This window comes from Anolis sagrei, chromosome 6, assembly GCF_037176765.1.
Source record: "Anolis sagrei isolate rAnoSag1 chromosome 6, rAnoSag1.mat, whole genome shotgun sequence".
NCBI classification, from domain to species: Eukaryota; Metazoa; Chordata; class Lepidosauria; order Squamata; family Dactyloidae; genus Anolis; species Anolis sagrei.
The window spans coordinates 94,447,390-94,591,568 of NC_090026.1; the positions used below are offsets into that span (position 1 = coordinate 94,447,390).

Genomic DNA, 144,179 nt, shown 5'->3' on the forward strand with positions numbered 1-144,179 from the left:
AAGTAAGAGTGTTTTGAGGACAGTTGTATGTTCTTTTTCTTGGCACATGATGATATAGCATGCCCAGAGAAAATTGCCTGCTCTCTTTTCAATTTCAACTGGGATAGCTGCCATCTGGCTTGTCTTTTAAAATACGTGCTGGCCTTGACCCAAAGAAAGTTAGCCATGCTTGAATCTTACTGAAATCTCTTGTAGAGGTTGTATTGGCAACTAACTAAAATCCCACAGATCCCAGTGAGATCTGAGGATAATTAAAGACTTGTGTGTATCTATCTACTAGTAGATTTCTTTGAATACTTCTGCTCTATTAATTTCTGAATCAAGCTAAATATCTGTTGAAAAACATTATCCCCCTGTGGGTTCATACTTTATTACTTCAAAACATGTTTTTCGATGGGCAGTTATGTACACTTTGAAATACACTACTTGTATTGCACCCCCAGCTATGGACCAGTCTGCAATACATTGCTTTATTTATTTATTTATTTATTTATTATTTACTGCATTTCTATGCCACTTTTCTCAGCCCAAAGGTGACTCAAGGTGGCATACAATGGCATCTATGCCACAATGAACATAAACAAAATTAAAACAAAACTAAAAACAATGAACACACATTATAAAAACCCTGTAAAAAGCATTAAAAGCATAAAACAACAGTAACTTTCTATTAGCTCATTTTCCAAAGGCATTGTCAAGCCGTTGTCATGTTCCATGTTCATTCTTTCTTGGATTCCATATTCATCCATTACACTGAATTTTCAAAGGCTTCTGCAAAAAGCCAGGTTTTGGATTTTTTCGGAATGTCAGTAGGCAGGGGGCCGATCTAATATCCCTAGAGAGGGAGTTTCATAGCTGAGGAGCCACCACTGAGAAGGCCCTGTCTCTTGTCACCGCCAGGTGCGCCTGCGACAAAGGCGGGATCAAGAGCAGGGCCTCCCCAGAAGATCTTAAATTCCTAGCTGGTTCATAGGGAGAGATACGTTTGGACAGGTAGGCTGGGCCGGAACCATTTAGGGCTTTATAGGCTAAAGCCAGCACTTTGAATTGTGTCTGGTAGCAAACTGGCAGCCAGAGGAGCTGGCACAACACAGGAGGTGTGTGCTCCCTGAGCGTTGCTCCCATTAGCAACCTGGCTGCCACCTGCTGTACCATTTGAAGCTTCCGAACAGTCTTCAAAGGCAACCCCACATAGAGCGCATTGCAGTAGTCTATATGGGATGTAACCAGAGTGTGGACTAGTGGCCAAGTCAGACTTTCCAAGGTATGGGTGCAGCTGGCGCACAGGCTAACTGTGCAAATGCTCCCCTGGTCAATGCTGAGACCTGGGGTTCCAGGCTATACCAGATCGATACCACTTCAGTTCTCATGACTCCATTCTACAGAATCCTGTAGTTGGTAGTTTGGGAAATAACGTTTTTTCTTTTCAAGAGCTTAATGATGTAGTTCAAGATAATGGACAAGTTGTCTAGCACAAAAATCTAAATACATCACCAAACTACAAATCCCAGTGATCTGTAGGATATACCCATCACAATTAAAATCAAATACCAAGGAGAAGAAAGGCAGAAATAATGGGAAAACATGCCAAGACAATAAATGGAAGGCTGTTTCATGTCCCATAAAATATTATGCATGAAGAAGAGTGAAAACCCATGGATTTGAAGCATTTTGAGTATGTTTTCCTATATTGTTCATTCTTCCTTTAATAAATAATAATAATAATAATAATAATAATAATAATAATAAGCTGTTGTCTAGTGTCATGTTTTCATTCTATAAAGACAAGGAAGAGCAAAAATGATGTTCATTCTTTTGTAATAAGAATTAATCCAATAAGATATATTTGGGCAATGCCATTGTGCAATTGACATTTGTGTTCTTTGAACCCCATACTTGTCCCAAAGGATGACTAATGTATATGTGTAGACTTCCATAAGGTACAGAATTCTAATTGTTTTGCATCAGGTTCAAACACTGGGCATGCTCTTGATCTCAGATCCAAGTCTGTGTGCCCAGGTTTCAGCGATGACTAGAAATGTTTTTGTACACCGAAAACTGGTGTGCCAGTTATGCTGTTCCTTGAGACATTAATGGCACATACCTTAACCACATTCCTTTTGGATTACTGCAACACATTCCATGTGGGGATGCCTTTGAATATTATTGGGAAACTCCAGCAGGTCCAAAACGCTGCAACCAGGTCATTGACCAGGCAGGTTATAGGGATCAGGTCCACTGACTGCCAATCTGTTTCTGAGCAGAATTCAAAGTACTGGTACAAGCACTGCACAGTATTTTGCCCACATATGTTTAACATCAGTAGGCTATGGTAGCAACTAAATCTTTGAACTACGCAGGATATCCTTATTGGTGCAGTAAAAACGCTGCATTTTCCCTTTAATGAGTGCTGTGCCTTTTAAACTGAAAGTACACAACAAGCCTGTGTAAGTTACATATTCAGATTTCTGTCTGAAGTTGGTTTGGCACATGTGGCAAGCTGGTCACAGAATAATGGGCCACAGCAGTTCATTAAGATCCTAGATTTTTATAAACTAAACAGCAAATTATTGTCAGCATTACATGGCTGTATTGGTAAGCTGTGTATTTTATGAAAATGTTTACATTTCTGAATATAAACATGGATACTGAAACATCTGCGTAGGTTTAATATGACCTGTACAGATGCTTCAGCACACATTTTAAACTTCTTTCATTCTCTTCCTTCAATGTTTTTTATTCCATCTGTTCGCATGATGAGGTATCATAGTTGTTTTCAGTTACTGTACCATTCTGAGTTTAGCAAAAGCATGAGAGCCATCTGGCCCCGCCCTTGTCTAAGAAAAACCAATTATTTACTATACATGTTGCAGAATAGCATATTATTGTTGACTTTAAAAATCCCCACATTCAACAACTTATTTATGCAAATTATATTTTTATGCAATCAGCAAGATTTCCTTGTTGATTGCCTCAGATCAGATAAAAGTCTTCTTCAGGATGTCCTCTATGTTTTGTAATTATTTATTTTGTGGAATCAAAACAGTTACTATCGTGTATTTATTTATTTATTATAAAAAAAAGACACTGCTTTAAGGTAACTTTAGATGAAAGAAATGGCAAAAATCCCTGTGAAATAGTAATAATACAATCAAGGCAGGGTTTATCAGGGAAGTAAAATGGGGTTGTTTCAGATTTCTGTGTTATAGCTCATTACAGACTGAGTTGTGCCAGAATAGAGACTGGCAGCAAGTATAGTGTGAACCATGTATAGGTAGGTTTTTTAAAAACCTTCAGCATCCTATTGCTGCTGAAAGTCACCTATGCAGCCACAAAACAAAATGTGATTTTGTTTAATAACATAATGCATGTAGAAAATGAACTTTGTTTCCATTTTGGAAACATCCCAGAAAGACAATTCTGTTGCAGACCTTATTTTAAAAAGAAGTAATATTTGGGTAATGCTGTGTTGCATGTAGCTTCTTCCTTTGCTGTGGCTATGCATAGGTAATTCTACTTGGCTCCTTCCCTATGCTTGTTTCCTTCCAATTATCAAATGCATTCTTGTTGCCTTTTGGTTGCTCACAGGATGTGCATAGCACATGGTTCGCATGTCTTGCACGACCATTGGCAGGAAGTCCCAAAATATCATTTTTCCACTTTTTGTCAGTTTTAATATGAAGCAAGGTCCTCATGAACCAACATGGTACAGTGGTTTGAATGTTGGACTCCAAGAGATCAAGATTCGAATCCCTGCTCAGTCATGGAAACCACTGAGTGAACTTGGGCATGTTAGATTCTCTTAGCCTCTCAAAGAAAGGAAATGTTAAATGTCCTCTGAATAAATATTATCAAGAAAACTTTAGGATAGAGATGCTATGAGGTTGAATCAACTTAAAGTCACACAGTAACAATTCAAAAGGATTCATACAGTCATACAGATCAAGTTTTAGTAAATAGCCTCAGAGATCACTGTAGTTCTTCTGAAAATAGTTTATGTTTATATTTATGTTTTCTTTAATGAATTTTAATATTGTTCATCATTTTAATGAGGCCACCATTGCTTCTTCCAAGTGTGTCCACAGGGAGATTCATCCCAGACTCTTTGATTACATTTTTCCAACTTGGGATAACAGAAAGTGTGGTATTTATGTGGGTGGAAGAAAGTGGAATGTCCTTCATCCCTTACTAACTAACGTCTGACTAAACTCATTCATGCTCACATCTCCACCATACAAGTGATCGCAAAGAACCATTTTTGAGCATGTGAAAGAACAAAATGTTCTGATAGCCAGAGGAAGAAAGATAAGGCCTCCTCTACTAACTCCTCTGCAGCAATGGAGCTTTGAAGTGTCTTATCTCTCTGAATACACAAGAGAATAATTTTAATATCCAAGCTTTCCTGACATTTTCTACACATTACACATTTTATACATAGGTGTTTCTCCAAAATGGAAAAAAATTGTACCTTAGTCAGGTACACAGCCATATGTGATGAACATGTATCTGTCCAGGTTCTCAGGTGCTCTCCTTATGGAAATATCTATTTCATGGATACATGTGTGTGTGCGACTTCAAGTTGCCTTTCAACTTATGGTGATCCCATACATTTCATAGGTTTTCTTAGGCAAGAAATGCTGAGGTAGTTTTGACAGTTCCTTCCACTGAAATGTAGCCCTACTGCACCTCATATTCCATGGCAATCTCCCAATCAAGTACTAACCAGAGCTTACTGCGTTTAGCTTTCAAGATCAGATTGAGTCTCGTGCCTTTAAGATATTTAAGACTTTCGTGGGTAATAAAACACCATTAAGGCCTAAATACCCCAAAGACACCAGATTATGTCTGATCTTAGAAGCCAAACAGGATCAGTATGAGGTGTCGTCGTCCCCCCCACCACCACCACCACCACACACACACAATAGAATAAAAAATACAATTCTTTGTTTAATTGTCTCAAGTACATTTTAGGAAAATATGGATCAGAATAACAGTAACATACATATACTTTTATCTAAAAAAGCAATATCACATGGTATAGCCCTTAGGCCAGGGATGGCCATGCTCCAGAGCCTTGAAGGTGGAACTCAATTTTCAGGTCCTATTGAACTCCACGGGTCTGCAGTGCATGCAGTGATAGGAGCAATCACTGTGTGACTCCAAATTACCTTTTTGACTTTTCAGATTTTGAGGGGAGAAAGGTTGGCTGTCTCAGGGTTGCTTTCTGAAAGATTTATTTTAAAGGCTTGTAATAAGTTTCTGGAGCATTTAAAGTATTGTTAGTTTTGGTCCAAAATTGGGAGGGAGTTTTAGAAGCCCATAAGGTTTCAAAGAGCAGCACTGGACGCCCCACAAAGAATATGGTCCATGAGCTTCATGATTCCCACCCTTCTTTAGGAAAAGTGGTCTTTTAAGGCTTACCAGAGCCCATGCTGGCTGTGAAGTTCTGGAAGTTGTAGTTGAGAAAGTAAACTTTTTCTAGTTTGTTCCTTAGGGAACTGGAATTCAAGGACTGTAACAATCTGTATTAACTTTATAAATAATAAAAACTTATTTTTGTCTATTTATATTTTTCATCTGTTTTGATTTTAAAATGCCTGCCTCTGAATGCTCTGGAAAGCTGAAGAATGAAACTGTCCATCCCATCCTGTCTCCCTTTTATTTCTGGCTCTACAAAAATTCAACTTTTGTGGTAAATGTTTATATTTGAATAGGAAAGCCCCAAAATTTAAGAATTCCAATAATTCCAATTATGCATTGCCACTAATTGGGTTGATCAGAACTGATAGGAATTGGAGTTCAACAATATCTGAAGAGCTACAGGTTCCCCAGCCCTGGTTTGGCTACTTCTTATAATGATAAGAGTTGAAGTAATTTTGACTAAAATGTGGTTTTGAACTTGGGATGGCATCCTGTTATAGTGACACATGAAACCTTTAGGTGGCAGCCAAGGGCTATCATTTTAATGTGCATTTGTAGATTTAGGTATGGTTTGTCATTTCAGATCCAGCCTTCATAATATCCAGGTTCTGTTACCAAAGAATGGTCACATCTGTAATGCTTAGCATTTTCTACCACAATGTCATGATGCAATTTATAGTTGTTTATGCACATTATCAGACAAAGTTGCTGAAGTCAGCGAGACTGTTGGGAACTAAGGCAAAATGGATAAACATGTTCAGCTGTGCTGAGACAACCTTGCCATTGCAGTCTCTCTACATCAGCACAGAAAGCCAAGTGTTGACAAATCCCAGATATGCATCTTGCAAATCACAAGGAACAGCTACCATACAACAATCATTGGCACTGCTGTCATTGGCTAGAACAACTGAAACAGTCTGTACACTTTTCATGAACTTGCAGTTGCTCACATTACTCACCACTACACTGATACAGCCAGAGATGACTACATTTCAGTATGGTTCAGTGGCTTTGGTGGGTTAAGTGAAGAAACCACTTACACTTGTTTACTTCATTTTTATTTCTCCATTCCTTCAAAGAAGACCCAGACACTCTCGTCAGTGGTTCTCAACCTGTGAGTCCCTACATGTTTTGGCCTTCAACTTCCAGAAATCCTAACAGCTGGTAAACTGGCTGGGATTTCTGGGAGTTGTAGACCAAAACACCTGGGGACCCACAGGTTGAGAATCACTGCTCTACGTGTTCTTTTTTAATTCTCAAATGAGCAGGCTAAGCTTAGAGGTAGGAACTTGATGTGCTCAAAATGTGACCCACAGGCTGCATGTGGTTCATAATACTCTTTTGCCTCCTCAATCCATGCTAGATATCTGTAAAATGACACTGTGGTTCAGCAGCAAAGCACTGAACTTAGGATGGCATCCTGCAGTCAATGGGGAAGGGAACACTACAGTATCAATCAGTTACTATCCAATTGACTATAGTTCATATGTTTGTCAATGGGATAATTCATATAACTGTCAAGAGTCAATATCAGTAATGTAAGTCAACATAAGTACAGTTAAGGTCTAATTTTATTAGACTCCTAAATATAGTAAAATACAATTTTAATCATAATTAAACAAGTATAACTGTTGTGGGGAACTTTGTCCAGGATCCTGCTCAGCATTTAAAATATAGTTAATGACATTTCATAAATACATACTGTACATACACAGTTGCACTATGTCCTGCCACTGGACAAGTGAGTGCACAAGAGGAAACTCAAGCCAGTGACCATTGTACAGCTGCTTAGAGTTACTTCATAGATAGGGCTTGCATATACTCATACTTAGAAAAAGCTTAACTGCTTACTAATTCATATGTAAGTGATGCATCTACTTGGATACTTCTGGATACTAGCCTTTCATAGATCTGAGAATGTACAAGTGTTTTTTCTTCAAGTCAGGAGCGACTTGGGAAACTGCAAATTGCTTCTGGTGTGCGAGAATTGTCTGTCTTCAAGGACATTGCCCAGGGGATACCCAGATGTTTTGATGTTTTTACCATGCTTATGGGAGGCTTCTCTCATGACCCTGTATGGGGAGCTAGAGCTGACAGAGGGGGCTCAACCTGATCTCCCTGGATTTGAACCGCTGACCTGTCAGTCAGCAGTCCTGTCGGCTCAAGGGTTTAACCCACTGTGCCACCAGGGGCTCTACTACAAGTCCTGAAGCAATAGAAAATCAACCTGCAGGATTCTGGGCATTCTATCTCGAGTGCCATTTTTGGGAGAAAGATGAGATATACATCAAATAAATAAGTACTATTTCTTGGGGATGAATATAGGTGGACATTTCATTTTAATGATAAAATTAATAATTGGAATCAGTAAATAAAAGTATGATTTTATTTGTTACTTTTTGGGAAATGTTGTCCACTTCTTTAATTCAAGCAAGTAATATACGTAGTGGAAAGATATCCCTGATTTTACCACCTCTGGACCCAGTTAATAATGGAGGGGCACTGGCCATCCAATAACAACTCACATTAGATTATTTTATTATATAGCTGTTATAATTGCAAAGGGAATGGTATGCAACTACTCAGGAATTTGGAATTCACTCAGTTACACAAAGCTCTTTGCGCTTCTGCCATAAGCAGTAATCTTGCCTCTGTTTACATTAGGAGTTGGCAAAATACGAGCTCTACTATGAGTTGTTTTATCCTGTGATCCCATGTTACAAAAAAGCTAGTCTGTCCCAAAATAGTTGTTGTATGGCAATATATAAGTGACAGAGTTCAATCTTCCTTAAATAAAAAATAGAAGTGGTTTCTTGGTATCGTCTGGGATTTATTGGTTCCATTTTTGCTTGTTTATAAGCAATCATGGATCTAATGCAGCTTGTGGAACTTCTTGGAGCCCAAAAGTTGACCTTAAAATGTGTCAAGCAGCTCATAAATTGTCTGTTGCCTATAAACTGCATCCATCCTTCAACCTTTCTCTTTATCGGAGTCTGTTTTAGAGCACTTTACGATGTTAGTTAAAAACAGAGAGGGACTGTGCTGGTACAGCTGTACCAGGAGTTCCAATTCTGTTTGCTTTGCACTAAATGTTTGTTGTAGTCCTAAGTTTCAGCGACTCTGCAGATAGTTGGCTTCTTTTGGCTGCAGTCACAGGGCAAGCCACCTGTCAATTATAGTTAGGTTCCCTGGTCCCGCCCCTTTTTGAGTTTTGCAGGGAATAGGAGCCTTTTTGAGTCAGTCCACACAAAGAAGCCTTTTGCACAGGACACAAAAGCAAGATCTCCTGTAGAAAGCTTCGTCTTCTACGACTTGGCCGGGGAGATATACAGCCTACACCCTACAGCTTGGCCGGGGAGAAAAGGCCCCACAGCTTGGCTGTGGATTTTGCAACCTTACAGCTCCTTTGCTGAGGGACTTCAGCCAGCCGTCACAGCAACCTGAATTCCTTCTTTTCCCCTGGAAGTCTACAAAGCTCTGCTTGGTAAGGGTCGCTCGCGGAAGCCAGACGCAGTTGGTACTGGGGGCAGGGGCTCCATGCCAACAGAGGCAAAGACAGACTGCCCAGATTGGAAGTTAAGGATTTCCCCATTAGTTATTATATAGTTATGAAGATAGTGCCTGTTCCCAGTGAACAAGATTGCAAGAGCCTAAAGACTGTTAAGAAAGCTTTAAAGTACCTGTTTGTTTTTCATCAATAAAGAACTTTGTTGGACTTACTTTAAGCCTCTACAGAACTTTGTTTTGGGGAGGTCCAAGGGCCTTTAATCTGAGGCAGCCCCGGCGTCCCGTTGGGCACACAGAATTTATGTCCTGTCTACAGTCATATGCACAGGCCCAGCGTGCGACAGCACAGGGACAGCTAAGTATAGGACTGTGCTTTGTGTTGGGTATTGTATGTATTTTATTACATTCATTGATAAAACAACCTCAATAATCCCATTGTACATAGTTTTCTTATACAAATGGTTCTGTAGTTCTGTTTGTACCTTTAATCACACTGCTGACATTGGATATCTAAAACTCTATAGTTGTTCCTTCAATCTGTCCCCTTCACACACAACATTTCACAGGAGTTTCACTGTTTCTGTAAAAAAAAAAAATCACTGGAGGAAAATTAAACAATTTCACCTTGGTTTAATTTTTTTGGTTGTTTTGTCTGTCTGCTTTTAAGAAAGGCTACATTTTAATGAAATATTTAAAATGAACAAAAGGTTTTCCCAAGTGTATGAAAAATTTAATTTTACTGCCACTCTCTCCCATAGTCTTTCTTCTTTATCTCTTGTGGATTAGAATATCCCACTAAAAGCCTCACTTGACTTCCACTTAGCAGTGGCACTTGAAAATGAAACAAATCTTTGGCTTATAGGAAAGAGATCTTTTAATAGATTGTGTACTCTGTATACTGTCCAACATTTCACAGATAAAAATTTGGATGTGTGGCCGACTAACCTTACATCAGGTCGGCAAAAGTTTTTAACAAGGGAGAGCACATAAGCTAGGAGAGGATGCAGCAGGTTGCTTTTTCCTGAGTCTACTTTGAAGGATAAGATTACAACTCTTCCACTGCTTCTTTACTCAATAGATTGACATGCACAATTGTGGGGTTAGAACAGGTATGGACAAACCCACTGCCTCCTCGTGCTGAGAGGGCAAGGGCAGTCGCATGTGGCCTCAGCTCCTGCATCAAGCAGAGCCTCTTCCTGGCCTACCTGGCTTGCTGCTTCTCACCGGCATGCACTCCTTCTTCCCAGGCTCCACCCTTGGTAATGAGGAGTGTGGCTCCTCTGCCTCCTTTTCCTCCTCCACCACCTTTCTCAAGAGCAAGTTGCCCTTGGAAAGTTGCTCTGGGAAGATGCACTGGCCCCAAGGAGGGGGCCTTCAGGAGGCGGCCCATGCTGTTGCCCAAAGGAGGAGCAAGTGGGAAGAGAAAATGGAGAACTCGGGGCAGCCACTTACCAAGAGGAGGATTCCTTTCCCTTCCCTCTTGCTCCTGCCCTTCTTCTTTCTAAGGGGGACTTACCCTTGAGGAAGGAGTGGCTACAGGGGAATCGAAGGAAGAGGAGGCCCCCAAGTTAGAAAGTTTGCCCATGCCTGGGTTAGAAGGACTACATTTGCCCTAGATGATATGGGGATGATAGTCTACCACTACACTCCCTCAAAAATTGATTTTTGTTTCCAATTTCCTTCAATGCATCCTAGTAGAGTATGCATTTTATTGTGATTTGTCCCTCTCTGAGTTTTAGAACAATAGAAGCTGTTTTACAACAGAAAGTGACACATAAAACCACTTCCAAGTCACAACCTATTTGGAAAATGCTTTCTCTTAGGCATAAAATGGCCCCAAGAGGTCAAATACATTAGGACACTTGAAGAAATCAAGGGACTATTTTTCAGATTTGTTTTAAAAAAACAATTTTGGGAGTTTTCGGAAGTCACATGTAGTCAATGGGCTGTACTTTCTTAGACCCTGTAGTAGATAAAACTGGACTGCATGGAAAAAAGAATATAGTTGATAGGATTCTTATAGGATTCTGGAACCGGGGTGTTTGAGTGCAGGAAAAGCAAGATTGTAGCCTCTTCCCTCTTTTTCTGGTAAGGCCATCCTAGGAAATCTATGTATATAGTGGTTTGAGTATCAGATCATGAGTCTGAAGACCAGAGTTCAATTCTCCACTTTGCCATGGAAACTGAATCAACTTGGGTGAGTCATTCTTATCCTCCGAAAAACTAGTGATAGTTGGTAATGAATTGAAGGCACACAACAACTGTCATCATATGTCTATGATGAATTATGCCTTAGTTTGAAGTTTCTTTCAAAACATTCTTTCTGAATTTTGCCAGCCATAAACTGGGCAGTAATATGGTATATTCAGCTTTCTCTACAAATACCATACTAAAAGGGGAATGGAATTTCTCTGTCAGCATATGAGCGCATAGTATTTATTTAGACAAAGATCACTCTGAGATTATGATTAACTTTACTCCTTTAGTATTGAAACATAATGCAATGCAAAGCAAGATGCATTAGCCAACAAGGCTTGGGTATAAAATAATACAAGCAATTTTATTTTCAGGCAGGGAAAAAGACAATACAAGAATTTAAAATCATACTGTATGCTGTTTTTTTTCCCTTCTGTTGGGAAATGCCCAAACATCTTATTCTTGTGTCTTCTTATTTGATTTTGATTTTTTTTAAAACAACAACAACAACAATATCTTGTCCAACACTATCCATCTCTTTCGGACAGATTTTGGAAATAATGAACTACTTTGTGAAATAAAAAACAATTATTTTGACATTCTATATATAATTCTAAAATATTTTAAGACATTAATATATTTTTTTTCCATAGCATTTCTGTGTAGTTTGAGCACCTCTTATCCAGGATTTAGGAATATGGATATGAAATGCTTCAAAATCCAAAAATGTCCATATGGGTGACTGAGCTATATCATGACAGCTTTACTATCTGATGGGTCAATGTACACAAACCTTATATCATGGATAAAATTATTTAAAATAGCTATAAAAGTATCTTCCGTGCTTTGTGTATAAGATGTATATGCAGCATAAATAAATGTTGTGTTTAGGTTTGGGTCTCATCTTCAAGCTATCTCATTATGTACATCTATGCAACATTATTTCAAAATCCAGAAGACTTCTGCTCCCAAACTTTTCAGATGAAGGATACTGACCCTTTTGCTGCAGCCCAGGAATCATTGTTACACACAATGTACATTAGGTCATGTTTTATGACTTCAGTGGTACTAGAGACATTCTGGTTTATTGCCTCCTGTAATGGCATGTTCTTATCTGACTGAGATGACTGCTAGTGCATGCTAACTGCTTGTATTGTTTTATGACCATACCCCTGGTGCTGCTATGTCTATGTTAGAAGGATAGAGTTAATTCTCCTGGCTAGAGGACACCGATTATCTGGACCAGTCACAGTCTGGGTTTAGGCCTAGTCATGGTACCGAGATGGCTTTGGTCGCCTTGATGGATGACCGCAGGGATCTGGACAGGGAGAGTGTGACCCTGTTGGTTGTCTTGGACATTTCAGCAGCTTTCAATACCATTGACCATGGTATCCTTCTGGGATGGCTGTCTGGGATGGATCTTGGGGCATGGCTTTGTCATGACTCCGGTCCTTCCTGGAGGGTCATTCCCAGATGGTGAAGCTGGGGGACACCTGCTCGGACCCCTGGCCTTTGACCTGTGGGGTCCCGCAAGGTTCCATTCTGTCCCCCATATTTTTAACATCTACATGAAACCACTGGGAGAGGTCATCTGGAGTTTTGGAGTTGGATGCCATCTCTACGCAAATGACACCCAATTCTACTACTCCTTTCCACCAAGGAAGCCCCTCGGGTGCTCGATGAGTGCCTGGCCGCTGTGACTGTCTGGAAGAGAATCCTGACAAGACAGAGGTTCTCCTGGTCTATCGCAAGCTGGATTGGGGTATAGGGTGATAACCTGTGCTTGATGGGGTTGCACTATCCCTGAAGTCACAGGTCCGCAGCTTGGGTGTCCTCCTAGACTCATCACTAATGCTTGAAGCACAGGCATTGTCGGTGGCTGGGAGGGCCTTCGCACGATTGAAGCTCATGTGCCAGCTGTGACCATACCTCATTAAGGCGGATCTGGCCATGGTGGCCCACACCTTAGTCACCTCCAGATTGGATTACTGCAATGCACTCTAGGTGGGGCTGCCCTTGAAGATGGCTCGGAAATTTCAATTGGTCCAATGGGCAGCAGCCAGATTACTAACTGGAGTGACTTACAGGGAGCGGCCAACCCCGCTGTTTAAGGAGCTCCATTGGCTGCTGTTTATTTTCCGGTCCCAATTCAAGGTGCAAGTTCTTACCTACAAAGCTCTGAACCGTTTGGGACCAGCCTACCTGCGTGACCGCATTTCTGTGTACAAACCCATGCAATCTCTTTGATCATCTGGAGAGGCCCTGCTATCGCTCCCACCCCCTTCACAGGTGTGACTGGTGGGGACGAGGGAGAGGGCCTTCTCTATGGTGGCCCCCCATCTCCTTTCTGCAATATGTCATCTGAAACACTTTATCTACCCGTTTGATTGACTTCCCTACATTACCCTCTAAAATTCCCTATTTCGATATCCTACTGCTGTCACACTGAGTATTTTAAAAATTTGGTGATTGGTGGTTTCCATGTCACTGAGTCAATTAATTTTCTCTAGATTTTTAATCCAAACTTTAAAGCAGCAATCAAATGTTCCGTATTGTCTCCCAAATGAGGTCAGTACCTTAAACAGCTAACCTTTAAGCATATTTTACCAGAGTTCATAAACCATAACTGGAACTGTCCAGCCTTGCTTATCATCACTGGGGATGGAAATGGATGTTTGTACTTGACATCTCGCTGAAGAAAGAACTACCTTTTCTACTTATGTATAAGCCTACAATTTTATTCAAAAAATTAGCCCCCAAAACCTCAGTCAACTCATCCACAGGTCAATGTAAATAAGGTACTGTAACTCTTATTCAAAAGGCATAATCCTCTTCCCTGAGTAGAATGGGAAAACGCAACTATTTAGTCCATTCAGGGAGAAGCTAAAAGAAGCAGCAAACTCTCTATTAGATAGATTCATGGATGAGACATTTATGGATACAAGTCTGGATAGCTAGATATTACTTCCAGTATGCTTGTGAATGACAGCCAGCACAGTGTAGTGTTTTCAATATTGGGCTATGACTATGGAGACTAGGCCATGAAAACCCACTGAGCCTCCTTGGGCAAGTCTCATTTATTTATTTATTTATTTATTTATTTATTTATTTATTTGCAGTATTTATATTCTGCCCTTCTCACCCCGCAGGGGACTCAGGGCGGATTACAATGTACACATATATGGCAAACATTCAATGCCAAGACACACAACGTAGACAAGACAGTCAGAGGCTATTTAACTTTTTCTGGCCGCCAGGGGAGCTGTCCCTTTCATCGTCCATCTGCGACACTGATGAAGTACTTCCGCATTCCCCGCATGCTTTCGCTGGAGTGCATTGCTGGAGTCTTTTTATGGCCTCATAAATTTTGTTAAATTAGCCTCCCCACACATAGGTGGTACCTAAATTTCCTACTTGACAAATGCTACACAATTGGTCGGAAGCTCACTTTGACCTGGAGTGGCTTCGAACTCAGGACCTTTTGGTCAGAAGTGATCTTAATGCAGCAGACACTCAGTCAGCTGCGCCACAATCCCGGTGTCATTCTCTCAGCCCCAGCGAGTCCTGTGCTACAGTCACTATAAATCAAAAATGACTTGAAGACATTCAACCACCACAACAAGAACAACAGTCTCTGAACATGAGAAGGAAGAATCCTGTTGGAGCCACAACAATTTTCTGGGCTTCTGGCTATCCTCAGTGGGACAAGATGGGCCTTTGTTTTAATCTAGCACAGTTCTTATTATTGAATGCCCTTGAAGATCAAGACTTGAAAATATATTTTCAAGTTTAATTTCACAGATTTCTGTTTGTGGTTATAAATGCTTTACTGTTCTTCTATTCTTTTCTTTGCAGTGTGCTGCGAGCTATCTCATAGAGTCACCTCCATCTGGAAATAATTTTTCCAGCTCCTTACCTCATGTTCAGTATTTTGGTTTTGAGGCAATTTGAAATATGGTCAAAACTGGCTCATGGTCTAATACCCTGCACAGAAATTATGTTCGGTTTTAGAGACAAAATAGTATCTTGTCAAAGGCATTGTCTGGAGCTGTCAGCTCTGACTCCTATACTTGTTTTATCCCCTTTTGTTCTATAATTTGCCTTCAGAAACACAACATTGTGGCTGAGTATTATGTAAGGCAGGTCCTTGTTTTCTTTGCCTCTTGTCAAAGAATGTGCATGCCAGTAGAAATGTGGGCAGTATATTCATCACAAAAGAACTTTCAGCCAACTTTTATTCGGCTCACAAAAATATTCTGCCTATTTAAAGCTCTTCAAGAATGCAATTTGGAAAATAGAAAGGGAGGTGAATGCAACTTGCCTCCCTGCTCCAAAAAGAGGTTGTGACAGACCATCTGTGCAAACTTTTTTTTAATGTCAGATGTTGGACTTGAATAGTTGGCACCGAGAATGAAAGCTTCATTACCTCCAGATGAAGCAGATGCGGAGCCTGTCTCCAACTATTGTAAGAGTGCTTTGACTATGATGCAGTAACAAATTAATACTGAGAGGAAATTGCTGAGGAATCAGTATTTCAGCTGCACTTAATAACACTTTAAAAACTCCAAGAAAGGCATTTATTGATCTTCGGTTTGCAAACATTTTTTTTTAAAAAAGGTAGATTGTGTAATACAGGAAGGATCACTGTGTTCAGGCAAGTTTGGCAATTTCATGAGGTTCTTGGAATGGTTTATAGCATATTGAAGTGGTTCATTTTTTATACTAAGTGTCTAAAAATAAGGATTCCAGTTTTATTTTAGTACCTATTAACCTAGTTCTGTCCTTTTGCATCAACACTATAAATTATTTTTTTTAAATTCTGTTTCTCTAAGGGCTCCTCCTGATACGCCTAAGAACAATGGAGCTTTCTCAGGTTTTGCCAGATTTTGCTAGCATTGTCACCTTGTGCCCACACCTTATATAGCAGTGTCTTTTTATGGAAGTTCATTGTGTGTCTTTTGAGTTGCATAAGTACTATTCGAAAGTGGTTTTTTAAACAATCCAACAAACCAGGAGCATACAAGTAAAGTTTATTGATTAGTCCACTGACCATATCAACAGTAAAAGACAAAAACAAGAAAATGCACAAATAGACACTTATCACTGTCCTAAAACTCCTGCTATGCCGTTGTGTCTGGGGGCTATAATTCTTAGTGAAAGAGACATAGACGTGACATCTTTCCCCCAGGGGATTGCTTCTTGCCTTCCTTTAAAGAACTGGAACTCCCAAGAACCAAAACACTGTAGATAACTCAAAATAGGTTTTATTGTTCACAAAGAGTTATCTCTTTAAGGCAATAAGCTGGAAGTTTCAAAGGGGTAAAGGAAATATACATTACAGTTTCTGGTTGTCTTGGGTCCAAGAAGATTTCGCAGCTGAGAAGCTTTTCTTTCTCAATGGCTGTGAATGCTGGAGCATTTACAACCCCAGTCCAGATGGCCTATATTTGAAGGCTCAAAAGTCTTTGTCTGGTGCCAAAGGACTGGTTTGAGGGCACTTGGGTCTCCTCAACGTTGTCCAGGGCGATCTGGACATAAAGCATGAGTCCCAAGGGTAAAAACCTTAGAATCGATGATGAGAGGTAACTTAATTAAGGGCTTTAGAGCCAAGTCTCTTTATCATGTCTATCTGATAGAAAGTTTGATGGTAGAATGGAAAAGGAAAACCTCTGCCCTCCTCCAGGAAGAGGTGGAGCCAAGCAATTGAGCTGAGGAAGTAATATAACTGGTGCAAACAACATTGATTGACAGCTATAAATAACCAATCAATCCAACTATACATTTACAAACTAGGCAAGTTAGGGCATGTTATACAGTTTAAACCTTTGCACTTTAAAGTTCTACACACAGGTGGCGCCACTTATGTCGTCACACCTGCAAATCGTGATCATACATTAAAACACAATTAAAACTTGATTAAGTTAAAGGTTAAAGATAATTAAAAATATCATCATTAAAGTGCCAAGGTAAAACTTCATACCACAGAAGTTAAGGACAAAGGTTAAAATAGACCAGCTATTACACAATCTAGGTCACCCCTACAGTTTACCCCAGTCGCCTCCAAATACGCAGTTCTCAGCTGTGTTGATTTATGTAGAAAGAGGGCAGTTTGGTGGGCTATCTTTGCATTCTGGCCAGCCATTAAAAATGTAGTTTTGATATGGGGTCTTCTGTGTAATGAATGGTCCGAGGTATTGATTTCTCTCTTTCTTGTACAAAATACAACTAAACAATGCACGTGTGATATCCTCTACCTCTGTCACCCCACAGATACAGAAATGTTCATTATATGGAACCTGGTTAAACCTTCCATGTTTATGTTCAAATCTGGTTCTAGTGAATACCCTCCTGAGATGTTTAGGCATTTCTGTCTTTAAGTATTCGGCTATTTGAAAAGTGTGTTTGAATCAAAAGCCATTCAGTGAGCCAGCTTTAATGAGGGTAGCAATGTCTTTCTGAGCCTCTATATCCTGTATTCATTGTGCCACTATTTTTGGATCAACAAACCAGGAGTATAGTGAAGATATTCTTTGGTTTTACATTTATTGATTTTACTGAACAGAGGATGGGCTGGAGATTTCAATGCCTTGGTCCTTGCATTATAGGTTGCTACTTCCCTATGGATGTCAGATGGTCAGATGGTGCAATACTGTCTAAACACTGGTGTAGAGTAGACATCCTGTGATAATGTGGCATATCTCATTAAGAGAGACATTCACTGTTTTAATGTAGTGAGATGTATTCCACACTGGGCATGTATATTCAGCAACCGGAAGCGACTTGCAAAATCCATGAAAATAATCCACACCTATAAAACAGCAATTTAAAATTCATTGTTCAAAATAAACGATAGTCTGCTGGAAGACATAGGTCTTTACTTTTTAAATAAAAATCAGATGGCACTATTAGCTGTCGAATTTCTTATGGCAAGTCATATCACAGTCTGTATTTTGTGAATCTTTAATTTTCAAAATCTATTTTAAGCCAATCTCAGTCCCAAATTTGGGGAAAGGTGGGGTATAAATTAATGTTATACCTCTTCTTCATCATTGTTTTCGTAATCACTAATCCTAATAAATTGCACAAAATTTACTTCAAAACTTGTGGCAATCGCTTTGCCAACAACATCTCTGCAGTATAGAACTCACTGGATTTATAATTTCACAGCTAATATGTACGGAAAGTAGTAAAGAAATATTTTGTTCCCGAAAAGAAATAGTATTAGGTACGATTGTGACTCCCACAGGTATTTTGGAAATGCCTATTTTAAGTATGAATGTATTTTTTTTTAAAAAAAATTATGTCAAAAAGGAGATAAGTCAAAGAGGCATTAAAAAACCAAACCGAAGTATAGATGCACATAATCCTATTTTCCAAATTTAAGCCTTGGCCCACTTTTTTTTTTTGGGGGGGGGGGGGGGGGTGAATGGAAATCATCTTCCATGGGAGCAAACAGGTTGCTATGGCGACTGAGCAGTGCAAGGCAAAATATATGGAGAAAATATCCCCAGCGTAATAAAGGGAGCACATGGCAAACATCGACCATTCACACAGTAGAGAAAGGAATTTTAAAGTGCCTTCTTTTAGATCATTCTTGCCGCAACAATGTAAGACGAATAGCCATTATAAGATTGTTAGTTTTCTTCTATACACCTGGTGAATGTAGATCAATGATATCGTAGGAAGCAACACAGATTGAATATTGGATTGTGGTATTCTGCTGTTTTATAGCTTGATGTTGGTCTGTTTTTATTGTTGGTGTTTTATTTTTGTCAACTGCATTCTGTCCTCAGAGTTGGTTATCTAGGGCAGGCGATAGACATTTCAATACATAAATAACAGTGGATAACGGAGGAAGGCAGGGAGTTTCAGAAAAACATCTATTTCTGTTTTATTGACTATTCTAAAGCTTCTATCCATGTGGATCATGATAAATTGTGGCAAGTTCTTGGTGGTATGGGGACACCAAGTCATCTTGTCTGTCTCCTGAGGAATCTGTATAATGACCAAGTAGCAACGGTAAAAACAGACCATGGAACAACAGTTTGGTTCAAGATTGGGAAAGGAGTACGGCAAGGCTGTATACTCTCACCCTACCTATTCGATTTATATACAAAACACATCATGCTTGACGAATCCAAGGCTGAAGTTAAAATTGCTGGAAGAAACATTAATGACCTTAGATATGCAGATGATACCACTTTGATGGCTGAAAACGAAGAGGAGCTGAGGAGCCTTCTAACCAAGGTGAAAGAAGAAAGCACAAAAGCTGGGTTGCAGTTAAACATTAAAAAACCAAGATTATGGCAACCAGACTGATTGAGAACTGGCAAATAAGGGGAGAAAACATGGGGGCCGTGACAGACCATGTATTTCTAAGCGCGAAGATTACTGCAGATGCAGACTGCAGTCAGAAAATCAGAAGATGTTTACTACTTTGGAGAAGATCAATGACCAATCGTGATAAAATAGTGATGATTAGAGACATCACACTGGCAATGAAGTATTGTTTTTACTTATTACTATGTTTTTTTATTTTAAAAAACAAGCTAATTTCGACTTTTAAACTTTCCCTTAATGTTGGGTGCTCACTGCCTACTTTTTTCCCCTCTCTTCATCCAAACTCAATTCTCCAACAAACCCAATTCAGCCATGTTCCTTATCTAACAGCCAAACCTCCCTTTTTTATATTTCTCCCCCTTCAAATCCTATCATAGTACTCAGGCCTGTGATCAGCTGGTTCTCTATATTTTTGGCATATTGTATATTGCAAAAACTGCAAATTTTGTGTATTAAAACAATCGGGTCTTTGGCATTTTTTCTGAATTAGAAAATCATTGAAAAATTCACAATCCCACTTATAATAGAGACACACCTTTTCACTGAGAAGTGGATATTCTTACATCTCTGGAAAACATTTATTATGTTTATCCTTGAGCTCATATGGAAGGGCCACATCTTTCTAAGATCTCCTCCATAGCCAAATCAACCCTGCCAATCAATGGGGTGATAGATGTTGCAGCCAGATCACCCTCACATCACCTTAATAAGTTGCTTGGAATAGAGCATTTATTATTGTGATGCACACTATACCAAGGGATATTCTGAAATCCAACATGTCCTTATGTCTTTTTTCTTTTTAGATACATACTGAAAAAATATCTATTTTTACAATCCTTCTTTGACTAGTCCAACCCACCAGCTATTTCAAGAACAACATAAACATTGCATTTTAATTTTGTGCATTCTGCATATGGTATGTCTTATTATTTTACAATGTTTTGAAAACTTAAGATTGAAGAGCTTTATAAATATTCATGAAAATGAAATCATTAAAGCCGCATAAGGTCTAACCACATTTTAGTAAAGATCAAGTATTTCTTTCGGATATGAAAATGTACAGCTGATGGTGCTGAATCATTCTAAGAAATCCTACAATTACGTATGTGCATAAAATTAAACAGAGAATATATAAGGGATGTAAATTGGAAAGATTCAGATGACTCGAGATGTGAAAGAACTTGTTGACTGTGGTTGAAAGCTTCTGTGATGACTAATGATTACCATGACAATGACATCTGATTATCACCAAGAAGGGCAAGAGTGGGTAAACCAAAGAATATGTGAGATTATTTCATAAAACACTAATTCAGTAAATCATGTCTGCCTTTCCTTAAGATGCTTCAAGAAACACCAAGGTTGCAGAATTATAACAGTTTTACACCACACTTAGTGTTATGGCCCAGTGTTATAGAATTCTGGAATTCCTAGTTTTGCAAAAGGTTTGTCCTTCTCTGTCAGAGAGCCCTAGTGCCACAATAAACTAAGATGCCCAGGATTCCAGATGGTGGAACTATGGCAATTTAAGTGGTATCCAACTGCAATGTGGATAGCTTCTTAGATAGCTGGGTGACTGGATGAGATGGTGGAAGTAGAATACTACACTGAAAGTAGAGAAAATTGGTAGAAAACTGAAGGCAGATTTGATTTTTGGAAAAGGAAGAATGGAACAAAGATACCTAAGCCGATACAAGGCACATAAGAAATCTCATATATATTGTTTGTTCACTTATGGTTGAGTGTTGAAAGACTCCATTGTTCAAAGTGGCTTACAAACTAGAAAAACAAACAACAAATCATTAAAACTCACTTAATTAAAAGCAGTTGCAAAACACAATTTATTGCTTACAACAATAAAGATGTACTTGCAGAACTCCACTATCTACCATATTTTCTTCGTACTCAGTACAGCAAATTTGTCCACTTTCCTCCTAACTCCTAATTAGGTTTCCAGGTCTCAGAAGACCTGGAAGACCACCTTCCCAGTGAGAGGAGGGAATCTCAGGGTAACAGCATTGTCTTGAAAAATGTGTGTATGTATGTATCCATCTTTGACAGGCTTGCTTGTAAATATGTCTTACTTGGAGCAACTTGGATTGATGCTTAATGATGTCATTTTACCAGAGGCCATTTCCTCCAGCATCTTCAGAGAACATCTCTTGATTCTGGGATAGAACTACCTGGGCAACATTACTAGTCAATAAACAGTGCTTCCAATGAAGTTCCATTTCTTTCTTCTCGGTATTATGAGATGTGCTCATCATGCCCACCTTCACCTTCCAGTTCTTTAATCTATCTTCTGATCCTATGATTACAAGAAGTATTCCAAAGTCACAGGTATAGGACAATGTCCACATCAGGATACATCTTAAGACAGGCTGGTATCTGGGAGTGAGGTATATGTCTAAGTGTATGTGCCATCCCAGCATAATACCAATGGAATATCTGAGAAATCCAGCGTAGTACTCAACACTAAATGCTCAACATAAAATCTTCCGTCTGTTAATTGTGGAAAAGGTTTTACTACTTAGCCCAAAATATAACTGGCAAATGGCCATGTGCTTGTTAACCTGCCAAATGGAAAGGCTGATATACAATTTTATTATTATCTTGATGAAACAAGAACACTTCACTCCTCAGATAATGATCAAGAGTTCTCACAGAAATCTACATTTTGCACCTGGAATTTCCCATCTCAAGCCCATCTACACTGCCAGATAACATAGTCTGAACTGCATTATATGGTCATGTAGCTGCAGACTCAGTGTTGTAATAATTCTGTAAAAATTAAGGTTGAATTATCACCGAAACCAGACATATTGTTTCTAATGATGAAAATGCTGAACCTACACTTTTTCATTGTACTTTCATGTTAAATCATCATCATCACACTTTATTTATATTCTGCCCTTCTCCCTGAGGGGACTCAGAGCGGATTTGATCTAGGGTGTCCAGATTTGGACACAGTATTCCAGGTGAGGTCTAACTAAAGCAGAATAGAGAGGCAACATGATGTACTTTGATCTAGACCAGTGGTTCTCAAACTGTGGGTCCCCAGATGTTTTGGTCTTCAACTCCCAGAAATCCTAACTGTTGGTAAACTTTCTGGGACTTCTGGCAATTGTAGGCCAAAACACCTGGGGACCCACAGGATGAGAACCACTTATCTAGACACTATACTCCTTTTGATGCAGCCCAAACTACCATTTGCTTTTTTAGCTGCTGCATCACACTATTGGCTCATGTTCAACTTGTTGTCCATTAAGACTCCAAGATTGTTTTCACATGGACTGTTGTTGAGTTCAATTTACAGGATAGCTGGAGGGATTACTGAGGCAGTGAACTGAATTAAGAAAACCAATGCAGTATAGTGACTTGACTTATTGGACTCAGACTTTGGAAGACCAAGATCTGAATCCTTCCTCTCTCACAAAAATTGAATAACATTTTTCTAGATACAGAAGACTGTTAGTGCCAATTAAATGACTGAACAAAAATACATACATAAACCATTCAGCAACAGAGAAAATAAGAAAGTACTCCATTACTTCTAGAAGGATGGGAAAAGTCAGAAATAGTGATCAAGAACATTTTATTACGTCTAGATTGTTATAATGATTACACTATTCCCGGGCTGTTATAGAAAAATGAAGTGTTCTAGAATATATATTCCCCCTCCCCTCTACTACATATATATATAATCCTGAAACAATCTGGCAGTGGATACAACAGTGAATCCAAGTTCTAAAGCTGTCTACTTAACCAAGCATTTTCATATTCCCCATGGCACCCTACAAACTGAAGAATCAGTTTTGCTGTCTCAGCTCTGTCTTGAAAAGGATTAACTAGAGCTGATCAGTATAGTTACTATAGGCATTACATATGTCAAAATTATTTATATAGATACTTGTATAGATCTACAAGGCTGATATACACTACTCTACATATCATGATGCTAACTTACAAAACATAGTCTCTACCATCTGTTAGACATCTATCGCAGTCATACAACTGAGTCAGATGAAGCAAATGTATTACAGTGAATTCTGGCACAGAGAAATGAGGCTCTTTTGTAGAGTATAAAGAATCATAAATGCATCAAATTCAGTCATTTGCATTGTGAAACCGTAAAAGGTCACTTCCAGAGTTTGGCCATCCTGTGAAAACTCTGACATATCTATACAGCAGCACTTAAGTAGCACATGCACAACTATTTTTGACCACTATTTGAGAAAAAAAGAGCCAATGCATATACTGGTTCTCACCACACAGGGATATATGTAAGATGGTAGGATGCAGCTGATGCAGTTAGATGAACCACTGCTATACTTTGTGGAAGCCCTGTTACATTTCCCAACACTTTGCAACATTTGGTTGGTATGTGCTTATAAAGGGCTTTCTTTGTAGCAGCACCTACTGTGGAATCCTCATCAAAAGAAAGTTGTCTCCATGTTCTCTGACCATGTAGCTGGCAGCTAAAAAAATGCTATTTCACATAGGCTTCATTTAAAATGTTTTAAAGCATATTTTAGGATTTTTTAGACTTTAAAAAGTGATTAAGAGTATTTGAATCTGTTTTAAAATGTTTAATATTTATACTGTTTTAAGCTGGGAAGTGGTACAGAAATATTTTTAATTAAAAAATTGAAGAAACAAATTAATCGATTGAGCCTCTCTCCTCCCCAGACCCATTGATTTATGGGAGGTTTATCATTATGGTACTGCCGATTGGTTTCAGTGGTTCTGCTCTCACCAAATCTGGATCCAGTCTGTTCTATCTTTCTAAAAGCATTATTCCATCTTTCAGTTGGCAGCTATCTTTTTCTGCAAGACAGCTGTTAGTTAAATTGCAAGGTGCATTTTTAAAGTTAAAGCTTTATGGATTCCTTTACAGGAAAAATGAGAGTAACAGCAAATTGAGCTAGGAAAGAGGGGAGACAATAAGTCTCCATTTTGAAGAACCAATCTGTAAAGTAGCTTTAAGGTAAGTGCTAAAAGGTGTGTGTGAGAAAGAGATAGCAATGAAGGAGGCATAGCCTTAATCTAGAAAGAAACCTGCATAATTTGCATAGGTTGCATTTTTTTAAAAAAAAAATGCAAATCCAATACCTTGCTAGAGGGCTAATACACAGAATGTATAATAAATTGTCTGAACTTCCAACATTTCTATTTTCTTTGGAGTGAGCATTATCCTACATTCTATCTGTAAACATGTAAACAAAGTTACCTGTTGGACTACATTTCCAAGAATCTCTGATCTGATGTGCCCATGTCCATAGAACTAATTATTTTCAAGCACAGGATGAAATGATGTTTTAGCCCACACCTTGGACAGTACCAGCTAGACATCTGGGGCTATTTCACACTAAACACAGATAGCAGTATAATTCCACTTCAGCTGTGGAATCCCAGAATTTTAGTTTGATAAGACACAAGGGACTTCATCCTATGGGCTTCGGGCTCCATTTTCATGCACTTATAATAACTTTTTTTTGTACCCCGTCTCCATCTCCCCGAAGGGACCCGGGAGGTTTACACATGACACAAAGTGCCTAAAACAGCACACAAAAATGAAATAAACACACAATACAATAAAAGATAAACCAGTAGTATATAAAACAACAATTTGAACTCAAAACAGCACCCAATAACCTATAGTGTCGACTGTCATAAAAACATGGCCAACTGTAAACAAGAAGGGAAAGGGATAGTGCAAGTTGTAGCTAAAGAACATGGGTATGAGATGAAAGTGCAGTGCTGTATCATAATTATGGACCATTGAGCTAGACATTTTCAAAGGCTTGTGTAAATATCGGAGCCCCACAGGAGTCCCATGGAAGCCATCACATGACATGAGGGCACTTCTGGTGGGAATTCATGGGGCTCCGTTTCTGCAGCGCATGAAAATGAAGCCCGGAGCCCATCTTCAGGAGTCAGGTGTTTCCTGACTCCAAACAGATTCCAGATGGGAGAAACTGGGGGAAAGACAGGTAAGGATATGGGATGACTGGCCATACTGAAAGACGGAAGGGGGAACGGGTTACAACAGTTCCCTCCACTTTCCCCTCACTCTGTCTAACAAAAAGCTCTCTGGATGTGAACTGTAAATGCTTCCCCCTTAACTGGAAAAATTGCTACCAGGGCAATTAAGGGGGAATCACAAGTGTTAATTTTATGATTTGAAAGGACTGCTGAACTTTTCTGGTAGAATCTTAGTCCAGTCTTGCTTGTGTCACATGAATGGCAAAGGAAGTTTTTAAGGGTGGGTAGAAGTTCCCAGAAAGGCAAATTCAAAGTGACTCATCAATAGTCTGGAATGACTTCAGTCTGCATTTTCCTGGTGATGCTGAATTAGGCTGGAATATGTAGAAATGTAAACAGCATAGTTGCCAATAGTTTGACATACCTGGGCACATTCTTGTCCTTCTAACAAAGGAAAAGGAGAAGGGAAGGGAGGTTGAATTTGTTATGTAAGGTAGACCAGCTTTTCAAAGAGAAAAAAAAATGTTGGTAGAACACATTTCTGTGCAATAACAGCTCCTCTCTCTCATTTATAATAAAAATAATACAATAATAAAACCTTATTTGTAGACCGCCCTATCTCCCCGGAGGGACTTATTTAACAGCTAATCTCATTTAATGTCTGTAGCATATGGGTTAGAAAGAAATGTGGGCTTCCAATCAATTTGAAGTATTTAAAAACTCATTTAAATAATTTCAGATTTACACTGGACTGGCAGAAATATTCTGATATCCCAAGAATCACACCAATTTTTCCTGTAGTCATAACATTACTTAGAATAACTTTCGTAGAAAATAAGATTTAATACTCATAACATATCCTATTCAGAATTGCACTTGAACATATTTACTTGAAAGCCATATTCAAGTAGTTAAATATTTACTTGGAAGTAAATTTATGATTCTTTTTACAGTCAGGAAGGCTAAAGTTGTAATTCTATACCCACTTCCATGGAAGTATAGTCAACCCATACTAAACTTAGCTCTGAAAGAAACATTATCTTGGAATATATGGCAATGGTACTTTAAATCCCTGTGGGATCCTAACATAAAACTGGACCTATACATAAAGTGTTTTTAAAGTACATGACTCCTATTGAGATAAGTGAATTTAACAAAATCATAGCTAGCAGATATTATTTAAAAACTAGACAGATAACATTTCTGATATGTTCATTTCCACAAATGGACCTGTGGTGTAACTGCTACAGAAACAATCACAACTACATACAGCTACAAGGATGTCTAAAGTTTTGGGGGATTTGGGTGGGATTTGAAGCTAGCCAGGGAGGCTAGCTGAAATTGATGAAGTCATCAGTTGGTTCCTTCAGTGGAGTAGGCGCTGGTAAGTTCACCCTCCCAAAGGATAACCATCATGACTCCATCCATCCTGAGATTTGTATTTTGCTAAAGGCTTTAGCATCCTCACCTATAAAGTTTCAATGAATGACAGTACTGAAGGTCTCTAGCTAAAAATATTTTGGAATTACACCACATTACAAATCCTAGGATTTTATAGGGTATTCTGAGACAAGGAGTATTCAAAATGCTTTTCATAAAATCATAGAATTGGAAGAGACCAGAAGGGCCAGCTAGTCCAAACTTCTCCTATGCAACAGCACATAAAGTACTCGTGACAGATGGCCATCCAGCCTCAGCTTAAAAACCTCCTGGAAAGGTTTTTGTCAGTTCCTTCCTCTGAAATACAGCACACAGCACCAGTTATTCACTGGCAATCTTCCATCTCAGTACTAATCAGAGCTGCATTGCTTCCAAGATCAGGTGAAATCTGGTACCTTTAGGGCAGTGGTTCTCAGCCTGTGGGTCGCCAGATGTTTTGGGCTACAACTCTCAAAAATCCCAGCCAGTTTACCAGCTGTTAGGATTTTTGGGAGTTGAAGGTCAAAACATCTGGGGACCCACAAGTTGAAAACCACTGTTTTAGGGTATTTTACAACGAAAAGAAAACCTATCCCAGCCCCACTCCCTGTCAAATGAGCCTCTGTCATTGAAGGTATTCTCAAGAGGGTCTTTGGGTGAATTCATGCCATTTATTTCTAGAGAATAATTTCCTAGAAAACATCATGTTTTCACAGGGTACAAATGCATTCACATGTCCCTGCTGCTATTCCAATTTCACCTTACTTTATGCAAGTTATACTTAAGACTTGGACAACTTTGTTGCCTGTTCCTTCCACATGTTAGAAGTCAGAGGCATTATACAAGTTTGTTGAAACCAAGATGGAGTGTTTGGGCCATATCCCAAAGCCAACCCAATAATGGTTCACACTGCCCACCAAAGGCATGCCAGAACATTGATTCTATGCCCATTGAGAAAGAGGGCAAGAAGCTACATACTATGGGTAAAAACATACTCTTCTACTACCTTGAAGTGCAAGATTTCCAATTATGCAGCACATGCATGAGAGCATATCAGCCACTATTGTGAGAGGAAATGACTTCATATCTGAAATAATATCCAGGATTACAGTTGTCCTGCATACAGAAGCTCATTTGTTGGCTACTTCCATGCTACAGATTGTAGCATCAAGGCTTTGGTTAGTGTATCGGTACTTTGCAGGCACCCATAGTTGTGCTCTTCCAGATTGTTTTCACCTAGGCTCATTCTACTATTGAAGACCTCCCCTTAGATAAGGAGATTCTTTTAAATGCTGATCCAAATAACTGTCTGGACCACTCACATGATATATGATCCACTACTTAGAATCTCAGCTTTAATCTCGGTGAAATGTTGGCCACCATACTGGCTTTTCTTTTTCTATTAGTTGTATGTTTTAATTATTTATAGTTATTGTTGTTATATATTTTACTATGTTGAATTGTAGGCATCAAATATGTGCCGGTTTGGAAGCCGGCCTGAGTCCCTGCTAGGGGGTTGAGAAGGGTGGCGTAGAAATGCTCGAAATAAATAAATAAATAAATAAATAAATAAATAAAATAATCCTCATCAAACAGGTGCTTTGACCTCCTTAAAATGATGTCCTTTCTGTCACTTTGCTTCAACCTCATATTGTATCTATTCACAACAGGCTCCAAAACCTTCATCATGTCTGGGTCTCTAATCACATCACAAATGTTGGTACTAAACATTGTGGCCAGAGGATATGCTATAGAATTTGTGCACATCCTTGCCCAAATAGGAGATGCTAGAACAGGAGGGGGGCCCCTGTTGCTCAAGGGGCTGTAGAGTTGGCTCCAATCTCTCATCTACATCAGGAGGCTTTCATCATGTTGAAGGGTGAAGGTCTGCATCCCATCTGGGATCTATGCACAACGTAAACTATTCAGGGTGGTTATACTCACTTCTTCCATTCTTCCCCTTATGCATAAGGTTGATTGCTCTGTCAAATTGGACCTAAAAGACATGCATTTAACATTGCAATCTGAACACTTCACAGATAGTTCCTCTGTTTTATAGTGGGGAGATGTATGTACCATTTCCATTCCATTCCCTTTGCCATGTGCACTGACTCTGTGTATTCACCAAGTACACAGCCTTGGTTTTTGCATGGCTTCAACAAGAAGCCATGCAAATTTCCTTACAAATTGGTTGATAGTGGTACACAAGCAAAAGCATCTTATTGCTGAAATTCCAGATGACTACTCAAAGAACTACAGGTAACTAACTACAGTTACAGGTGAGCAACCTCTCCTTCTCATGTATGAACATATTCACATATTTAAAGTTTCATTTTGTCTAATTTTTATTGTATATTATATCATCTACAGTGCATATGAATATTATTATATCTGCACAATCTGTAACATACACTCAAACATCATTTTTGGGGGTATGATTTTTCTTTTAAAAGCCTTGACATTTGACTGTTACACAAGCCTGTTTTTAGAAAATTCATGTTTTCCAAAAAAAAAAAAAATTCTCAATAGTTTTTCTAAGTAAATAAATGCAATTGGAATGATGATGTCGTGGGATATTTTTTTCCAATGGCAAATTTAATTCATTTTATTTAAATCCAAAAAAATATACTCTTGGTCAGACTCTGAAGGAAATTAAATAATACTGGCAAGTCTGGTTTAAAAATGGATTTCTGTTCAGTGATGTCACAGCTACTTTGGCCTCTAGCTCTTCTGTCAAAACAAATACATCTTCCTTTCTTATTTTATTCTGCAGGGTTTGCACTTTCTACTTGAACAACCATTTTTAAAAATGCCAAAGATAATTTTGCTCTACCTGACAAGATATTAATTTTAAAGGCAAAGCAAAGCATAGCCTACACTCAATTTCCTGGAACTATTCAAATTTCTCCCTGAATTCGAACCTCTGACCTGTTGATCTTCAGTACCAGGGGCTCTAACATAAACTTGCCAGTATTTCAATGGGAAATGTGGGCTTACTTTTGGCTGATGAGGTAGTCAAGTAAATTAGAATTGTTATCGTGTGCCTTCAAGTCATTTCAGAATTAGGGTGACACTAAGGCTAAAGGTTGGGGCAGGGCCCAGGTACAATCCTGGAGGGCTGCATCTGGCCCACAGGCCTTAGTTTGGGAACCCCTGCTGTAGATGCACCCTAAAACTAATGATAGTTGTCTAACAAAATTTTGGAAGAATGAAAACTCTGCACTCTTGCTCTACTGTTTCCCAGGCTGAACATGAAATGACCGCATCATTTTCTATTTTATAATATCTTTGTTCTCAATGGCATGGCTGCTATTCAAATTTCATTATTCATGCTCTTATCAAATCAAACATTTTTTTCCTGCCCGTTGTCATTGTAAATTGAGCACTCAATTTTCAAATGACCCAATTCAAACAGAATAAAAAGTTTTGTCTTATATAATTACTCACCCTGTTCAAAAATAACTACAGCCGAGAGAGATAAAATTCATTTTTAAAAGAATATAAGGCTATTACTGAAAGACATTATAATTAATACAATCGCTGCCATTATTAATATTAATAATTTGACACTAGGGAGAGATAATAAGAAATTTAAAGATAGGAATATATTGACTGAAAGAAACTATGTGACATCAAAGCAGTCAAGGCCAGCTATGTTCTATAATTTAACATTCGTTTTGCATTTCACCATATATTTCTCCCCACATTTAAAACTTTGCTTTTAAATAGAGGATATATATATATATATATATATATATATATATATATATATGATTGTAAACACACAATTTCTTAAGCTATATTTGTGTGTATGTTTGAGAAGATATAGCATTGCATGTTCTACACATAAAATACTAGGTTTGAAAAAGATCCAGTCCTTAAAAATGGGAAGACTGTATGAATTCTTATTTCAGATCTGGATAGATTCCAATGAAATTAATGGGGTTGTCATAAATCAAGAGGTGATTTGAAGCCACATAATACATCTCCCCCATGAATCAATACTTCAAAAAAAAATTGGCAATCCAAATTAGAACAGATTCACTAGATCAAAGGGATTTATCTACCATTCAATAATCACTCAGCCATTCATTCTGTGGGTACTCTACTTTAGTTGGGACTATTCATTTATTTCATTGTATACCGCCCTTTTAACCCTCAAAGGGGACTAAGGGTGCTCTAACAGGTAGGCAACAATTTGATGCTGTGAAATATACATACAGGAAAATAAACATATACATTAAAACAGTGGTTCTCAACTTTCTTAATGCCATGACCCCTTAATACAGTTCCTCATGTTGTGGCGACCCCCAACCATAACATTATTTTTGTTGCAACTTCATAACTGTAATTTTGCTACTGTTATGAATCATAATGTAAATATCTGATATGCAGGATGACTTTTCATTCACCGGACCAAATTTGGCACTGATACCCGATACACCCACATTTGAATATTGTTGGTGTTGGGGGGGGGGGGGGATGCGGGATGGATTTTCAGTAGATCTTCAGCCTACTCTGCCAAAGGGGTTCCTAAAACCATCAGAAATATATTTTTTCTGATGGTCTTTGGTGACCCCTTGGAAACCCCCTCGCATCCCGCCTAGGGGTCCCAACCCCCAGTTTGAGAAACATTGCATTAAAACAAGAAATTAAAAACACATATAACATTAAATATTACAAAAATTATTTAAAACCAACAAGATTTAGAGCAACTCTCTCTAACTTTGGAAGTTACATAAAAACAAAACAAAACAAAAAAAACCCAAGAAAGCAGATAACAATTTATGGTTTTTTAAATGATCTTCAAAATCTTCTACTTCAATTTCTTGAATTTGAACTGCCTGTGTAATGCACGACAGGAGCTCTGAGAAGGATTAATGGAAAATTAGTCCCTTAATTAGAAATGTCCTATTGCCCAAGAATACTAAATTGTGTTGTTTTGCTCCATCTCAACTGATTTATGATGAGGATTTTTGTTTATTACTTTCATTGTATATTCTATTTTTGTATGTCTTATTTGGGACATACCTACTCTGCACTACCATGGTGTCTGCAAGGATGGAATGTACTCTGAATGTTTTTCAATAGAGAAATAAATTCTGTTTACTGTCACGCACTGTAGCATTTGCAAGGTGATCATGTTACTTTTCTTCAGATGAGGAAAGGAGACTGTTATCTTATGTATGCCTATTCAGACATTCAGCCTATTGAAATCAGTAAGGAATACACCAGTGCTCAAGATCTTCAGGAGACACAATGATGTGAGGTGAGCTTCCTTGCTGCAACAGCGCCAACATGTGGCCACATTTTAAAAATGCAGAATTGACCGACCAACCAAAGAAATGTGCAAATTCTGGATATTAACAAAATAGGTTGATTTCATTAATTTACCCATTTTGGTCCCATATAGTATTTCCTGATTAGTCACCATCGGCACAACTCACAAGGAACATGGAGTCAGGAATTGTGTCTCAATAGACACCAGTTGCTGACAATGAATTTCATCTGTTATTTCAATTACGATACTTCCAGTTTGGGAACCTTCTGGGGGGAAGGGTGTCTTTGTAATCTTTGTAATTTTTGTCTTTATTATCATCTATAATGGGATGATTTGAGCAAATCCAACCACCTTATCATTTATCCCAAATCCATAGCATTTTTGAACAAATTTTAAAAGCCCTGGTCCCAGTTCATATTTTTGAGAAACCTCAAGGTTTATATCCAAACTTCCATTGGGAGAACCCTCTGAATATATTGTCTTTCATGGCTGCAATGACTGAGTTGCTGTGATATTTTTTTTTGGGTGGTATGGCCATGTTCCAGCAGCATTGTTTCACCTGCACCTGTGGTTGGCATCTTCCGAGGTTCTGTTGGCAGTGAGACAAGTGGAGTGACACAGATTATTTGAGAACACTGAAATTCTGGACCATTCTGTCAACCATTATATCAGATTACACAGAGAAGCTACTGAAATCCACAAGTATGTGAACAATTTCAACAAAAAGGAGGAAATAATAAAATGAACAAAATCTGGTTTTCAGTAGTAAAAAAAAAAAGAATCAAGACAATAAATAATGAACACCACTCAGAAATAGAAGAACTCCAGCCAACGGCCAGTTAACACCTCTCAAACAGATAATGCCTCCAGGCAACATAGGCAAGGCTACCTCTATGCAGATACCCTCACCGATCAACTTTGCAAACTTCATGGCTACTCAGATGCTAATTCAAACTTGCTAAGTGAAATATTTACATTTGCTTTAAACAGACAAGGGTTCTTTCTTCTCACCCTGGACATTCCAAAGATAGATAGATAGACACACACACATATACATAAATACAGACACACACACACACTCCACTTGCCTCACTGCCAACAGAACCTCTGAAGATGCCAGCCACAGATGCATGTGAAACATTAGGAGAGAATGCTGCTGGAACATGACCATACAGCCAAAAAAAAAAACTCGTAGCAAAAAAACCCCCACTGTTCAGATATTTCCACCATCTACTCCCAGTTCTTCACTCTCAATACAGATGAAAACTCATTCTGTTATCCAAAGATGGTCAAATTTAGCCAGGAGTCTTTCATGAAACACTGTCAAAAAGGTTCCTCAAAGTCTATGAATATAACCTGCACCTTTTGACATAAAGGAAGGGCATGGATCCAGAAGAACTATGACTCAGCATGCATGAGTCAACATGTTGGCTTTATTTTCTGATGCTGACACTGGCAGTGGGAGCAGCTAAGCAATCCATGGATTGGATGTCTTATTTCTCATGAAGCTTGAGTGTAGAAGTAATTGATGTTCCTGTCTCCAAAAGTCAGAGTAATGAGCCTTAAAAGGAAACCCTAGACATTTGCTTTGGTTTCCTGGGAGAGAAAGGAGTCCGAGCATTGGCTACTGCTGCTTTTTGTGGTCACATGGAACAAACAAACAACAGATTTGTTTAGCTTCTTCTAGTGCAAAACAGTATAATTAGAAAGTAGGAGTGTGAGGCTCCCATCCTTTATTCTGCCACTTTCCTTACTAGATGAAAGAGTCTGCCTAAAAGGTTGTCTACACACTAAAATAAACCATCCATCATTCAGATTATTCAACCCTAGAGCTGCCCTGGATTCATCACATTAGGCTCACACCATATATACCACACTGAAAATGTATTGCTGGCTAATGCTTGCTAGTCAGGTTCTGGCAGGATGGAGTAGCTGCCCCCCAGATGACCTGTGTTCGGGGTGGTTTATACAGGACATGTTAATCTGGTTTGTAACCTGGAACCAAACCACATAGGGCTTTAAAGGTCAAAACCAACACTTTGTACTTTGCCAAGAAACTAATTGGCAACCTTGGAGTGACTTTAGGATAAGTTTAATATGCTCACTCCTGGATGTTCCCGTGGCCAATCTGGCTGCTAATTGGAGTTTAGCAGCCAGTACAGATGTAGCCCAATGTAAAGTGCATTGCAGAAGTCCAACCTTAAGATTACTGTGCATGCATTGCCATCTTCATGTCCTCTGCTTCTAGGAAGGGATGCAGCTGATCTTTACATCTACCTGAGCTCATATTTGGAGACACTTCCAAGCTATGAACACAGTCTTTCAGGGGGAGTGTAACCCCTACCAGAACTGGTTGACATATTTCCAAAAAGAGAAGGTTAGACACTGGTATGCAATTATTAGGTTCAGGGGATCCAGACAGGGTTTTTTTTTCCAGCAGTGGTCTAACAGGATGGAAAATTCCTTTCCTTAAGAGATGCACTGATAATTTATTGTATTTGAGATCTAACTGCATCTCCCCCCTGAATGTCCATCCAAGAGGGACAGGGATCAAGAAAGAAGGTTGTCCTCCTTACTTGTCTCAGCAGCTTGTCCATTCCAAAGCAATTACTAATTGAAACTGATCATGTGTAATCCCACTCACAAAGTTGCTGGACACCTCGTTAACTTCTGCTTGAATGACATCCTCTAAAGCAACTCATATGCAAGAAATTTTATCTGCAACATGGTTATTAATAGCATCACAGTGAACTACTGAACATTCTAACAATGGGTTCGGGGCGGGGGGGGGGGGGAGGTACCTGACTAAAACCTCTCATTACTTGTGACTCCAAAGACACAATGCGTGCAAAGTTTTCTGCAGGCTGCACTCCCAACTGTAAAGTACTTTTGCCAGTTAGAATAAACTATATTGACCTAGACTGATGGTTTAACTTTAAGTATGTGCCATTTATTTTCATTTGTGAATACTAGCCAAAGCCTCTTTTGTTTTATTTGTAGCTGAGACCTCAACTTTTTTTTTGTCAAGGTGACCGCTCCTTTCTCATTACTACAGTTTAACCTCAAACTGTCTAAAGACACTGATGTAATAGCCACAATCAGCTATATTGTCCAAATAGCAAAAATGTAGAAAGAATCTTTCCAAATGAATTGAGGATTGCTGTGACTGCTTTGATCTCCCTGTTTGGCATGAGGATTCTTCTATATACAAACCTTCTGATTAATTCATTAAAACACACAAAATAGCTTATTAACCAGCTCTGCTATTTTGTGGATAGTGGTTTCAGTTACTTTGTAATCAACTGGAATTCAAACTAAAATTTAAAAGAATCCTCTCCAAACAATTTCTGCACATTAGTCCTATCTTTTGAAGCTATTGTATGCCTGAATTTGCCAAAATGTGCATTTTCATTTCAACTTGCGTTACAGAAAAAGACTAACATAATATGTCAAGACCAAATATCAATTAAAAATAATACAGGAAAATGACTCCTATTTAATATGCCTCTGATCAGTTTGGCACTTTTCTAAATAGTAGTTATATGGAGCAAATCGTCACAAAAACACATCCAAGCTCTGCCTGAATCTTCAAACTAGCATGAAGCTTGTTAGGAACTATTACTTTGACATATACCCTTTCTATACTGCCATATAATCCATATTATCAAAACAGCTAATCCACATTATCTGCTTTGAATGGAATTATCTGAATCTACACTGCCATATAATCCAGTTCAAAGCAGATAATCTGGATTTCATATGGCAGTGTAGAAGGGGACATATTCTGCATCCAAGTTGGAACCACACCAGAGGAAAGAAATTACTAGGTTTACAGGAATCAAATTCAGATGCAAGTGTAAGTATGGAATAGTGCGAATATTTAGGAGAAATACCCTCTTATTTGGGAAAGTTAATATGGTGCATTGATGGTTTGTATGTTGGATGAGCACTCAAGAGACTAGGCTCTGAATCTTTGTTGAGACCTCAAAACCCAATGGGACTGGCTCTACACTAGTAGGGAAAATAATTTTACATCAGCTCCATTCTTCTTAGTGCACAGAATAAAAAGCCCAAATCTTAATGAAATACAGTGAGTCCACCGTATCCACATTCTCCATGACAATGGATGATGATATCAGAAAGTTTTTCCCCAGTCAGAAAATTTACAATTGTGGGTGGTCATATGCCTGCCTCTGAGGGGAAAAGTGGCATGATCAGCAACCCCTGGGGGTGGGTACTTTCAAAAGACTCTGAAGTGTCCACATTCCTATTGCTTCCATTTTATAATATAGGATGTGATCATTTCTTTTGAATCCACCCTCCTATCCACCCCCACCCCCTGCCCTCAAGTGTGGATATGGCATGCACACTCTGCTGGGTTTAGCTGTGCCTTTTAGCTCCATATTTTTCTGTGTAACTTCAGTTTACTCCTTTTGTTTCACTGGTATGATTTTTTTTTTTAAAAAAAGAGGTGATTCTTTTTTCAGTTTTTCTGTGTTTCCTCTTCATTTGCTAATCATTTCTAATTGTACCTTTCCACTGCCTGCCATTTCCTTGAGTGTGCTATTACCTGCTGGTTTCATTCTTGCATCTTCTAGAACAGTGGTTTTCAACCTTCCTAATGCCGCGACCCGTTAATACAGTTCTTCAATTTGTGGTGACCCCCAGCCATAACATTATTTTTGTTGCTACTACATAACAGTAATGTAAATATATGACACGCAAGATGTATTCTCATTCACTGGATCAAATTTGACACAATACCCAATATGTCCAAAACTTAATACTGGGTGGGAGGTTTTTTGGGGGGTGGGGGTGGGGGTGGGGTCGATTTTGTCATTTGGGAGTTGTAGTTGATGGGATTTATAGTTCACCTACAATCAAAGAACATCCTGATCTCCACCATAAATGGAATTGAGCCAAACTTGGCACACAGAATTCCCATGACCAACAGAAAATACTGGAAGGGTTTGGTGACTTCCAATATTGGGTTTTGGAGTTGTAGTTCACCTCCATCCAGAGAGCACTGTGGACTCAAACAATGGTGGATCTGGACCAAACTTGGCACAGATACTCAATATGCCCAAATGTGAACAGTGGTGGGGTTTTGGGAAAATAGACATTGACATTTGGGAGTTGTAGCTGCTGGGATTTATAGCTTACCTACAATCAAAGAGCATTTTGAACTCCACTAACAATAGAATTGGACCAAACTTCCCACACAGAACCCCTGTGCTTTGAAGGGACTCACTGGCCCGAGCTTCCCTCCAGCCTCGCATGCTCTCCCTTGCCGGAACATGCGTACCACGCTGGTATGTGCCGAGCATGCCTGCTTTCTTCTCCCTGCCTGGAGTCTCAAAAACAGCCTTTCCGTTGGCTGAGAGGCTGGCTGAGAGGTTGGCCAATTACAGCAGAGGAGGATTTTTGGTGGGAGGATCCTTTGTCTGTTTGCAAAAAGGAAGAGGACAGGTGGAGAGATCTTCAGCCTTCTCTGCCAAAGGTGTTTCTAAAACCATCAGAAATATAACAACAACAATTTATTATGGTCCATAGATCCATCAGATATTTACAAGACTTACCATCAGAAATATATGTTTTCTGGTGGTCTTTGGCGATCCCTTTGAAACCCCCTTGTGACCCCACCCAGGGGTCCCGGCCCCCAAGTTGAGAAATGCTGCTCTATACTATCCCCCTGGTTCAACCTAATGCTGATGAGAAACAACAGCGATCCACAGGAACTGAAAGTTGTTAGGCAACACTGTCGAATGAGAAAGCATGACATACGCCCCAGCCTCCTTTTGCCTTAGGAAAACATGCAAAAGATGAATTCTTTATAAATAGATCTTAGCCTGTTTCTCAGCCACAAAAATCGAAGAATGTCTTGCTTTCTTTATCACATCCAAAGGAAAAATGGAAGCAGGCATGAGGGAATCAGAGGTCTTCCATTATTAGAAATCCTACTAAAGGTGAGGTTAGCAGAGTATTGTGAGTAATGGTGATAGAAGATGCAGATACCAGAAATAGGACTCTATTTCCATGTACATGTGCACATGCCCTATTTAGAAGAAAATAAACTTTGCGTGTAAAATGTGCTTTGATGAATCAATGCAAATGGCAAAGTGGCTGAAAAAGCTACACTCATTGTTAATCTATAATTAGCATGGAGGAAACAGTTGGTATGGTGCCATGAAGTGGATTTAAGAATAGGGTTAATTTGATGCTATCATCCTGATGTGTTCTTATGGGTGCTAATGCATTCTTGATAACTCAGTAATGCATTCTCTAGATTTTTTGCTGCTAGGCGTAGTTCTGCCCTGAGGCACCTTTGAGAAGTCATACTCTTTCAGCCTTAGAGGCTGGCATTAACAAATCTTCTCTAAGTAAATCTTGGCAAGAGAACCCTAGGAAATTTTAGGTCTCAGATGATTCTGAGCTGGCAACTCTAGCACTTACATACCAATATAAGGGGGTAAATGAATCGGAAGATTACTATTGCAAGTACAGTTTACGTATCCCTTATCTGAAGTGGTTGGGACCAGAAATGTTTCAGATTTTGGAGGGATTTGGGAATATTTCCATATACATAATGAGATAACTTGGATATCCATGCCTCCTGCCATTTCACAGATCCCTGTCTTTTACTCTAGGCTCACATCTTGTCTATTCTTTGCTTGCGTTATATATGAGACCTGAAGCTGGAGAGAGACTGCAGATCTCAGAGAGTGAGGATATCAGGAGCCGGATATTTGGAAATAAATACAGTGTTTGTACTGTACAGGATATCTCCAGGCAGCCACACACTTCTGACTTGCAAACAAACAAGCAGGAGTGTCTCACCTACTTCCCCAAAGCTGGAAATGGGTGGCTGGTGGTAAAAAATTTGGAATTTTGGAGCATTTTACTTTGAATTTTCAGATTAGGGATGTTCAACCTATAGCAGCATCACTAGGATCCCTACCACCATTTTTCAGAAGACTTAGGGATGGTATGACTAGGTCAGGCCCCTTCTATACTGCCATACAAAATTAATATTATCTGCTTTGAACTAGATTATATGGCAGTGTAGATGTATATAATCCATTTTTTTGTCTGTCGGGAGTGACTTGAGAAACTGCAAGTCGCTTCTGGTGTGAGAGAACTGGCCATCTGCAAAGACATTGTCCATGGGATGCCTAGATAATATACCATCCTGTGGGAGGCTTTTTTAATGTCCCCACACAAGAAGCTGGAGCTGACAGACAGGAGTTCACCTCACTCCCTGGATTCGAACCATCGAATGGGTTTAACCCATTGCGCCACTGGGGGGGGGGGTCGTATATAATCCAGTACAAAGCAGGTAATGTAAATTATCTGCTTTGATAATCAGGATTATATGGCAGTGTAGAAGGGGCCTCAAAGCCTTTCAAACTGTGGCCCATTTACACTGCCATATAAAACCCATATCATCTGCTTTGAAGTGGATTATATGGCAGTGTAGACTCAGGCTCCTTCTACACTGCCATATAAAACCCAGAGTATTTGCTTTGAACTGGATTATACAGCAGTGTATACTCATATAACCCAGTTCAAAGTAGATAATGGAACAATGCCAAAGCAGATAATGTGAATCATCTGCTTTGATAATCTGGATTATATAGCAGTGTAAAAGGGGCCTCATATAATCCAGTTCAAAGCAGATAATCTGAGGGCCCTTCCACACTGCCATATAACCCAGAATATCAAGACAGATAATCCACAATATCTGCTTTGAACTGGGTTATCTGAGGGCCCTTCCACACAGCTATATAACCCACAATATCAAGGCAGAAAATCCCACAATATCTGCTTTGAACTAGGTTATTTATTTATTTATTTATTTATTTGCTATATTTATATACCGCCGTTTCTCAGCCTAGCCGGCGACTCAACGCAGTTTACAACATAATATAACCATCAACAGTAAAAAAGTTAAAAGCATAAAAACATAAAAAACATAAAAACACAATTCATACATCAATACCAATCCAGTTCGACTCTTAACTAAAAACGTGATCCAGTTCGTCATCCATGTTGCCAGTCCTTTAGTCAGTTACCATTCGTTGCATTGGGTTAACCAAATGCCTGCTTAAACATCCAGGTCTTCAATCTTCTTCGGAATATCATCAATGAAGGGGCTGATCTTACCTCCAAGGGCAGGGCGTTCCATAGCCGCGGGGCCACCACAGAAAAGGCCCTGTCTCTCGTACCCGCCAGCCGCACCTGTGAAGCAGGCGGGATAGAGAGCAGGGCCTCCCCAGAAGATCTTAGGGTCCTGGCGGGCTGATAGGCCGAGATACGTTCGGATAGGTAAGTTGGGCCAGAACCGTTTAGGGCTTTAAAGGCCAACGCCAGCACTTTGAATTGAGCCCGGTAGCAGATCGGCAGCCAGTGGAGCTGGTGCAGCAGAGGAGTTGTATGCTCCCTGCGCTCCGCTCCCGTTAGTATCATTGCTGCCGAACGTTGGACTAGTTGGAGCTTCCGGGCCGTCTTCAAAGGCAACCCCACGTAGAGAGCGTTGCAGTAGTCCAAACGGGATGTAACCAGAGCGTGGACTACCGTGGCCAAGTCAGACTTCCCAAGGTACGGGCGCAGTTGGCGCACGAGTTTTAACTGTGCGAATGCTCCCCTGGTCACCGCCGAAACCTGGGGCTCCAGGCTCAGCGATGAGTCCAGGATCACACCCAAACTGCGAACCTGCGTCTTCAGGGGGAGTGCGACCCCATCCAACACAGGCTGTAACCCTATACCCTGTTCGGCCTTGCGACTGACCAGGAGTACCTCTGTCTTGTCTGGATTCAATTTCAATTTGTTCGCCCCCATCCAGACCGTCACAGCGGCCAAGCACCGGTTCAGGACCTCGACAGCCTCCTTAGTAGCAGGTGGAAAGGAGTGACAGAGTTGGACATCATCCGCGTACAGATGACATCGCACTCCGAAACTCCGGATGATCTCACCCAGCGGCTTCATGTAGATGTTAAACAACATGGGAGACAATATTGAGCCCTGAGGAACCCCACAAGACAAAGGTTGTGGGGTTGAACAGGAGTCTCCCAGTAACACCTTCTGAGACCGACCCTCGAGGAATGAGCGGAGCCACTGTAAAACAGTTCCTCCAAGACCCATTCCCGCGAGGCGTCTCAGAAGGATACCGTGGTCGACAGTATCGAAGGCCGCTGAGAGGTCCAGAAGCACCAACAGGGACACACTCCCCCTGTCGAGCTCCCGGCGCAGATCATCCACTAAGGCGACCAAGGCTGTCTCAGTACCGTGCCCCGGCCTGAAGCCAGACTGTGCCGGATCCAGATAATCCGTGTCTACCAAGAATGCCTGGAGTTGTGAGGCCACCACACGTTCCAGGACTTTGCCCAAAAAGGGGAGATTGGAAACAGGCCGGAAGTTGACGAATTGAGTGGGGTCCAGTGATGGTTTCTTCAACAGCGGTTTTATTACAGCTTGCTTTAAGCTGGCTGGAAAGATGCCTTCCCGGAGGGAGGCATTAACCACCACCTTCACCCACTCGGCCAATCCCCCTCTGGCCTCCTTCAGAAGCCAGGATGGGCAGGGGTCTAGGATGCATGTGGTAGCTCTCATTCCTCCAAGCACCTTGTCCACATCCTCGGATTGAACCAATTGAAATGAATCCATCAAAACCGGACAAGCAGATGCTCGTGTTACATCCTCAGAGACTGCCGTTAATATGGTGTCCAGACCAGAGCGGATCAAAGCGACTTTGTCTGCAAAGAACTGAGCAAAGGCTTCACAGCGAGCTGCCGAGTCATCAGGGCACCCATCCTGAATGGTGGGTTTTAACAGGCCTCTGACAACTCGGAACAGTTCGGCCGGACGGTTCTTTGCAGACGCAATAGTGGCCGCAAAGAAGGTCTTCTTTGCGGCTTTTATTGCCGCGGCATATGCCCTTAAGAAGGACATAAACCGTGTTCGATTTGGCTCGCTCGGATTCGAACGCCACACGCTCTCTAGTTCCCTCTTCTTTCGCTTCAACGCTGCCAGCTCCTCAGTGAACCAAGGAGCTGGTTTAGCTCGGCTACTTGAGAGGGGACGTTCTGGAGCGATCGTGTTTATTGCCCTAGTCATCTCCCCATTCCAGAGAGCGACCAGGGCATCAACAGGATCACCAACCGAGGCGGCAGGAAATTCCCCAAGAGCCGTCAGGAATCCATCCGGATCCATAAGCCTCCTGGGGCGGACCAACTTAATGGGTCCTCCACCTCTGCAGAGGTTAGGGGGTGCAGTTAATCTAAAGCTGACCAGGTGGTGGTCGGTCCATGGCAACGGAGAGATGGATAACTCCTCAACACCGCCACCTTCCTCCCATCCCTGGCAGAAAACCAAGTCCAATGTATGTCCAGCACTGTGGGTGGGGCCAGATACCTGTTGGGACAGCCCCATGGTTGCCATGGTAGACATGAAGTCCTGAGCCGCTCCCGATAGGGTGGTCTCGGCGTGGACATTGAAGTCCCCCAGCACAAGCAGCCGCTGGGACTCCAATGCCAGGTCCGAGATCACCCCCGCTAGCTCAGTCAGGGAGTCTGTAGTGCAGCGAGGTGGACGGTACACTAACAGAATCCCTAATCTGTCCCGGTCACCCACCCTCAGGTGGACGCATTCAAAATTTGTTGACTGCGGGATGGGGGCCCTGGTCAGAAGAATGGAGTCTCTATAGATCACTGCAACCCCGCCTCCCCGCCCCCCGGATCTTGGTTGGTGCTGCACGGAGAAACCTGGCGGGCAAAGCTGGGTCAAATTCACACCTCCAGCTTCGTCCAGCCAGGTCTCCGTGATGCACGCCAGATCTGCCCGTTCATCCAGGATTAAATCCTGGATGAAAGCTGTTTTGCCATTGACAGATCTGGCGTTCAACAGCACCACCTTCAATCCGGGGGGACCGCCGACCTGGTTACACCAATTCACCATATCAGGAGACCGAGTTGGAGTTACTAATGTTGTTGTACGATCCCTAGGCCGAATTCGAGGTCTCCTTTTCCCGTATCTCCCCATCCCCACCACGACTTCTATGGGGGCTCCCCGACCAATGGAACACCCTCCCTCCTCCATGACGCAGTCTACCTTCCTATTTTCACCCCATGCTTCACTGCTGGTTATATGATTTATCACCGGTTTAACTCGCACTGGGATCTCCAATTCACTCCCCTCCTTACCTCTCCCGCAGGCAGCTAACAGCAGTGTTACAAGATACCAGGAGATCGGAACTAGCATGGGTGGTAGATGTTAGCAGTCTCAATAAAGCTACCAAAGTTCGTAAAGTGCAGCTTGTGGTTGTATAAATCTTACAGTTATCTGAATCCACACTCATATAATGTGGGATTTTCTGCCTTGATATTTGTGACAGAATGAAAATTACGCATAGCTCAAGTCTTTACCAATCTACACAGTGTCTTGCTAGAGAAAAGATATGCCACACAGATGATCAAGAATGGTGTTTACTCTTTGTTATGCAGAGCAACATATATACCGTCATGTGAACAGTTGCATTGACTCACACAATGTCCTTTGAGAGCGATTCAAATGGTCCTTAGGTGTCCATGTGAATGATAATTTTCCAACAGCCCCAGAAGCAGAAATGCTAGCTGTCTTGGTAAACTCCTGCACAGAAAAACCTAAACATGTAACTGTTGCCAAAACTCCCAGACTCAGCTAGCTACTCAGGTGTCGCCCAACCAGTCAGCGTCCTGCTTTGCATTTTTCAGTTAATACACTCACCAACTGATTTTTACATGCTCCAACAATATTCTGGGATATAGGGCCATATTATTATTATTATTATTATTATTATTATTATTATTAACTTTATTTGTACCCCGCTAGCATCTCCCGAAGGACTCGATGCGGCTTACACAGGCCGAAGCCTCAAAACACAATACAATAGAAAACATAACACAACAATAACAAAGCAAATCAAAACAATAAGCAAAATAACGACAATGGCAATACATCAAGACATTATTAAAACTGGTTCGGCCGGCGCAATGGGGTACAAGGGTTAAAAGTGCTGAACTGGCAGGAGGCACGTAGGATTAAAAGTGCGGTGTGCAGCAACGATTAGTTATGCTAAGGTGCTACTAGGACTTGGGGTGGGGATTCCTAGTCTGAGAAGGCACAACGGAACAGCCAAGTTTTTAAATTCCTTCTGAAAACAGCTAGAGTAGGGGCCTGTCGGAGATCTTTTGGAAGGGCGTTCCAAAGTCGGGGGGCCGCCACAGAGAAAGCCCTGTCCCGTGTCCCCACCAAGCGCGCTTGCGACGTAGGTGGGATCACGAGCAGGGCCTCCCCAGATGATCGAAGCGAGCGTGTGGGTTCGTAGATGGAGATGCGGTCACGCAGGTAGGGTGGTCCCAAACCATATGGAAGGGCCCTGAGTCTATACTGCCATATATCCCAGTTCAAAGCAGATACTGTGGGTTATTCTGCTTTGATATTCTGGGTTATATGGCTGTGTGAAAGGGCCCTGAGTCTATACTGCCATATATCCCAGTTCAAAGCAGATACTGTGGGTTATTCTGCTTTGATATTCTGGGTTATATGGCTGTGTGAAAGGGCCCTGAGTCCTCACTGCCATATATCCCAGTTCAAAGCCGATACTGTGGGTTATTTTGCCTTGATATTCTGGGTTATATGGCTGCGTGAAAGGGCCCTGAGTCCACATTGCCATATATCCCAGTTCAAAGCAGATACTGTGGGTTATTCTGCTTTCATATTCTGGGTTATATGGCTGTGTGAAAGGGCCCCGAGTCCCCACTGCCATATATCCCAGTTCAAAGCAGATACTGTGGGTTATACTGCCTTGATATTCTGGGTTATATGGCTGTGTGAAAGGGCCCTGAATCCACACTGCCATATATCCCAGTTCAAAGCAGATACTGTGGGTTATTCTGCTTTCATATTCTGGGTTATATGGCTGTGTGAAAGGGCCCCGAGTCCCCACTGCCATATATCCCAGTTCAAAGCCGATACTGTGGGTTATTTTGCCTTGATATTCTGGGTTATATGGCTGTGTGAAAGGGCCCTGAGTCCACACTGCCATATAACCCAGTTCAAAGCAGATAATGTGGGATTTTATACAGTTGTGTGGAAGGGGCCAGAATTATCTGTTTTGATAATCTGGGTTATATGGCAGTGTGGATCCATCCTGTGTGTCAAGATATGTTAGTGTTTTTTTGTTTTGTTTCTTGGTGTGTCATATGAATGTAATGAGAAATGACAAAAATCTTGAAAATGTATACTATTACTTTACAAATCATATATGATACTTTTTCTTCCCCACCCTGACAATTATATTTATCTATTTCCTCTAGAGCAAACAATGAAGCCATTTGATGCCTTGTCCACCTATTCACAGCCCACAGGTTTTCCCCTGCAGATTCCAGTTATTCTGGTTCATTATGATTCAAAACTCACACGAACAGCTTTGACATCCAAGTCAAAGCGAGACATGAGGCGCACAGCCTGCTCTGAGTTGGTCATTCGCCTTGAGAGTGAAATGCTCATTCAACTCTAAGAGGGTGAAATCAAACAAAGAGCAGGAAAAACAAAAGCTGGAGTCGGTACCCAGCCCTTCCGTGCCTCCTCTCCACCGCCCGAAGGCGAAACTTCAGTGATCAGACGTGTTTGCCTGGTTTCAGGTGGGAGCCCAGGTGAGCCGAAAGGGCCTATGGGTAATGTAGTTCAGTCTTTTCCAGGTGGCGGAGTCCACTGAGGTTGTGCAACCGCGGCAGGACTCCACGTCCCACAAGGCATTGCTTGCCACCCACAAGCAGAAGGCGTGGGGCTGCCAATTAGGGTTGCTAAGCTGACCTGTCCGCATTTTTGGAAAGCTGCATGGAACCACCAAGAAGGCATCCACGCGGGGAGATCTGGAAAGAAATGGCTTAGTGGAAGTTGGCTGTCCCTGATCGAGGAGAGGGAAAAGGTATGTTTTCCTTTGAAGTATGCTTCCAACTTTTGAAGACTTTAAAAGTGTATTGTCGAAGACTTTCATGGCCGGAAGCACTGGGTTGTTGTGAACTTTCCAGGCTGTATGGCCATGTTTCAGAAGCATTCTCTCCTGACGTTTCGCCTGCATCTATGGCACGCATCCCCAGAGGTTGTGAGGCGTGTAGGAAACTTTGTTTGTATATCTATGAGAGAAAGAACTCTTATCTGTTTGAGGTAGGTTTGTTTCAATTGGTCACCTTGATTAGCATTTAATGGCCTAGCAGTTTCAAGGTTTGGCTTCTTACTGCCTGGGGGGATCCTTTGTTGCGAGGTAGAATCATAGAATCATAGAGTTGGAAGAGACCTCATGGGCCATCCAGTCCAACCCCCTGCCAAGAAGCAGGAATATTGCATTCAAATCACCCCTGACAGATGGCCATCCAGCCTCTGTTTAAAAGCTTCTAAAGAAGGACCCTCCACCACACTCCGGGGCAGTGAGTTCCACTGCTGAACGGCTCTCACAGTCAGGAAGTTCTTCCTCGTGTTCAGATGGTGATTAGTTAGCCCTGATTTATTCTTGTCTGAACTTTCCCCGTTTGTGAGTGTTGTTCTTTATTTACTGTTATGACTTTTGAGTTCTTAAATACAGGTAGCCAAATTTATTTATTTCCAATATTTATACCCCACCCTTCTCACCCCCGAGGGGAGACTCAGGACGCTCCCAAAAACACCATATGGTGTCATCATAATAAAACAACCAACAATACATTAAAATATTAAAACAGTAATTAAAACAATTGATTAGCACATGCCTAAAACCCAGTCCCGGTCAAATCATTGCCATAAGTGTTAAAATCTTCTTTTACTTGTTGCTCACTAATCGAACGCTTGATCCCAAAGCCAGGTCTTGATTTTTCTTCTAAAAGACAGGAGGGAGGTGGCCATTCTAATATCTATGGGGAGAGCATTCCACAGGAGGGGGGCCACTGATGAGAAGGCCATGTCGCTCGTCCCCACCAATCGTGTTTGTGATGTCAGTAGGGTTGAGAGCAGGACCTCTCTCCTCTTCATTTTCATGGTTTCTTCTTTTCTGTTGAATTCACACCTATCTCAAACAGACAAGAGTTCTTTCTCCCACCCTAGACATTATTCCACAGATATATAAACCCTATTTTCCTAGTTTCCAACAGACCTCACAATCTCTGAGCATGCCTGCCATAGATGTGGGTGAAACATCAGGAGAGAATGCTTCTGGAACATAGCCATACAGCCTGGGAAACTCACAACAATCCACTTTAAAAGTGGGTGAGAGCACCTGGACACGGACATCCCTCTTTGAAAATAATGAATTGTAGTTTGAAATACAAGGTTGGCTTTGGAAAACCTAGATTTCAGCTTTCACTCTGATACAGGTTTCTTCTTGGAATAGCTATTCATCATGCAGGGTTACAAGATCGAAGTTGGGATTGTATTGATTTCTGCTTGAAAAATGAAGTCTCCTTTTTTGCAATGGCCCAGATAATTATTTTTGAAAGTTTTGATAGCTTAACCAAAAGTTTCTGAATAAGAAGTGCTGCATACTCACATATATGGAATTATAGTCCTGATTCTGTAGGATCCCTTTCCACCTTCATCATACTTATAAACAGAATTCTTATACATATGTGTGTATATGTGTGTACGAACATACATGCATACACACACATACATGCAATGTATGTGTGTTTATAGATCCTGCATGTGCAAACATGCATGCATACACACACACATTGGATCTATACATTTTAATGCTTTTAGCTTCTAATTTAATTATGTGGTAATTGTGTTGTTGAAGGTTTTCATGGCTGGAATTGCTGGGTTGCTGTGATTTTTCCGGGCTGTATGGCCATGTTCCAGAAGCATTCTCTCCTGACATTTCACCCACATCTATGGCAGGCATCCTCAGAAGTTGAGAGGGGTATGTTGGAAACTAGACAAGTGAGGTTTATATATCTGTGGAATGCCAAAGGCTGGAGAAAGAACTCTTGTCTGTTTGAGGCAGGTGTGAATGTTGCAATTGGCCATCTGGATTAGCGTTTAATAACCTTGCAGCTTGAGGCCTGGCTGCTTCTCGCCTGGGGGAATCCTTTGTTCGAAGGTGTTAGCTGGCCCTGATTGTTTACTGCCTGGAACTTTCTTGCTTTCTGAGTGTTCTTCTTTATTTACTGTCCTGATTTTAGAGTTTTTTAAATACTGGTAGCCAGATTTTGTTCATTTTCACGGTTTCCTCCTTTTTATTGAAATTGTTCACATGCTGGACCACTCTAACAGCCATCATGTCAGAGTACACAGAGAAACCATTGGAACCACAACCATGCGGACAATTTCATTAATATAAAATTGCCTCTTTTATTGGAAACCACCCTGAGTCTCCCAGGGGAGATAGGGCAGGTTACAAATAAAGTGTTGTTGTTGTTATATAGGAACCACAAACACACACACATAAAGGATTTCTCAAGGACAGTTTACTAAAAACTTAAAATGTCTTTAGGCTATTGTTTTAGGCTATTGTAGTGCCCTTGCCCAGTTAAGAGACCCTTTCATACTACAAAATTATAGTGCTATTATTTTAATTTAATTGCCACCATTCCATCCAAAGGAACCCTGGAATTTGCAGTCTGGGGAGCAGTGCAATTGGGTCCATCATTTGGAATTTAGTTGAAGAACCTTAGTACCTTACCAAACTATAAATCCCAGGATTGCTTAGGATGCTATCATGGCAGGTAAAGTGAAATCACAGAACTATGATTTTGTAGTAGGAGGCTTCAAATAGTCAGTGGTCTTTCCAGACATAAGGGAGTAATTTCTTGAGTAAATCTTCAAATATGATAAGAGCATTATTCTAAAAAGTATAAAGTAGTATATTGAATGTGTGTCCCAAGAATTTCATAGAGCTTTTTTAGGTAAGGAATATGTTCATATTAAACTTATTCTAGGACTGAGGTTGAAAGATCATATCTATTATATATACTACAACTTATTATATAGTACTATATATTATATAATACTAATAGTATAATATACTGATGGTGTAATATATATATATATATATATATATATATATATATTGGTATAATAATATAATACAATATATTAATGATATATATTAATGTTGTGCTATGCTAATAGTGTTATATATTTTATATACATATGATATTGATAATATAATATAAAACAATACAAAACTAATAATAATACAATATAATAGATAATAATGTTGTAATATAGTAATACTATGGGGCCGTGGTGATGCAACGGGCTAAACTGCTAAGCTGCAGAACTTGCTGACCGATAGGTCAGTGGTTTGATTCCGTGGATGCAGTGAGCTGCTGTTAGCCCTAGCTTCTGTCAACCTAGCAGTTCGAAAACATGTAAATGTGAGTAGATCAATATGTACTGTTTGGATGGGAAAGTAATAGCACTCTATGTAGTCATGCCAGCCACATGACCTAGGAGGCATCTGTGGACAATGCCGGCTCTTCGGCTTAGAAATGGTGATGAGCACTATCCCCTAGAGTTGGACTTGACTAGACTTAATGTTAAGGAGAAACCTTTACCTTCACCTATAATAATACTATTATATTAAATAGAATTACTACTGATAATATATAATAATATACAATGACATACTGTTTTTAATTGTATATTTGTATATTTTAAATTGTAATGTTTTGGATTGTGAGCCATATGGAGAGATAAAATGGGAAATAAATAAATAAATAAAAATAAAATCTGGGTTCAAATCCATATCTGTCCATGAAAAAGCGGTGGTGGTGGTGGTGGTGGTGGGGAGAGAAAATATAGCTGAACCATTAATACATTATCACTTTGGACTACATCCAAGAAGTAAATTTATATCTACAAAAGCTTGTGCACAAATAAAACCAGTTAGTGTTACAAATGTCACCTTGAATCTTTAAATCAGGAGAAAGTTGAGATAAAAATAAAGTAAACAAAACAAAAATAATTTCCCCTTCCTACTTCTTTTGCTGTAAGAGATTATCACAGCTGCTTCTTTAGAAATAATAATATTTGCTCATGACACTCATTGGATGATCTTGGATTACTTTCTTAATCCGGAGTTTAACCCTTCCTCATAGGATTTTTGTGAGAATAAATGTGTGGTGAGGCTGGAAAGGATGATGAAAATTATAAAGCTGTGAAATTACAAACAAACAGCATCAGAAGATACAGAATTGTTCAAGGAAGTTAAAATGGGATGCTTTGTTTCTTTAGATAATATGCTGTTTGCCTGTGGTTGCATTCTCTTAGCCATGTCTTCTTAATACAGTATTCTATGAACTGTGTAATTTTTCAAGGTAAATATGCCCTATCCATGTTATGGAATTAGTACTCAGCCCTGGGTGAATAAGTCTTACATTTACTATATTGCTCTTTAAATAATCAATCTCTAAATGGAAATATTCAAATATGCATCTCACTCATGTCCATACCTTTCACTGGAGACTTGTGAGTCTATTGTTCTCATCACACTAGACAATTGTAGCTGGAGAATTCTGAACTGTTCTGGCTCCATTCGATGAAATGTTGGATTTGTGTATGTGTATGAACGCAGTTGTCCTGCTTCTTGGCAGAGGGTTGGACTGGATGGCCCACAAGGTCTCTTCCATCTCTATGATTCTAGGTGTGTGTGTGTGTGTGTGTGTATATATATATATGTATATATATATGGGGCTATGGTAGCACAGCGGGTTAAACTGCTAAGCTGCAGATCTTGCTGATCAGAGGGTTGGCGGTTCGAATCCACAGATGGGGTGAGCTCCCATTGTTAGTCCCAGCTTCTGCCAACCTAGCAGTCTGAAAACATGCAAATGTGAGTAGATCAATAGGTACCTCTCTGGCGGGAAGGTAACTGCACAATATGCAGTCATGCCGGTCACATGATTTTGGAGGTGTCTACGGACAACGCTGGCTCTTTGACTTAGAAATGGAGATGAGCACCACCCCTCAGAGTCAGACACAACTAGACTTAATATCAAGGGGAATCCTTTACCTTTTATGTATATACATGGATGGGCTGAGATTTACCATCTAGAGAGCTCTTGTGCTTAGTTCAGGGAAGCAAACGATGTAGAACAGTGCTACTAAAATTCTATGGACTCGTGGCAGTTCCATGAACCATCAACTGCTAGTCCCTGTGGGTTTCCATGAAGGAAATAAGCTATTGTAGCCAATGGGTGCAACTATGGTAATGGTCCCCACAAAACAGGGTAAATAGAAATCCCTCATATCAGACAGTCTGAGAAGCACTGGACTTGTCTTACAGAGAATTAGGAAATACTTTACCAAAATCCCTGGATTCCATGAAATGACAAAGTGCTATCAGACTGCTATAATTATGCAATGCGAATACATCCTATATGTCATGATAGTGCATCTGATGAGTGGGTTGAACATCTCCCTTGGGTACCCTCTTGCAGCTTTATTACTGCACCAAAGGCAAAACCAAACTCTACATCCGACACCCTTCACATCACAAAATTATAATGCTGTATTCTGCTTTAATTGTCATGATTCCAGCCTATGGAATCCTGGGATTTGTAGTTTAGGGAGGAGGTATTTAGAGCTTTCAGCCAGAAAGTTCAGTGTCTCATCAAACTACAGACTCCAGGATTGTACAGAACGCAGCCAGGGCTGGTATAGTGGAATCATGGTGCCATTATTGTGCTTTGGAGCCCTCAGTGGCACAATGGGTTAAACCCTTATTCTGGCAGGACTGCTGACCAACAGGTCAGCAGTTCGAATCCAGAGAGAGCGGGTTGAGCTCTCTCTGTCAGCTCCAGCTCCCCATGTGGAGACATGAGAAAAGCCTCCCACTAGGATGGTAAAACATCAAACATCCAGGTATCCCTTGAGCAACGTCTTTGCGGAAGGCCAATTCTCTCACGCCAGAAGCGACTTGCAGTTTCTCAAGACACTCCTGAGATGAAAAAAAAATATGGTGTGTTGTGAAGGAACATCTAGTTTAGAAAAAGAACTTTTGTCAAACAGTCCATGGGGTTCTGCATCCTATTTAAACACTGGGTTAGTGCTCTTGATGCTATTCAGAGGTGGTAATACACCACTTTTTGGGATAAAAACCCCAAGAGTGATCTTGAGAGGTGCCAAAAACCATGTGGCCCCATGTTTTGTAAGGCATATAGTATGAAGTACAAAACATGAAACAAATTAATTGCTAAACATTACTTCACAATGTTAGTGTAAACTTGCAGTTTCACTTGGAGAATATGAGTTAATGAATTGGTATGAAGATACATGAGTGATTCAGCAAATGAAAACAAATTTACACATTACAAAACATAAATTACTCACAGGGCTGATTGAAGCAATGTGCAGTTTAAGAAATGAAAGCTGTTCTTTCTAAATGTCCTGACTTGGGGGAAAGTTCCACTTAACTTGAAGAGACTTGCCTTTGAGTGCTTAAGACTATTGAAAAACTACCACTGTTTATGTGAAGGAAAGCCCCATTTCTGTTACACTAGCACATAATAACAAAAGCAAACTTTTTGAAATAGTTTCATTCCAAGCACACTAAATAAAACATTCCTTAACTGATGGATTTTATTTTATTTAGTGTGCTTTGAATGAAACAATTTCGAAAGTTTGCTTTTGTTATTATGTGCTTGATAGTGTGATGAAGGTTGTCATTTCCAACAGAATTAACTAAATTTATACATTGTCAATGTGTTCAAAAGTATAATTGATGTGGTTGTCTTATTATTTATTTAAGGTTGTTATTAAGCCTCTTCAAGAAAATGGTTGACAAAAGAGATGAGTGAAAAAATTCATGTAAGCTATCATACGCAGTTCTTGCTGTGGTTTGTGTGGAGCCCCGCCTTCTAATACAAATGGCTGTGTGTTCATTCATCATCCTTATACTGTTTCTGATTAGTAGTCTGGGAAGCTTGCTGCTTTTTCCTTTAATGCTTTTATTTCATCCTGATAGTTGTAAAGTATTCTTTCTTAATAAGCCAAATCAAAGAGCCCAAATGGGATTATATTATCAATTTATAAATGGTAATAGACACTAAAACCTTGGCATTTAAAAACCATTTTGCACTTTATATCTGTGACTGACTGTGTGGTGCACTCAGTAGACATCCTCATTAAATTGTGCATTAATATGTTTGAATTTTCAGAGCTTTGGCTTAATTCCTAGATGTTCGGTATCTGTATGGCATCTGAGCTGGTTTCTTTCCAATGTGTGTTAATTTGCATTTTACCTGTAGCAGATCAAATTATCTTCTCTGCAACGCTTCATTATCCCTAAACCTTTATCATCCTACCAAACTTCTCGGTAACAGTGCAGTTTCAATCTTTGAAACCCAAACCTTCTCTGGAAATAAATCACCTAAACTCTTCAGTGTGTTCGAGAACCTTTCAGGATGGCATCCTTTGGGCTGTCCTTTCTAAAGTAGAGCCATTGAATAAGTTCAATTCTCAAACATTTTGACTCTTCATTTAACCATAGATTAACTGAGTATGATCTAACTGGGACTAGAAAGAATATCTGAACTACTTTGCCTTCCATTTGAGAGTCACACTTTGTCAGAATTGTTAGATTGTGTGTGTGTGTCAGGAGTGACTTGAGAAACTGCAAGTTACTTCTGATTTGAGAGAATTGGCCGTCTGCAAGGAGATTGCATAGGGGACTTCCAGATGTTTTGATGTTTTACCATCCTTGTGGGAAGCTTCTCTCATGTCCCCACATGAGGAGCTGGAGCTGACAGAGGGAGCTCATCCACACTCTCCCCGGATTTGAACCTCTGACCTGGCGGTCTTCAGTCCTGTCAGCACAAGGGTTTAACCCATTGTGCCACTGGGGGTGCAATGGGTTTGATTATGGATTTGGTTAATGGTTTGATTACTTCTAGCCATACAGTTACATTAAAAGTATATAGTCATCCTTCTACATTTGCAGTTTTGACTACCCCATATTTGATTATTCATGGATTTGATTTAGTATTTTCTCTCTTGGAATCTCAAGGTCAGGGGCCCTCCATTTTTTAAAGCCAAGGGCCAGTTTACAGTCCCTCAGACTATGCCGGATTATAGTTTGAAAAAAAACCCCAAACACAAACAAATTCCTATGCACACTGCACAACTCTTATTTGTAATGTAAAAAATAAATAACTGAAAGAAAAATACAATATTTTAAATGAAGGACAATTTTGAACAACATAAATTTTTCAGTATTTAAGTGAGAAGTGTGGGTCTGCTTTTGTCTGATGAGATAGTCAAGTTCAATAGGGTTGGTGTTTTTGTGTGTCTTCAAATAGTTTCAGACTATAAAGTTTAGGGGATAGGCCAGGTAAATAAAACAGGCCATGCCTGTTTTATTTCTGATTGAGCTTTATCAAAATATAATACATTTCATGTATATATAGTGATGTGAATTCCTTGAAAGTCCATGACAGTTCTTAGTATTACTAGTTAGATGGATTAATGAAGGTATTCTTTTGGACAGTTTCTCTTCAGTACTAAAGCCAAGTTGTCCTCTAAGGGGAATAAGGGTCAAATTAGATCTTGTTTGTTATGTGGCAGAACTATAGAACAAATATGAATGGCCAGCGTTTTCATTTGGCAAGATATGATGCTTCCCAGAAGTATTTATCAACATCCTTTCTTAAGGAAAATCTTGTGAATTAAAAGTAGCATAGTTTTTCTTTTTACAAATGAACAAACTTAAGCCACAAACCTCTGGTGTGTATTTTTCCAGTTCAGTGTGGTCAGTTCTTTCTTCATCGGAAGCTTATGCGGTACTTTCATTGCAAAACCGTACTCTTCAGAGTTTCACAGTGATGCAATACAATTAAAATTTGCTCCCAGGCAAATTGTCTGCCAGTTTTTTGCTCTCTGTAAACCAGATGGTACAAGTAAGAACTGAACATGCACTCTATGACTGCAATTATGATCGAATTAGACGTGGTTCTCACCTAGTGAACATTACTCCTCATTTTTCATTATTATGACAAAGTTAATTAAAGCCAATGTGTTGCATAAAGATAATTGCTTCATTTTCTAGAGACAAACCATAGATATATGTAGCGCAGAGACATAACCAGTTCTGAACTGCATGAGGTATGCTTGTTTCATTTTGAGAAATATTTTTTTTCTTTTGACCTTAAAAAGAGCAGTAAATGGGTACCATCCGCAGGTAGCTGCACTGCTTCAGTCCACTTATAGTAGCTCCCCCCTGCCCAAAAAGAAACACCAACCTCAAATTATATTCATATCCATAATGGATATGAATATAATTTGATATGAATGGATTACTATTTTTGTTTCTCATCCTGTCCATGGGATAAACATCATAGCTCAATATGTGGGTGTCCAGCGTATTTGTGGTGGCAGACCTAAGACCCTTAATGCCACCAGATCAAATTGGAACTAGGAAGGTAGGCAGGGTCAGCCTTAGTTAGTAATTCGATAAGAGATCACTGACAAAATCATCTCTAAGTCTTCTTTGCTTAAAAAAAAATCATGGGGTCAAGTGATTTGAAGGCTCAAACAACTGCACCCAGCCACTACCACTCATCTTTCAATGTCTTGAAAGTTGCCAGTTCAAGAACATTGTTGCAAACAAACATGGCAGCTATGAGCCCACTGCTGTCACTGGTAGTAAGGGAAGGGATCCCAGTAAGGGAGGCAAGAAAGCAGGGTTTTATAGTCACATGTGGTAGGAAAGTGAGGCATGAGGGAGACATCAAATGAAGTGGGAGAATTCCTGGCAATGGTGCAGATATTTCCCCTCCTGGCATTCTGCCATCCAAAGAACATTCCTCGTTTTGCATAATGGAAGTTGTGACCTTCTGCCAGAGCGTCTGCGGTGGAATCCTGGTTGTGGAATGGCCTTCCTTTAAAGCAGCAATTCCCAAACTGCTCCACAGTACCCTAGGGTTCCACAAAAACATCACAATTTTTAAATTTAAAGCAGATTTCTAAAATAAAACTACACGAGGCTAACTATTTCACTGTCTCTAATGTGAAGGAAAGGGAGGAGCATGTTATCTCCAAATGTCTACTCACCAATGGAAGTCGTTTTTATAGCCTGGCATCTCCAACAGATTCTCCAACTCTCCAGTGAAAGTACACAGAATTTGTGAGAAAGTTTCAACATACTTGCTAGAGTGATTTTGGTTTTTCTATCAACAACCACAGGGTTCTTTGTCTTATAAATGCTAGCCTACCACTATTCCATTCAGTTCAGTTCAGGGCAATCTCACATTTCTGGCTATATTTAAAATACCTTTGCTTTATTTAACCTAGTACATAACCTAGTACGTTATGCAAAGCACTTTGGCAATAGAAGTAGAAGAAAGAAGGAAGAATTTTGTGGATTCACAGTGCTTAGTAAAAACCAGAAATAGTTATGAATACAAATGTCTTCTGAAGGATTCCGTGACTGAAAAGGTGGTTCACATTGGGAACCATTGCGTTAATGGGCCAGTTGGCACAGACACTGGTTCAATTGGGTAGCAAGTAAAAATATGGCTACTTATTGAAACCTTTTGGGTATAATTGCTTTTGTCCAAATTTGCCCATATGAATGGGCTTAAGTGAGCTTAACCTATTTTAACCTGGTCTCTCAAATCATTCAGTATGTTTTCCGTCCATTCAAGTTTTACATTCTTTTACATTGGTTAAACCACTTTTATTGTCAGTACAACCTTGACACCTGGCAGGATCAAAATAAATCTTTTTAAAATTAAACATCTCACTTCCCCCCCAATCTCATACACACACTAACATATATCCGCATACATTTGTTAACTGTGTATCTGTTGTCTGAACAAGGTTAGTACTTCGATTCATCTAGCTCAAGCATTGAACTCTGATCGGTAATGTAACATTTTTGGAAAACTGACATGCAAGTGAAATGGGAAAAAGCCAAATCCAAGTTGTGAAATTTTAGCAAGTGGGGAATATGGTCTCCAGTAACAAGAATCATCTCCTCAAAGTAGGAGGCTTGTTAGAGTTTTATGAATCATGAACACACAGGTTGTTTCTCTAGCTTTTAGGTTCTCGCACCTTTTACAAAGAGATACCCACTTTAGTCTCTATCTATCAGTACACAATGGAAAAAGAGATGTGGGAATGAAGCAATGAAGCATCATTTTTTACATAAACTGGCTTATTTTGGCACACATCAATACCCAAAAGATTCTATACAATCTTAAATTTGAAGGTTTAACAGGAAAGAGGCTGAGCACATAAAAGCAGAGCCAGCTCATGCTGACTTGTCCATTTTTGTGAAAACAAATTCACTCTCTATAAAGGCTTTGAGAGATTTACAGTTTGCTGGCATTTAAGATACCAAGCTTCAGCACACCTCTTCAATTTATTAAGAGGCCATGATTTTAGCTCCAATGAAAAACAATAATGGCTTTTCAAATCTAAAACAATCAGTGATCTGCAGCAAAATACTATTTCCTAAACATCCTGAAATGACTCATAGACAGAAAAGATGAGAAAGATGGATGGAGTGTGACTGGGTATGTGTGTTAAGTTATTTGTACTTTAAACTGTTGCAGGAGAGGGACCTCATTGCAAAAAACAAAAACAAAAAGCAAACCCCTCAGCAAGTTGAGTTTCTCATTTAGCTATACAGTTATGGTTACAACTTTGCACTTATCCCATTCCCTTGTCTATTGTCTACAGTCTGGCCATGTCTTACAGTAGCTTACTGCCGTTTGGTTGATGAGCGTTGTTATTTGAGTTTTAAGTTGTTGTTTTATATGCCTGCATATTTTGTTCAATTGTATTTTATTTTGTGTTTTATTTCATGTTTTGTTTTTAGGCTGTGTGTAAATCATCTCAAATCCCTTTGGGGAGATGGTGATGGAATCCAAGAATAAAGTTGTTGTTGTTGTTGTTGTTGTTGTTGTTGTTGTTGTTATATTTATCTCTCTTACATTCACTGGGGTTAGGAATAAAGGATCCCCATGAAAATGATAAAGTGCAAAGAAAAGAATTGCTATATTTTTTTACCTGAGAAAGCATGTTGTCCAGCACAACGTTATGGTCAACTTTCACTCAAAACTAACTGTAGAATCACATTGAAGAACCTAGAGATTTGCAGAGAGGTGGTCTCTCTCAAAATCTCTAGAATAGATCCTCCAGCACGCCCAGAGGAAGTTGAACACAGTCACATTGATAGACCTAGAAATTCCTAGAGGGGATAATTTTAATCAAATGCTTGAATAATTAAATCCGCAAAAGTCAAAACTGCACGTGTGGACAGACAATTGTACAATGGGCCCTTGGTATCAACTAGGGTTTGGTTCCATGACTCCTCTGAGAATACCAAAATCCATGGAGGTTCAGATCCCATTTTAAAGGAACAGATCATCTTTTTTAAAAATGATCTTCAGAATTGGAAGGGAGAAAGGGCCATCTAGTTCAGCCCCTTGCCATATAGGAAAATACAACTAACGGCAAGGTAAAGGTTTTCCCCTGATGTTAAGTCTAGTCGTGTCCAACTCTGGGGTGTGGTGCTCATCTCCATTTCTAAGCTGAATAGCCAGCGTTGTCTGTAGATGCCTCCAAGGTCATGTGGCCAGCATGACTGCACGGAGCGCCATTACATTCCCGCCAGAGTGGTACCTATTGATCTACTCACATTTGCATGTTTTTGAACTGCTAGGGTGGCAGAAGCTGGGGCTAACAGCGGTACTCACACCACTCCCCAGATTCGAACCTGCAACCTTTCTAGTCAGCAAGTTCAGCAGCTCAGCAATTTAAACCACTGCATCTATGGGGGCTCCAACTAAAGTCCTCTAGGAAGATAGGCATCCAACTTCTGTTTAACAATTTCCAAGGAAGAAGAGTCCGCCACCTTCTGAGGCAATCTGTTCCAGTGTTAGATAGCTCACAACACCATGTTTAGGTGTAATCTTTTTTTTTGTACAATGTTTGAATCTATTCATCCCTCTTCTAGTCTCTGGAGCAGGAGAAAACAAGCTTCTCCTCTTCTGTAGAGACACTCCCTCATTTTCTTTGCTCTATGAACATAAAGTTGATTAAGAAGGTTGGGAAAAGGAAGGGAGAGGAATCCACAGTTGCAAATAGTTTTCCTTGGACCCAGTCCAATGAAAACTAATTCACACGTTTTAGAGACAATAATGGAAGAGTTGTGATGTAGCAGAATATAGAACTACTCCTATATCCATTAATTTGATATCCATAGTTTTACTTACTCAGCCTCTGGAAAACATTTCCCAGAAGGGTCTCCATGTTCTCCAGTATGATTCTATGTCATGCTTCCAGCCCAGTTATAGTAAAAATACTGGTTTTCAAATATCCATATGGTTTGAGTGTTATTGTGCATGGATATTGTACATAGTAGCACTTGAAGCTGCTGGTGTGAAAAAAATGCTACTCTCAGCACAAAAATACCAACAGCAACCAGTGTAACAAAGGGTGGGCAATTTGTGGCCCTTCAGATGTTGGACTGCATTCTGCAACAGAGGAGTGTTAGAACAACAAAAATAAAATGGAAGAAGAACAATTTTTCTCATTGTGCTTTTTAAGTATTTGTTTTTAAGCATTTCCAGAGGTATGTTTAATAATGAGGAGTATTTTACAGTCCATTCATCTTCTCAGAAGTCTAACACCTTATTTTTCTGTGCTTATCTCGGGGGCTACCAGTTCCTTCTTGGTGCAAGACTTCTGTATTTTGAGCCTGCTTTTAGTATTCATCCCTTTAATTTGTAAGCTATAAAAGCTAAGCTGTCTTTATCAAGATCATGAGATGTTGCCTTTGCTACATCAGCAACAATGCCATTATCTTTCCTGAACAATATTTGTGTTGCATGTTCAACCCCGCGCAGATCTCACAGACAGTACAGCATTTTATAAAATGGTATTCTCCTCTCTTCTCTGTCATTAGGAATCATTAGGGTATATTAAATGAGCCTTTTGTTTCTCAGTATCCTGCAATTTTGTGCAGTTGGTGATCAGATTTCATCTCCCGCTTCACCCTATCCTCACCCCACTATTAGCCTCCATCATTTCTACTGGAAACAAACTAGTATTTTCTAAACAACAGCAAAATACAGTCCTTGATGTTTTGTTGTGCTAGATAGCTCTAAATATACTCTACAGATCTGATCAGAAAAAAATCTCTTTTTTTGGTTGATGTTTCCTCATATCTCCCAACCAGCAGGGCCAGTGGCTGGAGCCCTCTGCAAGTTACTGTCCAAAAATGTACATTTTAAAAGCTCCTTTCTAGACCATGAGGTTCTGTTTTCAATGCTACATTTATATGGCAATTGGGTTTTCTATTTTTAGACATCCCCTCTTTTAAATATGTTCTAGTTTCTTTGGGTAGCAGCCTCCATTTGTGTCAGTTTTCTGATTTTATTCTATAACACCTTGAGGGATTTTACAGCAGTGGTGTTGAAGCCTTTGGCAGTAACTAGCTGAACTGTTTTAATAATGTCACAGAGGGACAGACAGTCAGAGACTCTTTGGGCTGCCATTGGCTGCGTGTTCTAGATCCTAAATGTCTCCCACCATGAGAAAACATTTTTTTCACTTCCCCACGTTTGACAGCAACTTTGTGATCCCAACGGTACCCATCAAAATGGAAACTCTAGGACTTCTCTTTCAGAAAAAAAAAGAACATTTTCCAAGTTACTGTTGTTTCATGTATTTTCTATATTTGCTCATTTGAGTTACTTCTTTTGTCAAGACCAGGTGTTGATATAAATCAAACCTTCCCAAATTTGAAAAATATATGGAAAACATAAAGATGGATCAACTGATTTTTAAACCTGGATGGCACAAACAAGCATTTAAAGAGCTGCTATTTTAAAAGTCCCAAAGTGACTAGACCATAAATCGAGACTGAGCTTGCTTCCTGAGATAAATGCTTTAAAATGTCAAAGTATCTTTGCCTGGAAATTGCTTTAAGAAGTGCAGCATTCAAATACTTGAATAGTGTTAAAGGTCTGTGTCATCCAAAGCAGATTTAAGACCCATATATTACTCTTACAAGGCTTTGTGCCTTGGCCTCCCATAAAAGCATTAGCTAAGTGAGCTGGCTGCTTTGTCATTTTAATGGAGAAGAGAAGAAAGTTGTTGTGCCGTCAAGAAATATGGAGTGCACACATAGACAAAAAACACAGAGGCTTTTGGTTCTGTTTTTGCTTTCCTTAAATAAATGTACTTGTACATCCATCTTGAAACATCATGTGGCTGCTATAAGATCCTTTGAAAGTTACCATCAATTTAAGCAAATCACAGGACAGTAAGATGCAGAATTACCATAACAGTGAATCTACTAATAAAATGCAGATAGTATAATAAACATTGAGAACCAGCATGTTGTAGTGGCTTGAGGATTGAACTATGATTCTGAAGACTGTTGTTAGATTCTAGCTTGGAAATGGAAACTCACTGGGTGGACTTGGTTGAGCCATACAATCTCAGCTCCAGAGAACTCCGTCACAGGATTGCCTTAGAATCATAGAATCAAAGAGTTGGAAGAGACCTCATGGGCCATCCAGTCCAACCCCCTGCCAAGAAGCAGGAATGTTGCATTCAAATAACCCCTGACAGATGGCCATCCAGCCTCTGTTTAAAAGCTTCCAAAGAAGGAGCCTCCACCACACTCCGGGGCAGAGAGTGCTGAACGGCTCTCACAGTCAGGAAGTTCTTCCTCGTGTTCAGATGGAATCTCCTCTCTTGTAGTTTGAAGCCATTGTTCCACATCCTAGTCTCCAAGGAAGCAGAAAACAAGCTTGCTCCCTCCTCCCTGTGGCTTCCTCTCACATATTTATACATGGCTATCATATCTCCTCTCAGCCTTCTCTTCTTCAGGCTAAACATGCCCAGCTCCTTAAGCCGCTCCTCATAGGGCTTGTTTTCCAGACCCTTGATCATTTTAGTCGCCCTCCTCTGGACACATTCCAGCTTGTCAATATCTCTCTTGAATTGTGGTGCCCAGAATTGGACACAATATTCCAGGTGTGGTCTAACCAAAGCAGAATAGAGGGGTAGCATTACTTCCCTAGATCTAGACACTATGCTCCTATTGATGCAGGCCAAAATTCCATTGGCTTTTTTTGCCACCACATCACATTGTTGGCTCATGTTTAACTTGTTGTCCACAAGGACTCCAAGATCTTTTTCACACATACTGCTCTCGAGCCAGGCGTCCCCCATTTTGTATCTTTGCATTTTGTTTTGTTTTTTTGCCAAAGTGGAGTATCTTGCATTTGTCACTGTTGAACTTCATTTTGTTAGTTTCAGCCCATCTCTCTAATCTGTCAAGATCGTTTTGAATCCTGCTTCTGTCCTCTGGAGTATTGGCTATCCCTCCCAATTTGGTGTCGTCTGCAAACTTGATGATCCTGCCTTCTAACCCTTCATCTAAGTCATTAATAAAGATGTTGAACAGGACCGGGCCCAGGACAGAACCCTGCGGCACTCCACTTGTCACTTCTTTCCAAGATGAAGAGGAAGCATTAGTGAGCACCCTCTGGGTTCGTCCATTTAACCAATTACAGATTCACCTCACCATAGTTTTGCCTAGCCCACATTGGACTAGTTTCCTTGCCAGAAGGTCATGGGGGACCTTGTCGAAGGCCTTACTGAAATCCAGGTACGCCACATCCACGGCATTCCCCGCATCTATCCAGCTTGTAACTCTATCGAAAAAAGAGATCAGATTAGTCTGGCATGACTTGTTTTTGATAAATCCATGTTGACTATTAGTGATGACCGCATTTGTTTCTAAGTGTTTGCAGACCACTTTTCCAGAATCTTGCCTGGTATCGACGTGAGGCTGACCGGACGGTAATTGTTTGGGTCATCCTTTTTTCCCTTCTTGAAGATTGGGACCACATTGGCTCTCCTCCAGTCTGCTGGAACTTCTCCCGTTCTCCAAGAACTCTCAAAGATGATTGCCAATGGTTCCGAAATGACTTCCGCTAGTTCCTTCAGTACTCTTGGGTGTAGTTGATCTGGCCCTGGGGACTTGAACTCATTTAGAGAGGCCAGGCATTCCTGGACGACTTGTTTCCCAATTTGGGGTTGGATGTCCTCTAATCCCTCATCCCTTACGGTTTCCATAAGTTGGAAAGACTAGAAGACATAACAACATCACTCTTGTGCAGTTTGCTTACATTGAAGGTAATTGCTAGAAGTTCATTGAATGCTTCCTTTGAGTGCCTGTTGGTCAGAAACCTTGATGTGGGTTTCTTCCTTGGCTCCTACTCATAGTTTATAATTTTTGTGTCCATGTTGTGAGATAGGGATGTGAAATGCAACAGTATTAAAATGTTAGCAATAGTTTTGGGCTGTCCATCCCAATATCTTCACCATATGGTGTGCTGGCTAGTGTTGCAACAACAACATCTGGAGGGCTGGGTAGGATTTAGCCCACCCTTGGACTGCACTAACTGGTAAGGGGTCTCCTGATGTCTCAGCCTGGCATTCTTCCAGCTCCAGAGATGTAACAGATTGAATCTGACACCTTCATGCAAATCAACCTCTTTGTCACTGATTTATAAAAGGTGCCATCACTGCAAATACAGTACAATGGTATTTGTTCTGCACATTGGCCTCTTCCCTCTTAAATCAGGGGTGAGCAATGGATGGTGCTGCTGAGATTGCTGACTGCATTTCCAGTCCTACCTGCAAGATTTGCTATGCTGCCTAGGACTGATGAGAATGGCAGTCTGAGTCAGCTGGAAGGCCACAACTTGCCAACCCTTCTATTAAGCTGAAAAAGAAAGCCAAATTGTATATGTGGGAACTTAGAAGAATATTCTGTATTTATATACACCAGGAAAAAATTCAACCTGGATCTGATTGGCTATTTCAGTTTGGGGGTGGATTTCAGGTTTAAGAGTCTAAAAGCACATCCATACTGTAGAATTAATGTAGTTCAACACCACTTTATCACAGCTCAATGCTATGGAATTCTTGGACTTGTCATTTGGTAAGACAACAGCATTTTTTGGCACAGAAGGCTAAAGACCTCATGAAAGTGCACTCTCCATGATTCCATGGTAGTGAGCTATGACAGCTAAAGTGGTGTCAAACTGCATTATTTCTAGATGAACCCTAAATATGATTTATTTATTTATTGTATCAGGAGCAAACCAAACAGTTGTATTGTATTTTAAAAAAAACAAAAAACCTACAAAGTTTGCAAACTTGGCATTTTATTAAATGTCTTTGACCAGTAGCTGGCCACTTGGAGTGCCTCTGGTGTTGTTTTAAGAAGGTCCTCCATTGTGCATGTGGCAGGGCTCAGGTTACATTGTAATAGGTGATCTGTGGTTTGCTCTTCTCCACACTCTCATGTTGTGGACTCCACTTTGTGACCCCGTTTCTTAAGGTTGGCTCTGCATCTTGTGGTGCCAGAGTCAGTCTGTTCAGTGCCTTCCAAGTCACCCAGTTTTCTGTGTGCCCAGGAGGGAGTCTCTCATTTGGTATCAGCCATTGATTGAGGTTTTGGGTTTTAGCCTGCCACTTTTGGATTCTCGCTTGCTGAGGTGTAGATCTTAGAAAACTATTTCTTGATTTAAGTCGTTGGCATGCTGGCTGATATCTGAACAGAGGATGGGCCAGAGATATCACTGCCTTGGTCCTTTCACTATTGGTTGCTACTTCCCAGTGGATGTCAGGTGGTTCAATACCGGCTAAACAGTGTAATTTCTCCAGTGGTGTAAGGCACAGACACCCCGTGATAATGTGGCATGTCGCATTAAGAGCCACATCCACTGTTTTAGCATGGTGATATGTGTTCCACACTGGGCATGCATACTCAGCAGCAGAGTAGCAAAGCACAAGGACAGAAGCCTCCCCACAGGATTGCAAGACATCCGGGCAACCCCTGGGCAATGTCTTCATAGAAGGCTGATTCTCTCACTCCAGAAGCGACCAGAAGTGATTTGCAGCATGCAACCTAAATATAATGTTCCCAAAGATATTAAAATTCAGGTTGCAAAATTTAGAATTTGCATTTTAAATGTGTAAAGAAACTCAGGTTGTTTTTACCTGTGACTCATGTGTGAAGTGCACTGTGTTTTTAAAAAAGTCTAATTCATCAGTTTGTGCCATCCTTATTGTCTGAATTATAAACTGCTTATTTCCCTTCAGTAAGCTATAATAGAATTTACATTAAACACCTTTTCTCATAAGGAGATTAATCTCTGTGTTTATAAGACAGGAAAAGCCAATGTATGAAACGGTCATGATCAAGTGTGCATTTCTTAGCTCCATGACTAATAAGAGAAATAAATGATAGGCCTGTCTCAGTGATGCCTTTGGGATATTTATGAGCCTCTTTTCTAACAGTCTTACTCCCACTGGAGAATCTGGAGTTTATTTACCTAATTTAATATTTCAATTGTAGGTAGAAAAATATTGAAAAATTCTGAGAGTGAATTTGTATGGAGTAGGATGAGTATGGTTTGTTCTGTTTGTTTATGTGCTGGCTGTATGCAAAAAATCTCTATATCTATGCTGTCATTATACTCCCACTCTACAAAATGCACTCTTTTTGTTACTCTGCTCAGGCACTTTTATTTTGATGGCTGTAGAATGTGCCTCATTTAGCAGCTGTTTGTCTGCTTTCTGCTGTGCTGTCCCATTTATTTTGTCTCTGCAGGTGGTTTTTTTTAATGTTTCCGTGACTCTGAATCACAGCAGCTTGATAGAATACCACTAAATAGTACTACTGTTCATAGAGAACATCTGAATGCTGATATCAGTGTAACGAAGCTCCAAACTTGCTAGAATTTAATTGATTGTGTGGATGGCTTCTCTCTCGGTTTCTCTCCTTTTGCATGTGAATTCAGGAACAGATTGTAAAGCCCTTTCTACTCAACAACATATTCTTGTCCTAGCAATAAATCACTGGTATTTTTGTCTTCTATACTTTCCTTGCTTTCCTGTTATTTCTGCAGATTGTTGGCCATACTGAGCCTTACAGAACAGTTTTTGCTTGGACATTCTAATTATTCACTCTGGTTTCCTTCCATGCTCTATTTAAAGCATATGCAGTGGAAGCGAGAACAAGATCATATTCCAGAAGGTGCTGTATTGAAACAAGGATCTGCTTCTTCTATTTCGTGTCAATTTGAAATATTTTTATTAGAATTCATGGAGCTTAAGCAGCAATATGGATCAATGTGGACGGCTAATATGGACTGGATGGTCTCTTGTAGCAGTTCATTTTATGGTAAATGAAGCACTGTAACCTGGTTGCTTCATGGTGTGACAGTATCAAAAGGCATTTGGTGGTTAAGCTTGTGAATCTTACTATGCATTATTAATTGGGAAATACAGATTGAACATTTCTTTTCTGAAATGCTTGGAACCAGCAGTGCCATGGATATGAGGTTTTTTGGATTTTGGAATACCGATATTCATATATACATATATCATGAGATATTTATGTTTCTTATACCCTTTATAAACATAGCCTGAAGGTAATTTTATAAACAATATTTAAAATAATTTTGTGCATGAAACAAAGTTTGTGTACACTGAACCATGAGAACATCATCATGTCATTGTCTCTGCCTCCTGTATGAACAGTTCTGGAATATTTCAAATTTTGGAATTTTAAATAGGGGATGCAAACGAGAAGCTCGGCCTGTCATTGAACATTGAGAAAACCAAAGTCCTCTTCTAGCAATCACCAACCAACCCATCTGCAATGCCAGAAATACAGCTTACTGGTGTAACATTAGAAAATATTCACCATTTCTGCTATCTTGGAAGCCACCTCTCCACAAAAGTCAACACTGATACTGAAATACAACACTGCATTCTTCTGAATGAAGCACAGGGTGTTTGAGGACCGGGACATCCGTAGGGATGCTTGTTTACAAAGCTTTTGTCCTCCCAACCCTGCTATATGCCTGTGAAATGTGGACTATCTACAGCCATCACATGCAACTCCTGGAATGATTCCATCAGTGTTGCCTCTGAAAAATCTTGCAAATCTCTTTGGAAGACAGATGGACAAATGCCAGCTTGCTGGAAGAAGCAAAGATCACTAGCACTGAAGCGATGGTCCTCCACTAGCAACTCTGCTGGACTGGCCACATTATCCAAATGCCTGATCACCGTCTCCCAAAGCAGTTGCTCTACTCCAAACTCAAGAATGGAAAAAGGAATGTTGGAGGACAGGAAAAGAGTTTTAAAGATGAGCTCAAAGCCAATCTTAAAAAAAATCTTTGGCATGGATACCGAGAACTGGGAAGCCCTGGCCCTTGAGTGCTCTAGCTGGAGGTCAGCTGTGACCAGCAGTGCTGTAGAATTTGAAGAGGAATGAATGGAGGGTGAAAGAGAGAAACGTGCTAAGAGGAAGGCGTGTCAAGCCAACCCTGATCGGGACTGCCGTCTACCTGGAAACCGATGCCCTCACTGAGGGAGAACATGCAGGTCAAGAATAGTGCTCCGCAGTCACCAACGTATCCACCGCCAGGATACCGCACTTGGAGCACAATCTTACTCAGACATTGAGGGATCGCCTAAGAAGAAGAAGCAGCACAACCTATTGCTACAATATATGGTTATCACAACATCTGCAGTAAGCATGAACTGATATTCCTAAAGAGCACATCATATTTTGTTTATGACAAGTTATGCAACCGAAGGTAGATATGTTTTGATTGAACAGTGCCACCCCGTATCTACTGGAGGTCTGTTTTAAGACTCCCTCGGAGAGCATGGATAATATTGAAACCTATGTTTTGACTCAATTTCGGCAGGAAACATATCATAACATTGCACTAGAAGACATAAGGAGACCCACAAAAATTACTGGGATGGGAGATTGAATTTTTTTGTGGGGGGGGGGGAATGTAGGTTAATGAGAAGATGGCTGTCTCATTCACAGGGGGTCATACTGTACTAACATGTATAAGTTGGTTACTTTAGAAAAATATAGAGACAGCACTTACTGAGTGTCAGTAAATGCAGGGGTAAGAGTGATGGATTAGGATTCTGGGAGACCAGGGGTTGAATTGAGGCCAAGTAGTTGACCTTGGACATATCACATTCTCTGCTTTGAAGGAGGGTGATGACAAACCTTCCCTAAACTGATTGTGCCAAGAAAGCCTTGTGATAGTTTCACCTGAAGGTTGCCATAATTGTGAAGGACTTGAAGGTACACAATATGTATCACTTACACCTGCAAGAACAGCTTTCATGGGCATTAGGTTTAGTTATTATAATGTAAAGAAACAATTTATGTAAGGATCAATCCATACCTGACAGACACATGTAAATTGTTAGCCTAATTAGTGTGTCATTCAAGGTCTTGACCAAATACAATTGCAACATGCTAGAGTTTAAGTAAGTATGGAAGATCCCTGTTATGACACATTAAACAGAAAATTTGTTTAACTGGATAACAAAATACACTCTTGCTCATGAATAGTTCCCCAGTTACACTGAAACATTATTTTCTTGTTGACTAAGCTACTTCGTAATTTCTTCTGATTCATGCAATGTTAACATGAATATGCATGCTCAAAAGTATGTCTGTAGTTCAATGGGACTTACTCCCCAGTAAAATGTAAATGTTTCTTCTATCCCTCACTTCCAATCTTTCTCTCTTAAAATTATTATAAGGACCAGTATATAATTTCTTCCTGTGTTTCTTAATATTTGTTCTATTGATAGGGGCTGTGGTTGTGCAGCAGGTTAAACCACTAAGCTGCAGAACTTGCTGACCGGAAGGTTGGCAGTTCGAATCCGCAGGACAGGATGAGCTCCTATTTTTATCCCCAGCATCTGTCAACCTAGCAATTTGAAAACATGCAAATCTGAGCAGATCAATAGGTACCACTTTGGCAGGAAGGTAATCACGCTTCATGCAGTCATGCCAGCCACATGACCTAAGAGGCATCTATGGACAATGCCAGCTCTTTTGCTTAGAAATGGAGATGAGCACCACCCTCCAGTTTCAGACTTGACAAAGATTTAATAAAATTGAATGGCAAATCAAGTCCTACTCTTCCTTCTCCCCTTTGTGGCAATAATCTGAATGGCAAACTGAATTGCAAATCAAGTCCCACTCTGCCTCCCCCCCCCCCTTTGTGGCAACATATCTCACAGATTCTTGTAAGAATTTCTGAGCACAGGGCTTTTGGAGCAGAGTGTCATGACCATGACATCTTCCTCCCTGCATAAAAAAATAAATTGATGGTGACCTAGGGGTGAACACCACATAAATTGCCACAATGACTGATAGTGACTTCTTTGAACAGACCATTTGCCTTAAGTCAAGAAAATCTTCTTTGTTGGGCATGTTGTATTTATAAGGAATTCTTTGGACTGCAGAAATGGTGTGCCTGCAGATGTTATTAGATCTGGTTCCCATCAATCCTACCCAGTATGGCAAATGGTAAGGCATGATGGGAATTCTACCTTGTGAATATCAGAGATGCCAAAGATGCCATCTTTGCTCTAAATACTTACTTCTACACTGCCTTGTTTTGGATGATGATTTGTAGTTCTAAACATTTTTCACCTTGTAAATCAACATGTCTTAACTTTGTTAGGAAAGTGGAAATGTCTGCTTCCTGTTACATGAAGGAGGCTTCATGGAGTAGATCGGAGGGTTCTCTGATTGACGTGGACAATGGAAATCCTGCAAGGAAAGATTGGACAGGTATGTTGCCAGTAGCCTATTTTCTCAAGCACAATTGTAATCACTGTTAGTGTTTGTATCAGAAGGGGTGCATTTATAACATAGCAAGGGGTTTGTAAAGTTACAAGCAAACTGCAATCCTCTCAGGGCATTGGATCCTTCTAGAAGAACAGCTCCACTACTAAAAGGTGTAATGACTCAATTATAGGAACAACCCACCCCAGGGCACCCACTTCAGCAGACTCTCCTGACTCTGTGTAATGTTTTCAGTGAGATAGTGAGAAAGTCTGCTTGTATCATCTGAATTGCTCACCACTAAATCTGGATCCAAATCAGTATATCTGATGTACATGAAGTTCCATGTATAAAGTCATGGTAATAACTATAGGAAAATCTTTGCAAGCTGTCAAAAATGAAGCAACATAAATAACAGGAGAAGAGGCAGCTATTTGATATGATCTTTGGAGTATGCTCAAATAGGGAGAAATGCTGTTCATATCAGGTGTTATTTGAATGTCCTCAAGGGTCTTTCAGAGGACAGAGTGAAAAATAAAAGCATGGTTTTGTATGTCTTGAATTTCATTGAACAGTAATTTTCATACATAGTTATTTAGAAATCAGCCTCTTTGCATTCAGTGGTGCTTAACTCCTCAGTAACTAAGTGCAGGGTTGCAAAGTAACTGCAGATTTCTACTCTGAAGCAAGTTCCACTGTGTTCAATGGGTGTTTATTCTCTTCACATAAGACTGCAGGCTGAATTTGACCAATTGGTGGTACACAGTTTTATTTTGGAAAGTCGCAAATACTTCCCAAAACAAATCCTGCACTATGACTACATTAGCCTTTTTCAGGTTTTATCAGTCTACAGAACAGGAAAAAAAAATATGGTTATGCAAGTCTCATCTCAGTCATTTGTTTCTGCTAAATTTCCTGTTGATTTGTCAGACATAGATTCCCACATAAAAGCTGAAGCTGTATATTTTAAAAATGAGCAAGTGAATGTGGACAAAAAGAAAACATGACTACAGTCTTATACATACACATAAGGTGTAAATTAACACACATTTACCTGGCAGTAAGCAATCATGTAGTATTGCATCATGAATGCATATTTTATGTGGTGTCTTTAAATTAATGCAAGGAGAAGAGCAGTATCTTGGCATATGCACTGTAAGCTTACTTAACACCCTTCTTTTTTTTTTTCAGAAACAGATGAAAAGGAAAATGAATTCGATTTGAAGTTCCGTTGGTCCGAAAAATTTAAGCAAGGTGCTCCCAGTGGATTCAAGACAAATCCATTTTGGAATGAACTGTCAGCATCAAACCCATTTTTAGATGACGTGGCTCAATCAAGCAACAAAGAAAAAAGTGACAGGCGTATATCAATTTTGAAAGAAGATCCTTATTTATTTCGTAGAGATTCAAATACCAGGCATTCCGCCGCTTCATCTGGGGATGAATTAAATATTGATTATCTTTTTCATCGCAAAGCATCGAGGAGGTCTACAAAATCTCGGAGTGTTTCAGATCTTTTGGATATCGTAAACACCACGACTTTTGAACTTCCCAGCACAGCAACATCCAACCACATTCTACCTCCAGATAATGAATCACTTCAGAATGATCGTGAAGCTTATAAGACAGCATGGCTGAATCAAAGGCAGCTGGCCCGATCTTGCTTGGATTTGAATGTGATAAATCAGAGTCCAGGATGGGCACAAACTCAATCTGTAGAAACCCACATTGTGTGTAAAGTGAATCATGAGGGTGGTTCGGTGCAGCTTCCTGACTCGGATATTGCTGTTCACTTCCCTGAAGGTCATGTACCTTTTGGTGAATTCCAAGAGGTTGGATTACAGGCTATCCTTGACTCTCCATCATCACTTAACCATGACTTTTCAACCACCGTGAGCCCTTTAATTGAACTGACATTAAGTAACCTCAATACCACAGAAGCAATTTTGCTAGAAATGAAAATTGCAGCTGAAATAAAGAAGGATCCTTTTAGTCAAGTTATGACAGAAATTGTTTGTCTGTGCAGCTCCAGTAAAGAAGGTCCATTTGAAAAAATACACAACTGTTATATTTATAAAGATACCATCCAAGTGAAGCTGACAGACCTGAGTCACTTGATGTACGTTATCGCTGTAGCCCAAGTGAATGCAGTGAATGCTCCTGCAAGTGCTTGGGAATATATCCACAGAAAACTTTCAGTGGGAATATATGGACCCAAACACATCCATCCATCTTTTACTGTTGTTTTTGCTCTCTTTGGCCACAACTATATTCCAGAGAAGCTCACAGTATGTGGTATTAAAAAAGGCGGGAAGAGTATGCCCCCAGTTGTTTTCCAACTATGGGGGAAGCACATATTTGAACTTGAGAAGCCGCAAGACCTGAATATTTTTGTGGCTTCCTGTGACCCTGATTTTGAAGTGAAGGAAGAAGATCAAAGGAAAGAAGTTAAAGAAGACACATTGAAAGGCGGTGGCCAGGTGATTCAAAAACACTTTCCATTTTCCATACTCAACACAAGAAAACTACATCTTTTTGTCTTCCGTGTCCAAGTTAAAATCCCAAACAACAACTTGGTGTGCCAGTTCTACATTACAACTCCTGAACCGGCTCCAAAGCCGTTAAGAGGAATGTTCAACCAGCCAAGCCAATTGGGAAAACGCAAGGAGGTCAAATCTGCACCGTTGTTATCAGTACCAACCATAAAATACCCAACATTTCAAGATCAGGATTTAAATGTTAAGAGGTATGGCATAGCTTTGAAGACTGTGTTGCGTCAAAGTAAAATTAACTATTTGCTGGAGTATTTTAAAGGGGACACAATAGCGCTTCTTGGTGAAGATAAGGTAAAAGCCATTGGACAAGCTAAAATAAAAGAATGGTATGTAGGAGTTCTTAGAAGAAAGGTGGGCCTTGTACACTGCAAGAATATCAAAGTGATACCCAAGGACCAAGCCATGGATATTGAGGATAGCACAATCACAACTGATGGCCTTGCTGAACAAATTGCATTGCCTTTTAAAAAACTGACATATATCTATTCAGCAATCTTATCCACTGTATCAGAGAGAATGTATGACTGGAAAGCTTTGGCTAATGCCCTTCGATTTTCAGACATGTCCCTGGGTGATTTCAGTGAATTACAAGCTGAGAAAGAATCGGAAAAAGTTGCTTATGTTGTGAAGAAGCTAAAGGAAGTTTGCCATGCGAACAGAAGTACGAGGCGTTTCCTTTATGAGCTCTGCGTTGTAAGTATTGCTTGGATGGGCTATACTAGTTCATGTGCAATGAAATTTGGCAGTAATAATTTGAGATAATTTGTCATGATTAGGGTTCTCTTACTGCAACTCAAGGCCAACAAAGTTGTTTTAAAATAGAAAGCTTGTCTTGTAAGCCATACAGAGAACAGCTGCAGTGGAAACTTCTTAAAAACTCTGCCCTCCTCATGTGGTTTTCCCATATTCACTTATATATGTTTGCTTGATCAAAGGTGAATGTGGAAATGTTCAGTATTTTATAATTGTGTGAAAATGTGGGATGGGGAACAAAAGTTTTGGACAGTCAGGTTTCACTGCTAATTTATGTCCATTTAGTTTACTGTCAGATAGACAGAGCCTGGTAAAGGCTTACAATTGCTTAGCAAGGGAAGAATCCAAAAAGCATTCTCAGAAATAGAATTGCCTAAATCCCAGCTATTACAGATCCACCCCAAGCATTGGAATATATATACGAGTTAATTTACCATCATATTGATGCAATGCATCCACTGTATTAGGAACCAACAATTAGATTTAGTCCAATCCTGACAATTCATTTTTTCTTTGTTCAGCATCACCTCCATACCCTTCTAAAGTTAGAGGTTGAGAATGAATGCCTTCAGAACTTTGGGGCTAAGTCTCAACACTCCAGTACAGGATTGAAGAGTTGGGGAATATGTGTTCCCCACATAAACTGTGCAATCCATTTCCATTGCTCCTTGTCAGTCAGGCTGATATGGTGGCCAATGTTGTAGTCTGAGGAAGCCACATGGTTCATGCACAGCTACTCAATTGGTTTGCACTCTCTTTTCAAAGGCTCACTGTCACTCATCAAATCCAAGAATACGGTTTTCACCCCCTTTTTCAATATGAGACAAAAATAGGGACTCTGTTTCTATTGTTCCCAAGTTGTACTTTGACCCCTCTCGCCTTGCTTGATCAATCTGCACCTCGACCCGATGTGGGGAATCCAGGTTAGATGATGTCAATCCTTCTGCCATCTTCTGTTTCTCTTCCGACAGTTCACAGTCTCTGCTGATCTTCTTCCCATCTCCTCTGTTCCCTGAAGTCAGGGTATTTATCCTCTATAAAATGAGTGACTGTCTTGACACCAAACTACATACATTTGGTAGACTATTTTTACTCGTTTCTAATCATTCCTCTCCTTAAATCAGTTTCAGATGTTTAATAGCCTCTTTTTTATTCCAATCAGATACGTCCCTCTCCTTCTGTGCTGTCCCTTGTCTTCTAGACTACTTGAAACAAGAGTGGGGAAAATTTACTCTATTCGCAAACCTATCTCCTGACTGCAACCCTCTCATTGTCAAAAATGCCTGAAAAGTGTTGATACATTGATTGGCTCACTTCATTACATTTTTGTGGAAACTATAGCAACTACAGAGATAGCTCTGTTCTCTGTAAGAATGTATGGACATCAAATAATACAGTGGATGAAATGGACCTATTTCTGGCATCCTACCAAATCTGGTGTGGACAGCTGTGTGTGGGTTGGGATCCAGTTTCCCCTGTTCCTCCCATGGGCTACACCCTTCCCCAACAATAAACTGAAACTATATTTTTAGGCTGTATACTAGCTGTAATAGTGACCAGGAGCCCTCAGTGGCACAATGGGTTAAAGCCTTGTGCCGGCAGGATTGAAGACCAACAGGTTGCAGGTCCGAATCCGGGGAGAGCACAGATGAGCTCCCTCTGTTAGCTCTAGCTCTCCATTCGGGGACATGAAAGAAGCCTCCCACAAGGATGGTTAAACATCAAAACATCTGGGTGTTCCTCTCTTGAAAATTCTCCATCTCGAGTGTGTTTTCTCTTTTCCATCAACTGAAATGTGATCGGAAAGTGATAGTACCAGAGTGTGAAATATTTGACCTTTTCAGAATTGCAAAGGCTCATCTTGCTCCTGTCTTTATTTCTCAATACATCTCCATTGTGTGCAGTTTCATTCAAACCCCTGAGATACATTTCATTCATTCCATTAGAACAGGCATATAAACAACCATATAATAGGGCTGGGCGGTTTCGTTTCGTTAATTCGTAATTTGTTAATAATTCGTTATTTTTTTCAATTACAAAACGATAACAAACCATTCTGGAGCAATTTTTTAAAAAAACGAATTTTTAAACACGTTTTGTAAATGCTTCGTATTTTGTTATTGTATTCATTTCGTTATTGTTTTGAGGTCGTTTCGTTATTATTTCCGCATGTCTGGGGCAAGTTTTTTGTTTAATTAGTGAAAAAAAATTATAATATCACACCAACAGTCAACAACAGAGGGAGAGGGAAGCTTCAGAAGTTTTTGGAGGTTTTTTAGCGCATTTCGCGGTCGCGTCCGCCATTAACGAATCGATTAGTTATTGTTTCGGAAATCGATTCGTTAATGTTTTGTAATTTTTTTCACATTTACAAAATTTCGTAAATACCGAACTTTTTTAAGGGAAAATTTTGTAATTATTTTAAATATCGAAATAAAAAAACCCCCCAAATACAAATCGATTTTAGAAACAAATTTTTCCGTTGTTACCCAGGCCTACCATATAAATAACCAGTTGGGATGAATAGGGAATTGTCGCCCTGTAGCAAAACAGTGTTACAACTCTTGGCTCTTTTTTTCCTTCTCAGGCTAGTGACTAATACAGAAAGGAGCAGGCAGGCAGGCAGGCAGGCAAGTAAAAACACAAATGAGCTAGTCATTGTCATTGGTTTATTGTAAATACTTTCTTCTACTTATATGGACATTGGATGGAAATTCTAGAAAAAAATATTGAATTGGGTTGTTGTAGGTTTTTCAGGCATATATGGCCATGCTCTAGAACAGTGGTTCTCAACCCCAGATGTTTTTGGCCTACAACTCCCAGAAATCCCAGCCAGTTTACCAGCTATTAGGATTTCTGGGAGTTGAAAGCCAAAAACATCTGGGGACCCCAGGTTGAGAACCGCTGTTCTAGAAGCATTTTCTCCTGACGTTTCACCTGCATCTATGGCAGGCATCCTCAGAGGTTGTGAGGTCTTCGAAAGCCTTCGACAATACACAGAATATTGAATTGCCAGATCAGTGTAATTCAGGAATGATTTATTTTATAGAATTTTCACTTTTTCTTCTGTCTGCGGTGAACAACATAAAACATTTAATAAACCATAGTAAAATAGACCAAGGGGCATCTGTATAAATACAGTAGGACTGGAAGCATTAGCAGAGTACAGACTGAACTTCAAGATGCCTGTGGAACAAATGAATATTGATGAGGTTGGGGGGCTGGCCAATCACAGCAGGAGGAGGGCTTTTGGTGGGAGGATTCACTATCTGTTTCCAAAAAGGAAGAGAAGGACAGATGGAGAAATCTTCAGCCTTCTCTGCCTAAGGGGTTCCTAAGAACACCAGAAATATGTATTTTCTGATGGTCTTTGGTGACCCCTCTAAAACCCCCTCACAACCCCCCTCCCCCCCCCAGGGATCCTGACACCCAGGTTGAGAAACGCTTCTCTAGAGCTTGGTGATGCACATGTTCCCTCACTCATCCCCAGGTTCATTCACCGTGGTGGGAGGAGAGGAAGGTAATAAGATTGGGGAGTGAGAGATGGAGATGAAGGGGGCAACAGAAGATAGGAGGATCTTCTCCAGCTTTCAAGGGCCAACTTGCAGTCGTGAGAAGGCTTTCCTGGTTTCTCTCTGCCTCCTTCTCTCTCTCTGCCTCCTTCCTTCTCTCTCTCTCCCTTGCACCTCCGCCCCCCCTCCCCGCATTTCTCACAAGTGTACAAGCTTGTGAGAAAAAGAAGCCCAATGACTATATTTGCCATCCTCCCTGCCAAAGTTTTCCTCCTTCGACTGACTGTGCTGTCACAGCCACACTTGGAAACACATCTATGTCCCATCTCCCTGTATGGAACAGGAGGAGAAAGAGGGGAAAGCAATGCAACGTGATACACTGGAGAAATGGCAGGGATTGCATTTCCCCAAAGATTGAATCAAGACAGTAGAAAAGCACGAGAGGAAAGAGCTGCTGAAAAGGAATTCATAAGAAATACCTTATGAGAATTCAGCAGACAACCTCCTTCCAAAACATTTGAAAAGTGGCATGTATACATAACTATATTTCTCGCTTTTTATGTAAAACCATTTTAAATCTTGATGATCACTGAATGCCTTCAAGTAATTTCTGACTTATGCCAACCTTATGGCAAACTTGTCACTTGGTTTTCTTGGCAAGATTTGGTCAAAGGAATTTGCCATTGCATTTCCCCTGAGGCTGAGAGGCTGTGACTTGCCCGAGTTTACCCATTGGTCTCTCAGAGTCCTAGAATCCATATCACTACACCATGGTAGCTTTATTCTTGTAAAATCAAATTCAGTTCAATTAAAGTAGGATATATATCCATGTATCCTGTCACAGTCTCCATAGTTTGATACAGTTATGCTGGTACACAAATCAGGACGATTTGTTGCAAGGCTTGCCTTTGAAAACAGGATCTTATACAACTGTCAAATAAATAAATAAATAGATAGATAAATAAATAAATAATGTCACTTTGGTATTAACTTGAAAGGGAAAAGAACAGAGTGAAAGATGTTATATCTGTGGATTTGGAAAATAAACCTCCACAATCTCATTCCTGCTGTGGTGTTGCCCTGCTCATTAGTCTCTTGTCCAGAATGACAAAAGCCTTAAAAACAGCAAATGTGTGTTTTCTCACTCATTATCGCTTAAGGACTTCTCATTACTTCTCTGCTGTTGTAATTTGGAACACGTAAAAATCTTCTCTCCCATTTTCAGCTTTTCTTCCCCCTAGGCTTTTTTTCCAGCTTCATTATCTAAATAGATTTCTTTTTTTCTTTTTTTGGAACAGCTAACAATATAGTTTATGCTGCTTTTTCAACAAATGCTTCTTTCTGAGTAAGAATGGTAGTATCTTTAAAATATGGATGTATACCTCCATATTTTAAAGATACTACCATTCTTACTCAGAAAGAAGCATTTGTTGAAAAAGCAGCATAAACTATATTGTTAGCTGTTCCAAAAAAAGAAAAAAAAATGTTTTGGAGGTAGCGGAGAGCGACCCCAATAAAGATTTAGCATTGTTTTTTTTGGATGCGGAAAAAGCTTTCGACCAGGTCAGCTGGGTTTATTTGGAAAAGGTCTTGGATTTATATGGGGTGGGCCATCGCTTTAGAAAAGCAGTGGGGGCAATATATTCTAAGCAATCTGCTAAGATAAAAATAAATGGACAGCTGACAAAAGCCATAGATATACAGAAAGGGACTAGACAAGGCTGTCCACTTTCGCCATTACTATTCATTTTGGGATTGGAAATTTTGAGTATAAGAATTAGGGATGACAATGAAATTGAAGGGTTCAAAGTAAAAGGCCAGGAAATCAAAATCAGAACATATGCAGACGATATGGTTTGTATTTTATCTAATCCAACACAGAGCGTTCCAAAATTATTAGAGGTAATCAAATTGTATGGAGAGGTTTCGGGTTTTAAAATAAATAAAGATAAATCTAAATTTATTACAAAAAATTTAGACACTAAAATTATTAGGAAATTAGAGGAAGTGGCTAACTGTAAAGTAGTCCCGAAGATAAAATATTTGGGAATAACTATCACAAGCAAGAACATCGACTTGTTTCAAAATAATTATGTGAAGACATGGTCGGAGATCAAAGGAAATTTGAACAATTGGCAAAAGCTACCATTAACATGGCTGGGCAGGATTGCAATTATTAAGATGATGATACTTCCCAAAATGCTTTTCTTTTTTCAAAGCATACCTATTATTAAAGGGACTAAAATTTTCAATTTGTGGAAGAGGGATATCATGAATTTCATTTGGGCAGGGAAAAAAGCCAGGATTGCTTACAAAAATTTAATTGATACCAAAGAGAGGGGAGGACTAAATTTACCAGATTTAAAAACCTACTATGAGGCTGCCTGCATGAGCTGGCTCAAAGATTGGATACAATTCCGGAACATAAATCTACTAAATTTAGAAGGACATGGAATCAGATATGGATGGCATTCTTACCTCTGGTATGAAGGAGAGAGATTAAATAAGGCATTCAATAAACATGTAATTAGGGGAAGCTTAATAGATGTTTGGAAAAGATACAAATTAGGGATGGAATCCAAAACACCCCTGTGGCTGAGGCCAATAGAAGCCATTGGGAGACCCACCTGCAAGGATGATGTCAGAACATACGGGGAACTACTTATCAGGTCCAATGGCCAATGGGCACTGAGGGGAAAAGACGAATTGGGTATTAAAGATTGGTTCCGATATCATCAATTATACGATAGATTCAAAAAAGACGAGAAGAGGGGATTTGCTTCCAAAAAATCAGATCTGGAAACTATATTAGATAAAGGGGAAAAAGGATTAATAGCCAGATTATACAAATATATTTTACACTATAATTTGGAAGATAATCGTGTTAAAACCCCCATGATCTCATGGGCAAAAGATTTAGGGAGAAGCATAGATTTTGACATCTGGGAAAACCTGTGGAACAATGGATTTAAATTTACAGTGGCAGCTTCAATTAGAGATAATGTATATAAAATGTTCTACAGATGCTACATAACTCCAGCCCTCCTAGCCAAAATGGACAAGTCACAAACAGGATCCTGTTGGAGATGCAAAAGAAAGAAAGGGACTTTCTTTCACGTATGGTGGTCGTGTGAACTGGTGCAGATCTATTGGAAAAGAATAATAAAGGAAACAAATAAAATGATTTACAACAAAGTAAAAAAGAGCCCAGGGATGTGCCTATTAGGGATATTCAGAGACAGCTTAGAACAGCCAGAGAGAGAAATCTGCTTGTACAGCTTTGCGGCTGCACGCATTACAATTGCCAAAAATTGGAAAGGGGAGAAAACATTAAGCATCAAAGATTGGAAGGATAAATTGTGGGATTATGCACAGATGGCTAAGATTTCAAGCAATTTGAAATATGAAAATAATGAAATATTTGAAAGAAACTGGAAGCTGGCCTTAGCATACTTGACGGGAGAGCTAAAGAAATAAAAACAAGAGGAATTTATTGAATTAGAAGTATAGAGGGTTAAATAAGTTGTGCATAAATCCTGCGTGGATTAGTGACGGAAGTCAAGGTGGTGGGTAGCACTGGGGGTGGGTGGAGGGGTAACTGTATGGAGGGTTGTTTGTGTATGTGTGTTTGTTTGTGTATGTGTACATTTTTTGCAACATATATGGTTGGTGTATTAATATAAAAAAAATTAAAAAAAAATAAAAAAATAAAAAATAAAATATGGATGTATACAAAATGGACTTAATATTATATACTCTGTAATGGGAGTGGTGTGGACCACTTCTGGAGCAGTCTTTATGTGGGCTGGAGAGGACATAAAATATGTTATATTTTAATGGATTCATAAAATATAATTCAGGGGATGAGAAAGAGAGCAAAGAAAACTGGATGAGAAGTTTGTAAGATAGGAGTTAGGCATATACAAGCTGACCATATTTCCAAAAGTACATGTTTATGTTTCTTTAGAATGAAATTATCTATTTCAACTAAATGTTGGTAATGTAGTGTAAATAATGTTTTCTTACAGCAGCCATTCTCAAACTGGGGCCCTCCAGCTGTTCGAACCTCCAGCTCCCAGAAACCCTAGCCAGCTTGCTCAGTGATCAGGGAGTTGGAGGCCCAAACAGTTTGAGGATATCTGTCTAACAGCATTTGATATGGGCATGCTTGCTAGGTTGCAAAAATTGTGGGTATTTATATTTTATCAGAAACATCTTTGAGTTTTGTGACCATGTAGTTTTAAACAATATTCCTGAAATATAGAAATTCATTGATGCTTGGATCCTGCATGCTTAATTGTTTCAAAAGGAGCCAAACATCATGGCGGCAAAGATAAACATCTATTATTAAGTGGCCAGAAGATTTGACTGCTTCAATGTAGTGCATAGTAGATACTGCTCAGTTAGAAAATTGACTCGCACCTCTCATAATCCCTCAGGAAGCATGGCCACTGCCTCTGCTTTTTAGGGGGTTCCTGGGAATTGTAGTCCCATAATTTTTTTTTCTGAGCTTTGATTTTGCTGTGTAGTGGACCCTTGATATCCACTGGGGTTTGGTTCCAGGACCTTGTCTTCTTGTTGTCAGCTCTACCACAAGTGAAGAACTGTGCACTCACAACTGATTGTGCCTAGATTTGTATGTATGTGAGAGTGAGCCACAGTTTGTAATCTAGATGCTAAACAAATCTAGTAAAAATAATTAATATATGTATTGGTTGATTCTCTTTTCCTTGGTCATACATGCTATCATTTGAATATGTAGCCTAGCTTTCTTTCTCCATTGTATCTTATAAATTGCAGAATTGGTTATTAAATGGAACCCGCGTAGTCAAGTTTGTTGAGTATTTATGTGCAGCCTACCCATTATAATTCTTATAATTCTCCCTCCCCCCCCCTCTCACACACACAGTCCTAGGCATTCAGCTAATTTACATGTTGTTTGTCATTGTTATAATATTTATAAGAAGAAAATTTCACCAATATGTTTTGAATAATTATATATGCAATTGGATCATCTAAGACCCAGTTCATCTGAGCCTAAAATAACATAGTTACTTCTGCAAACTCACTGCCATCCCAATCAAAGCTTGGAGTAGTTACTTGTTTGGACTGTGGCAACTGGGGAATACTGGGAATTGTATTCCAAAAAAGTAACCTGTTTAAACTGTGGCAGGGAATATATGCATTTTTGCTAAATATATATAGCTAAAGAAATAGATGAGTTCTTTTCACTGTTAATGCTACTATTTGTTACACAAGTACTTGGTAATTATTTGCTTGAGAAGATAAGCATCAAATTTGTGGTTGCAGGCTCTTCTGAAACTGAATTGCCAAGGATTGGTAGCACGCATTACCCAGGATACAGTCATTTTTACTTCAGCCGTGAAGCTTGGAAAAGGCTGGAGGGACCTGGCTGAAAAGTTAGCTCGACTCACAAAGCAACAGATTGAAGCTTATGAAGCTCCCCACCGGGGGAAAAATGGAGATGTTCCCCCAGAGGTGAGGTTTAATTGATGTTTTCATCATATATTATTTTTCTACAAAGGTTGCAATATATTTTTAGACTCAAGTCAGACAGATCAGTCACTTGAAAGGAGGAGTCATATGCACACATTTTTGATCCTTCTCTTGTTTCTGGTGTAACTGTAAGGCAGGTTTTAAAAATAATATAAAATTGTATTAAACCTGTGAAAGTAGGTAAAGTGCACACATATCCTGAACTTTCCAGTTGTCTTAAAAAATCTGTAAAATAGATGCAGTTTTCTGTCTTACTCTTTGTTGTCTTTCCAATTCATCTCTCCAGTAGATCTTGAGTTCAAGGGCTGTTTGTTAGTAGTATGCATGAATTATTAGCAATGTAAACATTGTGAGGAGCAGGTATATGGGTTATTTGGTGGTTTTTTCAGAATGCCAGTGGCAATAATCATGATGTGGATAATTACTGAGAGTGTTAAACTGTGGAAGGTGCACAATTTATGTGTAGTAAATAAGGAAAAGTGCAATGTTACACATCCAGTCCAAAGGAAGTGCTACTTACTCTTGGTTAAATATAGGATTGGAGCCCAGAAAAGAGATTTATTTCCAAATTCAATTTTAAAACCGTACTTTGGCCAAAGGAAAATTTAATAAGGACCTTGTTCCTTTCACTAGGCTTGAGAATGCCCTCTAGGTACTCAGATAAATGAGGCATTTCTCTGATGTGTCACTCGACTGGCACTTAAATGTTGGCTGAATGTTAAATCTGTCTTTAAATAAGATAGATTTAAGATCCTTCAGGAAAAAATGTACTGAGGTGGAACCTTGTATTCTGCATATGTGGCTGTTTGTCACAAAAGAAACTGGATTTTACAGTGTTCCCAGACGCTTCTTTTAGACTGTGGGGCAATTTCTTATTTGGAGTCATTTGTCACCAATAGCCTTGGAATGCATGTATTGGTGGTCTCCATGATATTAAGCTGTCATCAAGAAACAATAAATGAAATATTTTCAAGAGCTGAATAGTTCTCTCTCTCTCTCTTTCTCTTTGGCCATTACCTTTCAAAGCTTACATCTGAGGATTTGATGGAACAATGTGTGCATTCCCCATTGTGTTTTTGTTTGTTTGTTGTAGCTTTGCTTTTTTCAAGGAAGGCTTGGAGCAGTGGTTCTCAACCTGTGGGTCTCCAGGTGTTTTGGCCTACAACGCCCAGAAATCCCAGCCAGTTTACCAGCTGTTAGGATTTCTGGGAGTTGAAGGTCAAAACATCTGGGGATCCACAGGCTGAGAACCACTGGCTTAGAGTCTTTAAAACTGATGCTTCAGCCTGAGTAATACCATTGGGCAACTGGGGAAATTCCTTTGCCTAGCCACTCCCAAAATCCCCAAGTCACTGGCCATGCTGACTGCATAGTTCTGGGACATGTACTCCAAGACAAGACCTTTCAAGGTTCAGGTCTGACCAGACAGGCACAACTGAAGCCATGTGAGATATTGTCTCTTGCCTTCCCCATGCACATACTGTAACAATTTGCAAGTGGCAAGTTTACTTGCACACATTTTTCTGTGTGTAGGCTTTTAGAATACTTATAATTCTTTTGTACACACATTATGAGGAGCCAACTTTCAGGATGCCCGTACGGGTTTGTTCCAGGCCATGAGGTTTCCAGACCAAACCCTGAGACCTAGGGACAGGCCCTAGTAATGCCATTAAGCATTATGCATTAAGTACCAGCCACAGTGGTTTACAGTTTGTCATTCAAGAACATACAGAGATTGATGAAAAGAGAGGAGAGAAAACATATTTTCCTGTTTGTAAATTAAGACAGAGATCTTAACTATAGGGTTGATCCTAGATTAAGGTGAAATAAGGGAACTTTTCCTTAAAGGAACATTTAAACTGGCTTTTTGCTTCTATTGAAGAGCAGAAGGAATGCCCTGGTACCACAATGACTAGTAATGTAAGTACAGTGGGCCCTTGATATCCACTGGGGTTTCGTTTCAGAACCTCAAGTAGATACCAAAATCCAGTTGGTTTTCCAATGGATGCTGAAGTCCCATTAGATACAACAGTGTAGTGAAATGACTGAAATCAGAAAAGAAAGGTCTGGCACTCAAGAGATACTGAGTTCTATTTAAAGCCTGCATAAGCAGGAATTGCTTCAACTCTCTTCTGCAAACCATCCATAGAGGACTTGCTGAGAAAAAGGTATAGATAGAAAAAATCCTCAGTGGGCCATTGCAGCCTCAGAGTCCTGCTCCTTGAGATGCCACACAGCTAACATCAGAAAGAAGAAATATGCTGAGTAGCTTCTCTGATGAAGGTTATGATAGGCAAGTTCTTATGAAAACAGAAAGCACAATGCATTTGTCATTTGAATCGGGAGCAAAGATCCAATCCTGTAAAATAATACCTTACTTATCATTTGGATAGCTGGAGCTCCTGTTGGTGCAATGGGTTAAACACTTGTGCTGGCAAGACTGCTGACTGAAAGATAGGATCTGGGGAGCAGGGTGAACTCCCGTCTGTCAGCTCCAGCTTCTCATGTAGGAACATGAGAGAAGCCTCCCACAGGATGGTAAAACATCCGGGGGTCCGCTGGGCAATGTCCTTGCAGACAGCCAATTCTCTCACACTAGAAGCAACTTGCAGTTTCTTAAGTTGCTCCTGAGACGGAAAAAAAATGGGATAGCTCTTTCCTTCAAGCAAAGACTTTTGTCTGTTTAATACCCTGGCCCCATTTTGGTTCAAGAACACGAGTTTATTTTTCTGTTTTCTCATATATGAACAGAGATCAATGTTTCGATTTCACCCGTTTAATCTCTGCATTTCTAGCATTCGATTTCATTTTTATTCAGGCTTTTTTATTTTGGTTTTTTTTTTCTAATGGCACTAGGCTTCTGAAAAAGTGTCAATAGGTTAACCTTCATTTAATGTTTATCAGTAGAACTCTTGAGTCTTTTAAAAACAGTATTTGCTTATTCAGTCGGTCTGTTTGTACAGAGATGTCTCCTCTTGAATTACTTCCTGCCCTTCTGCAAAAAGCTTCTGACTGCTGTTAAATGCAGTGGCGATAAGAGTGTGTCTCATTCCACTCTGCCTCCAGCTCTAGTTGTAAAACAGAAGGGAAGGAACAAGATGCCACAAACACAGCTTGACTTCCACAGCATGGGCTGAGTTTGCAAAACTCGGGTTTAGGAAGCCCACTTGTATTTGCAAATCAAGCTTAATTGAGCACATTTGATCCAGGAAGTCCAAGATCTGCAAGTTCAAGGTTATTTTTTACAGCAGCTGTCTGTTTGTGAGAGTTACCTTCATCCCTGATAGTAGCCTACAGTCTTCGTTGCTGTCAGTGCTCTTCTTTTTCCACTGGCAACTTTGTATGAACTTTAAAAGTGGTGTCTTTGATACATTTTTAACAGATGGAATATCTTTAAAACTGTGCCTCTAAATATCCATTTTTAAACACTGTTCTCTGTGCCACTTTTCTAGATGCAGAGTAGAAATTCCTCATATATTGTAATGCAATTAGTTTAATTTTTAATTTCATTTTTATAAGGCAGATCTAAGCAAGACACTGTTCCACGGCATTCCCCTTGCCCTGGACTTACTTTATCTGCTAACCCTCATTTCAACATCTGGAAACCATTACAGAATAACCAATATCTGAATTCAGAATCTCACTCACATCCCTCCATCCCTCCCTTCTATACTAATTTCTGCAAGTTTGGTCATAGGCCTATATACACTGCAATGTAGTAGAGTTTGAAACTGCATTTTATGGTCAGTGTAAGACTCACATAATGTAAGTCTCCACTGACCATATAATACAGGTTGCATTATATAGAAATGTAGATGTGGCCATACTCTCTGTGCACATGTCTAAGGACAAGTATTGGTTCTCTCTAAAGAGAAGTTTTTGTACATAGAACTGCTCTGTCCTCTATGAAGGTAATTTCTGAATTGTCAGTACTTGGTTTGAGAGGTTTATGTCATAACCATCAATTACATGCTGTTGTGTCTTCTGTAAAAGGAGACTAGAGAAAATTACACTGACTTTGAACCTGAGTTGCCATTTGGTGCCTTCACTATATTCGAACCACAAACCACAGACCACCTACTACAATGCAGCCTGAGCCGTGCCACATGCACAGTGGGGGACCATCTCACAATGACACCAGAGGCACTTATCATCAAAGGACATTTAGCATCATGCCAAGTTCCTTTTAAAAACATTGTGTTTTTAAATCCATTTTAACTGTACCCTCAACTTGCTTCTGACACAATAAACAAATAAATATATTGCAGTGTGACAACACTGAAGAATTAATGCAATTTGATACTACTATAACTGCCATGTCTCCATTTTACGGAATAATGAGAATTGTGATTTTACAAGGTCTTTAGTCTTCTCTACTCAAGACTGCTATTACTTCACCAAACTACAACTCCCAGGATACCATAGCATTGAGCCATGGCAGGTAGGGTGGCATCAAACTGAATTACTTCTACAGTGTAGATCTGCTCTCTTATTTTTCTCTCCATATAAATCTTAATGATGAGAATTCACATTTCTAAAAATGTGGTACTAATAAGATCTAGGAGTTTCATATAATTTGTTGCGGAAGATAGTCCCCTCAAGTTCCCTTTATGCCTCATTAAGATATTGCCTTTTATGAGTCAGAGTAATGGTTCATTTAGCCCAGTTCTTGCTTTCTGATTGATGGTTGTTTTGTAAGTTTGGTTATAAAAAGAAAATATCTGAAATTACTTGTGGCTCAAGATTTTCACCATTGCAATTAAACTTTTTATACCATGCATGAGGAGTGGCATTGCATTTTGTAGAAGTTCATTTAAACTTGGTTTTAAAATAATAATAACAACAACAACAACAAACAAACAAACAAACAGCAGCAGCAACTTTATTTATACCCCGCCCCATCTCCCCGAGGGGACTCAGAACAGCTTACAACAGTGTAAATAACACATCAATAATCAAAATTAAAACAGGATAATAAAACAATAAACCAATAAACCAATCTAAATAGAATCAACACAAGTAATGAGTTGCCTGCGGGCTGATATGGGCAGGATATAAATAATGTAAATAAATAAATAAATAAATCCATAAAAGTGAAAAGTAAATAAAACATAATAAATTAAAAGACAGATATCATCCTTTAAAACCAGAATTATATGGTATAAAACAATTAAAACATCTCTACCACTGCTAAGGTTAGTGAGACCAAGGTCCAGTTTAAAGAGTGTAGTCCAATTAGGTTATCTGGCCATTGGTGTTGTTATGTTTAACTGTTATCAAAGCCCTGTTTGTAAAACCAGATTTTCAATTCCTTCTGGAACATTGAAAGCATGGAGGTTTGGCCTTGAGTCGTCTTTGGACTGAGAAAGGTGGGATATAAATACTGTAAATAAATAAATAAATAAATAAATAAATAAATTTCCCTGGGGATGGCATTCCAGACCACCACGAAGAAGGCCCTCTTTCCCCGTCCCTACCAACCACACTTGTGATGGATATGGGGCCATGAGAAGGTAATGTGGTCTTCCACTTTTCCTATTGCCTTCTGCTCTGCTAAGCAGGGCCGTAGCCAGAAAAAAATTTCGGGAGGGGTTGAAATTTTCGGGGGGGGGGGGGGGTTGAAAATTTCATTGGGGGGGTTGAAACCTGCCTCCTAGCTGACGCTGAAGCAAAGAGCACAGCAGAGGGCAGAGCAGCCTTCCATAGCCTGCAGCTCCGCCCTTGTCAACCACCTCCACCAAGTCTGGCCTCCTTAATGAGAACATTCAACACACACACACCCAACTTGGTTGCTTCACTACATCGGCTATTGCTGCAAGCAATGACAGTGTGGATAAATTGTCAATATTTGCCTGAGATAGTGCTTGCAGTTCTGAAGGGACTCTTTATTTTTTTTGCATCTTATAGACTTAGCATGGGGATTTGGTTAACCAGTTAAAATGCATGAGTAAACCAGGTTTTTTTTAAAATCTGAAACATTTAGGGGGGGGGGGGGTTGAACCCCTAACCCCCCCCCCCTCGCTACAGGCCTGCTGCTAACTGTTATTTTTATAATAAGTCATGATATCTCATGAGGTGTCCATAGTATGATAGTCTCATTTTGACCTTTAGAGGGGATCCAGAGTTGATTTGTTCCCAGGCCCTTCATATTCTGGCCTACCCTTTGGTAAATTTTCAAACAGAAGATTGTACCCTTTAAAGTTAGACATATAGAATTAGTTTATGAACGAATTCTGTTATATTTAAGTATCTGGAGTATGGATCGCTGGATCTGGTGTACTAAATTGGATGGACTTATCTTTAGCCCATGGCTATAAATATTTTGGTTTCAGGTTAACAATGCTTCTCAAGCAGACATAAGATTTTTCTTATCATTTCTAATTTCATTAGGAATGAAAACTGATCTGTGTCTGGGTGCATCAGTTTTGACAATACTTTGAGTGTGATTTTAGTGTTTTTAACAAAGTTGCACCTAAAGTTTTCCTTTTGCTGTTGGCTTCTTGTGAATCTAAATATAGCATGCCTAATATTTATTCCACTGCAGATGATGTGGAAGCCAGCGTATGATTTTCTGTACACCTGGGGAGCTCACTATGGAGACAGCTACAGGGATATGCTGCAAGACCTGCAATCTGCATTAGATAAAATGAAAAACCCTGTGACCAAACACTGGCGAGAACTCACAGGAGCTCTGATTCTGGTTAACTGCATGGAAATTCTCCAGGCAAATGCTTTCTCTAAAATGGATGAAGAATAACAATTGTCTTCTAATTGGTAAAAGCACCCTATAAGTCTTCTCCCTAAAATGCAAAGACATGCAATGGGGTCATTTCTATTAAAAACCACTGAGTGCCTTTTATCAAAATTATGCCTCCTTTTGTATAGTTTTTTTTTTTAAATGAGCCATTCAAGTACAACCAACTTCACCTGTTTTTATTCTTGCATTTCTCAGTACTTGTTGATACACAGCAGTTATGATTCAAGCAACTTGTGATGGGATGTAAAATAATGTTTTAAGAATACAGCTTGGACAGCAAGTGTAAGACTTTCTTAGAAAAGATATTTTCCCCTAGAAATTATTGTGTATAGCTGTTGATGTCACTCCTGACAAATTCAGCTAGAAGATCTTCATGAATGTACATATTGTTAAAAAAATTCAATAATATTTCTTTATTGCATATATTTTTTATTTTATGCTTGTATAATTTTCTGAATATTTCAGTACCAGTAGAAACAGACTGTTTTATCAATGCATCTATTGTTGGCCCACATTTATCCATGGTGCAGTGTTGCTATTGGCAACAAAAGAAGCTGGTTCTGCAGTGAAGGGAAAATCATTCTTTTCCAGGGCTTAGAAGAATAATCTTTGTGCACTACAGTTCCAAAAAAAATCTCCCAGTGAGCATGTCCGTTGGTAGTTTTATCCCTCCTAAAATTACTTTCGCAACTCCTGACCTCTTCTTCAAGGTCTATGGACATTTTGTCACAAATAACTTAAAAGTATAGGTTCTTTTTATTGCAATTTCCAGTGTGAGAGGATATATCAAAACTTTTACAGAATTTTTACTTTATACAAAAAATGACACTGGACATACAGACATATAGATTCTATGCAACTACATTGGATTCACAAACAACTTAACAGTTATATTAACTAACAAACAAACAAAGAAACAATTACATTTTTGCTCCGCATTCACACACATGTACATGAATCCATCACCATGCATCCAAATATTACTATATCCTTTTCTCCCTCCTTGAAGAAAAAAACCTGCTTAGGCCAGGCTCTGCTTTGCTTGCAGCCTGCCAACATATAGTTCCAAAACTTCCATAGCTTCTAAACTCCAAAATGTCTTTCCCTAAGAACAATGCCAAGGACCATACCTCTATTTTCCATACAGGAGACTCCCTGCAAACGTATCATGACTCCAAAATGCACTCCTTCCTCTTCCCTTGAGAAAGAGACCCCAAAGTGTACAGAATCCTGCTTTCCCATAGCAGATCTGACACTCTCCATGGTAGACTATCTCTCTCCTTCCCAATAGAGCAGAGCATAGAGGGTAAACAGTGTCTCTGTCACAATTTGAGGATTATTAGATTGAGTATTTTATAGGAATATTCTGCTGATATAGTCCCAAAGTTGTAAATTAATGATAGACGTCTTCCATCCTGGCTCCATGTTGATTCCATCACAGTTTCCTGGCCAGATGTTGATTCTTCTTGATTGTTGTTAGCTTTGTGTTGACTTCTTTCTTAACATTGTAAACATTTATCTTATCACTGTCACAGTTCTTATCACAGCTTACTATGGAGGTCAACCATTTCAGTTCCCATTAGCAACTTTTAATTACAGTCCAGCAAGCAGGTAGTTAGTCATTGCAGGCCTAAGTATTTGGAATGTTGTCTCCAAAATTATTAACACTAATTCATTCATTTATTTCATTAAATTCCATTTATACCCACACATATTAAATCCACATTTATCAAATCTGCACATTATATTTCTTGTGACAGTTTTACTTACTTCATATTTTCATTCAATTCCATTCAAATCCGCACATATTAAATCCACATTTATAACATTTGAACATTATATTTCTTGTGACAAGTTTACTTACTTCAATTCTAAAATGCACTTTTCACCATGCATGCATATCTCAAAATGGGGCACATTTTAGAATTGCCAATGTTTTTTTTATAAATATAAATAAAGATTTTTGTTGTTGTTGGTTTTGAAATTAATACACATCTACAATCAATGGTGTCTTACAATAAAAGAAATGGGCTATATGCATTTCCTGTTTGGTTACAGGACAACTAGCTTGCTTCATATATAGAGCCACATGGCAATATTCTACTTTGTGGTCACATTGTGGCACTTGGCTCTCACTATCCTCCAATGAAATAAGTTTTTCCTTGTCCTTTATTCCTAAGTAATCAGAATATCATCACAATTACCCAGTGGCTGCTTTAGTATTTTCAAAGTGACTGAGAATTTTGGGAAACTGTCATCCAAAACAGATCTGTTGTCCTAATGCAGATTAAACATTCAAGAATGCTTGCTACTGTCTATTTCTGCTTAATTCCTTTTATATAGTGACTACAAAACAGATTCTTCAGTAGATTTATATACTTCCAAAAGTGTAAATTTCTCCTTATGTACGCTTATAATGGATCAGATGTGCTGATTGTAACCCGCAGTATTCCCAACCAACATGGCCAGTGGATATGCTGACTAAGGATGATGGAAGTTATACTTGATCTTGGAACATTTTGGGTGCCAACTCAGAGAGGCTTGCACTATGGGATTGTATAAAGCAAAAATGTTTTTGCTATTATTAATTTTTGTACCAATTCTACTTTCTCTTTCAATGCAGTTAAATACATTTGGCCAAACAAACTCTTGGAGTAAGGAAAGACTTTGCCTGCCTCATTTATGGTATATTATTCCTATCCAATCTAAACTAAGTGTCTAGTGGGCCTTATTCCCATGAAAATTTCCGTAACATTATGGCTTTAATCTAGATATGGTTTGATGATTGGCTTAGTTTCTTCAGTCATTATCCTAAAATATATTCCACTTTCATTAAATATAAGCTTTTGTGCCTTGCTTGCTGAATAATAACTTATCTGCACTGTTTCAGTTGGCTTGACCAAAATGATAAGAACATAGTGAAGAATTCTGAGGTTGCAAGGGGAGGAAATGTATCTTTATCTGTCTCCTGGAAATGTATGTCTTTCTCAAGAATTCCACCAAATGCCATCAATTCATGCAACTGTGGAAGGCTAAGAAGTGGCAGTCCTTGAAGTGCTGTACCTGGTGTCCTTAAACCTCTAGAAACACTGAGGCATTCTCATCATGTTTCTTTTGCGGGGAGGGGTCAGTATTATGATTCATCTTGATGCAAAGAAAAAATGGTTTGGGAGGCCAGGGAAGCACCAAATGCTATGAAAATGGCCCCTATGGTCTTTCAGGTCTTTTTGTGGGCATTTTCTTTTGCAAAGAATTGAGCTTTTGGGGCTCTGGGAACCACAAATATAACCCTGGGAGACACCTGTGACCTAGGTTTTGCCCACCCCAATCTCACATGGAGTGTACATAATATATATGAAAACTATCATACACCTTATTGAGTTGTGATGTCGTTAAGGCCCTTTCTACATTGCTAAATGAAATCCAAATTATCTGCTTTGAACTGGATTATATTGCAGTGTAGACTCATATAATCCAATTCAAAGCAGATAATATGGACTATGTGCTTTGATAATCTGGATTATATGGCAGTGTAGATGGGGCTGTAGTTAAGTAAACATGCAGGTAGGGGGAAAAGACTTCTTCCCCCTCTTAGATTGCTCTCACTCACATAGACAATAATATTCAGAAGAGGAGTGGCTCTACACATGAATTCTGTCTGCTAGATCCGGAATCCTGAAAAAAAAAGGTTCCCAATCATGTGGAGAGAAATACCAGAATAGGAGGTGCTAATCTACTCTACTCCAATTTTGTTACTTATCCCACATAAAACATTCGATGAATAGCAGATATTGCCTTGCAGACATTGAATATGCAAGGCCATTAAATGCTAAACAAAGTGGCAAATTACAACATTCACACTTGCCTTGAACAGACAAGAATCCTCCCCCCCCCCCCCCGCGCACCACTATGGACATTACACAGATATATAAACCCACTTGCCTAGTTTCCAACAGACCTCACAACCTCTGAGGATGCCTGCCATAGATGTGGGCGAAACGTCAGGAGAGAACGCTACTGGAATATCGTCATACAACTCAGAAAACTCACAGCAACCCAGTGATTCCAGCTATGAAAACCTTCAACAACACATTCCATGAATAAATCTATAATTACCTACCTTTTATAAACCACATTCTTCTACTGGTTATAGTTTTAGATTAAAACCATTATAGCCAATAAGTTTAATGATCGTGTGTGTGTGTGTATCTTGCACTATTCTGCAGAATTAACAAAACAGATGGACTTTATTAAGATTCAGTATACCATGATTGAACAACCCAATGACAACAACAAATACTCTTTGTGCCTTGATTTTTAGATCTGTTCCTGGAGTTATTTTGGCCACTGGTTTAGAAAATTGCATTGGATAGACCACATCAGCTGTAGTTTCTTAGATTTGGTTATCATGATTTTCTATGGATGAGCAGATGGTGACTTTCTGTATCTCAAAACCTAGAGCTAATAGGGGAACACTGGTGCCATTTTTGGAATCAGCAGGTCAAATATATGCAGAAACAGGTCTAACATTTGAGGCACCAAAATGTGTGTTGGTCAGTGTTTCAGATAACTGAAGGATTCTTAAGCAATGTTCTCTCCTCTAGATGTTCAGCATTTTGAATAGTAAAATATTCCTACCAACATTGCAACAAAAGCTGTCCAAACCCCATGCTTACAGTTGAATGCAAGATGACCCCTTTATCTGTGGGAGATAAATTTCTGGACTTTGCATGGATGCATGAAAAACTGGATAACAAAGAGGGGGCAGCTTGTACAAGAGGTTCTAAATGAATACATGAAATATGTATAAGTGAATCTGTGTTTGTTCATTGCACAAATTTGTGGTCTACTTTGTTCCAGTTGTCAATTCTCCACTAATAGTCATTTAATGTTACAATTGAAATGTTAGCTCAACTGTCAGTATTTTGTTTCTGTGTAAGGGATTCCAACTATATTAGAGATCCCAGGTGGGTTTTATTTGCAAAAGGTGAATTTAAGAGAGGAACAACCTCTATAAGGCAGCTTTGATTAATCTCCTTATATCTCATGTGTTGTGCTCCCCCCCCCCCCAAAGCACAATTTCAAGCTGGTATTGTGATTTTTCTTATTTCTTTGTTATTACTATTTTGTATATTTGAATTAAACAGACACATTTGACTCTGGTTAAGGAACTGGGAGATGTCAAAATCACAGTATCATTTATTTTTATACTTGCCTATATTCCTGTTACTGCTGAAATTTAACTTTAGGTTTCAATTCCATGCTCATGAAGATTTATTGAACAGAGTGATGACTTGTTGAATAAATGTCCAAAAGATTGCATAATTTATGATCCAGTAGACTCTCTGAAATTCCTTATCATCTAAAATGAATGGAAAGTTGGAGAAAGCCTACGGACTGAAAAGTAGTAGAAGATTAACATACTGTATTCCTTACAAAGACACAAAATTACTTACAAACTACAAACCAAGTAAATTGGTTGTGGATGAGCTGATTTAACCAAATCCATTTTAAATAAATACTGTAGTTTTCTAACACAGGGAGAAAGACTATGTAGAAAGAAATTGGGGCTAATTCTGCAGTATTCTCTATAATTGTTTCATTCACTTGGGGATGAAAATTGGTGTTGCCTTTCCTTTCCAATCCCAGTTTCAGTATGTAGTCAATATATCCACTGGTGGGGATGATGGGATTAGTACTCTTGACAGCATGGGGTGGTGGACACACTTTTCCCATCTCTGTTATAGGAAATTCAAGAAATAGTTCCTTTATTTCTGAGTTGTCAGAATTTAATTTGACACCACACATTAGTCCCTTGACATGCATCCAAATAATAATAATAATAATAATAATAATAATAATAATAATAATAACAACCGCATTTTCCTGTGTCTCAAGATGAGATACAATATTGTTGTATGAAACACTATTAAAAGACATACAAGATACACAGAGTTAAAATCCAAGTTAAAATCCATAGATGAAATGCAGATTAAAATTCACAACTTAAGATTGACTAGGTAGGTCTGCCGGAAGAGATGAGTCTTCAATTGTGTCTTAAATGGAAGAGGAATGGAGATATGTAAACTAGTGCTGGATGGGGTTACACTCCCCCTGAAAGACTATATTTGCAGCTTGGGTGTGCGCCTGGATCTGTCCTTCAAAATGTCAGCCCAGGTAGATGTGATGGCTAGGAGTGTGTACTACCAGGTTCAGCTGATACTCCAGCTGTGCCCCCTCCTAGACTTGGAAGACCTAAAGATGGTAGTGCATGCTCTGGTAACTTCAAGATTGGACTTTTGAAATGGGCTTTATATCAGGCTACCTTTGTACCAAGTTCAGAAGCTCCAGTTGGTTCAAAATGTGGCAGCCAGATAGGTTACAGGAATATTAGGAGTGAGCACATTACATCTATTGTAATGTCACTCCACTGGCTGCCAATTAGTTTCTGGGCAAAGTATAAGGTGTTGGTTTTGACTTTTAAAGCCCTACATGGTTTAGGTCCAGGTTATCTTCAGGATCACTTTCTCCCATACAATCCACTCCAAGCACTCAGGTCCTTTGGGAGGCATCTGTTCTAGCCTCCAAGAACCTGACTGGCAACTACCATCCAGAGGACCTTTTCAATGGCCACCTCAAGACTCTGAAATGACCTGCCAGAAGAGCTCCAACAGCTAGATCAGCTGTTGGAATTTAAAAACCATCTAAAGACATATCTATCTATCTCTATCTATCTATCTATCTATCTATCTATCTATCTATCTATCTATCTTCTGGCAGGCCTCCCAGACAGTTTTTAACTCATGTTGTTTGTTTGATGTCAGTTTTATGTATTTTAATATGTATTTATAGAAATGCAGTTGTAATGTGGATCTTCTATAGAAATATGTATATTTGTTGAAGTTTTGCAATGTTCATGTTTTTTTTAATTTTCTTGTAAACCTTGAGCTGCAAGTAGAGGCAGGTTAAAAAAAATATAATAATAGTAATAGTAATAGTAATAAAGTGTAGGATTTACATAATGTTTTTTTTTTTTGTAAAGCTCATGCATACATAAAAAAGGTTTATGTTCTGGAATTTTGTCACTATTTTCTTATACCATAATATTTGTTGCATAAATGTTCATCAGGTAAGTGAACATACACGATTCTTTTTCTACCCAGTCAAGATTTTCGAAATACACCAAACCAACAGAGCTAAGTGGACTTGAAGATGGCAAAGTACACAGCTTCCTTGCACTGAACAAACACAGCATGAAGGTACAATTCCTCTGGCTTTCTGTTTCCTCACAAGCTAATGAACTTGCATTTCTGCACAGTGATACTCTTACATAGTTTAATTTTTCCTAGTTAAAATTAAATCCAAACCAACAGTTGTTTCCAATAACCTGTTGACATTTGGTCAGGCCCGTAGCCAGGATTTCGTTTCGGGGGGGGCTAAAAAAATTTCAGGGGGGGTTTCGGGGGGGCTGAGTTTCGGGGGGGGGCTGAGTCTGAGTGAAAGAGGGTCTAGCCTAGCAAACCTTTTGTATCATTACCCCAATACCCCCATACATATGGGATATATTGAGAATGGTGATCAAATCATGATATTAATAAACATAACAGTTTAAATAATGCACCAGTAAGGCCTTTTCGCGAACCACCATGAGAATTTCGGGGGGGGGGCTGAAGCCCCCCGAGCCCCCCCCCCCCCCCCGGCTACATGCCTGCATTTGGTCATGTCTTAGCAGCCAGTTAGTTAGCATCTCTACACAGCTACCTGATCTTGAATGAATGGAGTTATGGTTTCTGGAATAATGCCCCATGGTATGTCAGTTGACAATCAGTTTGGTGAATTTTTTCAGTGTATTACTCTAGTGCTCAAAACCAAGCTTTTCTCATTGGTAACAAATTACAACCTCCATGCTTGTTAATCTCTTTCTGACACAGAAATAAAGTAGTGTTAGAACTTCATATCTAAAGAATTTATGCTCCCACACAGAACTGGGTTATAAAAACTTGGGTTTAATTTTAAACATTTTGGCTAGTCCACATTAATTTCTTAAATACTAGCATGAAAAATATAATTAATGTGGAGTTGCCTGAATTACAGTTGTGGTCTTAGCATGGCTTTTGCTATCATTTTTTAAAAAAATGGATAGTAGACATGTTACATTTCTGATGTCCAAACATTAGTTTAACTATTGTGTGGGCATGAGTGACTACCTACCTTCTACCATAGACCCAAGAACGACTCAGTGTTGGGATAACAAAAGGCCACAACTTGTTAATTGATTACAGATGAGAAACAGGGTTGGCCACCATGCATGGTTCCTGGATTGGGAATCGGACATCCCTCTGCTGACCAACATCCTTCATTCATTCATTCATTCATTCATTTATTTATGGTATTTCTATCCCGCCTTTCTCAGACTGAAGGTGACTCAAGGCGGCTTATACCACGCAGAAGGTGCTGCTGTTTTCAACTGGCACAATACTGGGACATCATTACCACCACATCCCTGCAAAACCAACTCAAAATGCACTGGAAGAGAATAGGCTGGTGCAGCCTTAAGTAGCTGCTGGCAGATCAGGGTGATGGCCGGCCCAGCCAATTGGGGTGGAGCAGGACTCACCTTTGATTGTCCAGCCAGCCATGTAGCATGAAGCAAGCCTTCACAGGGGGCTTCTGGCAAGAAGGAGACCCCCAGGCACAATAGCAGGCAGGAGGACACTGGCCACCACACCATTCTACCTGGTGATGAAACGGTATTAAACATTAAATAAACTCTTTTTCTCAAAATTGTCTTAGATGTATCTGTTACATTTCTTTCCTTGCTTAGTGGTTTGAGATCACATTTCAGTACTTTAATACTTCTACATAATTTTAGATTGTTAGGTCTAAAGTTTCTATGAAGCAAAAAACTAATGACGTATTAGTATACAATTGTAGTAATGTGATGCTATTTCAGATGTCATAGCTCCATTCCAAACCCTCCTGTGATATGCAGTTTGGTGAGATACTTAAGAGCTCTCATGTACACACCCTTCACCTCTAACAATAGAAAAGTAGCAGAGACTATTAATGCCTTTCCAAAATATAAAGCACAGGATTTTGTAGGGTGGGCCATGACAACTAAAGAGGTGTCAAGTTGATACAGCTGTGTAGTGTAGATAACTATTAATTATCTTCTCAACTCCACATCATATCAATACCTCTAGGGAGAAAATTATTGGCATGTTAGTGAGCTATAACAGTGTAAGTCCAAACTCAGTTTTTTTCATTATTCCAGAGATTTGAATTCTATTCCAACTATGCGATTACCAGAATCTCCTTCTCCCAAACCTCAGTGTGGTAGCTCCCTCAAGACAGCCATTTCCATTACAGTGGAGAAAAGAGGGAGCAACTGAAGATACACCCAACTGTTTTATTTTACCTGGCTGTGCAGCAATAACATAATCCACAGAGACTTCCTGAAAACCCTTGAGAGATCCATGAAGGCTCCTGTCACAGGACATTAAGCTCAAAGGAAAAAAGCTGGATGTATTTGACACTTCTTTCCATTCTCCACCAATATGGAAATGGTCATCTTGGATGGAGCAGAATACTGCCAAACAAAGAAATACTTCAGGCAATGCCTAGGTCAGGAATATGTCTCCTTTTGCAGGATCCTGATCCATGTTTGTATTACAGTGAAGGGACAGTCTGTATCTTTCTTAGGTAACAGGATTACAAGCAGATACTGATCAGCCAGTACCTTTTCCCCATTTTTTCAGGTTCAATGTTAGATTTTCTTGTTCAGTGCTACATTTAGGGGCATCTCTATAATAACCCAACATGCAAAAATATTTTCTGGATGCAGTAAGTAAATAAACCACTGAATTACAACTAATCTGGAACAAGACAATTGGAAAGAGTTCCCTCTTTGGCATATGATTCCCAGAGTCCCCTAGCTGCAAATTGGCTTGGAGATTCTAAGAGTTGTAATCCAAAAAAACAATTTATCTGAAGTCTGGTTGGAATTATATACAGGCTGAGTGTTGACTAGAAACAGTTTCTTGGAAACTGTATATCATAAACCACTCTTAACTATGATTTTCTTTTGCAAAACCCCAGAGTTTTAGAAATATTTCAGAAGACTCTTGGAACAGGTCTGGCTGGTCTTCAGTGTATTGACATCAGTGGAAATATGAATGTTTGCATCATAGTAATGTAGCACAATAGATATTTATAGCTTTTCTGCTGCATGGATTTTTTTCAGTATATAGAATCTAAAATTTTGAACACTTTCATAGAAGGAAACACCATTATTGTTACACTAGCTGGTCTGTGCTTCTGTTACGTTTATTGAATGCAGAAAATGATCAGGAACTCTAGAGAAATTCTGAGTCCTTAGAATATATAACTGGGGCTTCATTGCAGAAGTTAACAGGAATTCATATTCCCATGATAGATGGATTTGTGGTTTTGCTGATCTAATTTTCCCATAGTTAGGCTGCTTTGGAACACTAGCAACTCCCTTAGCTAACAAATATTTCTTTCACATCAACAACTGGATGCCAACTCTTCAACTTGCTGCAGCAAACTGCGGGCATCAATTTTTCACTGATCAATCATGTTTTAAGAAATAATCTCTGTTATTTCAAAAGGGATCATCATATTGGACTTTTACAGTAAAAATAAAAGCATTCCATAGCATTTTAAAGATTAACACTGTTACAGAACATTTGCCAGATACATAAAATATTGTCCAAATTAAACTGTTGGTGTTGGTGATATCAGTCCAGCATATGGAGAGAAAATTCTCCCACTTTTTGAGCTTCTGTGTATCTTGAATGTAAAGGTAAAGCTCGACTAGTTCAGGTTCTTGCTTCCCACAATGGGTCCAAATTAGTTCCTTTAGAAAACTCATACAAGCAAGATTTGAAGACTATAGCCCACTCTAGAGTTTGTCTCCCAGCAACTTATATACAGTGATATGCTCTACTGCTAGAGGTTCTACAGTATAATATCACTATATTAATTGGAAAGTCAGGCTCTGAATCTGGATCCTTTATGCAGCCATAATAGTGCCATCCACACACACACTAGAAGGACTGGGGCACTCCAGGTTCCAAAGAAGTGTACAAGTATCATTTTAGAAAAGATCCCTGAAAGCTGGGTTCTCCACTTGAGCAGCCTACTGACACCTGAACATTTTCAGTGGCTAGTGAATGCTGTCTGGACAGTGAATGAAAAAAGTACTGTGAGTTTGTCTAATGTCTAAGCTATTGGCTATCACTGACAAGCAAGAATGTATCCAGAGGATGATGACTAAAATGATCAAGGGTCTGGAGAACAAGCCCTATGAGGAGCAGCTTAAAGAGCTGGGCATGTTTAGCCTGCAAAAGAGAAGACTGAGAGGAGACATGATAGCCATGTATAAATATGTGAGGGAAAGTGATAGGGAGGAGGGAGCAAGCTTGTTTTCTGCTGACATGGAGACTAGGATGTGGAACAATGGTTTCAAACTACAAGTAAGAAGATTCCACCTGAACATGAGGAAGAACTTCCTGACTGTGAGAGCAGTTCAGCAGTGGAACTCTATGCCTCGGAGTGTGGTGGAGGCTACTTTTTTGGAGGCTTTTAAACAGAGGCTGGATGACCATCCGTTGAGGGTGCTTTGAACGCAATTTTCCTGCTTCTTGGAAGGGGGTTGGACTGGATGGCCCATGAGGTATCTTCCAACGTTATGATGCTACGATTCTATATGGCACACGATGGCACCAGTGAATCTATGTGTTGTACCATACTACTGTCTTTGTTATTTTCTTTTTGGAGCATAGTATTTTAGCTACGTGTGTAGCAGTGACACTGCTCTGCTGTTCCCTTCAAATAATGTGTTTACACAGTCAAAATAAAGTGGGCACACCTATCAGTTGCTCTGGGGTGTCCAGACAACCCAGGCTTGATTTGCAGCAGAAGGACTGCATCCAGCCATTAATATGGGCAAGAGGAAATGTGATATGCTTCTAAGATTCCAGGAAGCTCCACAGTGATCCTGGAACTCTGGAGGTGTGGACATCTGGACCAAGCTGGATCTGGCCCATCCACTATCCATACATCCAATGGACCCACCATTCAGTTGCCGGCCACAAACAGGTCCTCTCAAGATATTTTCTGGCAACATCATTTTCTGATTATGTCAGAGCAGGTTTCCCAGGTGTGTGGCCAGGAGTAAGATGTTGCCAGTTATTTTAAAAAAAATGTGTCAAAAGCATTGCATAAATAAGTATAAAACAGATAAAATAAAGGGAGCACAAGTGGCTAAATAATTTTAGACCAAAAACAGGCCACAGTGACCGCATTGTCTGTAGCTTTAAACAGTTCTTCCTCTGTGCATGAGGCAGGGCATTGTGGGCAAGCAAACATATGTGGAGTTGTTTGTTCTGCTTCACAATCTCACCAGGTGGAAGATTCTTCTAGATGGTGCCATTTTGCCAGGTTGTCTTTTGATCTGCCAATTCAACTTCTGAGTATGTTCAGGGACTTCCAAATTGTCTATTCTTGGTTTGCTCCTGGAGGAAGACCCTTGTGGGTGGCTGTCCAGTTGGAATTGTCTGATCTGGCTGCCCACATGGATATTATTTCTGTTGCTGGGGAAACATTTAGAGGAGAGGTGGTTCTCATGAAACTTTTCTTTGATTTAAATCTACTGGGAGGAGGCTGATAGCCATACAGTCAGTGGCTTTCATAGTATTCAACCTCATTTCTCTCACTATTAACAGCAACTTCCCGTTGCACATTAAGGGAGGCAATGCCAGCTAGCTTATAAAGTCTATCAGCATGTGTAGGTTTAAGACATCCTATGATTATTCTACAAGATACCTTCAGTGCTATATTCACCTGCTTCATGCGGGCAGATTTATGCCAGACGGGGCAGGCACACTCAGCAGTTGAGTAAGACAAGGCTGGTAGTGATGTTCTTATTAATTTTGGGTTTACACCCCATGTTGCCAGTAAGCCTCCGGGAAGGAATTTATTGTGACCCCAATGAACCCTCACCAAAGGGCCCCATGGATTCTCCTGGGCTAAATCAGGATAGCGCCAGAGCAGTTTACCCCAGATTACTCAGCTATGTGTAGACACAGCCTAAATTTACAATTGTTAGGTTGTAGGTATCAAATACAAACACGTTGAGAAATACAATTTGTTTCAGTACTGCTGTCTCTAAAGACTAGTGTGGATAGTGGACCTGAAATCATGTGTACACAGGTTCTGTTGCAGATTATTGGGCTAATCTTTAAAGCAGTGGTTCTCAACCTGTGGGTCCCCAGTTGTTTTGGTCTTCAACTCCTAGAAATCCTGTCAACTAGTAAAATGGCTTGGATTTCTGGAAGTTGTAGGCCAAAACACCTGGGGACCCACAGGTTGAGAACCACTGCCCTAAAGCAAGAGTGACTTTCAGGTGACTTGTATAAATATGTGAGAGGAAGCCACAGGGAAGAGGGAGAAAACTTGTTTTCTGCTTCCCTGGAGACTAGGACGTGGAACAATGGCTTCAAACTACAAGAAAGGAACTTTCTGACTGTGAGAGCCATTCAGCAGTGGAACTCTGCCCTGGAGTGTGGTGGAGGCTCTTTCTTTGGAAGCTTTTAAACAGAGGCTGGATGGCCATCTGTCAGGGGTGCTTTGAATGCAATTTTCCTGCTTCTTGGCAGGGGGTTGGACTGGATGGCCCATGAGGTCTCTTCCAACTCTTTGATTCTTTGATTCTATGATTCTAGGTGTTGGATTAGAAACTCTATCATCTCTAAACAACAGCTATGATTACTAGGGATTTCTGGAAAGTTGCAGGCTTTCCACCCCTGCTCAAAAATGAGCCATTTGTTATAATGAGATAATTTTGATGACAGAAATTGGATTCCAGGGCTAATTTATTTGCTTGAAATCTCAGAGCTTTGACAATCTACATCCCAAGCTTTCTTTTTTTTAAAAAAAAATCCTTTAAATCATAACCAACAACCCACATAGTCAAAAAAAAGTTTGCTTCAGATGCATTCTATCAGAAACAGGTCTCCGTGGAAATATGAGAAATTGGCAAGTCAAAATGAAAATCAGAAGAAATCTGAAGGCTTTTGATTTAAAGAGATGAAAGGGCTCTCCATAACCCCAAGTTCAAATTTACAAGATATTTGACATACACTACACGAACCCCTCCGATTTACAGTGCTTCTAAAATCCAAGCATGGTTAAAGTTTGCACATAGAAGGAGATCAGGACTAAAATTAATATAGCAATAGTAATAAAATAGATGTTAGATTTGGATAGTTCAGCTTTTCAAAATGACTGGTGACATTTCCACAAAATGCCAGAAGACTCCTAACAGGCATGCCATAATTAGCTGAACTTCATAAACCTGAAGATAGGTTGTGCTTCATAGCTCCAGACAGCCAAGATAAAGTGACTCCAAGGAGTCTTTTCAAAGCCCTCATCCATAAAAGCAAGAAAACATCTGAAGGGGTGGGGGAATATGTGGGATTGGTTTTGGATGACTCTTATGCACAGCAATCCATCACAAAGTTAAAATGCTGCTCAAAATGAAGCAGATTCACTGTTGTAATACAACAATAAAAAGCCTTGGAGACAGAAAATCCCACATTATCTGAGTGTGGACTCAGATAACCCAGTTCAAAGCAGATATTGTGGGATTTTCTGCCTTGCTATTCTGGAATATAGTGCTGTGTTGAAGGGCCCTAGGACTCGAAGCAATGGGTAAAAATTACAAGAAAAGAGATTCAACCTGAATATTAGAAAGTACTTCCTGACCATGAGAACTGTTCCACAGTTGATCTTTGCCTCAGAGTGCGGTGGAAGTTCCTTTCTGGCAGAGGAAGCTAAAGGTCTTATAAAATTGCAACTCCCATGATTCCATAGCATTGAGCCAAGATAGTTAAAGCGGTGTCAAATTGCATTAATTCTTCCCAGGAGTCTAAAATGAATGCATAGCACATTAAGACAGTTCATTAAAATACTTTCTAACTTAAAATAAGATGCATTGCAATAGAGTGAGGACTAGGGACTAGTAAGCAGGAACTAGGTCATGCTTCAGCTAAGCCTGCTGAAAACATAAAGATTGCCTAAAGGTGCGTATGAGACTTGATTCCCTTAGGATATTTGGCATTATGAGTTTAAAATATGCTCTTCAGGTTGATGAATTGCATATCATGCTTTATTCAACAGTATTTTTTTGAATTGATTTTTATTTAGCAGTTACATAATACAACAAGCAGAACACTTTTTCCTAAAATGATAAGTTATTCTGCTCTGTGTTGCCATTTCAGAACTTATCTGACAAGAAGAGTTTGTGATTGAGTTGTAAAATGTTTGTCCAAACAATGTCTGAAAGCTGAGAACTTTTATGAAGGCACATTCAACTTTACAAGGCAGTAAATCAGTAAACAAGATTTGGTGTCTCCTTAAAACCTTCTAGAAAAATATCAAATTCTTGATGTGTGTTCTTGGTTTTCTTGTGCTGTGAAATGATCCTGCATCTTTTTATACCCTTAACATTATCTGGTTCTTGGGGCGATTAATTTGTATGGCATCTATTTAATCAGGCATACCTAAAATGTCTCAGGCTGTAAAACTGCTGAGCGTGGCATATGCTCAAGGGAGACGAGTTCACAGAAGGATACGATTGGCTTTGCATGAAGATGATGTGATACTGAGAAGATTTTCAGCCATGAATGAACTTGGAGACATGGGTTGCTTACTGTTTATGACTATGACTCATTGTCTCGGCCTTGGGAACTGCTGTATCCAGCCCTGGAAATTCAAGCCCTTCTGCCCTAAACAAACAAACCCAGAAACAAGAAACAATTTCATCCATAGAAAGGAAACCACAAACATCTAAACTGGGAATGGGGAAAGGGTCCCCCCCACCACCCTGCAAAATGTTGATGAACAACACAACTCTAAGCACTGAATCTCCTATCTAAGGCAGATGGCAGTTGTAATCCAAGAACATTTAGAGGGTCACAAATTGCTAACCTCTTATCTAAAACCAAACAAAAATTCTGCTTAGTCTGCTGGACTATTTAATTTGTTGCGAGAGTACTTCAATTGCTGTCATTAACCAAAGGTTCTTAAGAAAGCTAGCAAAATTAAAATCAGTTAACACTAAAAGTAGTACAGTACAGCCTCTATATCTGAAGGGAATAACTTCCCAGACTTTGTGTGGATAGGTAGAGCAGGAGAGAATGGGAAATCTATTATTCTATTATTCTATTATTTTCAGTGGGACAAACTATAGAAGTAACAACAAGAAGATGCAGCTTATACTGATGCTGCATCTTCTTGTTGTAAATAAATGATACTGCATATATCAGTTCCTCAAATATGGGAATTGTTCTGTAATTAATTCCAGAATTATACACAGTTTTTCAGCTATTTACTCATTCACTCTACAAGCCACACCCTTTACTCCATCATTCACCCCATTAAAATAATAGGATTTGTTAATATTTGTGGTTCTATATATCCATGCAAAATCCGGGAACATTTGTATCCCCTGCAAATTTGAAGAGGGGTTGGGGGTTCATTGTATATTTTTATACTTATATTCCTGTTCATATACAGAAATGCGTGACCACATTTCTGTATACGAACCCACATGATCTCTTCGTTCATCTGGAGAGGCCCTGCTCACGATCCCACCTGCATCGCAAGCGTGATTGGTGGGGATGAGGGACAGGGCCTTTTCGGTGGTGGCCCCGCTACTCTGGAACTCCCTCCCCAAGGACATCAGACAGGCCCCAATGTTGGCAGTCTTTAGAAGGAGCTTGAAGTGTGCCTTCCCAGAATAAGGACTACCAAGCAATATGTCCCAAATGCACTTTACGAGAGATTTAGTACTGTCTGCACGCCCACCTATCTTTAAAATATCCAACCTATTTCCCTGGACATGTCCAGCATTTTTAAATTTTAATTCTTACATTTGGCCCTGTTTTAATTGCGTCGTGTCATTATCGTATTGTTTTGCTTTGTTATGAGTTATTGTTGTTGTTATGTTTTATCATGTATTTGGGCTCGGCCTCTTGTAAGCCGCACCGAGTCCTGCTGAAGGTGGTAGCGGGGTATAAATAAAGGATTATTATTATTATTATTATTATTATTATTATTACTTCAGTATCTGCCCTTTCATTCAATGAGATCAAAGTGCAATGCATGACTCCTTTTGTCACCACTTTATCCTTAGCCCTGTTAGGAAAGTCAGGAGTATAAATGGCCCAAATTAATCCAGTATAGTCTAGCAGTCTTACTGCCTCATCACACCAGAGCATGAATCCACTTTAAATTCAGCTTCTGCTTCCTGCAGAATTCTGAGGCTTGTAGTTTAGGGAGGCTCAGGGCCTTTCTGGCTGAGCAGTTTAAAGGCCCCTCCCTAAACTACAAACCCCAGAATTCTACAGGAGACAGAAACCTAATAGGCAGGCTACAGTGTCTTATACATGTAGCACATGTCTTTCTAAGGCAAACACATTGCCAAATATTGCTTGTTTGTTTATTGCTCTTTGAATTATTTCTGCATCAGAAAGAGATCCAGTGTGGTGTAGCAGTTTGGTAGTGAAAGTGATGTCAAACTGCATTAATTCTATAGTGTAGATATACCCTTGGTCTTCATTTTGTAAACACAATGCCTGTATGCAATATACAAGGCTTTGAAAATCTGATTTCAGAGTTAGTTTGCCATCCTCACTTTTGCCAATAGCTTTCAGTGGTTTTTAAAATAACCTAGGATGCTCAGTGACATTTCTGGATATGTTGTTTGAAACTGAGTTGTTGATTTCCCCTCCAAAATCTGCGTAGAATTGTTTAATGACTTATCATCTCAGACCAGCAGCTCCCTCAAGTGAAGAATCACAATAAACTGTTGTACAATTGCTTTCTTAAAAAAGGAAAAAATCTTTCTGTGACTATTTTTAGCTTTTCTAAGACAAAGCACTTCAAATAAAAGTTATAAAACCAACTGAACGGAAGACCTCTGCACCCAATTGCTTTGTCTTGAGAGAGAGCTCTGCCAGGGAACATGTTGGCCTGCGACAACTAAAATGGTGCACAGGTTTTGATGACAAAAGCTGTTCTCCACAGGCTATTATCTATATGAATGATTTTGCTAGAAATGGGACTAATTTGTGAGTAGATGTAAAGGATTGCAGTGATTTACCTCCTCCCAGCCTCCTCTCACGCTCTCATGGTAAGGCTATAAAGCAGTGGTTCCTAACCTTTGGGCCTCCAGGTGTTTTGGACTTCAACTCCCAGAAATCCCAGCCAGTTTACCAGCTGTTAGGAACTGTGGGAGCTGAAGCCCAAAACACCTGGAGGCCCAAAGGTTGGGAACCACTGCTATAAGGGGAAAGGGGAGTGGGAAAAAGAAAAAGAATAAAAAGAAACATGGCAGCACCTTTAAAACGGACTTTTCTATTATCGTTTTAGCATGAACTTCTGTAAATATAAATTCATTTCTGTAGATGCAGTACCAAGCGGTAAAAGGAGTCCTTTGTTCATTCTCTCACTTTTTCATGCAAATGATCCTTGTGACGACGCGAGTGGCACCACCTATGTGTAGAACTGTTAGTTGCAAGATTTAAACTGTTGTATCATGCTTAATCCTGCCCCTTTTACCCTGCTTATGTATAGTTGTATGGATTGGTTACTTATAGCTGTCATTCAGTACTGTTTGGCTCCACCTCTTCCTGCAGGAGGGGAGTGCTTCCTTTCTTTTCATTCTGCCATCAGAGTTTCCACCAGATGGATGTGAGTAAGAGACTTGACTCTAAAAGACCCTGATTTAAATTACCTCTCAGCACCAGTTCTGAGGTTTTTTTACCCTTGAGATTGTGCTTCATGTTCAGGCCAACCTGAATAATGTTGGAAGTCTCAAGCGCCTTCAAACTGGTTCTTACCAGAGGAAGATCCTGAGTCTTCAAACATAGGCCATCTGAACTGGGGTTGTGGTTTGCTCCGGCATTCACAGCCATTGAGGAAAGAGGAAACTTGGAAAAGCTACTCAGCTTCAAACACCAAAGAAGGCATTAAGTAGTTCTGCCTTTATCCTATCCCCTGTCAGCATTGCCCCATCTTCTCCTCGAAGAGGTCCTATTGCCTCCTTGTTTTTCCTTTTTCTACTGACATAAGAATAGAAGCCCTTTTTTATTGTTTTTAATGTCCCTGGCAAGTCTGAGCTCGTTCACTATCAGCCATTACCTTTAGTAATTTTATTCACTGCTATTGTTGTCATGGTCTAATAATAACCTTGAAACTACTGTTTTCTCATGAGGGTTAATGTTTTTCAGTTTGCCCTTTATTTATATTGTGTTGCTTGGTGATGCAGGGAACATTATTAAATCACAGGACTATGAAGATGGCACCTGGCATACGGGTTCTGTTTCATGGACTCTTCTGTTTCCTGATTTGTCATCTTTATTGCCGACTTATTAATACCATATGGCAGAAATGACTGAATTGGCTTAGCTGATACAGATTATTGACAGTGCAGCAGACATATCAGACACTGCCGAGAATACATACAGACTTCCTGCTCAATATTTTGTGAGGATTTCTTGGTGTTATATGTGCCATGTATTTAGATTAACTTCTCAAAGGCAAACATGTGCCCTTCACATATCTTCCTCTGTAGGCTGGAGTTAAAATGAAAAGCCTGTCTTTAATATTATTCAGCATCACTATGGAAACGAACTCAGCATACCATGGGGAATGCTGCCATTTCAGGATCCTTCTCACTAAACAGTTATACTGCGATGATGCAACTTTAATTATTATGGCAAAACCTTTAAAATGCCGGGATTTGCAAATTGGAGAAAAGAATATAGAGTTCTGAGGTTGCTATACTGTCTCACCATAGTACAAATTGTAGGTTCAAGAGGATGTTGCCATGGCATTACAGTGAAATCATGGTGCTCTCGCAGTGTAGTATGAACTTGGCAGGCAGTTCCCATCAATCATAATATTTTGAGCTCTCTAGAATTTAGTAGCATTGTGACTACATCTTCAGTGAAGTACAATTGGATTCATATAACTCCTCCAGGATTGGTCAGGCCAATCCATACTTATTTTGTCGAAGGCTTTCATGGCCGGAATCACTGTTGTAGATTTTTTGGGCTACATGGTCCTGTTCTAGAAGCGTTATCTCCTGATGTTTCGCCTGCATCTGTGGCAGGCATCCTCAGAGGTTATGAGGTCTGTTGGAAACTAGGAAAATTGGGTTTATATATCTGTAAGAGATTGTGTTCCAGGTGGTCATAAATATGGTGAACCCATGGTGTTTTGAAAGTCCTTTCGGCTGCAATAAATTGTGGGATAGTATCTGTGTCTCTGCAGCATAGAAGGAAAGTCAGAGAGCACAGTAGATGTGCTTTCCTGGTCCTTTGTTTTTCCAATTTTTTTGTTTTCTTAGAATAGTTCGTCTACAATCAAAGAGCATTCTGAACCCCACCAACAATAGAATTGGGCCAAACTTCCCACAGAGAACCCCTATGACCAACAGATAATACTGTGTTTTCTGATGGTCTTTGGCAACTCCTCTGACACCCCGACCCTCAGGTTGAGAAACACTTCTCTACTACTAAGGAGGCTGTTCAAGTCCTGAACCGGTGCTTGGCCGCTGTAACGAACTGGATGAGGGACAACAGATTGAAACTTAATCCTGACAAGACAGAGGTACTCCTGGTCAGTCGAAAGGCCGAACAGGGTATAGGGTTACAGCCTGTGCTTGACGGGGTCACACTCCCCCTGAAGGCGCAGGTTCGCAGCTTGGGAGTGATCCTGGACTCATCGCTGAGCCTGGAGCCCCAGGTTTCAGCGGTGGTCAGGGGAGCTTTTTGCACAATTAAAACTCGTGCGCCAGCTGCGCCCTTACCTTGGGAAATCTGACTTGGCCATGGGGGTCCACGCTTTGGTTACATCCCGTTTAGATTACTGCAACGCTCTCTATGTGGGGTTGCCTCTGAAGACTGCCCGGAAGCTTCAATTAGTCCAACGTGCGGCAGCCAGGTTACTAACGGGAGTTGGGTACAGGGAGCATACTACTCCTCTGTTGCGCCAGCTCCACTGGCTGCCAGTCAGCTTCCGAGCACAATTCAAAGTGCTGGTCTTAACCTATAAAGCCCTAAACGACTCCGGCCCAATTTACCTGTCCGAACGTCTCCTCCCCTATGAGCCATCAAGATTACTGAGATCATCTGGAGGGGCCCTGCTCTCGATCCCACCGGCCTCACAGGTGGCCCCTCGACTCTGGAACTCCCTTCCACTGGAGATCAGAACTGCCCCTTCGATCTTAACGTTCAGGAAACAGGTGAAAACCTGGCTTTGGGGATTGGCATTCAACGAATGAGCCATGATCCTGTGATATGGATAGATGACGACGAATAATGACTTTGATGACGACTGACCACTGTAGTCATATGATTGTATTTTTGCTATTTTAATTGTTTCAATGTTTTTATATTTTAGTGTGATTTAGAAATATGATGTTTTAATGACGGTCTGTAATATTGATGTTGGAAACCGGCCCGAGTCCCTCGAATGGAGGTGAGAAGACCAGTATACAAAACTACCAAATAAATAAATACAGGATGCTCTGCTATAATGCTACTACATTTTAGACATTAAGATAAATCTATCATGGGGTCTACTTGGCAAGATTTGTTCAGAAGGTGTTTTGCCATTGCCTTCCTCTGAGGCTAAGAGACTGGTGCTTGCTCAAGATTTCCATGGCTGGCTGAGGATTCAAACCCTGATCTCTAGGATACTAATTCATCACACAAAATTCTACACCACTGGAACTATATAATACAGGTAGTCCCCGGGTTACAAACATCTGACTTACAAATTACTCATAGTTAATAATGAGAGTGAGACATTCACTTCTAAAAGTGTTGTCATGGGGAAAAAGTGTCTCAACTGAAGCTTTCTAACAAGACCTTGTTTCCACAACAAGCCAATTTTTTCAAAGGGTCCTTCCACACAGCCATATAACCCAGAATATCAAGGCAGATAATCCACAGTATCTGCTTTGAACTGGATTGTCTGACTCCATTCTGCCATATAATCCAGTTCAATGTGGATTTTATACAGCTGGGTGGAAGGAGTCAAAATATAATTATCATAGGAACAGAAAATGATGATGATGATTAACTGTATTTATACCCCGAAGGGGACTCAGAGATGAAATCTTCTGAATAGGGGCACAGACAGCAAAAGAAACACCACAAGGGTGTGGTGTACCTGTTCTGGCTTACATATAAATTAAACTTAACAAAAAACATCAAAAACCTAGCATGTTTGTAACTTGGTGACTGCCTGTACAGACATGCATGCATACATACATATAATTTGTGTCTACGTCTACAAATACACGTTCTAATATTTAAATTTTCCATTGTATAGTCAAATGGAAATGCTGCATTTATACAGAACTGATTTTTAAATTGTCAAATGCAAGTGATTTGCTATTTATTTCACAGAGGGAAAGAAGCTATTTCGAAGAGCTGTGAACACACCCTTATAAGAGTTGCTTCCAACTTTTCATTTTTTGTTTGTGTGCTAACAGGATTAAGGGTGCCAAAAACAAGCAATGCCCTCCTGGCTAAAAGTGTTTCTTAAAAGATCCCGAAGACCAGAATCTGAAGCCAGTTCCCCTGGCACATAAAAGTTTTGCCTGAGGTAATTTCCTTGACATGTCTTGCCAAGTTATTCATTTTAGGCTGTTATCCTATATCTGCTTACCTGACAGTAAGCCCTAACTCAAAAGGATTTACTTCTATGTCTGTACTTTAGGGACCTTCAATAGGTAATTGCCAAAGTATGAACTGTTCAGAATAGACTCCCTCCACCCGAAAACCACTATAGAAACTATGCCACCATCTGCTTTACCACTGTCTTGATGTTTTCCCTAGCCACATATGCATATTAGACATAAAACTACAAAACACTAAATGTTTCTAATGTGACCTAAATTTTGGTAATAAGTTTGTTGTTGTGTACTTTCAAGCCATTCCCAAGATTTATTAAAACAGATGTTGTTTTTGCCTTCCTCGGATGCTGAGAGTGTGTCCAAGATCACCATTGGTTTTTTTTTTTATAGATTTGAACCCTGATTTCCAGAGTCTTACAACCTCATCATACGGAGCTTAAACTGGCGGCATATGCTGGTTAAGCCCTAGGTCATCCACGGAGCCTGCCAGCTCCCATCAAATGACACAGATGAACTTCCAGTGGAGCTCTGTGGATGTTCTAGGACAGAGCAACTGTGGCAACATGGGAGGCTTCCTGTGTTGAAATAGGAAGCAATGGGGGGGGGGGGAAGCTGCGTGGTCGATGCTTCCCCCTATGGGATCAGCTTTCTCAGGAGTTGAGCGAAGCAGGGCATAGGGTGGCAGGTTCCCCATGCCCCCGACAAGGTTCACTGGATTTGCCATGCTGCATGGCAACTCCAGTGACCGTGTGACGAGTTTGATAGTCCAATACTCATATTACTATACGGAGGGTTTTAAAAAGATGGACTCGATTTGAAATTGGTATATCTCTGCAACGACGAATCACCCATGAATGAAACTCTTACCACTTTAAAGGATGGGGAATAGAGTTTCAAAGGATTGCTGATAGATGCCTCTCCCACAGCACAAACAGCTCCAATCTTCAGTCATTCAAATGATGGTAACCTCATGCCATAAGCCCAATTAAATATTGTAAATCTGTGGGATTTTTTTTCAAAAAATATTTGTTTCTGATTCAAAATGGTTAGTAAACTTGAGAACTCATTAAACAGTTTGTAACTTTTTGTGTACTTGGAACATGTTGCCACCATGAAATATACTGCTATGAAATCAGGTTCATCATTTTGAAACTCTCTGTACTACGGTGGCTTTCTTGGTTGTAAGGTTAATATATCCATTCATTTTGATTTATTATTTTGTAGCAAGGTTAATAACCACATTATACACCTCATCTATTCTCTGGAAAAAGAAGGCTCGTGTATTTCTGCCCTTAATGCAGAAAATTTTGAAAAAGGAGGATGAACAGATTTTATAGTTTAAATTAAAGAGAGAGAGAAATAAAGGTTCTTTAACAAGCCCAGCTCCTTCCCAGCAAAATGCTTTTCTTAATTCCTTGGTAAGGAGAGGTGACATTATTTATTGCAATCAGTTTGCAAAGTGCATGTTAACTGTGTTTACGCTGTTGCAAGGAAATAGATAAAATCTTTTGTTGCACTTGAAGAGTTTACAAACTATACTTGGCATAAGCTTTTGTGAACTACACTTTCTGATGAACTCCACAAAAGTTGCTGCCAAATAAAATTTGTTATCCAGTATCACATGTTGGTATTTTATCTTGTCCATTTGGCCTGCCATTCCTATTTTATATTGTGTGAATTTGTTTTACTATTTCATTCTGTTATTGTAATTTATAATTTTTAATGTATTTTGTCTTGTATTTTGTATTTTACTGTGTTGTATTGTATTTTTAGAAGGGCTTGGCCTCATTTTTTTTTTAAATTTTATTTGATACACCCCGAAAATCAACAAAATTTTGTCATACAGGACTTATTTCAATATACATTATTCCAAAAGTAAATATTCCTTAAATGACATTCTATACATTCCTTAGTTATGTATCGCCCAACAACCCCCCCCCCCCATTCCCCCCACCCTCATGTTAGCTGCCCCGAGTCCCCATTGGGGAGATGGTGGTGGGGTATAAATAAAAGTATCATCATCATCATCATCATCATCATCATCATCATCTATGCTTTTGTTTGATCCAGTGTGGTCCATTTGCAAACCATGGTTAACCACCTCTGCTTCCACTGAACAATGCCAAAATGGCTAAAAGTTGAGAGAATATGATAAGAGTCAGAGATTTATACCCAAATCAGATTGGTGATATTGTTAACTCTATTCCTAAATCATGCCATCTATCATTTCACAAATGCCTATTGAAACATATGTGATCAAGTAATAATAAAATGTGATTAAGATGGAAAGGAAGATTACACAAACTAGGAGATGGTAAACAATTTTCTTTTACTTATAGGTAGAGCAAAATCCATCTTCTCCTCTCCTCCAACTGAGTTATTTGAAACTTTTAGCACTTTAAAAAAAAACCTTTGACACATTGCACTCAATTGGGATCAGTGAATGTAAACTGATGAAAAGGGGAAGGGGGAAGGATGAGAGTAAGAGAAAGAATCTGAGACAGCTGAAGGCAGCTGAAAATGTGAGATGACAAAGAATTGATCAGGATTGTCCTTGCCAAATCAAGATAGCTGAAGAATATGTAAAGCAGTGGTTCTCAACCTGGGGTCCCCATATGTTTTTGGCCTGCAGCTCCCAGAAATCCCAGCCAGTTTACCAGCTGTTAGGATTTCTGGGAGTTGAAGGTCAAAAATGTTGAGAACCACTTATGTAAATGACTGGATATATATCCAATCAATCTTTACAAAATGTTAGGACAACTAGCAGCCTTCATAAACACAATACTACATGCAGGTAGCACTGCAATCACAATTCAAAATAAGTAATAAAATAAAATAAAATGATTGTCTGAAATAGACAAAGAAGTAGTAAAAGATAGCATAAATACTTTTTCACATGGTGCCCAGGATAATTGTATGTCAAGAGTTGGAGAAAGCTTTGCTATGTGTGCTATAAACAAAAGTAGCAGTGGGCAATCTTAAACCCTGGATTAGTCTGTCTTTAGGATGTCAGCACTTGTATCCAGGGTCATTTAGGACTTTGTACACTAATACACTTCGAATTTGATTTGTTTTTATATTGGCATTCAAGACAAAGAATTCAAAACTGGTGTGATATGCTCATATTTCACTGATCCTGTCTACATACAATTCCGTCATTGAAACAACTGGCTACTTTCCAGGTATAATTCAGAGTGCTGGTTATATTCTATAAATCTCTGTACAACTCAAATCCAGGCTATCTTGTTTGGTCATTTGTGTCGCTGCTTTTATCCATCAAATGTGGGAGAGCATGCCAAATGAACATATCTACACCTTGAGATTTTCAAGGGAGGTCTTTCTTTCTGTTCCACCACAGATGGGAATAATGGAGAATGCCTTCTACTGACTGTATTCATTCTTTGGAACTCCTTTTCTTTGCAGACTACACTGACTGTAGTGTCTATCTGGATGCAGGCATAACTTTTTTGTTCTGCTAGCAACTAGACCTTTGGAAACCAACTACAGATGGAAAAGGCCAGGTGCTATATTTTTGTATTTGTTGTTAGTTTTTAGTGGTCTTTTTAACTCTTCAAATTCTATTTTTAGTTGAATGATACAGATTCTTTAACATCTGTATGTCTCAATTATATGGAATTTCATTTCTACTAGTTTTTATTTAGTAATCTGCCTTGATGGGATATAAACAAATGAGCAAATAACACATTGGCAAATGGTTTCTGTGCTAGCTGCTGACAGTCTTTAAGGTAAGTCCCATGCAGAGAGAATGGCAATACTAAATCCACAATTCATCAGGGTATGAAGTATTGTTGCAGGTCCAGGAATAGCCATAGTCATGGCAAAACAGCTGGAGAAGGCCATCAACACTTCTCATTATTGAAGTTAGCTGGGCCTCCATCTCTGATATATTTGAATTGAGAGATACTCCCAAATAATGTTGATCAGCTTTCCTAAGCAGAAAAACCCATCTACCTCAATCTTGACATCAGAAGAAACTGATCTAGCTAATCTCTCCTTTATCTTAACACAATTACCACTGGATATATATCATTTGGATATAAAAATACTGAACTCAGCCACCTTAGGAGAACCCTGCATTAGAAGGAGCAGATGGACTGGGACTCACTCTCAGAGGTTTTCACCTCCAGTTGAGGTAAAACCATTGAAAATGGCTATAATTGGCACAGCTTACTATTTACATCACCTGAATTTGTCCCCAGATGCCTGTACAGAGACTTCTTGAGAGACTCACATTATACTGCCTACAAAGGGGCTTGTAGCGCACACAAGACAGATACTGGCTAGATCTCTAAGGAATTGCCTTTGTTTCTAACAATGGGGGAAAATGCTCCAACTGTCATGATTTGACAGGGACCAGTGGTGTCACTAGGGAGTGGGGGGTGTAAACCCCACTGGGTAACATTCACCCGGGGTGATGATACCAAAATGACTGTCTAAAACGTTTTGTGAAGTTTTGTAGCACAAATGTATTATTTTTAAATTTAAAATATCCCTGTAGCTAGTTATAACCACAACAATATTTTTCATAAGGCCAGTTTACATCTGTATCAATTTACCTTTAAGGCTTTACCTTCTGGGTAAAGCTATTATTATTACATGGTTTTGTCTGCATGCATTGCAAGCATGCACTTTTCTTTTGGTTGCTGCTCGGTTTTCTATAGTTGCTAATCTTGTCATGTTGGGAGGAGGGGGCATTTCAGCTACAATTCTGTGGTATGGTCTGGAAGGGGAGTAGGTTTAGCACAGGGATGATTTTCTTGGAATTGGGTGACAAGGAGTGATAGAGTTAATTGTCATCTGCATATAGATGGCATCACACTTCAAAAATCCAGATGACTTTTCCCAGTGGTTTCATCTATATGTTGAACAGCATGGAGGACAGCACAGAGCCCTGGGGGATCCCACAGGCCAATGGCCCCTAGCATCACCTTCTGAGAACATCCCTCCAGAAAGGAACAGAGCCACTGAAGAACAGTCCCTCCAAGCCCCATCCCAGAAAGGTGACCCAGAAGAATACTATGGTCTATGGCAGGGGTCCTCAAACTAAGGCCCGGGGGCTGGATACGGCCCTCCAGTCATTTACCCGGCCCTCACTCAGGGTCAACTTAAGTCTGAAACTACTTGAAAGCACACAACAACAACAACAATCCTACCTCATCAGCAGGCCCACACCTCCCACTGAAATACTAATAAGTTTATATTTGTTAAAATTGTTCTTCATTGTAGTTATTGTATTGTTTTTCAGTGTTTTTGCATTACAAATAAGATATGTGCAGTGCACATAGGAATTCATTCATTCTTTTTCTTTTTTTTTCAAATTATAATCCGGCCCTCCAACAATTTGAGGGACTGTGACCTGGCCCTCTGTTTAAAAAGTTTAACATATGGCAAATTTTCTAATCACATGAAATGAAAAAACCTAGGCAATTAAACTTATATATATTAAACATTTAGAATCACTTGAAAATTTATTCCAAAGTGGATTCGGGAATAACCTAGTCTTTCACCAGCCTCCACTTTTCTTACTACTTCCACGTTGGTGGCCAAAATCTAGACCTGTGCTTTTTGAAATTATTCTGGGGTGGCAGCTGATCTGCTTTCCTCTTTTTGGTCTGTATGGCTCTTCACACATGTTCAGCAAGGGATTCTGGAGGCAGCTACTGTTCACCTTGTCTATTGTATACAAGCACACCCAGATATATACTGTAACTATCAGTTGAAGGAGAAACTAACATGACTTTATCTCATTGAAGAACAGTACCTCCAAGCCCCATCCCAGAAAGGTGACCCAGAAGAATACCATGGTCTATGGTATCGAAAGCCACCAAAAGGTCCAGGAGAACCAACAGGGGCACACTCCCCTTGTCCAGTTCTCTGTGTAGGTCATCCACCAAGGCAACCAAAGCTGATGAAGTAGTTATAGTCCTGGCATTAATTCTTTAACAGAAAATTGATGCCAGAGGCAGAAAGAACATGGAAATAATGGGGAAAGCTTCCTATACCATACAAAAGAAGTACAATTCAACATGGTATCTTTGCATCCCTTCTATTTTTATATCATGGTGTATGGGAAATTCTTCCAAATAGCTGTCAAGTTATATGGTATACTTTGTTCCTATGATAGAAAGAAACTGGGAAATCAGTTATACAGCAATGTCTGTGTAATGGTTGTTTACCTTACAAGAAATTGTACATGACCAACCAATGTTTAGAAGCCAATATTTCTGTCGAATTTGTTAGCTTCATGGAATTTTCCTTGAAGCTAACAGTAATGACTACAATCTTGGCAAACTATATTAGAATGCACAAACTCATGACTCAGAATGAACTCATACTGGTCACATTCTGGATTGTCAGGGTGGGCAATAGAAATGCATTTATTTCCATAAAAGAAGTTGGGTTCTTGATTCGACAGGACTGGTCTCCTAATTTCTCCCAGAGTTACAGGAAAAAGGAAGTGTATTTCAGAATCCCATTCTTTTCCATATGATGCTGATATTACCAAATCGTGATGCTAAATCCCCTTTCCCTAAGCATCAAAAATGGCATATTCAATTAATTGAGTTGTAAACAAATATAAGGATAGAATTAGATGATTCCAAAACATTCTAGCATATTTTTGGAGTCTGATGTGATTCATTATTTTTTTTTTACTGTCACTATTTTAATCATGTGTGAGAGTGTCCACACAAATGCAACATCCTTTCTGCTTCTCGGCTGAGCTACATTGGCCGCTTACCAGATGGTGTCTCCATCACTTTGTAAATGAAGTTTATGGAGTGCTGAGTGAGCACTGAGGAGAATGGAAGGCAAAGAGCCAACTTCAAAATAAACTGGAAGATAAAAGTTTGGAAAGTGGAATAGAGGGGGATGAGGCATCAGTAAAGGGAATAAAATATAATTGTGGAACATTCAGTCACCTAACAGCTCTCTCTAAAATGTAAAGGGCTGATTTACAGATTCTGAGAGCACATCCAGCACCAGTTGTTGGCACACTCATCCAAGCAAAGAATTGTATATCCTTTATTCCTAAGGAAATCACTGGGCCTTGAGAACAAATGTTCTGGATTGTGGCCCATGGGACTTGATGAAACTTCACCTGCTTTTTAGATGCTAAATGCATCTAAATGGACCATTGTCAGACAAAAGCAACTGAGTTGTCTATGATTTAGGGATTGGTATTGGCATGTTTTGCCTGCTATCTATCAAAGACACACGCAGTGGTCAAGCAGATATCTGTTGGAGGATCACAAGCATGACAGGAGTGAAAAGGACTGATTTTGTTCTCCAGCAAGTGACACTAAGGTGCATGTTGCTTCTGATAATATATAATCATGATGACTACAGCCATTACAGGACTGTGAATTCTATGCATTCATTTATGTATCTAATCCTTGTTTAAAGACACTGGTGGCTATCAGCAGACTTTGTGAATGTAGCTTTTAAAAAATCTAACTACATTCTCTGTGAAGAAGTGCTTCCTTTTATTAATACCAAAATCATTAGTCACTCAACTTCATTGAATGATTCTTTATCTGCCTCCACACTCTTTTAACTACTTGTAAGGTGAACTGGCTGTCCAGGGAACTGATCAGAGACTATAAAGTTGAATCACCAAGAATTTATTAGCTGACAAGAATTTTAGACTTTATCTCCTCCTGAGTCTCACTATAAAGTCTTTATGGGAAGAGGCAAAGTCTTTGAGAGATGGACACAGTTCTGGCTGAACTGAAGCTCTTGAATCTTCATTTCTTCTTATTGTCTCTTTCTTGTATGGTGTTCAAATGTCTCTAAGATGGTCTTGATATTTAACTCTGACTGGACTTGATTACAGATTTCAATACAACTCATACAGCTCTGTCTGGACTTTCTATTTGTAGATCTTCTGGCCTTCCTCTTTCTTCACCTTTCAGTCATGAAAAAGTGGACTCTTCCAAGATCCAGAAGTGCCTTGCCTGAGGCTCAGCTCCTGAGGGAATTCTTAAAGGGGCAGGGCGAGGGAGGCTTCAAATACAAAGTGGCTGTCTAGACTGACCCCTCTTGAAACTGTACATAAAAAATTAATCCCTCTAACTAAAATGGGTTTAACTAACAGTAAGGGTCTTTATGCGGCATGGCAATCCCTGTTGCTGGTGACCTAGCGAGAAAAAAAGTCTCACCCATTTTTTCTGTCTTCTCTTTTTGTCTGATTATGTAAGAGTGTTGGTAGGAAAACAATCATTTAATTAATTGAAATGTTTTGCCAGATCTAGCTATCTATGTACTTTCTTTCTATTCTGTTCCATTTCCATTTTATAAAATGTTTATTATTGGACTGCATTGTAATGACCTAATTAATGTATGTAAGGAACTGTGACATTCCCAAAAGATCTAATGACTTCTCAGTACAAGAGCAAGTCAGCAGGCTTACACAAGCATGAGTTGTGTAGTTCTAAAGATGAGCCATTCATATTTTTAAAAGCTTCATTGTATGCAGGAATCTGGAGCTATATGATTCATGTAACATCTGAAAATCAAGTATATCATTTTTTTTAAAAGCTGAGGCTTTCACTTGAGATACTGATTTAACTCAGGCAAGACCTTTTGTTCTATCTTTGTTGGGTGTTCTCCTGTTTCCAGGTTCCCTCCTGTGGGCAATAAGTGAGAAGCTCCGAAGTTGGTCCAAGACATTTTGTGGACTGAGCTACATTTGAGATTTTTAGAAACATGTAGTTTTTAAATATTAAACTAAAAGTCATGCATATTGTTATATACACTAACACAAATATATATATACCAGATTTGACCATTTTCACAGTGAAATCACTTCTTTTAGGTGTTGATGCAGTTTTTAAAAACTCACTTTTTACTCTGCATTCTTATGAGAAAAAAAACCCCAGATTTTTCACAACTCAGTTAGAATTAAAGTGGAATCAGAGGATTGGCTAATTGGAAGGCTGGGCCAAATGCCACATAGGCAAAAATGTTTTGACAAAGTGGTCTTAGATATTTGACCATCTTCAGATTAGTATCTGCCAAACACACTACATGGAAAATTCTTATCACTAAGGTTTTCTTCCCAGTTATGAAGGAAATATTCCTGAAAATGAATACAAACACCTTCTGAGTTATGGTGACCCAATGAATTCCACAGTGCTTTCTTCTTTTTGTGTGTTTTCAAGCCATTAATGATTTATATCAACCCTGAAGTGAACCTATCTTGAAGTTTTTTTTTGCAAGACTTGTTCAGAGGGGCTTGGTCCAACTCTTCAACCACTGACTCTCAGAATCTCATTTAGAGGAGAATAAATCTCAGTTCAATCTACTACTGATATGTGAATGAGACAGAAACAAATCTATATATTTAGAGAAACAAATCGATATATTCATGGTACAAACAAAATTACATCAAACAAACTTTGCAATTTAAAAAACGCAGTTTTTCCTTCATTTCTGCAATGCCTAGATATGTTGTATTTGGACTCTTTCCATTTTGTTTCTTTTCTTTTGTACACTTAATTTTATGTTCTGGAAGGTGAGAATGTGGTTGTTATTAATAGCATGTTGTATTCGATTTGCACAATTTCAGTTAGTAGCACATTGTACTATTGGGTGCTGTTTGAGCAAACATTCTTACTTCAAGTCAATTATTTCTTAATTATTTGCTAGTCTCAAATGGATCCATCTAATTCTGCCTTGACTGCTTTTCCTGAAGAATGAGCAAACCTCTTTCCAGTCAATGCTTACTCTATCATGATGCATAACAATACACAGCAATTTAATTTTACTGAAAAGTCAAAGCACAGGGCATTACAGGTAGAGTAAAAATACAGAATGAGATGAAACCTTTAAAATGCAGTGAAGGTTAAAGTCCCTTGAAACTTCAGTAATGAGCTATAGGTGGAATTATGTACCAATCTCTATGGATCTCTGGGTTGCTGGTGGGCAGATCTATTGAGTCAATTTCCTGCTTTTTCCACCTGGAAGTCTATTCAGAGTTGGTTTATTTATATTCATATTTTGAAATGAGTGCGTTGATGCAGGGGTAACTAATGGTTGTAAACCAGTCCCAGGGCAGATAAATAAGAAAAACAAATGCAGAAGTGGACAGATGTTCAACTCTTAGCTATGTAATTACCTTCAACCATATCTTTCCTGTCCCCCACAATCCTTGGTTACTGAGCAGCAGCCACTGCAAGTGACTAGGTTCTGTTCCCCTGTTGATTGGGAAGTACCTGACTGACATTTCCATGTCCTTTACTGTGCAACAGTCAGAAGCAGGGTCCCTATTGCAACTTCCACTTGCATAGGAGATGGTGGGGCATGGGGGTGGGTTGAAAATGTCAGGCAGTTGCTACTGGTTGACAGAAGAACAGATCCCTGTTGCCCACAGTGGCTGCTGCCCAATAAATGAGGAATTTAACAACCTTTAAATATTCCATAAACTGGTGAATATGTAGGGGTCATGAATGCAAATGAGGCACAAATTCACAACTTTATTCATAACACCCTTAGGGAATTCAGGCTTACAAATTTTACAACAACTCAACTTGAAATAAATCAGGAGGATGTCATTCCAAGGATGCTGATTGATAGTCAATGCTGCTTGAAGGTGGTATTTAATATTCTTGTTGATTTCAACAGATTCTTGACACATTTAATTCTCTCCTGTTGCTACAAGAAGTGCAGTAATGCATAGAATTTATAGAATTTGTAATTTTTATTGTAACTCATAGAATTTTGCCTTTGTAGAAACAGTTATTGGTTTGAAATGTAACATGATTTATGGATTATGGGATTTTACTGTTTCTATTAATATGTTTTTAACTCCACATTTTAATTGTCTAAATGTTGTTATGTTTTATGATCTAATTGATTGTTATATGTTATGGTTGCTCTATGTTAGGTTTTATATGTATTTGAGGCATTAAATTTTGCCATAAATATGTTGGGAACTGCTTTGAGCCTGTGTCGTCGTCATCCCCCCCCCCCCCCGCCGCCAACCAAGGGTGAGAAAAGTGGTATACAAGTGAAGTAAGGAAGTAAGGAAGTAAGGAAGTGGCACATCTTGACACTGATTTGATTTTTCTCATGATGAGATTTTAATGGTATGGGTCAGTTAATGAAAGGGTTTTTTTTGTAATACTTCAGTTGACATTTTCTCATTGATGGAGTGTACATATGAATTTTTTTTTTGAGAATTATAACCAGTAAAATTGTAGTTGTTGTTTCTGGTAATTATGTACGTACCTTCAAGTCAAAATCTAGCCTATGGTGATCCTAAGGTGAACCTGTTGTTCAGAAGATGTTTCCCCTGAGGCTGAAAGTGTGTGATTTGCCCAAGGTCATTCAGTAGACTTCATGGCTACTGACTCCCAAAAATATCATTTATCAGCTGTCTAATAAATATTATAACTGATGAAAATGTTTGAAATGGATTTGATATACAGTACTACAGCAATGCATACATCTTGTTGGATTGTTACAGTGTTCTATTGTTCTTTGCGAGCTGCTTTCAGTATTACCTTTCATGGAAAATTAATAATAATGTTTAATTAATTCAGAAGGTTAAACATATACATAGAATTCTGAGTCATGCCATCTTGATATGTTCTACTGATAAGGAATGCTAGTAAGAACAGTGTACTGTGAGGAACAAATGTGGTGTGTTGTTTAGAAAGAATGTTTGCACACTATTCATATATTGGTATAGATTTATACTGTTTAGTTCCTACCACTATGTAGATTTACATGAACTATGAGCTTGTTTAACTGCCTGTTTGGGGAAAACTTTGGACTTGCTAATTTCTGGACTTTTCAGATTCTGCCCAACTTTATTTATAATTAAATAAACTTTGCAATCTATACAGACTTTACTGTTCAATCCTAAAGGTACAATTTCCCCTAACATCTTGCAGTAAAAGCTTCATCATACAAGGATGCAAGAGAAATATTTACCACATATGAAATAGTGTCTACATCAAGATCAGACACAATTCCTACATTTATAAGCATCTGTTCACAGATCCTAACTACAGGAAGGTTCGAAGACCTTGTATATTGAACAGCAAACCATCTAATATGGGAATGGGGATTTTTTTCTAATGAAAAATGTGTTTTTTCCAGGATAATCTGTTGACGATTGAAGGCTGGGCAAGTCAACCGTGGGCAGAACCAGAGGTAAAACTGGATGGAGCCAAAATCAAAGTGAGCAGAGCTAAAAAATTAATGTGGATGGGGTTTAACATAGTGGCTGGACTTTCCTCTGGTGCCATTCTTTGATATGCTTGTGCCAGAAGAATACCATAGAATTGCACTGGAGAACTTAAAGAGGCCCACAAATAATAACAAAAACAGCAACAAGAAAAGAAGGAGAACAACAACAACTTTGTTAAAATGCAATGCAGAGCCTATGAGAAAACTGACAAAAGAAGACTCTCCATGGACAGTTCCTGGGGGAAAAAAATATTTATTTATAGCATTTATATACCGCCTTTCTCACTCCTGGGGGGATTCAAAGCGATTTATTGAAATCAAAATTGACCAAGAAAAAACATGGATATAGCTCACAAATGGCTATAGAAGACTGAGGGCCTGATTTTTGCAGCCCAAGAACAAGCAATTAGAACAAATGCCATCGAAAGCAGAATTGAAAAGTTGATGACAGATCTCAAGTGTAGACTCTGCAAGAAAGCAGAAGATACAATAGATCACAAGAAGATCACACAGACAGACTACAAACAGAGGCATAATACCATTGCTCAGATGATCCATTGGAATTTGCGCCACAAATACCATCTACCTATGACAAAGAACTGATGGGATCACAAGCCTGAAAAAGTCACACAAAATGAACATATCAAACTACTCTGGGGCTTCTGAATTCAGGCCGACAGAGTTTTGGAGCACAATACTCCTGACCTCACGATCGTGTTAAAAAACAAAGTATGGACCATCAATATTGCAATCCCAGGTCACAGCAGGATTGAAGAGAAACAACGGGAAAAGCTGACACAATAAGAGGATTTAAAGATTGAACTGCAAAGACTCTGGCACAAGCCAGTAAAGGTGGTCCCAGTGGTGATCGGCACACTGGGTACAGTGCCTAAAGATCTTGGCCTGTGCTTAAACACAATCAGTGCTGATAAAACTGCCATCTGTCAGCTGCAAAGAGCCACTCTACTCAAATCTGCATGCATTATTCACTGATACGTCACATAGTCCTAGATACTTGGGAAGTGTCCAATGTGTGATCCAATACAACAGCCAGCATAGTGATCTTGTTTGCTGTGTATTGATATTATTGTGTTTCACATAATAATAACTTTATTCTTATATCCTGCCGACCATCTTCCCAAAGGGACTTGGGGCGGCTTACAGGTGGCACAAAGTGCCTAAAAACAAACATTAAAATGAAGCACAATATAAAATACAATAAAATGAAACACATACACATATAAAAACATAAACTCAGACTCAATAAAAATGAGATCACAAATGCTTTGGGGGTGGCAGGATATCTTTTGGAATCTAAGTAAATGAAAGCATGGATATTGGGTCCATGGGTGCGGCAGTCATACTGTATTTTCTATTTGTAAGCCAAAAAAGATAGAAAAGAGGCTTTCATTTACATGGTACTCATTGCTATATGATCTTAGTACAATTAGATTACACAATTCACAATGTATAAATTGGCTGCATACATGTCAGGACACAGGTACACGTTATCTTGACTGAGATTGGGACAGTGAGTCACACAATAAAGTACTTGGAAACATGTCACACGTAATGAACTAATTTGCCTACCAGATCTTTGCTGAAGCAAGAGCTTCCTGCTTTTAACATGAAGCTGCTCAATTATACTCCTGATGGTCTGAGTTAAGTCTCCCCCTTTTGGTTTTATTTTATTAGTATTTTTTAAAACTGAATCATTATAATAAGAACGTTGTTCTGTTGAAAGGATTTGCAACACAAACTGCTTGGGGGATAAAGATTTGTGTCCCAACCCCTTCACAAACCTTTGAGTAACCCAATACTCTCCTTGTCCTGTCCCCCATTCCATAGTCCTGATAGCTTGCACAGAAATGCCATATACATTTAGAATCTAAAATATAACTTCTTTCCTGCATCTAGTGCTCTTAACTATTCCAAACTATTCTGTCGTTGCCCCCCCCCAGTAACACAGTATTCATGCCAGTTGTCCTTTTATTGTTTATCTTTCTCACTATTGAGCTTTAAATTGTGGAACCACATTAAAATATATAGTAATAAACACTTTCTGTCAGCTTGCAATGTGTTGCCAGGTGGCAATATATCCTGTTCCAATAACTGCACATAGTTACAGTCTTTTACTGCAGAAAATAAAGAACATTTAAAAACACACTTTAGTCTGGATTGTAGCTTTGTTATATTTCAGGCTACAATTCCCATCAGCCCCAGGCAGGATGGTTGACGTTGTGTTCTCCATTCTTGCTGCATAAAAATCATTGCCAGAGTAATGTTTAACTTATATTGGATTCTCTATGTAGATTTCTCCATTTATGCATTATAATTTGAAACTGACTTTGGGAATAGGAAAAACCAAATACACTAGAATTATGGAAGAGGAAGGAAATATGTTGCTTGAATGCATCTCATCATGTTCTGTTCCAACTTTGGTGCAACCATTATTTATATATATTTACCATATTTATATACCGCCCCTCTCAACCTGGAGGTGACTCAAGACAGTTTACAGTTGGCGGTTTACAGTCCTTAAGATCCTAATGTTGGCCGGGGCTGTCACCTCTCATATTTTTGCAGGAGAACATCCACATCATCTTTGTTCCTTCCTGGACCAGAGGCATGATTTTGGGGGATGGCCCACCAGCAATTGCCAATAGCTGCTGATCATGGGATGGAGGTAAAATGTAGAAAATCCAAAAGGTAGATTCTCACTGCCAGTTTTAGCAGACTGCAAACTGGTTAAGCAGTCTGTGCAGTCTAAGTTTGGATTGCTTCTGTTCTGAAATATACTTTGTACTGGGAATCCAAATGATCATTTTTATAATTTACTCATTTGACAATGGAACAATATGAGCAAACCCTTCTATAAAGGAGAACATAATTAGTTACTATGAAGTCCCAAGAAAAAGGCCACCAATAACAGCAAGCAGACAAATGCATATCTAGAGGTATTGTGGATTTCTGACAATATACAGTGAAACCTTATATCCAGTTTGGTTCCAGGACAACCCCCCCCCCCCCCCCCCCGCATATATGGCATAGTAAAATAGTGTAAAACATAAAAAGGTTGATTGACTGTCCAGCATATACTGAACTTCAATACAGATATTTACATCCATCATTATCCAAATTTAGGTCCCCCAACAGAAATGATCTTTTGACATTCATCTTGCAAGAACAGGAAAGACCCACCATAATCAGAGTAAGCCTTTTTATTCTGAAGGGTATCAAGAAAACAGCAAGAAAGAAGAACCAGGAAAATAAGATTCTGACTGTAAATAGGTCAGCTGCTGGCCTCTCTATTTGTTTTATTTTTCTTTCACCTTGTCTTTTGCTTGTGTTGAAATGGTCATATGACTGGTCAAATAAAGAATATGTGTGTGTGTGCATGCCAGGGGTCATGGTGGCACAGCAGGTTAAACCACTAAGCTGCAGAACTTGCTGACCGGAAGGTTGGAGGTTCGAATCCACGGGATGGATTGAACTCCTGTTGTGAGCCCCAGCTTCTACCAACCTAGCAATTCAAAAACATGCAAGTGTGAGTAGATCAATAGGTACTACTTTGGCAGGAAGGTAACAGTGCTCCATGCAGTCATGCTGGCCACATGACCTAGGAGGCATCTATGGACAGCGCTGGCTCTTCAGCTTAGAAATGGAGATGAGCACTACCATCCAGAGTCGGACTTGACTAGACTTAATGTTGAAGAGAAACCTTTAGTATATTCAAGCCATGTGTGGTGGAATCTATGGATGGTGAAATCCATGGATATGGATGGCCAACTGTATTGAATTCGCAATTAGATTTATCTACTTATCTATTGTATTAGATAAACAATAGATAGTTTATTTATTTATTATTTATTTCGGTTACTTCTACTCTGCGCTTCTCACCCCGAAGGGGACTCAAGGCGGCTTACAAAAGCAAGGCACAATTCGATGCCCGCATCACATAACAGCAATAAAACAAAATACATCAATTAACAATTAACAACAATTCTTGCATTACAACCATAAAACCAATAAAACCAATACAAACCAATTTCTCCTCATTGACGGTCAGCGTTCGCTACCTCATAGTTCAAATTCCAATTCCACAATTGTCAGTCCTGTCAGTCCTTAGTTACTTAGGTAATCCCTCGTTCTCTGAGTAGGATAGTCTTGCAGGATCAGTGTACTGGCGGTGGGTCCATAGGTGACTGTGGAGCCCTATTCTTGATCTGCATATTCTCCCGCAGTGAGGGCATTGGTTTCCAGGTGGAAGGTGGTCCCGGTCTTGGTTGGCTTGACACACCTTTCTCTTGGCACATTTCTCTCTTTCACCCTCATTCGTGCCTCTTCAAATTCTACAGCACTGCTGGTCACAGTTGACCTCCAGTTGGAGCACTCAAGGGCCAGGGCTCCCCAGTTCTTGGTGTCTATGTCATGGTTTTTAAGGTTGGCTTTGAACCCATCTTTAAATCTCTTTTCCTGTCCATTCTGTTTTCCATTCTTGAGTTCGGAGTAGAGCAACTGCTTTGGGAAACAATAGATAAATGACTATGAGGGTTCTTAAGAGATTTTTCCTTAGAGAAAATACAAAAATGATAGCAAATGAATGTTTGACTACTGACTTTTATAACAAAACTGGAGCAGACATCTGCTTGAACAACTGGATTTGCTGGTTGTCTTCTCCTCCCTACCCTACCAAGATTCAAATCTCTTCTAGATTTTGGATCTTCTGTGGCATTTTCTCTTTTTTGCGAGGAAGGAAGGAGGATGAATCCTGTGGTTGAAAGTTGAAGGTGAAATACCTTTCAGTTGCCCTCACTCTACAACCAAGGGTGAATATAGCACTGTTACCCTGGCAACCAGATCACTCTCTTGTGTCACTCTTGATGTTCTCTGTTGGGAGCATGAACCTGGTTGCTTAGGACTGCATGATGACGGCTTACATTTGCCTCATCTTCAAGCATACATCCCTGTCAACAAAATGAAAAAGATAATTAAAAGAGGAGCATTATTTCATGGGGTGAAAGTTTATGAACCAGAGCCTGCTGTTTTGGTTCAATGAAAAAATAACCTAATATGAGTTCATGAAGAGTGATGTTCATTTTTCAGCAGTAGAGTTTATCCTGCCTTGGCAACCACTAAGACAAAAGATGCAATGGTAGCTTTCAAGCTAACTAAAATAATCCAGAACCTGAAATAATCTCCATTATTACTGCAATCTCAAATAATCAACATCTATCAATGATTCCTTAAAGTAAAAACTGAACACATTTCTTGCAACAGCTGGTGATTTTAATGGTACATTATACTGACAGAAAGATTGTGGGGGTTATGGAATGGTCTCAAAGTAGCTGGCGCAAAAGAGAAGTTGAGATGTCATCTTGACCTCTTACTTTCCTGTCTTTTAAATAAAACTAAAGCCAAATAAAGAAATATATAACAGAAAATAAATTTTGAAATACTAATATTACAAGTTAGATTACCTTGAACCCATTTTTGCATATCACAGTTACTAAAAAAAGGCATGGGAACTGCATTACTGTGATTACTGAGATTTTAAATTTTGCTTAAGCCAGTTAAAGGATATCCTCCCAATGTGTTGAACTGATAAAATACTCCACCACTTTTTTTTGGCACCACAGTGATTGCCATTTCTTTTCTGCCTGTCAAGCAAAGACTTTCATTGGATTTATGATGCAACTTCACAACCCTCCATGGCTATTCCATGTCTTGTATAAACCCAGCAGGATTGGAGAGGCATCTGGTTATGTTCTGAAGCCATCTGAAAAACAATTACAACAGTACCAGGATCTCTGGAGAACCACAGTGAATTTCAGAGTTGATGCATAGCGGATCTCTGGGTGGATGTAATCATTTGATTTCTGGCTATGAGGATGTGTAAGCTAGACCGATACTTCTCTGATCCTGCCCACTCCTCATTAGGCATGGAATAGCTTTGGGTGGGGACTTCAAGGCTATATGGTTAAGTCCATGGAGTGGACTGGGCTCAGCCTATATATGTCCAAATGCAGAACTGCTGCATCTGTAGACAAAGTTACCAAAAGAATTCCCACAGCAATTACAAAATGTCTAGGTATGAATGAGCTCCAGTGCCTCATTCTCTGCAATGCTAGAACTCTGGAGATGGCTTTTGAAAATTAATTTGGATATTTTATGTTCATGTTTTATGTTAGTTAATTTTCGATAGATTACATTTTTTATCTAAGTTATAGATGTCGTGTTTAAGCTGTCCTTTTATGTGGTTTTATTCAGGGTTATTACATTGTTATTGAGGCATTGAATGTTTGCCTTTTTGTTTGTAGGAATTCGTCTTGAGTCCCCACGGGGAGATAGGGCAGAATATAAATAAAGTGTTGTTGTTGTTGTTGTTGTTGTTGTTATAAGACATTTTTATTTCAGGGAGGACTAGGTTTCTTATTAGAGAGTGATTTTCCCATTGTACCCCAACTAAAGCTACACTCCTCCTCCTCCCCTTCTTAATGTATTTGAGGCCATACTGAAATACATGGTCTCAAAGTAGGGGCAAAAGGGAAGGTGAGATGTAAAGAAATACAATTGAAGATAATTAGTGGGAGAGTGGTTCATGGACAAAAAAATGGCTCGGACAGAAAAATTGCTCTGTTCTTGCAGACCCTTTCCTTGCCTCAGCCCACCAACATAGGCATGGGCACCCCCTCCTTTTCTATCCATCTTGAGATTTCCTAAATATGGGTTTAATCTTTGGCATCTAAAACCCTCCCCATTAACTTGGCAGATGCCTGGGCTAGAACAGCAAATATGCTACAAAAATGGTAACAACAGAAATAAACAATTCATAAACAATTTTTAGTTCACACTACTGTGTTAAAGTGGTTCTAGAGTGTTGATATTCTCATACAAACTCAACTATATATGTAGTTTAGTTTGTATGAGAATATCAACTCTCTAGAACCACTTTAACACAGTAAAGTGTGAACTAAAATTATTTTTGAATTGTTTATTTCTGTTGCTACCATTTCCGTAGCATTTTGATATAGATATCTGTGCCTTATTGAGAGAATAGCAAACATGTCAGACGTGGAGCTTGGATACCTATTTTCCTTCTCAACAGCAGTTTTTCTAACTTGGATTCTGTATCTGCTACTACTTTTTGGAGTGTTCTGTTAAATGTTTCCAATGGTATTTATTATTGTTGTGGCATCAAATTGCTGCCAAATTGTAAACTGTCTTGAGTTACCTTCAGGCTGAGAAAGGAGGGATAGAAATACAGTAAATAAATCTATATAAATAAAAATGTAATGATAGTTTGTGGGATTAACATAACTCAAAAAACCACTGGACGAATTGACACCAAATTTGGACGCAATACATCTATCAGGCCAATGAGTGACCATCACTCACAAAACACTGAAAAACACAGCAGAAGGGTCTTAAAAAGCAAAAAAAGCAAAAAGATGCAACAGCGCATGTGCAAACTCCCAGAAAACAAAACACACAATAGCATATCTACATTCTCTTCTGGATTACAGCTCCCAGTATCCCCTAAACTAGGCCATTTAGGAGAGGATGACGATCCAAATGCACTGCTTCCAAGATGCAAGCTTTCTTCTCCTTGGATTTCTTTGAGAGCATCCCAATCCCTGCATATTTCCAATTTCCTATTCCTGGACTGCAACACCCATCAATCCTCCAGATAGATAGTTTAGATAGAGATACATAGGTAGGTAGGTAGATTGATCAGGAGAACTGCTGGGAGTTGCAGTCCAAGAAAATGCAGAGAAGGAAGAACAGGGAGAAAGATGAAGGGAAAGAAAAGGGGGAGGGGGAGGAAGGGAAGAGGAAAAGAAGGAAGTAAGGAGAGAATGAAAGAAAAAAAGGGAAGGAAGGAGAGAAAGAAAGAAGGAGCGAAAGAGGGAGGGAAGTTGGCCACAGCAACGCGTGGCAAGTACAGCTAGTAAATAATAAATAAATAATTTTCAACTGATGATAGTTGAGAAAGTTGAAGATTTATTATTGTTTTAGAAGTTGCTTGTTCAGGACAGAAAATGTGAGTATACTAATAAATAGATGGATGCTTTTACAAATAGACCCCAATGCACACACAGAATACAAGCATCCAATCTAAATCCCCCTGGTTATTTTTTAAAGTACAGCCATGTTTTAATGTTCCATGCCCTCCAAAATGATTGAATGTATGGTCAATTAGAAGAGTCAGTATAATGGAAGTAAGCTGCAAAAGAACAGGTCTAAATTTAGAATTTGCTGTGACAAACCCAAAGTTGTAGCTGACACAGCAGAAAGCTGTACATTTGAACTCTTTCCCCGTTTGTTGTTCCTCTTAAAATCCACATTGCTTATCTTTATAGGTACAGAAAGAGAGAAATACGATGGCTTAATACTTACTTTGATTTAAGCCAGTATATGAGGCTTTCACAAATAATTCACAAACTGAAGAATCTGCATTAACTTTAGATTCCTTTCTCTTTGCTAAGGATGTTAGATTGCCAGTGTTTTTACTGCTATAATGTCACAAAGAAAGATAGATAGTAAACCTTTCTTCTCACTACTTTTATTTCTAGTGTAGGAATTTACTTTCTGTATGCCAGGCTCCTATAAAAGTATAGTAGCCAGAAGCCAGGAAACGGACTACAATTCTTCAGGGAAGAAGTATAAGTAACCTAGTTTACTTTTTCTTTGATGCCTGCTGTTAGCTGATTCTAACTCATTTCTGAAGTCAAATTTTAATTAAAGATTTCCCTTCATCTTAATTGCTAGGCTTCTTCTGAAACATTTATTAAAATCTGAAATGCTTTAATGAGGTTTTGTTGAGTGAAGCATTTTGAAGACTCTGGTGAGTAGGTTCCACGTGGGGAATGGGAGCTGGAGGTTATTGTAGTGGTTACTTACAATGATTGACTGAATTTTATGACATCCAGTAATGAAAGTCACATACTGAGTGGAGGTTTCACTTAGCTTGACCTCCATCACTGGGTTGCGAAAATAAAGTGTGGACAAGGAGATGTATTCCAGTATGAGTTCACTGAAAAAAATCTTAGTAAAGGGAAAGGTTTCCCCTGACAGTAAGTCTAATCATGTCTGACTTGAGGTGGTGGTGCTCATCTCCATTTCTAAGCTGAAGAAGGTGTTATCCATAGACACCTCCAAGGTCATGTGCCCAGCATGACCTTGGAGGTGTCTACGGTACCCATTGATCTACTCATATTTGCATGTTTTCGAACTCCTAAGTTGGCAGAAGCTTGGTCTAACAGCGGACGTTCACCCTGCTCCCTGGATTTGAACCGCCAACCTTTTGGTCAGTAAGTTCAGCAGCTCAACGGGTTAACCTGCTGCACCACCAGGGGGGCCTTGAACAAATTCTTACTCTGATGTTAATAATGATTGCGTACACACTCAGCTGGTTCAGGATCTAATTCATGGTGGAAAGTAATGAGTGGGATGCTGTACCATACCATCCAACATTTCAAACAAGTTAGGACACATGTGATCTAGCAACATCAGCGTGGTCAAGATGGCAGTGGTTGTTAATGAGGATGAACGTACAAGCTAGCTGAAGCAGTTGGCTTTTGCCAGAGCCTACTGGGAAGAGCAATATTCCAAATCCTCCTTTCCTCTTCTCATTGCTGAGTCAATAAAACAGAAACTACTTTAGCTCTTTGAGAACATATTGCAGAATGGAAGCAGGCTGTGAGTGAAGGGGGAAACATGGGAAGGAGAGAAAAACAGGGACATTTTAAAAGCAGCAGAAAAAGTAGGAGAAGAGTGGATTACTCAGGACTGTCCCTGCCAAATCTGGACAAAGAATCGTAGAATCATAGAGTTGGAAGAGACCTCGTGGGCTATCCAGTCCAACCCCCTGCTAAGAAGCAGGAAAATTGCATTGTATTATAGCAAACATTCTTTTGTACCATTCCAATAAATCAGTGTGGTTCTCAACCTTCCTAATGCCGCGACCCCTTGATACAGTTCCTCATGTTGTGGTGACCCCCAACCATAAAATAATTGCTATTTATGAATCATAATGTAAATATCTGATATGCAGGATGTATTTTCATTCACTGGACCAAATTTGGCACAAATACCCGATACGCCCAAATTGTAATACTGGTGGGGTTGGGGAGATTTATTTTGTCATTTGGGAGTTGTAGTTGCTGGGATTTATAGTTCACCTACAATCAAAGAGCATTCTGAACCCCACCAATGATAAAATTGGGTCAAACTTCCCACAGAGAACCCCTATGACCAACAAAAATACTGTGCTTTCTGATGGCCTTTGGTGACCCCCTTGTGACTCCCCAGGGGTCCCGATCTCCAGGTAGAGAAATGCTGTAATAAATGAAGAGGAGGGGTGGGGCTTTCTATACCATGCATATCAAAATGTAAGAACCAGCCCAAAGTGTTTTAGTATAAGCCCTTTAGGTAATATACATCATGGCAGATTTAGTGGAAAATGGCACAGTAAACAATGATTGAACCACTGTCCCAGTGACCAAAAGAACTCAATGAATTTCACTGCCAGTTGCCAAAGGCAACCTTGCATTTTATTTTGGTTAATGCATAGGCAAAACAGTTTTTGGTTTTAGGGTGTATTGACTACTTCGTCCGTCTTAGAAAGTCTCCTGCTTAATGGCTAGCCGTGCCTTTCATTCCTTTCTGGAACTGCAGAAATTGCTGCTAAAGTAGAGTGGATCAAAACACCCATACAACAGTTTCACATTAAATCTACTGATGTGGGGAATTATTTTTCAGTCTTCTCTCCCTCTCAAAGCATGGGTTATTCCTTTGACAGTTGCAGACATGAGACATTGGATCTTTTCAGAACAACACTGTGGTCTGAATTTGTTCCATCGGACTTCTAATGAGCCAAACCTTAGGACAAGATCTGATAACAGGTTTTGTTTCTGTTTGTTTGTGCATTGTTTTTTTCTCAGTAAATCAAACCAAACTCTAGAAAAAGGGAACGTTTTCAAGTACTTTCTTTTATCGATGGGAGCAGAAATATTATTTTGGCTTCTGAATCTCCAAGTGCTATTTACCATCCATTCTGTCAAAGAGCAAATAGCCCGAGGCCATGCCAGGCTTCAGCTTGGGCTCCAGGAGTGCATGCCTACAGTCCATCCAATCATTACCTACTCCCACACAGTGGTGAATGTTTAGTGTGCAAGTCAGGTGTGTTGTGGCTTTAGCTTTGGATACAGTTTAATCGGTTTTAAGGATTTTAACTGAACTTTTAATTAATATCACTGATGTTAAATTCTCTGTTAATGTTTGTATATTTTTGATTTGTATTGAACTTTTAATGTAAGCCACTTTGAGTCTCCTTTGTGGAGAGAAAAGCAGAATATAAATAAATGTAATCATCATCATAATTTTTTTTCACATTTTACTTGGAGTTTGCAAAGAGTGAATCTCAAGGACATTCTTTTCATGGAGTGCCACTGCCTTCCCAATGCAAGAGTGAGCTTGTGGAATTGATTCCCCACACAAAAGCGAGCAAATTGGATTCCCTGCACAAAAGCAAGCAAATTAATTTCCTCCCTGCTTTAGTGCAGTGGGAAATAGCATGACTTCTACTGGAAGATAAGCTAGCGAATAAAACCCTGATGTTGCCCTGATGGTATTAAGTCATACATTGCATTTTCCTCAGTAGACATGGTAAAGGTCTTTGTGTTTGTGTGTATCTGTTATGGAGCCTGTTTTGGTTAGAAGGGAACTGTTTTAGCCTAGGGGGTTATGTGTAAGCAAAAATAAAAGTACCTCCCAAAGTATTATCATCCAGGATGGGCTATAGATAATTGATTATATAGCAGGATAATTTTAGTAGGAAACCAGGGGCAAGGAATACTTATAAATGGCTACGCACTTCTTTCATCTGAAATATAACCCACAGCATCTGATATTCATTGACAATCTCTCATCCAAGTACTAGCCAGAGCTTTGCTTCCAAGCTCAGACTGGATCTGGTACTTTTAGTGTATTTAGGCTCTTATGCAACATCATAAATCACCAAAAAGATGTCAGTCTATAGATTTGATGTAGAAAGGTAGTCTTTGGGAAATTGTCAATGGACAGCAATTTGCTCAGAAAATCTGTGGTGCCCTGCAATAAATTTATAATATTGGTGGCATATGGTCTGAGAATGAGTCAATGTAACTAATAGGATAGTGCCCACAAAGCTCATGTCAATCAAACCTTTTTAGTGTTTACACTTTTTCATAATACTCTTTATTCTCTATAACCAGAAACCCTTACAATGATAATGTCAGTTCCCCATAATGTAGGGGCACATTTGGTCCGGCTAGAGAGCACTGATCCAGATGATTTCGACTTCACATTCCAGAATGCCAAGCCATTGTAGCCAGTGTTTAGGGTTTATAGGAACTGCATTTAAAATCATTTTGTGAGCCAAAGCTTGAGAAATCCTACTGTAGGGTCGCCATGATTCTTATAGTTTGAGTCATTATCATCATCATTATCATCATAGGCAAACACTCATGGATGAGTATGATTGTTTTTCAAGGGTAGAGCCTTGGCAGTGGGTTACTGGAGTGACTCTAGAGAGTTATTCTGGATCCACATGGTCTTTCACATTGAGGACATAGATTTACAGATGGAAAGTGGTCTGACAAGGATTTACTTAATGAACCTTCATCTTGGCACATTTCTCCCTTTTGCCCTCCCTTCATGCCTCTTCAAAATCCATAGCACTGTGATTAATACATAAAAGATCCTTAGTTCACGCATCTGCAGCATGTTTGCATGGATTTCAATCGTACACATTAACAGGGAAATCTTTCTGTATAACCAGATGGAAGAAAAAAAACCTCATTCCAAGGAAACCAAGTAGGGCTAGCCAGGCCCGTAGCCAGGATTTCGTTTCGGGGGGGGGGGGGCTAAATTTTTTTCAGGGGGGGTTGGGGGGGCTGAGTTTCGGGGGGGGGGGCTGAGTCTGAGTGAAAGAGGGTCTAGCCTAGCAAACCTTTTGTATCATTACCCCAATACCCCCATGCATATGGGATATATTGAGTATGGTGATCAGATCATGATATGAATAAACATAACAGTTTAAATAATGCACCAATAAGGCCTTTTCGCGAACCACCATGAAAATTTGGGGGGGGGGGCCTCGGGGGGCTACATGCCTGGGGCTAGCTCCTAACAACAAAATTACCCGTACTTAGAATGGGTAAACAGCAACTCTCCAGAACACAGTTATGTATGGTTAAATCCTACTAATTTAAGCAAAATCTAGTGTTTGCATCTAGTGTGTTGTTGTTGTTGCTGTTGCTGTTGTTATCTGCTTTATCTCTCCTGAAAGAGACTGAAAGCAGCTTGACATAAAAGCATTAGCATACAATTTAAAATATAAAAATATGCAAACATTAAAATAGAATTAAATATAAACAGTATTAAAAACTCACAGTTAAAATCAATTAAAACATATTCAAAGTTAAAAACCACAGCACACCCTGACTTGATCTTAAAAACCTTCATCTTTAAAAGTCTCTCTGAATAAAAAGGTTTTAGCCTGCTGCCTGCTCTCTTATAGAACAACAGAATTGGAATAGACCTCGTGGGTCATCCAGTCCAAACCCCCTGCCAAGCAGTCCAACCACATTCAAAGCATCCTCGACAGATGGTCATTCATCCTCTGTTTAAAAGCCTCCAATAAGGAGCCTCCACCACACTCCGGGGCAGAGAATTCCACTGTAGAGCAGCTTGAGATGGAAGTGGGACCGAGAGAAGGCCCTCTTCTGAAAATCTCAGGGCCTGCACAGGCTTGTCCAAGGGGATGCAGTTAGCCAAAAAGCCTGGTCCTGAACCGTCTTAAAATGTATGCTGGATTGCAGCCATCATGTCTAGCCAAGTGTTATTACTTAATATAGATGTGCAGAGTCAGGACCCTGGCTTGAATCCACAAAGATCAACGTGATTGGTATGGGAGCCAAACCTGCCTTTATTATGAGTACAGCTTTAGGAAGGTGAGTTTTTAAAAAGTATTAGTATCTCTTGGTCTGGGGTGGTTGGGGTGCAGGGAGATAAGGGAACAAAATAAATTCAGATTACACTTGGAAAAGTTACATTATCACTACCACTCCTGTACCAGTATAGCCTTTGGCCATGGTGTCTGGAAGCTTCTGAGTGCTGAGAGTCCAAAGCAGCATCTTTTCCCAGCTCTGCATTTTGAGATGCATTAATGTAATAAGCATATCTTTTCCAATCTTTTAAAAATCTTCTATAAGCAGAGTAGCTGACAGACTTTGAGCTTTCCATCCAGAACACATTGTCACTGTAATTTCCAGATATATAAGTTATTTGGTTAATACTTGAAATTAGTTTTTTTATCTATATGTATATTGTGTGATTTTACTAGATAGTCTGTACATGTAAAACTAATTTCACATGTTCTTTAAAAATAGGTGGGAAAAGTGTAGCCCTCCAGACATGGAGTTCAGAAATATATTTTTTTCTCAAAATGTAAGGAGGTATTGAGGAGAAAGGAGAAAACATGAAAATTGCAACATATTTAGAAACAAATCTTTGATCAAATCAGGAAAAGGAGAAAGAGGGTTGGACACACCTACAGCGAACAACACTATCTACCTAAAAAACAAGATATATGGAAAAGAACAAAAATGTGTTGCCTTTTCTCTTAGATTTAAATGCTTGTAGAGTTGTCTTTCCACAATTGTGAATTTGGCATTCGTGGATTTTATTATCTTAATTCATTTCTACATCCTGAAGATGTGGGGAGAGCTGTAGCCCTGATTTCAGTCACCATCCCCACTCAAAGTCTATGAACCACCAGACTTTGATGAGGAGTAGTTGGTGATTTAAATCATCATTACTTCCTTCCCTGAAGATGTGGGGAGAGTCATAGCAGTGATCTGAGTTGCCCTCCACCCCCTCAAAACCTAGGAACCAGTAAACCTCTATGGGTTGCTTGGTGACTTAAATAGTTGATGCAGGGAGAGACACAGAATCATAGAATACTAGAGGTGGAAGAGAATACATGGGCCATCTAGTCCAACCCCCTGTCATGCAGGAAAAGCACAATCAAAGTACCTCTGACAGATGGCCATCCAGCCACTGTTTAAAAGCTTCCAAGGTAGGAACTTCCAACACACTCCGAGGCAGAGAGTTCTACTATGGAATTGCTCTTACAGTCAGGAAGTTCTTCCTATGTTCAGGTGGAATCTCCTCTCTTGTAATTTGAACCCATTGCTTCGAGTCCTAGTTTCTAGGGCAGCAGAAAACAAGCCTGCTCCCTCTTCCTTATGACACCCTTTCACATATTTATACATGGATATCATGTCTCCTCTCAACCTTCTCTTCTGCAGGCTAAACATACCCAGTTCTTTAAGACACTTCTCATAGGGCATGGTCTCCAAACCTTTGATAATTTTAGCTACCTAAAATGTCCTCCTCTGGGCACCCTCCAGCTTGAACTGTGGTGCCCAAAATTGAACACAATATTCCAGGTGAGGTCTAACCAAAGCATAATAGAGAGGTACATTGACTTCCCCTAATCTAAACTCCTTTTGATGCAGCCCAAAATCCCATGCTCATGGAGGTTCTCTGTTTCTAACAGCAGCTAATATAGAGGCGGACTGTATTGGAATCTGATAAAAATCTACAAAAAGCTTCAAGAAGCAACATTAAAATTTGCAGCATCACATGGCACAAACTGACAGTTTGAATAAACCTTTACCATTTCTGTTCTAGGCAATGCATTCTCAAAGCTGAGTGGGTGAAGGTGGTTACTCAAATATTATCTTTTTACATGTCTTTGAGTTTACAGAACTCTTATCATAGAATAATCATAGAATAATACAGTTGGAAGAGACCTCATGAGCCATCCAGTCCAACCCCCTGCCAAGAAGCAGGAAAATTGCATTCAAAGCACCCCCAACAGATGGCCATCCAGCCTCTGCTTAAAAGCCTCCAAAGAAGGAGCCTCCATCACACTCGGGAGCAGAGAGTTCCACTGCTGAATGGCTCTCACAGTCAGGAAGTTCTTCCTAATGTTCAGATGGAATCTCCTTTCTTGTAGTTGGAAGCCATTGTTATATTCCCCTTACCTATTACCAGCAAGTTACTCAAAATTCTAATTGTTTTCCAGTGTGGTGATGCTTATTACAACAAAGGATAACTCTCCCTTTGGTTTTTTATTAGGTTATTGTCAAAATACATGCTGCCAACACTGAAGCAGGTGTGGTCTAACTCCTGTAACCTTGGTGCTTTGTAATTCCTCACATGAAGAGATATATCATTCAATAGTCAAGACAGACCATGTATTTTTGATGGCTTGTGAAGCCCCAGGAAGTCAGAAACAAAAACACAGTGCAAGTAAATTGTAGCTCAAATAACATTGCTACTAGGTCAACAGTAAATTCTAAAATGGACTCTGAAGAAATATAATAAAAAAAAGGAATGGCCGAAGACAAAAGGAAGTCTCACTCCCCCTCCCCCTCCTGCTCTCTTACATCAGAATTCTTTTGGGTCATCTGATGTGATCTTATTTTATCTTTCCCCTTTTCTCATGCCATGGAAAATTCAAGGTAGCTTTTCAGGGTTGGCACCTTCATAGGTGAGGGAGCATTGTTGAGGATCTATTTACATATTTGCTGCTGTACAATTGAGAAGATATTGCAGTGAGTGGAATCAAGCACATCTTCCTTGTAGTGTCAGTATCTTGAAATTAAGGAAGTATATCAGACAGTATATCTAATATGGATTAAAGCGTGAAATTTCGAATACATCTACACTGTAGAATGAATGCAGTTTCTTTGTATAAGAAATGTGTAAAATAAATAACTGGTCATCACTCTTTCTTTGCGGAGTAAAAGGAGTAAAGGACTTTGTCTTCTTAGGCTCCAACTGGACGCCTGTCACAAAGCTCTATGTGTTTTTTTTAAGGTATTACTGCCACCACTCAAATAGCTTTTGAGAATATAACTTGATTTTATGTGTGAGGTAAAGCTTAGTGTGCCACAGCCCTTTCCTTAATTTCCCCTTAAAGTGTCTGAGGCGAAAAGATGTTAGAATTCTACTGGAACAGGCTTAATGAAATGAATCACTGTGAGGACTTCTTGTAAAGTTGAACTAGAACAAAGTTTATTTAAAGATATTAGAACAAACAACTGGAATCTTCTTGGAATTACGAAAGCATATATGATCAGCCAGCACAATCTTCTTAAACAGTCACTAAGACTTAACAAGCTTGCTGAACTTCTCAACTGGGTATCTGTTCCTCGACGTGAGCAGTTTCCCTCAGTTTGAAATCCAATTCCCTTCTCTGCTCTTAGAGCCGTCGCAAACTAGGTTCCTGCGGGAGAAAACCTTGCTAGCATGTCCCTGACGTCATGAGCCTGCGCCTCTCTCCCCGCCCCTTTCTCCGCCCCTTTCTCTTTGCCAGCGTGGTTTTTCCTTTGCTAGGACAGCATTGCCCGCATTTTCTCTCAGTTGAATTCTGCCAACTGAGAGAGTATGCTGGCAATGCTGGCCTAGCAAAGGAAAAACCACGCTGGCAAAGAGAAAGGGGCGGAGAAAGGGGCGGGGCAAGAGGCGGAGTCTCGTGACGTCAGGGACGTGCTAGCAAGGTTTTCTCCCGCAGGAACCTAGTTTGCGACGGGTCTTAAAACCCTTAAAAACCCTTCTCTCCTCTGACAGAAACTCCCTGCCTTTCTACACTGACAGCTCCAGCTCCTCCCATCTGTCCTCAGCCAATCCTGGGGCAGCTAAACTCCTCCCCTCTGCTGAACTGGCTTTCCTTGCATCTTGCCCTCACTAAGATGGAGGCCGGCCTACTGTCTCTAAAGGCTCCGGCCTACCAAAGGTATGATCCATTACATATGTCTATGGCATCGAATGTTTGCCATGTATATGTGCATTGTAATCCGCCCTGCAGGGTGAGAAAGACGGAATATAAATACGCTAAATAATAGTAATAGTAATAATAATAAAAATAATGCACATTCTATTATAAATAAATAATAGTAAATATTTCCTCTGAAATATAGTTTACAGCACCTGATATTTTTGGTGCTCTCCCATCCAAGTACTTCCTAGGGCCAATCCTGTTTAGCTTTCAACATCAGACAGAATCTGGTAGCTTTCGTGTATTTAGGCATGGAGATGTGAAATCCCAAGCACATTCTCTTTACAACCCATATTTGCATATAATCACACATTTTTCTTTTTTCTTCATGCATAGAAGTATGATTTGTGTATACATTTCTCCCCCTAGAGTACGCATCTTTCATATACATTTCTGCTATATCTACATATTTCCTTCTTACACATTGGAGGGCAATGCTCTCATTTTACTTCCCCTCCATAGTTACAGCCTTGAGCTGGACCATTTATGGAATGACCCAAAGTCAGTAAAATAACATTTGCAGAGCCAAAGTATGTAGCAAGATATTCCTCAGAGATTTCAAAGTTCTGTATCCAAACTATTCAGCATCAGAGTTGGCTTGTTAGGCTTGACTGGAATCAAAAGCAATGTTGTTATTGCTGCCAGCTCACCCAAAACTATATGTGAGCTCAACTAAAGCCCTGTAGTCAATGGAAGTAAGAGTGTTCTTTTGAACTCTGGACAAGTAATCCCTTGTTTAAGAGACAAAAACCCTAAGAAGGAAAACAACTGCATGTACATTAGATCACAGAAAAGACCTGGGATTTCAACGGGACTAGGAAACTGATAAGAAAGGTCTCAGAGATATGAGTCTGTGACTAGTCCTGGACTGCTGTATACACTTGGCACTCCCTATGTTGATAGTGCCAAGTACTTGTTTGGAAGGGGTGGAAAAACTGAAATCAAAGCCTTGTGTCTTATCGCTTTCCTATAGACAGGGGATGAAAATAAAGTGTTGGATTTACTTACTCCGTAGCAGGTTAACTCCTTTTCCTACATGACTGCTTCTTTGTTGAGTGGAAAGATCCATATACTGAATTGAGAGAACACCCAATACTGTGAACCCAGACTTGGCCCTGAGATTTCAGCTTGTTGAGATGAAGGAGAGGAATCACAAGGAAAAAGCTGCTCCAAAAAGTGTTGCATATGTACAGAAATGGGACTTACAGCTGGACAGTCACTGTATGTCCATTTAGAGTATACACAGTCATCTTCAAAATTGATACTGAGCTCAACAATGAGTCTGAACTTCTTATTAATTTACATAACAAGTCATTGAATACTTTCTGAAGAAATCTTGAACACATACCCTATATACACATGTATAAGTCAAGAAATTTTAGTCAAAAACATCAACTCAAAAACATGAGCCAACTTATTCACAAGCCAATGTAAGTAGTACTATATCTTTACTCCTCCTTTCCTGAGTAGAGTGACAAAGACAAAAGGTAAGTCCATCCCATAAAAACAAAAAATGAGCTTTTTGGATGCCCAGGTGAAAAATTGTGGTGATCAGAAGATAGTCTCTGAGGTGCTTTCTCTTCTTTATGGAATGACCTTCAACTTATTCATGGGCAAAATCAACATCCATAATTTTGGCCCTGTGATTTCAACTAATCATCTCATCAGGTGGTCTTCGGGCTCAGTTTCCATGCGCTTAGGACACGGAGCTCCATGGGTGTCTCATGGAGGTCATCACATAACGTGAGGGCATTTTGGGTGGGACTCCATGGGATTCCATTTCCTAAGCACATGGAAATGGAGCCCAAAGACCATATTCAGGAGTTGGGTGTTATCAAGCAGCAGACTACAGGGGAAAGATGTGAAAAAGCATAGTAAGCATGTGGGATGGCTGGCCATCCCAGAAAATGGTAAAAGATAGGAAGGGGTCAAGGTAAGATGATTCCCTTCAATTTCTCCCGCTTTCCCCCTGCTTGTCTTATGAGGCCCTTATACATGAGGTTGCCTCAATATGCGTATCAGATGTTATTCCATTGGGATGTGGTGTTCTGAATCTGTATCATGGCTGATTATTATTATTTTGTGATCAATTGTACTAAATTATGCAAATACTTTTGTAAAAGACTATAATATGATAATTAGAAGATTATAATATGATAATTATGATCATTAGAATTAATAATAGATAGCACAAGCTCTATTAAGCCCTGTGTTATTCTCTGGCAATCTCATCCAAAACATACTTTTCTTGTTAAACTCAGTAGATGCTGGATAAAATTTCAATTACAAATGTCTTTTCAAAGTTCTTGCAGCACTGGTCATATTAGGCTAGATTTACAAAAGATAATTTTAAAAATGCTGAAATGGGGATGGAAGGATGCCTCATTTATAGATAGCCTTATTTCTGTTCCTTTACC

General features: G+C 39.5%; 1 protein-coding gene across 3 annotated transcripts; it reads left to right on the top strand.

The window, feature by feature from the left end:
- The first annotated feature begins 45,717 nt into the window (after nucleotides 1–45,717).
- MACC1 (MET transcriptional regulator MACC1) lies at nucleotides 45,718–94,742 on the top strand. Of its 3 annotated transcripts, XM_067470267.1 has the most exons (6): nucleotides 45,718–46,112; nucleotides 47,952–48,074; nucleotides 69,715–69,824; nucleotides 71,010–73,066; nucleotides 81,949–82,137; nucleotides 88,700–94,742. In XM_067470267.1, exons 3-6 carry the CDS (start codon nucleotides 69,725–69,727, stop codon nucleotides 88,910–88,912), a joined length of 2,559 nt encoding a protein of 852 aa, XP_067326368.1. In that variant the 5' UTR covers nucleotides 45,718–46,112; nucleotides 47,952–48,074; nucleotides 69,715–69,724; the 3' UTR covers nucleotides 88,913–94,742. The 3 variants fall into 3 exon arrangements, with proteins under 3 accessions (XP_067326368.1, XP_067326367.1, XP_060638095.2); XM_067470266.1 differs by lacking the exon at nucleotides 47,952–48,074 and having other exon boundaries at nucleotides 45,720–46,112; XM_060782112.2 differs by lacking the exon at nucleotides 47,952–48,074 and having other exon boundaries at nucleotides 45,720–46,112; nucleotides 71,016–73,066.
- Nucleotides 94,743–144,179: the final 49,437 nt, after the last annotated feature.

Coding starts and splice junctions, on each gene's coding strand:
- MACC1 (XM_067470267.1), top strand. CDS start 69,725: ATGTCTGCTTCCTGTTACATGAAGGAGGCTTCATGGAGTAGATCGGAG. Junction 69,825..71,009: donor TGCAAGGAAAGATTGGACAG/GTATGTTGCCAG, acceptor TTTTTTTTTCAG/AAACAGATGAAAAGGAAAAT. Junction 82,138..88,699: donor ATGGAGATGTTCCCCCAGAG/GTGAGGTTTAAT, acceptor ATTCCACTGCAG/ATGATGTGGAAGCCAGCGTA.